Here is a 144179-nt window from a genome sequence, read left to right on the forward strand (position 1 = left end):
ATCCAAATAGGAAAGGTGGAAGTAAAGCTATCATTGTTTGCAGATGACATGATAGTGTACATAGAGAACCCTGTAGACTCTCCCAAAAAACTCCTCAACCTAATAAGTGAATTTGGCAAAACAGCAGGATGCAAAGTCAACATTCAGAAATCAAAGGCATTTTTGTACACCAGCAATGCAATAGAAGAAGAAGAAATCAGAAAAAAAATACCATTCGATATAGCAAGAAGAAAAATAAAGTACCTAGGCATAAATTTAACAAAAGACATAAAAGACCTGTATGCAGAAAACTATACAACATTGAAGAAAGAAATGAAGGAAGACACAAATAAATGGAAGCATATACCGTGCTCATGGATTGGAAGAATTAATATCATCAAAATGTCCATTCTACCCAAAGCAATTTATAGATTCAACGCAATCCCTATTAAGATACCAATGACATATTTCACAGAAATAGAACAGACATTTCAAAAATTTATATGAAACCATAAATGACCCCGAATAGCTGAAGCAATTTTGAGAAAGAAACACAAAGTAGGAGGGATTACAATACCGGACATCAAACTCTACTACAAAGCCACTATACTCAAAACAATCTGGTAGTGTCACAAGAACAGACCCACAGACTAGTGGGACAGAATAGAAAGCCCAGAAATAAGCCCAGGTCTCTATGGGCAATTAATAGTTCACAAAGGGTGCAGAAGCATAAAATGGAGCCATAATAGCCTCTTCAACAAATGGTGTTGGGAGAGCTGGATGGCTACATGCAAAAAATTGAAATTGGATCATCACCTGACACCATACACAAAAATAAACTCAAGATGGATAAAAGACTTAAATATAAGTCACAACACCATCAAAGTCCTAGAGGAGAACATTTGCAGGAAACTCTGAGATATCCCATGCAGCAATTTTTTCACCGATATGTCTCCTAAAGCACGGAACAGAAAGGAAAGAATAAACAAGTGGGACCTCATCAAAATAAGAAGCGTCTGCACCTCTAAAGAAAACATCAGAAAAATGAAAAGGGAGCCAACCTTATGAGAAAATATATTTGCTAATGATACATCAGATAGAGGTTTGATCTCTAAAATATATAAAGAACTCACTCGACTCCACTCCAAGAAGACAAAGAATCCAATCAAAAAGTGGGCAAAGGACCTGGGTAGATTCTTTTCCAAGGAGATTCAGAGGGCCCAGAGGCATTTGAAAGGATGCTCAGCATCAGTAGCCATCAGAGAAATGCAGATGAAAACCAGCATGAGGTACCACCTCACACCAGTCAGAGTGGCCATCAGAAACAGATCAACAAACAACAGGTGCTGGTGAGGCTCTGGAGAAAAGGGAACCCTAGTCCACTGTTGGTGGGAATGCAGACTGGTGCAGCCATTGTGGGAAGCAGTGTGGAATTTCCTCAAAAAGCTGAAAATGGAACTGCCTTTTGATCCAGTGATTCCCCTGCTGGGACTATACCCTAGGAACGCCAAAACGCTAATACAAAAGAACCTATGCACCCCAATGTTCATAGCAGCACAATTGACAATAGCCAAGTGTTGGAAACAACCTAAATGCCCATTAGTAGATGATTGGATCAAAAAGTGATGGTACATATACACAATGGAATATACCCAGCAGAAAGAAAAAAAGAACTGCTAAACTTCGGGGCAGCATGGGTGGAACTGGAGAGCATTATGCTAAGCAAAATAAGCCAGAGGGCGAAAGACAAATACCATTCGATCTCACCTATAAGCGGACCGTAACCAACAATACGAAGATGTAAGGAAAATAAGACCAGCAACACTGAAAGGAAAATAAATCAACAGAGACCAGAGGGAAGGTGGGAGGAGGGGCCGGGAAAAGGAAGGGAAGGGGAAAGTCAAGGAACATATAGGAAGGACTCATGGACAAAACCAAAGGGGAAGACCTGGGGGAAGGAAGGAGGAAGGGGGCAAGGGAAAATGGTGGCGGGGAGGCAGACACAAATGTATTTGAAAAAATAAATTAAAATGAAATTTAAAAAAAAGACTAGTTACCTTTTGATTTACTGGTACCATTGAAGAAAATACTAGAATATAGTGGGAGAAAATGAACTAAGCAATTTGCTTTTGACATTGGGAACAGAAGTAATTAATAAATGCCACAGACAGTGTATTCAAGTTCCATATGCTGTGGCCCCTTCTGCTTCTACCTTTTGCCCTCTCAGTACTTGCCAGTCATCCTGGCCTCCCCCCTGCACAACAACCTCACATTAAAGATAGTGCAATAGAAGACTTAAGCAGTGGAGTGTTGAACTACAGTACTTGGGATCAAATTCCAGTTTTGATATTTACCCATTGTCTAACGTTAGTCAAGCCACTTGATTTTTCCATGCCTTCGGTTTCTCTTTTGTAAAATGGGGATATTAATAATACCTATATTATAAAGTCATAGTAAAGATTAAATATGTCAAATGATTAAATAGGTAAAGCTTTTATAACACTGCTTAGTTCATGATACATGATCAAAAAATGTTCACCATTATCATCATCTCCTGTTAGTAAGTCCTATCCATTCTGTCTCTGAAAAATCTTTTTGAATGTCTCCCACTTCTACTGCTTTAGTTTAAGACTTTATGTTGTCACAACTGCAATTGTGCCTTAACTAGTTTTGCCTCTCCTCCTTCCCTCCATCCCCTCTGTCTCATCTGTCTCACTTGATGGCCTGACACTTTCCTGCTTATTATTAAACGCTCAACTCAGGTGTCATCTCTGTGAACCTTTCCTTGATTCCCTGTCCTAGCCCAGTTAAGGCTCTGCATGTGCATGAATATCACCTTGAGAATACCTCCACTATAGAGCATCTCAGATGGTATTGTAACTCTACTTGGTATTCCCTAGACTGTGACCACTTTGAGGGGTAGGGAACTGGACTTACTCAGGTTTCAACTTCCAGCCTAAACACAATGCTTGTTGCAAAGTACTTGCTTATTAATTGGGTGTATGAAAGAATGGCCTCTTTCTATAGAAAGTTAGCTTACAGTGTTCATTTTGTAAGTTGAGGTTAGCACACATAAAGCTAAATAAAAACAATGTGTGGTAAGTGCTATAAGAGGTTAGAAAAGCTGGCATTTAGTGAGTTTTAGAGAAATCAAATTAGGTTTCAAAAAGGTGGAGCTTGACTTGGAATTTAAAAACACTTGTGTGAACAGAGGAGTAGCCACAATCTAGGCAAGGGGAATGTTTTATGAGTTGAATTGGATGATGACAAAATAAAAGTGCCTAGCATCTACAAAACAGAGAAGAGACTAGCTTAACTAGGATGTGTTTGGTGAGGGGAAGGCTGGGAGCTGGAATGTGGGTGTGTATGAGGAGGATGTATATGTTGAAAAGTATAGGTAGTTCCCAAAGTAATAATAAGTATTCTGAAGGTTGGTTTACAAATCATTTGTTCAGACATGACACACTATATACAGGATGGTGAGGTTTTGGGTTATGCACAAATACAGTATTGTATTTAACCTACTAACTAACTGATATATCCATGGGCTGTATTAGCTTGAGCTCCAGGGAGCAGGGGGTTAGAAAAGGCATGGTGGATTCTGGGCTAGAAGACACTAAGTGGTAGAAGTTGAACTTTGTTTTTCTCCTATGACCTTTCTGCACCATTTTCTGCATTACAGTTTACTTTCTCTATCTCTAGATGTAGTTTCTTTATCCCCCAACACTGCTCTCAACTTCCTTCAAACAGCACTGCACCCAAGGTTATAGGGATTCCAAAACCCAGGTTCTCACCACCAGCCTTCCCCATTCCCTGAGGGTAACAGCTCTTTGCTATTTGCCAATGTGAGAATAAGCTGATAGTTACCTCCCCCTGGCAGGTGTACTTACAATTTTAACAAGCTTATTTTTAGCTCAAACGAACCTGTAATTGCTGAAATTTCTGGCAATAGTACAAAGCAAATAATGAGAAGGGGGAGGTAGGGAGGGGGAGGGGCGTTTTATTTATTTATTTACTTTTAAAGAGAGGGGAAGGGAGGGAGAAAGAGAGGGAGAGAAACATCGATGTGCGAGAAAAACTTCAATTGGCTGCCTCTTGTGTGGCCCTCAACCGGGGACCTGGCCTGCAACCCGGACATGTGCCCTGACCTGGAATCAAACTGGTGACCTTTTGCTTTGCAGAATGATGCCCAACCCACTGAACCACATTGGTCAGGGCTCACAGAAGGTTTTTGAATAGAAGATTGAGATGATAAAGGCAATAAGAAAGGCATAATTAATTCTAAATTTTGGATTGGAAATGATGGCTTATGAAATTCACTCTTGGCTTGGTTAATACATACAGAATCATGTTTTTTTGCTACTGTGTTTTTCATTGTACTGGTACTTCTTCCTTTAACTGTTAGTGTCTGCTTCCCTGTCTACCTGACTGTTTTCTATGGCTTCCCAGCCAATCTTTCTCCTAGGATCCAAAATACCAGAGCATTTTTTGAAGTGACTCTTGTGTTTCCAACTAGCCCAAAGGACTTACACACTATTTTTCTGTGTCCCCATAGTAAAATTCAAGTTCAATATTAGCAAAACATAGCTCTCTTTTGTAAGCCACACTATTATGCTTAAATAAAAACCTCCAGCCTTTCTGACTACCCCAGAACATACCAGCTGCAGAAGCCTTCACCTCCTAAGCATATGTAAAACCTTGTGACTAGGCTCTTCTCTATGGGGAACCCCGTTGCCTTTTATCCTTTATATTGTTCATTATGTTAATATTTTTGATATTTCTACTCTGCCAGCTTGTATAAAGGGGGAGGCCAAGGAACAGGGTGAGACAGGGATTTGAGACATCTCCTTAAGTTTAAGTTATGTTTCTCATATTGGAACAGAAGATCAGTAGATCTTTAATCAAATATGTATATTTTTTCTCTATACTGAAAGTTACAGGGGCTTGTTAGCATTGGGCCCTACTGTGTTGATTTGTGTATTTTCCTCTAGACTGATTATTTGAGTTGCTAGATATTGGTGATGTACAATGGCTTGCTTGATTAAATTCACAATTTTATTTTTTTGTTCAAACTAGTGGAACAGTTATTGTTAAAATTGGATTTTGTGGTTAGTCCATCATCATCATTAGTTACAATAACTTAATAGTACTTAACAATCCAAAAATATGCTTTTATCATTTTCTATTAGCAGTCTATAGAAACAATTGGTTTTAGGAGATGCTGTTTCATATTTCAGTGTTAACTGGCCTTGGTGGTGACAAACTATTGAAATGCATTTCTTCAGTTTCTAGCTTTATCAATTCTATCAGAAACTTAGACAAATGATGATTAGCATTTTCCTTCCTTATTGTAGTGAAGTCTTTCCTTTGCTCAGTTTAGCTTAGCAGTCACTTCGGCCCTCAGTTGTATACAAACTATTCTGGGCACCTTGCTAGGCACACACAGGGTCTATCACACAAACATCAAAAGGAATCATTTAGGTATATTGTTTGTAATTGTAATCTTTTATTTATTTATTACCATTTACATCTTAGTTTAGGAAGGATAAATCCTTTAAATAATTCTTTAATTATGACCTGAAAACTGTTTTAGTCCTGGAGGAGAGAACCTACTTGACTTGATTTCACCAAAATGGCCTCCTATATTTAGGGTTTCTATATGACAGGCATTATTTAGGTATAATAAAAATGTAAGGGAGATCCAACCGTAGCTCTCCTAAGTTTATAGTCTAGTTTATAGAAACAGTTATAATCCAAAGTGATGGGAGCTATAATATTTAAAATGCCATAGGAATTTGGAAAACCTAGTACCAGAGTCTCCTAAGGGATGTGAGAGAAGGTTTCATGAAAGAAGATATGCTTGGACACTTAAGTATTACTAGAAATTTGCTTGGTAGACAACGAGGACAGGGAATTCCAAGTGGAGAAAGTATCATGATGTGAAACCACTGAGGTATGAGAGAATATGGAACCTTTAAGGTCTCTGCCCAGAAATTGCTAATTGAGTGGTATAAGGGAGCTCTGTAAATTGGCATTGGGAAGGTACTTCTGGCTTAGGTGTTAGTTGATTGTTTTGCAACTTTAATCATATATCATTCTATATCTTTCATAACTTATTCCTCTATTTCTCTGGCCATTTACTTCTTCAGGATCAGTATGAAAAGACCTTTTTCTTTTTCCTTTTTAGTGGTATTTAGGAGTCATATTTGTGTTTTTCCCCTGAAACTAAATATTAATACAATATAGCGATGACTAATGAATACTGAATTAGGTGTCAGGGGACCTGGATCCTTGTTTTCCAGTTCTCTCAGCACCGATGTCACTTGAGCCAAATCATTTAATAACTCTGTCTTTTTACTAGTAAAATGGGAATATTAACACCTGCATTGCCTACCTAAGGGTTAGGAGAAAGTGAAAATGAGATGCTTAAAAATTAAAAGATATAATAAACTTTTTTACTTGGATTTCTGCTGGCTGAGGCCATCCCCTGACATTTAAGACAAGTAAAAGACTTTGTGGGGGTATCTGTATTGGAAAATGGGGTTGGAAAGTAATAAATAGAAGTAGTCTAACTTCCTCATTAACTCCATATGTCTGCCCTTCTGTCTGTGGAAAGTTATTTAGCTTATTTCTATATTTTCAAATTTACATGATAAAATTTCCTTCTTCCCAATGGTCTGTCATGTGTATCTTATGTTAGTAAAATGAGTTGATATATTTCATAGTCAACCTTGAATAATTTATATCTATTAGGTAGTTTGAACTACTCATGAATTACCCTCAGTCATTTGTGTTACACTATAGTGGTATGATCTGAGTTTTGTTACATTTTGGGGAAATGTTAGAAGGTTATGAGTCATTCAAATAAGAATGGGAGGTTATATAACTGTGGACTTCTACTTCCTTTGCTATGTTTCCTAATCCAATGACAGTATAGGCAGAGTTACTAGTAACAGGAAAAGGCACTTCAATTCATTTTATTCCCTTTGATCCCATCTTCCCCATTAGATTGAGTGGTAATACCACTGGAATCTGATCATTTACATGAAATACAAACATTTGGGATGTAGGAATATAAGCAATTACTTCCAGTAAAAATACCTCAGACCAAACCTTCTTTAGATCAATGTTTCTGAAAATCTGTCATCTAAGGATATTTCTGCATGATAGAAAACTCTATAAACCACTTAATTCACCATGCTCTGAGCTATCTTACATACACCAGAAGAAAGGAGAAGAGTTCTGCTATGAGTGAGATAACATGATCATGGTATTTTACATGGAATGTAAATGAATTATTTATTCTAGATTAATAAAGACCCTGTCATCAAAATCACTAATAATATGAGACTTACTGTGGACTACCAGGAGGTGGTTATTCTCATCTTGTTTGCTCTTACAACTTCTAGATGAACTAGTTGGATAAAATACCTATTCTAGTTCAAAGTATAATACAAAATTATTATTACTTTTTCTGCCAGGCCTCAGTAACTACTCTAGTGACTGTTCTGTTTTCCACAAAACTAAATGATGGAAAAGTCTGGTTTATTTTCTCTTTGTTCTGAAATCTAGAGTACCGTTGACACATAGCTTACAAACATTCTTCTGAAGACTGAGAAGATTAAATTATTTTTATATCACCTAAGTACTACCCTGTTTTGAAGATTTCTTGAGAAAAGTGTGGCACATATACAAAATTACATTCTTCATTTTTATCTGTATTTGAATATTTTCCTTAAAAGTTAGTGGAAAGGAAAGTAGTCAGTTTTTGCACTCAATAAACAAGAAGGATGTTGTAGAAAGTTTTTATCTGGGATGTTTTTAAGTCATTTAGAGAATGTTTTCTAGTATCAAGTGCTTTTTGAAATTATTGGCAGAATCCTCTTAACTTACTTTAACATTAAGTGGTTGAATAGATGAAAAGTTTAATTGTCTACATAAAAGAAAGCACCACGGTTTTTGCATCATTGCATAAATCTAAGACATTGTGCATGCATAAAAAGGATGAGACAAAGCTGAATGTTAAATGCAAATATCAAGGAAAGTTTGTCTGCGTATTTGACAGTGAGCATAATGGGGTGTGGTTCCACAGGGAGAGAACACTAAATATTTACATCCCAGGACATGTTTGTATGGTAAATCTTCTTGTCTTAGATTACTCTCCCAGCTAACACTTCCCCCCTCTGCCCTTTTTAAAAAAATGCACCCCCTTCTTACACTTGGATTTTCTTCCTTAATACTATGGGGGAGGAACAAACTTTCCTCTATCCTCAAGGTTCTGTATGCTGGTCTAATAATCACATAGACATGAGACAGGCTAACAAGAGAAAATAACCAGATTTAGTACATACATATGATGGGAACCCCACATACATGAGAGAGTCAGAGAACCCCATATGCAGGAGAGGTTCTGAGACTGAAAGGGAACATGGGTATATATGACATTCTGAGCTAGGGGTGAGGTAATGCCCCTTGGGGCTTCAGAAAGTCACTGCAGGGAGAACACATGTTCAGTAAGTAGTAGTTTGCCCTGCCATATAGATAGGTAAAAAGTCATTTCTGCTGATAACTCTTATTGCAAGCCAGGCTCCTAATGTTAAATTCTTTTAGACAGTCAAGGAGGGAGCAGAAGTTTCTCTCCAGCCCATAGGGTCTCAGTTGCCCCTAGCTTAAAATAATGTGCACAACTGAGGCACATCTTGGGGTGGCTACTTCTGAATCTGCACAATTCCTTTTGAGGTCCTAAACCTTCTGGATCTAATCCTCTATCCTGACTCTCCCATCTCTTTCTGTGGTCTTCATGAATTCTTTGTTTATTGCATGGACCTTCAGGTGAATTCTCTTGGTTTACTGCAGTTAGTAAAACAAAATCACAGCCTCCCACCCTCATTGCTTTTTCCCACAAAGGTCATAGCTCCATCATTCTGCTATTTTGTTGGTATCCTTTCCCCATCATATCTCTGGAATTTTGGAACCAGAGCAATGTTGCATAGCCATGCAGAGTTACTACCCAATACAGATCCAGTCCTTTTCACAATTCATATCCTTTCTTTTTCAGACTTGAGAGTGGTGAAGGAAGTTATTGAGATTAGTGTGTGCTGTGAAGTCTGGGGTGATGTGCTTTCTTAGACCACTTGCCCTCAGGTTCTGACTTTTGCTTTTGTATTACCTCCTCACCACCTTGTTTCACTTTATAGGCAAAGGACCAAAAAGGTTTCTTGAACATTATATACTAAACATTAGGAAGAATGCATGGTTTAATAAAGGAACATTTTAAAAGCGTAGAGTTAAATTACAATGGAAATACATCACAGAAAATAATGGAATTTGAGCTGAATCTGGAGGGATGTGTTGAGTTTAGGAAAGTGAAGAGATTTTATTCAGGAGGACCTCTGGAACAAACGTGAGAAAGAACAAGGGAAGCATAAGTGTTGAGCTATACAAAGGGAAGTTGGTTGGTGTTAGGGGATTTGAGACAGTGAGTTAATTGGAAGGGTAGATTGACCAGCTTGAAGTGAGTTCTTAGTGCTGGGCATAGTTGCTTGATAATTTCTTGAGTCATCTACTTATTTAACAAATGACTTCCCACAGCTCATAGGATTAAATCCAAGCTTCTTAACTGGCATGTAAGGTCTTCTTCTATATATGTTAAAATTCACGACCTCAATGCTATGTACCCTAAACTTCTTCCAGTAATATTGAGCACTTTCCTAATTTCCCAGAATGTTGCACTCTCTCAAATCTCCACTAAAGGTTCTATACCATATTTTGTGTTGTACATGTCTGAGTACATGTCTGTTTTCTCATTCAACTGGAGCTTCCTGAGAACAAGGAAGGAGAATTTCATTCTCCTTCACATCCATATCACATCATAGAGTACCCATCTAATATGTAGCAAATGCTTAACAAATATGTAATGAATAAAATATTGATTGAATACTTAATTTACATCAGTGTAGTTGTACTTTAAGAGAGACATCTAAAAGCATTGCAATTGATACATTGAAAATGGGAGATAGATCAGTTATAGGTATTTTTTGAAGTAGCTCATTTGTTTAAAAAAACCCCAAATAAATAGTAGAGGGGAGATTCCTAGAAAACCAGTAAAGAATAAAGGTTAGGACTTAATGACTAGCTACTAGGAGCACTAGAGAATGAAGAGTTAAAACATAACAAAGATTTAAGGTTACTTTCAGATAAACATGTTTTGTTTTTTGTTTTTTTTAAGTCAGATCTCCTGGTATTAGCATTTGCCTCACCCTACCTCTGCTCTGAAGATGAACACTTTGTTCCAGTTCAGTGTTGTGGAGCTAAGCTCAAGATTCATACGGTTCTGATTTTCATATATGATCAGGAATTAAGACATAGAATATAAATAGTTCAACCATGCTGACACCAATTTTCTATCAAGGGAAGGTGTGCAGTGCATAGACTTTTGAATATGTAAAGCGTGTTTCTGTTTCTGGGAACTACAACTTGAAGTGCTATACCAGGCAGGTGCACTGGGGTGCGCTACTATGTATCAGAGCCTAGCTGCATCACAGCTCTCAACTTTAAAACTCCAGAGAATTTGATGAGAGAGGGATCCACAAGAACATGACAAATGATGAGAGTTCAAACCTTAAGAGAAAAATGGGCTTATTGGTAAGAGACCTTTCTTTTTCTTTATTTACTGTTGTTACTTATTCATTAAAATAGCCAGCCTATTGTTTTCATGTGTGGCTGTGAAGCGGTGTACAAAAATCAATTTTATATGTATTGTAGAATTCAGGAGACATATTGGTAACCATGCAAAAATCATAGGAAGCATATATAAAGCTTAAATTTTAAATAATCATGAAGGAAATTTTACTTTATCTCAGACTGTGGTATAGCTTTCCTTATGCAGCTTAAATGTAATACAGGTTTAGAAATACATATATATATATATATATATATATATATATATATATATATATATATTTTAAAAGTTAAAATAAAGGATAGAGTGACTTGTGTAGATACATAATTTCACTCAGTTACCAGAAGGTGGCACACCAGATTCTTCTTAAATACACAAAAGAAAGGAATAATATTAATAGGAATATAAAATAAGCTGTATTTAAAGATACGTCAATGTATTTTTAAGCAAAAAATATATAATTGTTATTTGCTTGGTGAGGCTTATTGTTAAAACATGACAAATACTAATTTAACCTATTGTAGCTTTTTATGATTAAAAAATAATAATTTTTATGTGTATAGCATTATTAGACTTTGAAATACTATTATTATGAAGGAGATGCTGTTTTGAATTTACAGTTTTAAAAAAGAAATAAAATACTTGCTACCTACCTTTTGCATAAAAAAATCATTAGATTTGAGGATATTGTATAAGTTCCCTGCCAAGGTCTTTCTAAAGATACTATTAGGCTATGACTTTGATTTAGTTGTGCCTTTAATAATGCAATAGTGCTTTGTGAGATGACCCAGAAAAAAGCCAAAACTATTTATTTTTAAGACAAAGTTAGAATAGGGTAATGTTGATCTTTTATAAGCTAAAAACAACACAAATGAAGTAAATGTAAATAAATTCAATTTTGTGTTAGAGCTTCTTAAACACCTGACAGCTTACTTTAATTTTTAAAGAGGGTTGAATGCATACACTGCAATGCTTCTGTAGTAGTCCCTATTTTTAAAACTGCATTCCTGAGGCAGTACCAGAGTATGCTCACTGTTGCCTTTTGTATTAGCCCAAAGGAGGTAGACATGTAACAGAACTTCATAAGAACAAAATCTTCTGTTTGGAGACAGTACATCTATTTATATGTTTTTATTAATTACAACCTGCATGAAAATAAAAAAATTGGTAGTGAATGAATCTAGGAGAACATTAACTATCTGTTCTCTGAAAGCTTGTGATGTGTATTATTTGTGTTCAGGAAAAACAATGTATCAGCAAAGAACTGAACTTCAGACTTACAAAGCTAGAAAATGACAAAGCATTCCAAGGCTCAGTATATATTTACTGGAAAAGTGTTCCTTTGTGTCCATATTTGGCTAGTATAGTCTTTTAGATCAGTTGCCAATAAATGTTATATTTAATGTCAGTCTTTATTGCGGACTTTGTAAAACATTAAGAGAGTTTCTAAAAACAAATAGAATCTTACGGCTTTCTAGTTAAGTTTTTTTAAATGTTAATTTAGATATTTTTAAAAGATTCTGTGTGGTCTTAACTGTTCGGGATTTGTAAACATGACTTATTAATTTACAGCTAAAATATTTGCAGAGTATGTTTTGAAAAATGTAAACAAAATACGATAAAGCCACAATTAACCAGATTTTTTTTTTTTTTTTGCACTCCACTTTCAGGAGACGGAGGCAATTGTCTTTAAAACAAGCCGATTTCAAGGACATATTCAAAAAATCAACTTCAGGGTATGTCCAAGGGTCTGCATTTTCCTTTACTTTTTTGTCAGTGAGAATTTAGTTTCACAAAAAAGACCCTGAGATACCAGATGACATTGAATCATGGAGAAAACTTACAATAATGTCTAGGGCACTATGTTTATTAAGACAAAAAATGATAAATTACTCTGTTAAAAAGCACCACGTGTCATTGTATTATTCTTTGTATTTACCAATGTGCTTTCACAAATGCAACGTCATCTGGTTTTCATAACATTGCTGGGAGTCTGGCAAGGAAAGTGGCAGCTTCCCTATTTTAGGGATGAGGGAAAACAATACAGGAAGTCACAAAGCTAGTTAGTGGCAGAGCAATAGCCAGATCTAGCTCTCCCCTCTTCTGCATCATTCCTCATTGAAAAAGTTTGAAAAAAGTTTTTAACTTTTCAGTCTATATTGTACATCAATATAATTGTTAATACTTTTGTCTCCTAATTGCTGTACTTCTCAATTTTGCACTTTGTACCTATCTGTCTGCTTCTGTGCCTGTCAGCCAGATGGAGACCTTGCTTTCAGACTCCCGGATCTTGAAGGATCTGGAGTATGGGAAGGCAAGATAATGGCTGTGGACAGTGCAGATTGACAACTACTGGTGAGCAACCAATGCTGATATGTTGAGGAAGGCCACGGACTGAGAGCAAAAACAGTCTCGCTATAGCTGGGGTTATCGTGAGGTGGGTTAATGACTTTGACTTTAAAGCAGTGTTTCCCCAAGTTTAATAGAGTAGGCATGAAAATCAGTTGGAACACTTTTTTTTAAAATCGGCCCCACCTCCAGACTTATACAGACTTCTACATTTTAAATATTCATACTACATGATTTTTTTAAAATTTTATTTATTTTTAGAGAGAGGGGAAAGGAGGGGGAAAAGGAGGGAGAAAAACATCGATGTGTGAGAGAAGCAGCAATCGATTGTCTCTCACAGGACCCACAATCCAGGCATGTGCCCTGACCGGGAATCGAACCAGTGCCCTTTTGGCTTACAGACTGACACTCAACTCACTGAGCCACACAAACCAGTGCCCCATATGAGTCTTATGCATACTTTAGTTTGAGAGTATCTACCTTCAAGGTATAAGATGTTTCTCTTGGTATATGAATTGGAGTGTAAAGAAAAGAGCCACTTTTCTCTCAATAGCATCCATATTCCTTGTCAAAACATATGGGGGCAGGAGTCAGGACAGGGTGAGGAATGACAGATATTACTTGTACATTGCTATATCTACACCTGTGGTATACTGCAAAGCTATTGTGCATTATGCTGACTATGAGGTATTTTTAAAAAGCCTGTGTCCATTTTAGTCTTGAAGAAGGTAAGAGGGATAAAGATTTCTACCAAAAGGTGAAAAATAAACAAGTTGTGATATTTTGAGTTAATCTATCCCAGATTTAATTTTTTAAGTTTATTCCTAAGTAATTTCTTTTATGTTGCAATTACAAAATGAGCCTCAAGAATATTATGTCAAGTGAAATAAGTCAAATAGAAAAAACAAAGAACTATATAATTTCACTCTCATTTGGGATATAAAACTTAAAGGAAACAATTAACAACAAAAACAAACAATGAAATGGCTAGAAAACTATGCTATCCAGGATTCTGTATAATTAAGGCTTACTGTAGTAATATATGTATGCTTACTTGTGTTTCATATGTGATTATGTAGTCGGCCTGATTATATTGTAAGGGATTTGCAGCCAGGAAGCATTGTATACTTGTAAAACATTTAGAAAAGTCATAATTTTTCAGCACTTACTGATGATTGAACTAATTCAGCATACACGTCTTCTCTACATGTTTTGGGCAAGGCACAGTGAGCTGATTGATTTTGGTTTTGTCAAGTTCAAGGAGTCTACTATCTTACACTGTCAGTAAAGCCTAATATATTGGAGGTCTGAGGTTAAACAAATGTGTTTTACTTGACAAATTCAAAAACATTGTTCTAATTAATCAATTTGTTAATGCTTGTTCCCTGTTTAGAGGATCAGTTTAAGCTTAATTCTGCTGCCTATTCACTCTTTTTGGAACACAATTTATGTTCTGTGCTTTACAAATCTGAATCTCAAAAATTGGTAATTCTGGAAATCCAAAAACATAGATATTCTCATTTACTGAACAAATAGTATCATAGGAATTTAAACAAAATGGCCAGATACTGTAGTGGAAGACACACAGAAAGGCTCAGCAGTGTCTCTGATTTAGATCAAGATGAATAATGAATGAATAAATATATGGTAGCTAAAGGGAAGGTATATTTTACTTAAGTGTTATATAGCTTCAGAATTCCAAGAGAAAAAACTATTTAACACATATATTTGATTTTGAAGACTTAAAGTGGCTGGTTCTGAACTTACTGGTTGAAGCAGATTTAAAAAGACAGTCAAGAAACCCAAATTTAAATTGCATCTAGCTTAAACCTAGGGTCAATCTAGAAGATGGACCGGATTTTTATTTCCTTGTATCAAAATCATGCTTACTTTAGTTAGTAATAGAACATGAAATAAAGGAAAAGAAATGATTCCCCCATTGGACAACCATTGCATCCAAGTAAGGAAGTTAGACATAACTCTGAAATAATGCTGTGATTAGTTTGTAACACATGGACACTTTATATAACTTGAGTTAATGATGTCTTAGAACATAGGTTATCATTGAATTGCTAAATGTTTTTCAGGCATAGCAATTTGAAATTGTATACTTTTTGGCTAGCTTCTATAATTGAGACTTACCACCATATATTTGACATATTTCAGTATAACTGTTTCTATACTCCCCTCTTCTTAAGGAAAAAATGTTATTTCTTAAAATCACCCAAGAGAAGAATTCTAAATGAGAAAATGAGAAGGATCTCAAAATAGTCATGAAAATAAAGGTATTGAACTGTTTGCTAAATCTCTTGGATACCACCATAGTAGGCAAACACTGTGACTGTACACCTTTATGAAAACTGTTGAGCCCTGTGTTATGGCATTGTGTCACAGGGTTCAAGTTTGAAGCTGAGTCACCTTTGGAGTTTAAGATTTTTTTTATCCATTATATAGTTGAAACCTTTTATTTTTAGTCAACAATAGTTTCTACAGGAAATATAAAATTTTCATGGGTAGGCTTGGCAAGTGGTAAAAACAAAATTAAAGCAATTGAATATTAAGAGACCCTTTCAATGGAAACTTTAAATAGTGTTGTATAATCTTAATGAGTTATTAGGATTAGCTTTCCATGAAAGTGTTTGCTTCTGATTAGCAAAACATTATTGTGATTGCTCTATAAGTATTTGAAACCAAGATTTACAAATACTCAGAGGGAGAAAGAGACAGGACAACTAGGTAATCTTCTAGATCTCCTTTGTAGTTATAAGATTTGTGGTGCAGATTTGAATGTTATAATTCCTCTTTGGGTGAGATGGTAATAAATATGATTTTTAAAAATAATAGCATTATTTTATTTTACTTAGGTATTGAGGAAAATGTCATATATTATTCTAAAGGTCTTTTGGTAACTCCAATTTTTATGCAAGTGTAGGTATTTCTGAAAGAATGTAGAATATATCAAATGATTACTTTCTTTAAATGGCATGTCTTTTGAGATTTTGTATGTGATGTGCTTATTACTAAAACATTTTTCAACCATTATAGATAAAGATTATTAGAAGTTATTTACTCATAACAAAATAGCTCGAATTTACAAAAATTACAATTGTCATATTGTTCACTACATTGTCTTCATACAACTTCTGTAGTTTTGCTTCTATATCTGATGCCACCAAAATTAAAATAAAGTCATGAAACTATTTGAAAAGCTTTATATGAATGTATTTGTAATTTAGTAGAGCTATATTCTTAACTTTTCTTTCAGTAATACTGTACATCTTACATAGCTTTTTATTTTAATAAGTTTGCAGGTTTAATGTACAAACATTTCAGAAAATCTAACAATCGTTTGCACATTTTATTTTAAGCAGATATTTAGGAAGTTGCTGAAAGAGAAGAGATTTTTCATTAGAGCAATCCATTATCACCATAGTGATGCATTTATTTCATTAAGAAAGAGTGTGTTCTGGTTGATTTTTGTCAATACATATTTATTTTTAACAAGTTAATGTGTATATTTTTTCATATTAAAGATTTATAGCCTAAAATTGTCAAATTAACAGATGAATATTTCTTTTACCAGAACCCTGCTTTTAGTAATAGCAGAATCAATAACAACATTTAAAAAACCTTCCATGATATACCCTATCTTCAACATAATTCTTAATGAATCACTCCTCTGCTTATAAACTTCTTTTTCAATTTACTCGAAAAGTATTTATTACTTACTTTCCAATGTGCCAGGAATAGTGCTCAATAGGAAGATAGATTCAGGGATTCCTTCTGGAAGGAGGAGCAAGAATTTGGGGAGGGCATTTCAAGCAGATGAAGTAGTGTAACTGGAGTATAGGGTGTGGTAACAGTATAGCCTCTTATTGAAGCACTGGATACATTACCCCTATTTGATCATGATAAACTCTGTAAGTTGCATTAGTCATTTTAACAAGGGTCATGAAAATTCAGGTTTATAAATAGTTTACATTGAAAAGTCACTGCTTTCTGTTGCTACTCCTAACACAAACACACACTTTGGTTTGGAGTTTAAAGCATTTTTTAAATAAATGGGAATACTTAAGTACTGATTTGTAAAAGAGGGAACCCTAGTACACTGTTGGTGGGAATGCAGACTGGCACAGCCACTGTGGAAAACAGTGTGGAATTTCCTCAAAAAGATAAAAGTGGAACTGCCTTTTGATCCAGTGATTCCCCTGCTGGGACTATACCCTAAGAATCCCAAAACACCAAATTCAAAAGAACCTATGCACCCCAATGTTCATAGCAGCACAATTTACAATAGCCAAGTGTTGGAAGCAACCTAAGTGCCCATCAGTAAATGAGTGAATCAAAAAACTATGGTACATTTACACAATGGAATACTATGCAGCAGAAAGAAAAAAAGAAGTACTAAACTTGGCGACAGCATGGATGGAACTGGAGAGCATTATGCTAAGTGAAATAAGCCAGGGGGCAAAAGACAAATACCATATGATCTCACCTATAAGCGGAACCTACTCAACAAAACAAACGAGCAAGGAAAATATAACCAGTAACACTGAAAGAAAAAAGAAAGCGACAGTAATGAGGGGGTAATGGGGAAAAGAAGGGGAAGTGTCAAGTCAAGGAACATGTATAAAGGAACATGGAGAAAGCCAAAGGGGATAGGATTGAGGGTGGGAGGTGGTGGTCGTTGGGGCAGGGGAAAGTGATTGTGGGAAAATAGTGACTAATGTATCTGAACAACAAAAAAAAGCCAATTCAGAGAAAGGCTCAGGGAAAAATATAGGAATTGATTTTGTTTATGCATGTCAAAGATGTAGGAAGAATTACTTGGGTATATGGATTTGGGAATCATATATAAATGAAGCACTCAATGGTAGTCCCCCCACCACAAAAGCTGTAAGAAATATGGATACTACAGAAAACAAAAGGATGAAGGAAGGGCAAAAACTTCTGAATTTTCCATTCATTGCTAATCTTTTTTTCAGCTGTAATGAGAGAGTAAGGGCAGTCAGAATTTGTAGGTCATTGAGTCCTCAGCAATGGAATCTTTCTTGTTATCTGCTCAGTCCTGTATTTTTGTCCTCCTACCCCAACTTCTATCTTAGTCCCATAACTTCATTCATTTGACTCCAAATATGAATGGTGCTACATAAATAGCAGGAGCCACTATCATTCTAGCTTTCCATTCTTCTTCCAGTCATTACCGTTTTTTTCCTTTGGTCCCATTATGTATTATTTCCTGTCTTATCAGCTTACCAGGTCTTACAATTGTTTTCCTATACCCCCTCAACACACACACACACACACACACACACACCCGACACACACACACGACAACTTAGTACCCTTCTTCTCCTTTGGAAATGTTAAAGATGGGAGAGTATATTACCCATGCCTCCATGGCATGAGGAATTCATGTTCATGAATATGTGCCTGCACAACAGTTGTGTATTTCTACTTGTTTGTATTGTGAAGAAGATCAGTACTATATTAATCCAAGGCATAGTCATAGTTACAATAGTTTATGTAAATCCTTTGTGCAGCTATAAGGATTCACACAGTTCTGTTAAGAAAATTGACATGTGAGAAGGTGGTTATAAAAAATGGAATGATGACTTTCTGATGTAGTTTTCTTTGAGAAATATCTGGGATTTTCCATTTTGGTTTTAGCAAGACTACATATCTGAATATCTAATAAAATTTTGAAAGTATTTAATCGATTTCCTGAAACAAATTAAAGATATACAAACACACACACAAGTATGTATAGCCATTCATGTGAACGGTTCTATTTTCTATAATAAGAAGCAGTAAATGTGTTAAGAATTTTGTTCTGTTGTCCAGAAGTTAATTTTTTATGTTCTTTAAAGTGTTTAACAGTCCTACTTGGTTGTGTCCAAATACTTTCACTGATTGGTAGAACATAAACAGAGCACACAATTTGGCATGACCTACAGTCTTCTCTGAGCAACACAAATAACATGGATATCCCAGATTAATCTGAAGAGATACTGTCAGGACTAAAGGGAAGATTACACAGTACCTGCTCATATAAACTGTGGTTAGTGCTATTAGGCTTTAGCTGTACCCACAATAGGAATAAACAAAACTTGCAAGAAAAAGGTAGGTCAGTTCTTAAAGAATATCAGGAGAATACAGAGAGATCAGATATACAACATATTAGTCAATTCCTTTAGTGCATAGGTGGCACTGGAGATAAATTGTAGTACTCCTTCAGCAAGTTAAATTTTCCTATAATGTAATTTAGAGATATTTACACTGAGAAGAAATAGACTACTAGATATATATTTGACTTTTTTCTCATACTATGACTGGCTTAATTTTTTTTTGTCTTTCTTTCTTTTTTTTCTTTCTTTCTTTATTTTTAAATACATTTGTCTCTGCCTACCACCCACACCTTTCCCTTGCCCCCTCCCTCCTTCCCTCCCTCAGCTCTTCCCCTTTGGTTTTGTCCATGAGTTCTTGCTATATGTTCCTTGATTTTCCCCTTCTCTTCCCTCTCCCTGCCCATCCCTCCCTCCTTCCCTCTTGTCTCTATTGATTTCTTTTCCTTTCAGTGTTGCTGGTCATATTTTCCTTGCATCCCTGACCATTCCTGAACACCTTCTGGAGTTAAGATTTTGGAAATAATCTCTCTTCACACTTTTTTATTTTTGGTGTTTCTCTCCCACTTCCATCTTTGAGTGTACACATAATTGTAGCAGTAACTAGCTTTCCATAGTTCCTGTTTCTTTAGACTACATTAAGACATTTATAGAATGTGGTTAACTTCATATAGAAACACACATCTTATGGAGGGTCTAATCAAGAAGGAGGAATAGTAGGAATTCTAGAGTGGGAGCTGTAGATAGGAGATGCACACTTGGTTTCTAGTTCCAGTTCTACTACTAGTTAGCAGTGTGATATCAGCAAGTTAACTTCTCTGGACTTCAGTTTTTTTCATCTATACCATGAGGGTACTGAGCAAGATGATTTGTAAGAGTTCTAAAAGTTATAAAAATCTTTCTACATTGGGAGCCAGGGAATTCTGTGTTGAAAGATTTGGCCAAGAATGTCTATTTTGTGGCCTTGGCCAAGTCCTGGCATTGTCCTTTGTTTATTGCATCTCTGAAATATGCATTTCACAGGTATTTTAAGTGATTAGTTAACATTCATAAAATGCTTTGAAGAGCTTTTTTGTATGTTGTATTTCTATCCTGTTTTATGCAGTTGTCCATAATAGAAACCAAGTGTTCCGTAAATTAAATCAGTGTTTCCTGAAATGTGAACAAGGGTTTTTGACATTTCACAGGCTAAATATTAAAGTAGTGGGACACTGACTCTATAAAATTATACTTAAAATATATGTTTAGTTATTTCTTCCTTTTACACTGGGGTGGAAACAATTTTAGTTCCAGAATGTAATGGTTGCTACTGGAGTCACTGTCAGAGTAGTAAAATTTGATTAATTTGGGCTCTGCTAATTTGTAATTCCAGTGATTTCACCTGACTGAAATTTATTTCTAAATAATGAGGAAGTGGTGTTAAACAAATTAACAGTATAAAGTATATTTCTACTTTTAAAGGAATTATTTTTGAAGCCTTTGGCATACTAGTTGTTTGCTTATGAGAGATAATTACAGATGACACCTAGCAATTTATTTTAAAAAACGGGCTGAATATGAGTAAATGCCATCATCAGATAAAATGCTTTTAGGGTTTGGGCGTCTTTAAGAGTGCTGAGGGTGGGATAGAGGAAAATAGTCTTATTTTATTTTCATTTTGAACAAATATTACAATTGTTATAGTGCCACAAAAATAGGTTCTAAACATTAAGTCTAAAAGAAATCTAGATTGAAAATTGTCATAGATGATTTAGTGGTATTGGCTGATATCTTTAGAGCCTAATGAGATTAGACAAAAATTATGTTGCTTTTTTTGATCAGTTGATCATTCACAGAAGATAATAAGTTGAGAAACTTTGCAATAAAGTGATCCTCACCTGTTTGTGAGGGTTGCTGTCTTGGAAATTTAGAAAACTCTAAACTCACCCTATTTCCCACTCATCAATGTTGAGTAGTCCTTGTAGATAAACTACTTGAACCCTTCACCCCAATGCTTTTATACATAAGTTTTGGGATGTTTGTTCTCAGGAAGAAGTTATATTTGCAATCACTGTTTTGTCATAAGCTGGAATGTGGTTGAATTTCCTTTCTAAAACACTGCCTCCTTGCTACAGACAGCTAATTTGTAACCATTTTACATTTGATATTTTTATTTTTATTTATTTATTTTTTATCCTCACTTGAGGACACGCTTATTTTTTTAATTAATTAATTTTTCCAAATACATTTGTCTCTGCCTACCTCCCACCACTTTCCCCTGCCGCCCACCCCCTCTCCCTCCCTCCCTCAACCCTTCCCCACTTTGGCTTTGTCAATAAGTCCTTGCTATATGTTCCTTGACTTTCCCCTTCCCTTACTTTTCCCCCACCCAATCCTCCCTCCTTCCCTCTTGTCTCTGTTGGTTTCTTTTGCTTTCAGTGTTACTGGTCTTGTTTTCCTTGCATCTTTGTTTTGTTGGTTAGGTTCCGCTTATAGGTGAGATCATATGGTATTTGTCTCTTGCCCCCTGGCTTATTTCACTTAGTATAATGCTCCCTACTTCCATCCATGCTGTTGTGAAGTGTAGTAGTTCTTTTTTTCTTTCTGCTGTGTAGTATTCCATTGTATAAATGCACCATAATTTTTTGATATTTTTAAATGTTTGAGAATGCTTTAGGTTTTTGGAATGGGACATTCCAAACGTGTGCACATGTGTGCGTTTCCTTCTTGAGGTTTCCAACAATTTGCTACTGCTGATTGTACCTGGAAACTTTTTGCTCCATAACTATTAAGAATTATTACACAAAGCCTTCTAATGTAAAAGATTCAGTCTGGTTTATTTGTATTAGTGGCAGTTTTTTTAACCTTTTAATTAAATATAAATATTTTCATCACCATGGTATGGATAAATACTCCTATGATTTCTTTGAAGATATAAGATGGTTTTGTGTGTGGGTACTAAAAAGAGTTGGAACTATAATTTAATCCTTTAAGATGTTTGACTACTTTTGGGGGGATTATATGTATATGGTAGATTGAATAAAAATTACTTGTGAGGTGGTGATGGCTGACATCTCTTTACTATTTAATAAAGTTTATGCATTACTGGTCAGTGTTTCAAAGTAATCTTTTAACCTCTCCATATATATATGAATGTGTATTTGTATATAAAGCATGTGTATACAGGGTGGGTAAAAGTAGGTTTATAGTTGTTTGTATGGAAAATAATACAATAATTAATATAACGTAATACTAGAATAAACTGTTTCATATACACACAACTGTAAACCTACTTTTGCCTCACCCTGTATAAGTTTGCGTTTCATAGGAAAATATTTTTTGCCTGAATATTGATGTGTATCTTAAAAGGAAGGTACTTGCGATTTACCTTAGCTGATTTCATTCTGTATTTCTGGTATATTAAAAATATATTTTGTAATTTTTAATAGCAGTATGTTTCTATAGAAACATTGATACATGATATTTGAACACAAATGAGAAAGCCTCTTAAGACTAAATCTCAATTTTTTAGAAACTAGTAATAATTGGGAAAGAGTGTCTGAAAGCCAACTACTTAAGCTGGAAGCACAAGTTTATTGTTTATATACAAACTTGAAAGTAGATATGAGCTCTTTGTCACTATAGTGATTTTTTAAAAGAGGTACTGGCTTTTGTTTTGATGGTAGTCTGCCTTTACTAAGCTTTCACTGATGAAGACAAATAATTCTGCTTTTAGGTAGAAGTGGAAAGGTGCTATGAAGCTAGATATTTAGTGATGGTGACTTGACTACACCAGAAGTAAAATTCATCAGCCTGAAAATAAAGAGTTCAACATAATACCAGTGGTTCTATTTTTTTCATCTTAGAATTGTGTAGAAAATTTGTGAGTTTGGTGCTTTTAACAAACCCTGGTAGGAGAGGGTATGGGGGATTAAATGGTAATGGAAAAAATACAATAAAAATGAACTATTAAAAAAAGAGTCACTTTCAGGGCACTTAGGATGCTATTTTCTGGCAGTATTTTAAAACAATATAGATAAATCCTGTATTTTCCATTGCTTTCATGAAATACCTCAAGCTGCCTTTAACCGCAGCTTTAATTTTTTTAACCTCCTTGTCAGTCAGTAACCCCTAGAGGTTACTAGACCCGTGGCTGAGCCTTGAAATGGTCCCTGCCGGACACCTGCTCAGCCAGCAGCATTAGTCTCTTCTCTAGGCAATTTGTGAGCTGTTTGGGGGTGGGGGAGGAGTGAGGGGTGAAGGGGAGGGGAAAGGGGGAAGGAAGGGGAGGGCAGCACTGAATTAGATTGTTGATAGCGTCCCTCTGAGGACTGCTATTAAGAGCACGCTACTCTGTATTTCTCTGCTGCAGAAGCCAGAGTGATATTCGTGTTACCACAGCATGTTGTAAATGTATGAGATTTTGCTCATCTCGGCTTGGAAATAAAAATAGGGAAAGGAGAGCAACTTGAATCAGAAGCTACTAGAAGGACGTGCAGAGTTCTGCAGCAGTTTATATTTGTTCTTACATTTTTCCTTTTTCTAACTGGAGAGCAAAGAGACTGACATTTTTTAAATGGGCTTTTCCCATAATGGCATTCTTGTATTGTGTGGCCAGAGCTTGCACAGGAGGAAAGCAGGCTGCCGAATTTAGTCACTGATCTCTATTAGCTGTGGCCTAAGGCTATGCTGAGGTTTATATCCCATTTGTATTGTTGCAGCTCAAAAGAAGAATGTTCAGAGGATGACAAGTGTATTCTGAGTAGGTATGTTGTTTCATTTTCATATGAAACCCATCTATTTTTTTTCCTGCTACTATTGGTCAGAAATCAGGTTAATAGGTGCAGAATGTAGTACAGTGCTGCAGTATCCCTGTTAAGGTAGAACAATGGTAATGCAAGCTTAAAATCATACAGGAAAAAAAAATACAAAACCCTAGTTGCTTTTATTAAATAAAGCTGCATTGTGTGGTATGCACAGTGCAGCCTTAAAAAAATATACTGCAGTCAACGCTTTCCTAACGAGGTGGCACTATTGTTGAGTTAGAACGATAGAATCATCATATTGCTTTAGGGGACAGGAGGATTCAAAGGAGGAACCTCGCAGCCCTATTTTACAGATTGGAAGCATCGGTTTAAGGGCACTGGCAGAATCATTTGCTTGTTCTCCGCGGCAGCTACTGCTGTGTCAGTACAGTGTGGAATGGAAGTCCTAGTTGGTAGTGTGTTATGGAAACGCTGTTTACTGTTATTGTAGTACCGTGGTGACAACATGCCATTGAAATGGAAAACGAGCTCTCCTGCTATCTGGAAATTCCCAGTTCCTGTGCTTAAAACATCCAGGTCAACTCCACTTTCTCCAGCATACATGTAAGTGAGAGAAAATAGGATATTAAGTGGGATTTCATTCATGAATCAACCTTGTGGCAAAAGGGGATAAAAATCCCAAACAGCAACATCCAAAAATGCACAAGATTAAAAACCTTGAGCTTGCTTACATTTACATATATTGGCATGTCCACATTTTACCTTTATTTTGTTTTCTCAGGAGTTTGTTTATTTTTATTTAAAGTGTCTTATGGTAATCTAATTACTAATATGAAAGTCTAGATGTATACATAAGGAATTGCATAAGGATAAACTTTAATCTTTTATACTGGTTAGGTTTTTCTGAATTTTCATATATGTGAAGTACTTAAGATGACTTCTTTTGTGCAACGGCACAAAAAACTGCTGATGCTTGTTGTTGTGTTGTGTGAAATATGGAAATGCTTTCTATAATTTTTTGATGAATTTGAAACATTCAGAGTTAACACATTGATAAGAAAAATAATCTTTAATCAAGATTTATACTTGAGTTGTATATGAATATTAATAAGTTTGATATATCTTTCTCAGTTTTATAATTCTGGTTCTAAAGTGTAAGTTTGAATTGGTATAATTTATAGTTGTATGAATAGTTATTTATATACATGGAGTTGAAAAGTATATTATACAAATGCCTATTTTAGACATTTATTTTAAGTAAATATACACTGAAATATATTGGGAACTCTTTATAGAATTTTTGAAAATCTTATTTTTTTAATTTGTAGTATGGCTTTAAAAACAAAATCCAGGTGACATAATAAAATATTCTTTTAAAGTATTGTCTGAGATCCTTTTTTCTTTTCTTTCCTTTATTTATTTATTTTTTTGGTGGAGGAAGGAGTGAGGGAAAGTTAGACCTTTTTAAAATACACACACACACACACACACACACACACATATGAGAAAAGCTTTTGAGTATAAGTCTGTCTTAACTATGAGTGTTCCTCTTAAAATATTTTTCAGTGGATTTTTCAGGAGATATAGGAAATTCTTCCTGCTTTAGGTTAATCGTGTTTAGGAATCTGGTGAGTTGCCATGGTATTACTTAGTTTTTGTTTTATATGAGGTTCAGATGCACAGTGGTGTCTATCTAGTTCTTTGAATGGCTTTCAGCTGCTAAGGAAGTAAGTGTGCTTGTGCTCTCTGTCCCAAAGAAGTGATTTTCTGGAAAGCACTGGAAAATGAGGACATTTTAGAGTTAAATCCTGTCATCATTTCATTTTCCAATTTAAAAATATCCCTCCTTAGAAATGTTTCAGGTGATTTTTATTTGTTTGGGGGTTAGACTCTTTTTCCTCTAAAGTTAAAGTTTAAGTTGTAAAAACAGGTCAGTTATATTTGTTTCTCAAAAGCTGTAGTTGTCAAAAGCACAGATTAATGGAGGCGACAAGTTAATGGAAGTGACAAGTTAATGGAGCTATTTCAAACATTTTGAGAAAATGTGATGTGCCTGTTGACTTTATGAATCTTAGCTGGTGAGAAATGACTAAAGATTTACCAAAAGCAAGTTTATCATCAAAACAAAACACACACCCCAACTAAAATCAGGTTACAATTAATAATGTATACTAATGATTCTAGTATTTCTACAATACTTTACTGTCCAAAAGACCCAAATTGTAGCTCCTATTTCAGATGGTTTGCCAATTTTTAGAGATGGTTAAAAAATACTTATGTTTGATGAATTCAGACTCAAACTCAGATACAGCTTAATACAACATCTTTAATAAATCACTCTCTTTCAAGTACTTACTTCTTTGATTTAATGATATGAATGAATTTATTTAGATGATAGAAGCTAGAAAATATCACAGACCTTGTATGTTGACATCGAGTATTGGTAGTGCAGATAGGTAGAATGGAAAAATATATTTGAAGGGCTAATGTTAGCCTAGCCTATTTTGACATTGTGATGGTCTGTATTATAAAATTGGCCTCAACTCATTTTCCTTTATACATAAATACAAGGTTTAAAATATTATGTAAATTTACACAGAGATAATATGTTAAATATAGGAAAATGCTAGCTTGGGGAGTTTAAATCAGGTTTTAAACTAAAATTAGAGTTCATTGCCTTTGTCAGCCAGAAATAAAAATATCATGTTAAACATGTTGTTCTCATCAGTGCTTTTTATATTCCACAACACTTCTACATACAAAATGATACTTAAGTCTAGTGGGATTTTTGCTCTCAAAAATTATAAAGACTAATTTAGAATACTGGGTCAAGTAATATCATATTTGCTCTCACAAACATAGGTTAAATGGTTATTTGTGTCTTTTGGGTCTAAAGTGTTTGCATTGAAACAGAATAAATTCTGACACTTTCATATAATGTGATATTTTAGAATTTACTTGTGAAATTATGTATACACATTTAAAATAGTATCTTGAATATAGAATTCTTCACAGTTAATAAAACATCCTTTTGTATGTTTCTGTGTGTAGCAGCAGCATTGGCTTGTAATATTTTATCATGACCTATTATATGATTTGTCAAATACACATTATGTAGTTCTCATTGAAGATGGGTACTTTTCCTAAGACTGAAATCGCAACATAAAATTTTTTGGTTGTAGTAAAAATGTGTTGCAGTAATTGAGCAAGTACGGAAAAAATATAAAGGCTCTTTATGGCCTCTTTCTAAAAGTGTAGGTGCTGCTTAGCTAGATAGAGCTTTTTCCATTGATACTGTAGATAGAGCAGTGCTGCTATGCTGATGAAAGCTACAAGAAAGAATGTTTTACTTACTGCAAACATTGAACAGAAAGGGTATTTTTTTCCTTGTGGTTTAAACTGCAAGTTTTTCTTTCTGCTTCTTTTGAATTTGAACGGCAGTTGAAACTTCTCCATATTTTCATGACTTACCGATGATAAAGACAATGTTTTTAGCAATATTAAGGAAAATAATTTTTTTTAGTATAAATCACTTGTCAAATTGCGTTATAATATGATTTGGGAAGAGTGGAGTATCTTAAAGACAGAAGATTTGGGAGAATAATTTTTTGGCCCCCAGATGGATTGATTACCAAATACTTAGTCTTTATTGGGTAGGCTTCGTCTTCCTTCAGCTTTACTTTTGAAAACTGGATGGGTGGTGTTCCATCCATACGGAATTCTTCTTGATAGAAATCTGAGTGACATGTTTGTATTACACTCTGTTTGACAGTATATTGAAGTTCAACCTTAGCCTGAGGGAGGATCTCCTGGTCAGTGTAAACTGAATTAGTAAAGACTGCTCCTGACAGGTGTGACCCATATAAATTAACCTGTCATTTTGCCTATATTAATAAAACTGAAAGGACTCTCATCAAAATGGTTTTCTGGTGTTTTGGTATTCATTGTTTTAAAACAGCAAATGGTTCCTTCTGGCTAATGTTATAGGATTAATGTATCCTTAGAGTCTAAGGGCACACTGAAATAGAATAGTTTTAGCAGTAGTGATCCTTTTATCTTTTCTTCACAAGCGGTAAGATTTTTTTAACATTTTGATAATGTTAAATGGACCTTTTTTTGTAGCTTTTGTAGCAAAATGTAGCTTTTATTGAATTTATTGGGGTGACATTGGTTCATAAAATTATATAGGTTTCAGGTATACAATTCTGTAGCACATTATCTATATATTGTATTGTATGTTTACCACCCCAAGTCAAGTCTCCTTCTACCACAAGCATAAGTTTTGATAATAATGGTATGGCAATAGGGAGTAAGACAGAAGGTAAGAATTAACCAGCACAATATAATGGTATTGTAGCAAGACAGACACCATGAGATGTTTTTCTTAGAATTTTACCCTTCTCAAGCTAAAAGACAATGCATATAGAAAGACTATTAGTGAATTAGACTTTCTCTCTTTCAGCCAATGTACTTGCATTCAATTAGCTTCCTGTTTACAATGATTTTGTTTAATATGCCAAACATATTTTACAGTAAATATCAATAGCACAGTATCTTACAGAAATTGTTTTCTATCATCTCATCATTAAAATTCAGCATCTAGATTTCCTGAGAAAAGATTATGCATACCATATAAATGTTCCTTGTTTGTGGATAGATGAAATAAAATGTGCATTTGCATTTTATTTTTGCTTAATCCCTTTACCTTTTTCACCCCACTAAATTCAATAAAAAATATGCATTTGCCAAATTTGACACTTTTTCTATCCCCTAAGATTGTATTTTTTTCTAATTTAGTGAATAAAACAAAACCTTGTGGTTTTAGAAATCTTTTTTGTTTAGCAAAATACTTCTTAAATTGATCATCTCAAATTAGAAAAGAATGTATTTAGTTACTTTCACAATTATCACGTATGTAAACTTTTGTGTCTGCCTAATTTGTTTTCACTATATATGATTAATTTAACAAAATTATGTGAAGCAGTAACATGAAGAACACTTAAGAGCAATTTAGTGTTAGTCTGTAGCTTTGGCATGTCTTCTGGGAATGTCCATTGTCTGAGCTTGCAAAAGGGCTAGCTTAACACTTAATGGAAAAACCATAGAGATAAAAGTGACCTCAGAGGCCATTTAGAACTCCAATCCCCCCTTTAAAGTAAGATTCCTTCCCATGACACCTCTGAAAGATGGCGATACATCTTCTCCTTGATCACTGGCAGTGACATAGAGCTTACTACCTCACCAAGGCAGCACCTTTCATTTGTGAACAGCTCTTCCTTGCATTGAGCAAAATCACTTCTTCATATCTTTTATTTCCTGTTACTAGCGTGGCCTTATCAAGCTGCATAGAAAAAATTATCGATTTTCTCCACTACATACAAATCTGGAAGTCTTCTCTTTAACTATTACTCACGTGACATGTTTTCTGGACCTGTCATTCTGCTGGTTGCCCTCACCTGGATTTTCATTTTTAATCTTTACATGAGATACTGCATCTGCTCCCTATGTGGTCTGACTAGAAGAAGCCACCTCTGTCCTGTTATACAGATGTTCTGCTTGTTTTTCAGAGCCTGGAACTGTATTATTTTTTAATCAGGATTCACACTGGACCCATGGTGAATATAGAATTTACAAACTTCCTCTTCAGAGGTTTTAACAATGGGATTGCTTGCTCCTCCTAATCAGTGTTTATTCTTTTAGCTACATCAGGTCTTTTAGTATGAGGAGGTGTGGCATATGGATGTGAACTCAAAATTTTGTTTTAAAGCCTATTGTGAATGTTTCTAAAAATTTCTTATAACCATTTAATTTAACTGAAGAATATTGCACACAAGAAACTTGTAAGATGGAAAGCTAGTATTTTTGACATTTCCAAAATTTCCAAGAATTTTACTTATTAATAATAATTGATCTAGATTTATTTATTTTTATTCTTAAAGTGTCACTTCCAAGTACCCCTCAAAAACAGTTGCCCTAGGTGTAAAAGAGTTGGAAATGCAAATCTTATAACATCCTGGGAAGTCTGGAGTTACTAAGAACTCTAAGGATTCCAGACGTTCTCCTTGAACCTCAGAATATTTAGATGAGACCTAAGTGGGGATGACTTAGGAGGAGAGAAAAGAAAGAAGTAAGAGATAAGCAAGTATTTGTGTTAATGACTTTATTACTTGTGGGTAAAGAGTCAAGAATTATAAGCATTGTGCATGATACTTTAAACTGAAATCACAGCCACAGTGTATTGCATTATTTCCTCAAGACTGTGAGAAAGAGATGGTACAAAGGTGAGATTCTTGGGGAATTGATACATAAAAAAATTTTTCAGTAATGCATTTTTCTTTAAATTCAAAATTTATTTTTATTTTTTTAAATGTCTAAATCATGTTTATTCTATTACAGTGGTCTCAATTTTCCCCCCTTTATCCCCCTCTACCCATCCCATTCCCACCCCCCACTCCCACAGTCAATTCCCACACTGTTATCCATGTCCATGGGTCATTCATACATGTTCTTTGTCGAGTCCCTTCCCCTTCTTTCCACCATTGTCCTCTTTCCCCATCCCCTCTGGTCACTTTCAGTCTGATCCATGTTTCCTTGCCTTTGATTTATTTTGATCATTAATTTTGTTGAATAGATTTCACTTATACGTGAGATCATATGGTATTTCTCTTTCACCAACTGGCTTATTTCACTTAGTATAATATTCTCCAGTTCCATCCATGTTGTCACGAAAGGTAGGAGTTCCATCTTTCTTTCTCCCTTCCTCCCTCCCTCCCTTTTTCCCTTCCTCCCTCCCTCCCTCCCTCCCTCCCTTCTTTCCTTCCACCCTTCCTTCAATGCAGATTTTATTTATTTATTTTTTAAAATGTAAAAGTAAATTATAAAATATTACAAAATTTTAAACCATTATAAAGTCTCAGCAATTAAAACAACATGATACCCGCACAGAAATAATCAAGTAGATCAATGAAATATAATGAGCATTCTAAAACAAACATATATATCTGTCTAACAATGTAATATATATATATATTACATTATATATATGTAATATATATATATATATAAAAACTTAAGGGACAAGTAATACAATGGGAAAGTATTTGCCACATATCTAAAACAGAGTTAATAGTTGATTTTCTTTTCTTAGGGAAAAAAAATTCTACAAACCTTTCATCAAAAAATGGATAAAGAATACCAAAAAGCGATTTAAAGCTTTTTAAAAATAACAGGCAAGAAATATACAAAAACAGGTTTAGTTTCAACAAATAAAGTAACAATTAAAATAACACATCATTGTCACAATCAGATTAATATGTATTAAAAATATTGGTAATATAAAGTATTGGTAACTCTGAAAGAAACTGGGTATTCATAGACTCTCTTTATCTTAAAGCAGTCCCTGTAGCATATTTTGCAATGCTGGTTTGGTGGAGGTGTAATTCTTTTAGCCTTCTTTTGTCTGGGAAACTCCTTATTTCACCTTCCATTTTAATTGAGATCCTTGCTGGGTAGAGCAGTCTTGCTTGCAAGCCTTTGTTTTTCATGATTTGGAATATTTCTTGCTACTCCCTTCTGGCTTGCAGGGTTTCTGTTGAGAAGTCAGCTGCTAGCCATATCAGGGCTCCCTTATATGTTACTACCTACTTCTCCCTTGCTTCCTATAAGATTGTCTGTTTGTCTTTGATATTTGCCATTTTAATGATGATGTGTCTTGGAGTGGGCCTCATTGGGTTCCTCTTGAGTGGAACCCTCTGTGCTTGCTGGACGTGTGTGACTTTTTCTCTCCTCCAATTAGGGAAGTTTTCCATCATTGCTTTTTCAAACCAGCTCTCTATCCCTTCCTCATCCTCTTCTCCTTCTGGTATCCTTATTATATGGATGTTATTACGTTTCAGGTTGTCCTGTATTTCCCTCAATGCCTCTTCCTTCTTTTTTGAGTCTTTTTTACATTTTCTTGCTCTTTCTGGGAGCTTTTCGCTACCTTGTCCTCCAGCTCACTGATTTGTTCCTCATCTTCATGTAGCCTGATTTTGATTCCTTCTACTGTCTTCTTAAGTTGAGAAATTGTATTCTTCATTTCTTCTTGTCTCTTCTTGATAGTTTCTATGTCCTTTTTCATGCTGATATAATTTGCAGTAAGTTCCTTGTAGTTTCCCTGTAGTTTTTGGTAATTCTCTCTGAGGTCACTGAGCTCATTGAGGTTCCTTAGAACCATTGCTTGGAACTCAATATCTGATAGTTTACTTGCCTCTATTTCATTTAGTTCTCTTTCTGGGGATTCCTCCTTTCCCTTCTTTGTCTTCCCATTATTTGTGAGACTCTTCCTTTTTTGCTTCTGCTTCTTAAATTGATCTGTCTTGATTTTCTGACTTTATAATGTGAACTTCTATGTTAGGAGACCACTGTTTTTTCTTTCTGGATCTGCCTCTGATGATGTCAGATGTTGACCCTGTCTGACCTTAGGCAGTCTGTTTGAGACTTCCAGGAATCTACTGTTTGTGGCTGTCTCCTTCCGCTCTTAGTCTAGTCACTCTGCACTTAGCAGGCCACCTTACATAGGGAAGGGCAGTGTCCCTACTGGAGCTGGCGTTGTTTGGTCCTCTCTTGCTGCTGCGGCTCAGCAGTGTGGTCTCTGCCTGAGCAAGACGGCTGCTGACGTTTGGGGGAGGAGTCAGCTCTGGGATCCCAACAGCTACTCTCTCAGTTATCTCCCCAAACCCTCCTTTCCCTGTCTCCCCTCAGGTGTCTCTAGCCCACTCTGCCCCCGCCCTTGCCGGAGACCAGGGTAAGTGGCTGCCAATAAAAATATATGCATTGGCCCTTTAAACGGCTCTTTGTGTCTCAAGCCTCCTGTTTCTGGCAGAGAGCAGCCCTGTCGCTCTTCGCAGCTGGCTGTTTTCTGTGTACCTTTTGGTCTCTGATGCTGTAGGCTGGAGATCCCCGCTTACGGTTTAGACCCCGCTCTTCTCGGAGATCCAACTGGGTGTTTCAATATCCTTCTGGTGCTGCCACCCATGGGTGCTCCACCCGCCCTTTTGAGTCTCTACTGCACTTTTTACCAGTTAGATTGTGCTAAAGCTGATTCTTCTGTCTCTGAGGGTATAAGGCTCCTCTCTTACTTTTGTTCAGTTGTTTGCTCCAGGTGATTTCTCCACAATTTACTTGTAATTCCAGATTGGTCCTGGGAGGAGGTCAGTGTGACTTCCGCTCACTCCTCCACCATCTTGATTCCACTGAGTAATCCACTTTTGAAAGTGCTTAGTTCTTTTTCAATCAGTTTATATAATGAACTTAAAATATTCAGAATTTATTCACTTTTCATTATGTACCAAACATAAACTTCCTGAATATTAGTGATTAGTCCTTGTAGTCATTCAAAATGACTGTTATTTATCTTCCATCCTATGTTTATTCACAACAATTTAATTGCTTAATTTATTTTTATTTGTTGTGAAAATTTGAATCCAAGATAATCAGGGTAAATAACAAATTTGTTTACTATACCTTCAGTATTGATAATGTATTTAATAGCAATGAAAACACTGCAGATGATAAATGTCTCTGAATTAGATGAGGAGACAGATATTAAGGAGAGGTACCAGATTTTAAAGTGGATATTACATAAAACGGAAAATGATAGAATTTATGTTTAAACTTGATAGAAACCTTTTTAAAGAAGAAGAACTGAATGCCATCTTTTAACATGGACAAGGTTTTGGTACTTTATAATGCACAAGGGTACACATTGTACCTTCCAAGTAGCAATAATTTGATCCTGGACTATGAAATGTAAACTTCATGAAAAATAAAATTATATCATGTTTCCAATTTTAGTAAAAGATTTTCACTGGAATGACTTACCATGGTTGTATGTTATTTTTAATTAATTTTGCCATATTATTGTATGGTAAGACAAAAGCATGCCCAGCTTGTTGGAAAGTACGTCTTATATGGTTCAATGGAGAAGTGAAATAAGCGTATATTTCCATAAGGAAAATAAAATTAGAAACAACTTTGAGAACTCTTTGAGCTTGAATCTTGAATCTAGCCTATTTAACATGTTGTAAATTTCATATGAAACTTATTTATTTGCAATTAAAAATGATTTTCCTTTTTTAGATAGTTAAATATAATATAATTTATTACGTGCTACTATAAAAGTGCCAGGCACTTTTCAAGCTGCTTCCCAAACACTCTGTAGGGTTAAGTCCTCTCCCTGTTTTACACACAAGGGCACAGTGTTCAGGGAGCTTAATTAAGTTGCTCAATATTATACTTCAAGTAAGAGGTGTAGTGATAATTCAAACTTAGGCCTGCTTAACTTCAAAGCTCTTAACTTCTCTAATGCCTTTTTGTTTCTATAGACTTATACTACTTTCATGCCATCTATTCATTATGTAATATCTCACTAGGATTAGACAAACAAAGAAGTATGACAGATGAGAAGACCATTTATGAATTGGGTGGTGGTATACAGAGAAGTTAAACTTATTTGACAATACTGTCAGGTAGTGAAGTTGTAGAAAAATGCTGAGGAAATTATCTTTACTTGTGCATATATCAGGATTAAACTCAGTGTTTCCTATTTCTCTTGAAACACTATTCTGCCTTCATTGACTCAGTACCTTTTCCTCCCATGGAATTATCCACCATGGACAGTGCTGTAGCTGGAGTGCTCTTTTTACCACTTTCCAAGGGTGCTACCCAGTCAGTATGTTTAGTACTTTCTTGTGGACATTATTGTCCCATTGCTTAAATTATGTGCAAGGACTCAAATAAAACCCCATGTATAAATTTCCTATAGCTGACAAATAAATTATTGCACACTAATGACTTAAAACATCACAAATGTATTATCTTCTAGTTATTTAGGTCCTAAGTCTGGTATAGTTCTTCCTGGGCTAAAATCAAAATGTGTGAGCAGGGAAGCACTCACTTCTGAGGCTCTAGGCAATAGTTGGATTCTTGCTCATTTGGGTCATTGGCAGAATTCAAATTCAGTTCTTCACAGTTGTAGGACCATCAAGGTTCCCATCTTCTTGCTAACTGTAGGCTGAGGGTTGATTTCAGCTTCTAGAGGATGACTGCATTCCTGGCTTCTGGCTCCCTTCCTCCATCGTCAGTGACAGGAATGGAAGTTTCTTTTTTTTTTTTTTTTCACACTGATCTCCCTCACCCACTCATCTGCCTCCCTCTATCACTTTCAAGGACTCATGTGACTATATTTGACCCACTTGGATAATACAGGATAATCTTTCCATGTCAAGATCCTTAACTTTAATCACATCTACAGAGTCCCCCTTGTCATGTAACCACATATCACAGGTTCCAGGAATTAGGACACAGAGATCTTTGAGAGGCCATTATTCTGTTTACTATGCTCTGGTTGAACACAATTTAGGTTTACCAATGCATTGTAAGAAATTGTTCCAATTAACCCAAGTGGTTCTACAAATTTTATATTCTTGTTACTTAGCTATATTTATTAATCTCTGGGCCAGTAGTTTTGTTCTTGAAAATTACAATAGTTTAAACATGACATAGGCAGTCCTCAAACTTTGCAATAATGATTTACTGGAAACTTTACGAAAAAGTATAATAATCCAGTGGCAGAGTTATAATCTAGGGTGGTGTTGAAAGTATCATGACAGGAGATCTAAGATGGTGGAGGAGTAAGTGGAAGCTACATTAACCCTCTCCCAGGAACAAACTGGAATTACAACTAAATTGTAGAGAAATCATCTTGAATAACCAACTGAACACTAGCTGGAGGGAAGCTTTATAACCAAGAACAGAAAGGAGAAACCACTCCACCACAACGTGACTACTACAGAGTGTGGAGGGGACACAAGAGGGATGTCTGGGCTCCCATGGGCGGCAGCTGAAGTTCCAAAGGGATATTTCAGTGTCCAGGGTGTTTCTCCTGAGAATCTTGGATCTAAACCCCAAGCTGGGCTCTCCAGCCTACGGACTAGAGCCAGAAAGGAACCCAAATAGCATCCAGCAGTGAAAATCAGCAGGGTTTTTGTCTGGGAGAGACAGCTGGAGATGCAGAGGGCCTCTTAAAGGGCCAATGCACAAAATTTCATTTGCAGCCACTTACCCTGGGCTCCAGCAGAGGGAGGGCAGAGTGGACTAGAGGTACTTGAGGAGTCTGGGTTTGGTGGCTCTGGGGAGAGAACTGAAGGAAGAGCTTCCACGATCCCTGTGCTGAGTCATTCCTCATACAGCAGGAGCCATCTTGCTCAGGCAGAGCACTCTTCTCTGCATGGCATCAGCCTGAGGGGAAGAAATAGCCCTGTGTGCAGGAATTACTCTGCCCCACCCTGCGGTACTTAAGCCTGACTGCTAATTACAGCTCAATTAGATTAAAAACTGGTCAGTTTAACTGACTAGTTTAACATTTAAGGCAGAAAATACAAAGAAGCAGCCAAGATGGGAAGACAAAGAAACAGACCTCAAATGAAAGAAAAAGAGAATTCTCCAGAAGAACTAGATGAAATGGAGGCAAGCAATTTATCAGATAGAGAGTTCATGGTAATGACTATTAGGATATGCAACAGCATGAAAAAAGACATAAAAGCCATAAGAAAGGACCAGTCAAAAATAAAGAATGTGGTATCTGAAATAAATAATACACTAGGAGAATAAACACTAGGTTAGAGTTAACAGAGGGTAGAATCAGCGTTTTGGAAAACAAGGTAGAGAAAAAACACCCAGACTGAACAGCAAAAAGAAAAAAAGAATAAAAAAAAAGGGGAGAGCTTAAGAAACATTTTGGACAACATGAAACATTACAACATCCACACCATGGGAGTGCCAGAAGAAAAAAGTGAGCAAGGGATCAAGAACCTATTTGAAGAAATAATGACCAAAGACTTCCCTAATCTGGTGAAGGAAAAAGCCACACAAGTCCAGGAAGCTCAGAGAGTCCCAAAGTAGTTGGACCCAAAGAGGCCTACAGATAGACACATCAAAATTAAAATGGCAAGGCCTAAATACAAGGAGAGAATCCTAAAAGTCACAAGAGAAAGGCAGGTAGTTATGTACAAGGGAGTACCAATTAGACTGGTATATTATTACTCAACAGAAACATTTCAGGCTAGAAGGGAGTAGGGTGAAATATTCAAGGTGATAAAAAGCAAGGATCTTCTACCAAGGCTACTTTACCCAGCAAGGCTATCATTTAAAATTGGAGAAACAAGGAGCTTCCCAGACAAGAAAAAGCTAATGGAGTTTATTAACACAAAACCAGTACTGCAACAAATGTTAACAGGTGTGCTTTAAGAAGGAAAAGGAGAAGAAGAAAAAGAAAAAAACAGAGGAAAACAGTTTAACAATAAAATGAAACTACATATATATCTATCAATAATCACCTTAAATGTAGGCAGGGGGAAGTGGTGGTGGGAAAATGGCGACAACTGTATGTGAACAACAAACAAACAAACAAACAAACAAACAAATAAATAATCACCTTAAATTTAAATGGCTTAAATGTTCTGACCAAAAAATATAGGGTAGCTGAATGGAAAAGAAAATAAGATCCATATATATGCTGCCTCCAAGAGACCCACCTCAGATTGTAAGATACATACAGACTAAACAGGATGGGAAAAGATATTTCATCCTTTTGATGAAATGGAAAGGAAAATGGAATGGAAAGAAAAGCTGGGTAGCAGTACTTATATCCAACATAATAGACTTTAAAAACAGGGCAAAGAAGGACATTACATAATGATAATGGGAACAATCCAACAAGGAACTGTAACCCTAGTAAACATTTACACACCCAACATGGGAGCACCTAAATATGTGAAGGAAATCTTGATGGAGACAAAGGGAGAAATCAAGATCGACAAAATAGGGGCGGGTACCCCATCCCACAGAGTCCCCCTGGCTGCTACAGATGAGGAAATAAGTCTTTCCAGACATTCTTGGTCTGCCAGGAAATGAGGGTGGTTATCCCCTTTAGTGGAGAATACCCGACCCTTCTCTTGAAGTGGCTTTTATTGAGAACAATATGCACAGGGGTATACAGCATGCATACAAAGCCTATCAATCAATGCCTAAAGTCTATGTTTACAAAAAACAGATAGAGATCATAGATAACAATTGAAGGAACACAGAGATTTGCCTCACATCAAGGTCTGGTAGACAGGGTGGCTCCCATTCAGCCCTGAAACCTGGGAAACTGATTTCATCCTGTGCTCTGACCTCAACATCAGTACTCATTAACTCTAGGGCATTCTTAGCAAAGTAGGTTTCATAGGATTTAATGCATTCCTTTTCCAGACCTAATTGCCCCGAGGGAACCACCTGATCCAGTTTAGGGCTGTACCTGCCTTTAGTATTGTTTCACTGACTCCGTTGAATGGGTGGAGCAGAGCAGCCAAGAGATAAGGACACTTCTTTGAGATAGAATGAGGACTCCAGCCATGAAACAGCTGAGGGGTGAGGGTCTTTTGCCCCTTCTCCGTGTCCCTCAAGTCCTTCCCTGATGGCCCCCATGTGACTATGCCTGTCTTAGGTTGCCCCTGTCATTGAGGGGTCTTACCTGTCATTGAATAACCAGCCATCCTCCAGGGCCAAGTAGGGTGATGTGAGGGAGGCAGGGGTTGCGGCCCTGCCAGGGGGACAGGTTTTGTCTCCTCAGTGGCCTATTTTCCCAGGGCCTCCTTGTTCAGCTCCAGCCTTGGGGCCCTCTCGCGTTCAGCAAGACTACAGTCCCTGAAACCAGGCAGGATGGTTCACATCACAGAAATATAGCCATAGTTGGGGATTATAAAACTACATTGAGTTCAATGGATAGCTCTTCCAGACAGAAAATGAAGATGAATACAGTTGCCTTCAACAACATACTATATCAAATGAATTTAATTGATATCTTCAGAGCATTTGAACCCAAAGCAACAGAATATCCATGTTTTTCAAGTACACGTGGAACATTTCCTAGACCACATGATAGGACACAAAAAAATTCTCAATAAATTTAAGAGATTGAAATTATATCAAGTATCTCCTCTGACCACACTGCTATGAAACTAGAAACCAATCGCAAGAAGAACACTGAAAAACATGCAAAAACACTCAAAGACATTGTTATTAAACAATGAATAGATCAACAATGAGATGAAGGAAGAAATCAAAAGATAACTTGAAACAAACAAAAATGAGGACACAACAATCCCAAATCTGTGGGACATTGGGAAAGTGATCCTAGGAGGGAAATTCATAGTATTACAGGCCCATCTCAGAAAACAAGAAAAATCTCAGATAAACAATCTAACTTCACACTAAAAGAACTTGAAAAAGAACAAAAAACTAAACCCAAAGTGAGTAGAAAGAAGGAAATAATGAAGTTCAGAGCAGAAATAAATGAAATAGAGTCTAAAAAAATGATACAAAAGATCAATGAATCCAAGAGCTGGTTATTTGAAAAGATAAAAAAGATCGAAAAACCTTTAACAAGACTCATCAAGAAAAAAGATAAAAGACACAAAAAAATCAGAAATGAAAGGAGAGAAATAACAACTGATGCCAAAGAAATACAAAGGTTTGTAAGAAAATATTAGGAACAATTATATGCCAACTAACTGGACAACTTGGATGAAATGGTAGATTCCTAGAAACAAACAATCTTACAAAAATAAATCAGGAAGAATCAGAGAATCTCAATAGACAGTATATACCTAATGAAATTGAAGCAGTAATCTAAATACTCCCAACAAACAAAGGCCCTGGACTGGATGGCTTTACCAGATAATTTACCAAATATTCAGAGAACTAACACTTCTGCTTCACAAACTATTTCATAAAAATCAAGAAGAGGGAAGTCTCCCAATCTCATTTTAAGAGACCAGCATTAGCCCAATTCCACAACCAGACAAAGAAAGAAAATTATAGGCCAATATCACTGATGACCATGGACATTAAAACACTCAACAAAATATTACCAAACCTAATACAGCAGTTCATCAAAAAGATCATACACCATGATTGAGTGGGGGTTTACTCCAAGAATGTAAGGTTGGTACAACATTTGCAAATCAGTGAATGTGACTCACCACATAAACAAAATAAAGGATGAAAACCACATGATCATATCAATAGACGCAGAAAAAGCTTTTGATAAAATCCAGCATCCATTTAGGATCAAAACACACAGCAAAGTTGGAATAGAGGGAACATATGTAAATATAGTAAAGAGCATCTATGACAAACCAACTTCCAGCATCATACTCAATGGGCAAAAACTAAGTGTTCCCCTTAAGATCGGGAGCAAGACAGAGATGTCTGCTTTAACTTCCTTTATTCCATATTACTGGAAGTTCTAGTCACAGCAGTCAGACAAGAAGAAGAAATAAAAGGCCTCCAGATTGGATAGGAAGAGGCTAAATTGTCTTTGTTTGCAGATGACATGATACTATACACAGAAAACCCGAAAGATTCCACCAGAAACTGCTAGAACTGATCAATGAATTCAGCAAAGTAGCAGGATACAAAATTAATATCCAGAAATCACTTGCATTTTTATATTTGTTTTTTTGTTTCTCAAGTAAATTTTTTTATTGTTAAAATACGCTTTATTCCATCTTCCTGCCACCAATTTCCTTGCTCCTCCACCCTCAATTCTTCCCCACTTTGGCTTTGTCCATGGGTCCTTTATACATTTTCCTTGACTTCACCCTTCCCCTTCTTTTCCCCATTACCTGCCTCCCTCCTTCCCTCTCATTACTGTTGGTTTGTTTTTTCTTTCAATATTGCTGGTTATATTTTTCTTGCTTGTTTGTTTGTTTGACTAGGTTCCACTTACACGTGATGTCATATGGTATTTGTCTTTCACTACCTGGCTTATTTCAGTTTGCATAATGCTCTCCGGCACCATCCATGCTGTCATGAAGGGTAGTAGCTCTTTCTTCCTTTCTTCTGCATAGCATTCCATTGTGTATATGTACCATAGTTTTGTGATCCACTTGTTTATTAACAGGCACTTAGGTTGCTTTCAGCACTTGGCTATTGTAAATTGTGCTGCTATCAACATCGAGGTGCATAGGTTCTTTTGAATTGGTGTTTTGGGATTCTTAGGGTATAATCCCAGCAGCGGAATTGTTGGGTCCAAAGGCAGTTCCACTTTTACCTTTTTGAGGAAATTCCACACTGTTTTCCACAGTGGCTGCACCAGTCTGCATTCCTGCCAACAGTGTACTAGGGTTTCCTTTTATCCACAACCTTGCCAGCAATTGTCTGTTGATTTATTTATGATGGCCATTCTGACCAGTGTGAAGTGGTATCTAATTGTGGTTTCAATTTACATTTCTCTGATGACTAGTGATGCTGAGCATCTTTTCATATGTCTCTGGGCCTCTGTATGTCCTCTTTGGAGAAGTGTCTATCCAGGTCCTTTGCACATTTTTTAGTTAGATTGTTTGTCTTTCTGGAGTGGAGTCATGTGAGTTCTTTATATATTTTGGATATCAAACCCCTGTCTGAGGTATCATTGGCAAATATACTTTCCCATACATTTGGTTCCCTTTTCATTTTACTGATGTTTTCTATAGCCATGCAGAAACTTCTTATTTTAATGAAGTCCCATTTGTTTATTCTTTTTTTTTCCCCACAGTTAAATTTTATTTTATTTTTTTAATTTTATTTTAATTTATTTTTTCAAATATATTTGTCTCTGCCTCCCCCCCACCACTTTCCCTTGCCCCCTCCTTCCTTCCCTCCCTCAGCTCTTTTATGTCCCTTCCCCTAGGGGACATATCAGTGAAAATATTGCTGCATGGAATGTCTGAGAGTTTCCTGGCTATATTCTCCCCTAGGACTTTCATGGTGCCATGACATATGTTTAACTCTTTTTATCCATCTTGAGTTTTATTTTTGTGTATGATGTAAGTTGGTAGTTGAATTTCAATTTTTCGCATGTAGCTATCCAGATCTCCCAACACCATTTATTGAAGAGGCTATTTTACTCCATTGTAAGCTTCTGCCCCCTTTGTGGAATATTAATTGACCATAGAGACATGAGTTTATTTCTGGGCTCTCTATTCTGTTCTATGATCTATGTCTGTGTTCTTATGCCAGTACCAGACTGTTTTGATTACAGCGGCCTTCTAATATAGTTTCATGTCAGGTATTATGATCACTCCTACCTTGTTCTTTCTCAAAATTGCTGCAGCTATTTGGGGTTGTTTATGGTTCCATATAAATATTTTAAATGTTTGTTCTATATCTTTGAATTACATCATTGGTATTTTAATAGGGATTGCATTAAATCTATAAATTGCTTTGGGTAGTATGGACGCTTTAATGATGTTAATTCTTCCAATCCATGAACACGGTATATGCTTCCATTTATTTGTGTCTTCCTTAATTTCTTTTCTTCAGTGTTGTGTAGTTTTCTGTATACAGATGTTTTACCTCTTTGATTAAGTTTGTTTCTAGGTACTTTATTTTCCTTGTTGTTATAACAAATGGGATTTTTTTCTCTGATTCTTAATTCTGATATTTTATTTTTGGTGTATGAAAATGCCTTTGATTTCTGAATATTGACTCTGTATGCTGCTGTTTTGCCAAATTCGCTTATAAGGTTGAGTATTTTTTTGTGGAATCTGTTGGATTTTCTATGTACACTGTCACGTCATCTACAAACAATGACAGTTTTACTTCCTCCTTTCCATTTTGGATGCCCTTTTTTTCTTTTTCTTGTCCGATCACTGTGGCTAAGATGTCCAATACTATGTTGAATAGAAATGATGATAGAGAACAGCCTTGTCTTGTTCCCAATTTTAGTGGGAACGCTTTTGGTTTTTGCCCATTGAGTATGAGGTTGGCTGTAGGTTTTTCATATATGGCCTTTATTATGTTGAGGAATTACCCTTTATGCCCGCTTCCTGAGTGTTTTAATCATAAATAGATGCTGTACATATTCAAATGCTTTTTCTGCATCTATTGATATGATCATGTGGTTTTTTTGTCTTTTTTGTTTATGTGATGTTTATTAATTTGCAAATATTGCATCATCCTTGCATCCCTGGAATGAATCCCACTTGATCATGTTGGATGATCTTTTGAATGTATTGCTAAATGCAGTTTGCCAATATTTGTTGAGGATTTTAGCGTCTATGTTCCTCAGTGATATTGGCCTGTAGCTTTTTTTTTTTTTTCTGTTGCGTCTTTATCTGGTTTTGGGGTTAGGATGATGCTGGTCTCATAAAAAGTGTTCCCTCTTCTTGGAGTTTTAGGAATAGTCTGAGAAGGACAGGGGTTAGCTTTTCCTCAACTATTTTATAAAATTCTCCTCTGAAACTGTCTGGTCCAGGGCTTTCTGTGCTGGGAGTTTTTTTGATTACTGCGTCATTTTCACCAGCTGTTATTGGTCTGTTTAGGCTTTCTGCTTCTTTTTCATTCAGTGTTGGAAGGTTAAATTTTCTAGAAATTTTTCCATTTCCTGGAGGTTTTCAAATTCTTGGCATAAAATGGTTCACATTAACTTCTTTCAATCCTTTGTATTTCTGTGGTATCTGTTGTTATTTCTCCTCTTTCATTTCTGATATCTTTATTTGGCTCCTCTCCCTTTTTTTTCTTGATGAGTCTGGTTAAAAGGCTTGTTGATTTTGTTTATCTATTCAAAAAACCAGCTCCTGGATTGCTTGATCCTTTGATTGTTGTTTTAGTCTCTATGTCATTCAATTCTGCCCTGATCTTGATTATTTCCTTCCTTCTACTTGCTCTGGGCTTTTTTGTTGTTGTTTCTCCAGATCTTGAAGCTGGAGGGTTAGGTTGTTTATTTGAAATATTTCTATCTTTTTTAGGTAGGCCTGTGTTGCTATAAAATTCCTTCTCAGGGCTTCCTTTGCTGTGTCCCATAAGTTTTGGACTGTGTGTGTTCACTAACATTTGTTTCCAGAAACTTTTTGATTTCTTCATTCATCTCATTATTAACCCATTCATTGTTTAATAGCATGCTACTCAGTCTCCATGAGTTTGAATATTTTTTAGTTTTTTCCTTGAGGTTGGTTTCTAGTATCAAGCCCTTGCAGTCTGAGAAAATGCTTTTTATGATTTCAATTTTCTTGAATTTGTTGAGGCTTGTTTTGTGTCCTATTATGTGGTATATCTTTGAAAATATTCCATGTGTATTTGAAAAGAATGTTTATTTTTCTTCTTTGGGATGAAAGGTTCTATATATGTAAGTGAAGTCCATTTGATCTAATGCATGGTTCAGTTCCACAATATCATTGTTGAAGTTTTGTTTGGAAGATCTATCCATATTTGACAGTGGGGTGTTAAAATCCACTATTATCAGTGTATTGCTGTGTGTATCTTTCTTGAAATCCTCCAAGATTTTCCTTATATATTTGGGTGCTCCTATGTTGGGTGCATATATGTTTACAATGTTTATGTCTTCTTGATAGATTCTTCCTTTGAGAATTATAAAGTGTTCTTCTGGCTTTTTATGGTCTTTGTTTTGAAATTGATTTTGTCTGACATAAGTATTGCTACCCTGTTTTTTTTTTTTTCCTGTCCATTTGCTTGGAATATTTTCTTCCATCCTGTTACTTTCAGTCTGTGTAGGTCCTTTTTTCTGAGGTGGGTCTCTTATAGGCAGCATATGTGCAGGTCATGTTTTCTTATCCATTCAGTTACCCTGTGTCTTTTGATTGGAACATGTAATCCAATTACATCTAAAGTTATTATTGGTAAGTTCTTACTCATTTTTCCCCTTTGTACCTGTGTTCCTCTCTTTCTCACTCTTTTTCTTCATCTTCTTAAAGCAGCCCCTTTAGTATGTTTTGCAGTGCTGATTTGGTGGAGGTGTATTCTTTCAGCCTTCTTTTACCTAGGCAGCTCCTTATTTCTCCTTCCATTTTAATAGAGAGCCTTATTGGGTAGAGCAGTCTTGGTTGCAGGCCTTTGCTTTTCATAACTTGGAATATTTCTTGCCATTCCTTCTGGATTGTAGTGTTTCTGTTGAGAAGTCAGATGGTAGCTGTCTTGGGGATCCCTTATATGTTACTGCATCTTTCTCCCTTGCTGCCTTTAGGATTCTCTGTTTGTCTTTGATATTTACCATTTTAATGATGATGTGTCTTTCTGTGGGCCTCATTGTGTTCTTCTTTAATGGAACCCTCTGTGATTCTTGCATTTGTGTGACTTTTTCTTTCCTCCAATTAGGGAAGTTTTCCATCATTACTTTTTCAAACAGGCTCTCTATCCCTTCTTCCTCCTCTTCTCCTTCTGGTATCCCTATTATATGGATATTATTATGTTTCAGGTTGTCCTGCATTTCCCTAAGTGCCTCTTCATTTTTTTTTTGAGTCTTTTTTCATTTTCTTGCTCTTTCTGAGAACTTTTTCCTATCTTATCCTCCATCTTGCTGATTCAGTCCTTTGCTTCATTTAGCCTTGTTTTGATTCCTTCTTCTAGTTCTTCAATTCATATATTGTATTCTTCATTTCTTCTTGCCTCTTATTGATAGTCTCTGTCATTTTTTCATGCTGATGTAATTTGCAGTAAGTTTATCATAGTTTCCCTGTAATTTTTTGTAATTGTCTCTGAGCTCATTGTTCCTTAAAACTGTTCCTTAAAACTGTTGTTTGGAACTCTATATCTGGTAGTTTACTTGCCTCTATTTCATGTAGTTCTCTTTCTAGGGATTCCTTCTTTCCCTTTGAGTATGAGGTGTTTCTCTGTCTTCCTGTTATGTGTAAGACTCTTCTTTTTCGCTTTTGCTTCTTAAATTGATCTGTCTTGATTTCCTGACTTTGTAGTGTTCACTTCTATGGTAGGAACTACTGTTTTGTTTTTTCTTTCTTTCTAAATCTGCCTCTGATGATCTCAGATGTTGATCCTGTCTGACATTAGGCAGTCCGTTTGAGACTTCTCGGAATATAATGTCTGTGGCTGTCTCCTTCAGTTGTTAATGTAGTCACTCTGCACTCTGAAGTCAGGCTTAGACACCACAGGGTGGGGCTGAGTTCCTCCTGAGGATAGGGTTATAGTTTCCTCTCATACTTGCTCCTGCTCAGGGGAGTGGCTGCAGCACAGGGGTCTGAGCAAGATGGCTGCTGCCATATGTGGGAAGAGTCAGGACTGAGATCATGCCAGATACTGTCTCCATTCTTTCCCCAAAGCCTGTGTCTCCAGTCTCTCCTCTAGTGTCTCCAGACCACTCTGAGCCGACTTTTGCCAGGCTTCTACTATCTGTGGCTGCCAGTCTGTACTCATCAGTGAGGCTTAAGCACCACCTGGCCAGGGTAGAGTCTCTCCTGTGTGGTGGGGTATTGTGTTCTTGTGCTGCTACCCTCAGGGGAGTGGTCTGCCTGAGCTAGATGACTGTTGCCTTATGGGGATGAGTCAGCAGTGGGATCTCACCTGCCATTCCCTGAGTTCTCTCTCCTGAAACTCCTTCTCCAGTCTCTCCTCAGGTGTCTCTAGCCTACTCTACACCCACGTTTGCCAGAAACCAGGGTAAGTGGCTACATACAAATATTTATGCATTGGCCCTTTATATGACTCTTTGCATCTCCAGCTGCCTGTCTCTGGCAGAGGGAAACCCTGCTACTTTTCACAGATGGTTGTTATTTGTTTACTTTTTGGGCTCTGGTGCTGTAGGCTGGAGATCCTTGCTTATGGTTTAGACTCCCCTCCTCTCAGGGGGGTCCTACTGGCCATTTCAATATTCCTCTGGTGCTGCTGCCCATGGGCCCCCTGCCCACCTTCTTGAGTCTCTAGCACACTCCTTTCCAGTCAGGTTGTGCCAAAGCTTATTCCTCTGTCTGTAAGAGGTTACAAGGCTCATCTCTCGCTGTTGTTTATTTGTTTGTTCCAGGTGATTTCTCCGCAATTTAATTGTACTTCCAGATTTGTCCTGGGAGGAGGTCAGTGTGACTTTCACTCACTCCTCTGCCATCTTGCCCATCCCCTCAAAAGCAGTTGCAATTTTCCATGCTAGAAACGAACTAACAGAAAGGGAAATTAAGAATAGAATTCCATTCACAATTGCCTCAAAAAGAATAAATTACATAGGAGTAAACTTCACCAAGAATATAAAAGACCCGCACTCAGAAAATTATAAGACACTGAATTAAGAAATTGGAGAAGATACAAATAAGTGGAAATATATGCCATGGTCATGGATTGGAAGAATTAACATTATTAAAATGTCCATACTACCCAAAACAATCTATATATTCAATGCAATTCCTATCAATATTCTAATGATGTATTTTACTGAACTAGAACTTATATTTCAAAAATTTATATGGAACCACAAAAGGCCCAGCATAGCGACAGTGGTCCTGAGGAAGAAGAACAAAGTTGGAGGAATCATACTACCTGATATCAAACTATATTACAAGGCCATAGTAATAAAATACTTGTACTGGCATAAAAAGAGACACATAAAGCAATGGGAGAGAATAGAGAGCTCTGAAATAAACCCATACCTTTATAGTCAATTAATAATCAACAGAGGAAGCAAGCACATACAATAGGCTAAAGATAGTTTATTCAATAAGTGGTGTTGCAAAAATTGGACATGTATGTACAGAAAAATGAAACTAGACCACCTTCTTACACCACACACAAGAATATATTCAACATGGATCGAAGAGTGAAATGTTAGACTAGAAACTGTAAAAATCCTAGAAGGAAACACAGGCAGCAAAATCTTTGATATTTATCATAGAATTTTTTTATTGGATCTATCTCCTCAGGTAAGGGAAACAACAGGAAAAATAAACAAATGGGAATACATCAAACTAAAATGTTTTTGGACCGCAAAGGAAAACTTCAACAAAATAAAAAGACAACACACAGTGGGAGAACACATTCACCAATACATCTGATAAGGGGTTAATATCCAAAATTTATAAAGTACTTACAAAACTCAACGCCAAAAAACCCCAAACAACCCAATTAAGAAATGGGCAAAGGACCTGAATAGACACTTCTCCAAAGAGGACATATAGATGACCAACAGACATGAAAAAGTGCTCAATGTCACTAATCATTAGATAAATGGAAATTAAAACCACAATGAGATACCATCTCACACCTTTCAGATTGACTGTCATCAATAAATCAACAAACAACAAGTGCTGGTGGGTATATGGAGAAAGGGCAACCCTTTTGCACTGTTGATGGGAATGCAGCTTGGTGCAGCTGCTGTGGAAAGCAGTATGGAGATACCTAAAAAAATTAACAATGGATGTGCCTTTCGACCCAGGTATTCCACTTCTGGGAACATATGTGAAGGAACCCAAAACACTAATTTGAAAGAACAGAAGCATCCTTATGTTCATTGTAGCATAATTTACAGTTGCCAAGATATGGAAGTAGCCCAAGTGTCCATCAATAGGTAAATAAATAAAACAACTATGGGGCATTTACACGATGGAATATTACTTGGCCATGAAAAAAGACAAAATTTTACCCTTTGTAACAGTATGAATGGACCTGGAAAACATTATGCTAAATGAAATAAGCCAGTCAGAGAAAGACAAATACTGTATTATTTCACTCATATGTGGAATCTAATGAACCAACTGAACTAAGAAGCAAAACAGAGACAGACTCATATATGGAGAGCAGATGACAGCTAGTGAGGGTAGGGATTAGGACGTGGAGGGACTGAGCAAAAAGGAAAAAGGGCTCATGGACATGGACAACAATGTGGTGATTGCTGGGGGGAGGGGGTTATAAGGGGACTAAATGGTAATGGGAAAAAATACAGGAAAGATTGAACTTAAAAAAAAGAATTGAAAAAGAAGAATGTACCATGAAAACAAACTCTATTATTATAACTTTCATTATGTTCCAAGTACTATAAAATAAGCACAAATAAACTGTGTACATAGAATTGGCAAGTATTCACAAACACATAAAATGTAGATATGAGTTCAAACTAAGATATTAGTCATTAAAAACTATATTATTTACTTGCTTTCTTAAAATTCAAGCTGTTTTTGAGATGATTTGCATGGTCCAAGTCTTCTTTCAAAAGCTAATAAGCTTTAATGCCACCCTCTGAATAAAATCCTGGAATTTGTTTTCTTAAAAAAGTTTTATATAGCAAGCAGAAGCAATCCAAATTATCCATGGATATTAGAGCTGTCTGAAAAGTACTATAGTGAGTTTATAATACAAATTGTTTAATGTTGATTGCCTTTTATTATGTTGATGTATTGAAGAAAAACATTTAAAAATTTTGCATTTTTTCCACATTCTCAAAACATTCAGTTTATGCAAAGGACTTTTCAGAATTAAACATAAAGGCTACAAGAAAATAATAGTTATCAAGTAGAAGATCCTGACATATCTCTGAAAAGTCATATAGATAATAAGTTGTTGAGAGTGAACCTTTTAAAAATCTTCAAAACATATTGTAGAATCAGGGACATAATATTATGTGATTGTTTCCTTGCTAATGTCTTTCAGCGCTTGGTGCAAGGGGAAAGTACTGAAATCTTTGTATTTGTTAACATCTGTTGAGTGAAATAAAACAGTAAAATAACAGACAAGGATTGTCTATGCCACCTAGTTATTGATCATAAAACGTGATTGTCCAGCAAGTTACTATGGCCTGAAAAGTGACATTTGTAAGCTTGGAGGTGAGTGGAGGAATGTCTCAAGCTCAGAACCAGTTATTTAACTCTCTAGAAACTGTCAGATTCCTATTATGGAAGGTGCAGGGGCTTCATTGAGTTTCACAGTCAAACAAAATTTGTAGAACTGCAACCAAAGTTTTCATCTTAAGTAGACTTTGGACCTGGCTGATTAGAATATTTTTCATAAGTAGATTGCTGAAATACATAGGTAGATGCAATTAGAAACTGCCTTTTTTTTCAAATGATGTGATGCACCATTGTATCATCATAAATTTTGTCTTTTTAAAGTGTAATTATAACTAGAGATTGTAATTTTGCATAGTGGATATTGTTCGATTGTTGATTCAGTCTTGTAGATAACCTGATTTAGGATAAATAATCCTTTAAAATAAAATAATAGTAAGACAAGTTGATGTTATTTATTTTTTTCATTTGGTGCTTAGGTGCTAAACATGAACTCATGCACTTCTGTATTAGGGAGCAAAGTTTGCAATTAGTTTTGAAACTGTGGTTTATTGAATTAGGCAGCGTGGTATTTGTTAGTAGACAATGTCAATAGTTTATTGTATTATTACTTTTATATCATGTAGTCCTTTGGAAAGTAATTATTTCTTTTACTGTGTTTTCTTTGCAAGCAAGTATCTGTTTGCTCTTTGTAATAGGTGCTCAATAAATATTGAGTAGATGAATGAATTTAGAGAGTGTAGTTTTGAGGTATGTAGTCCTGTGCAAATCACTTTACTTAAAAGTGTTGAATTTCTTCAATCGACATATACAGTAATCTAATATGTTACAGTCTTGTTAAGGAGCAAATTATGGCTATCTTTAATGTGAAAAGAACTAATTCAAAATTCTGATTCTGTTCCTTGCTTGCTGATAAATACCATGATGCTGTTACAGACTGAAAGTGATTTTTAGTGGAAACAACTTACCAGTGACCAGAATACTTTAGTCATGGTTCATCAAATTTTAATTTGATAAAGAAACTAAGATTATAACCTGTCCCAAGACAGTAAGTACTCTTAAAGTTAAGAGTTTTTTTTTTTACTTATTTTCACATGTCCTTTACCATAATGGAGACAAGTAGATAAATTTATGTTTTAAAGCAAATATGTTTGTGCTAAAATGAGAATGTGTTTTATATATATGCTTTGAAAAAAAGAATTATTGACTAGGAATAAAATAAATCTGACTTAGGATTTAGGAGAAATAAATTTAAAATTAGTAATGAAAAAATCATCCAAAATTACTTATCTTCTGATTTTTTGTACTAAAAAAGGCTTCAACCTAATTGCAAATGTTTAGCATATATTCAATTTAAATTAAGTAAATTTTCCTTCTGTCAAAATATTTAAATAACTAGTGCAGCTACTTTGGAAAACAGTTTGGAATTACTTCAAAAAACTAAATATGGAACTGCCTTTTGACCCAGTGATTCCATTGCTGGGACTATACCCTAAGAATCCCAAAACACCAATTGAAAAGAACCTATGCACCCCAATGTTCGTAGCAGCACAATTAACAATAGCCAGTGCTGGAAGCAACCTAAGTGCCCATCAGTAAATGAGTGGATCAAGAAACTGTGGTACATTTACACAATGGAATACCATGCAGCAGAAAGAAAGGAAGAGCTACTACCCTTTGCTACAGCATGGATGGAACTGGAGAGCACTATGCTAAGTGAAATAAGCCAGGGGGCGAAAGACAAATACCATATGATCTCACCTATAAGTGGAACCTAACCAGCAAAACAAACAAACAAGTAAAATATAACCAGCAACATTGAAAGAAAAAAGAAACCAACATAATCAAGAGAGAAGGGGGGCAGGGAAAGGCAAGGGCAGGGTCAAATCAAGGAACATGTGCAGAAAACCCATGGACAAAGCCAAAGTGGGAAAGTATTGAGGGAGGGAGGGGCAGGGGAAAGTGGTGGTGGGAATATGGAGGCAAATGTATTTGAACAATAAAAAAAAAAATTAAAAAATGCAACATCAATGGGAGGGACGGAGGGAGGTGGTACCGGGGAAGGAAGGGGAAAGGTCAAATTAAGGAACATGTATGAAGGACACATGGATGGAACCAAGGTGGAGAGGGAGGGAGTTGGGGGTGGGAGGGGCAGTGGAAAGTGGTGGCCTGAAAATGGAGACAAATGTATTTGAACAATTTAAAAATTTTTTTTTAATAAAAAATATTTAAATAAAATGACTTTTACACATTATTCACTTAATAGAAAAAAGGCATAGTTTATTGGTAAGTATGAAAATGACATATTCTACTGAAAAGAAAAAGAAACCAACAGAGACAAGAGGGAAGGAGGGTGGGGGGCGGGGGGAAAGGAAGAGAAGAGGAAAGTCAAGGAACATATAGCAAGGACTCATGGACAAAACCAAAGGGGAAGAGCTGAGGGAGGGAAGGAGGGAGGGGGCAAGGGAAAGTGGTGGGGGGAAGGCAGAGACAAATGTATTTTAAAAAGTAAATAAATTAATAAATAAAAGGAAAATGACATGTTCTAAAGAAAAACAATTGATGGTTTTATTATCTACTCATTAAATATATATATTTATTTTTAATTATTTGCTGAAATGTTTGATTAGTTAAGTAGGGCTAGTCCAAGAAGCCTTGAACTCAAGAGTGTGGCATTTGGTTTTTCTTCAGGAAGGTGAGGGGTCATTGAATCCTTTCAGCAAGGAAGTGACTTCCAGAGCTATAAATAAAATCACAGTAAGTGAAGAAGATATACTATAATAAGTATGTATTTTACATTAATGACTAAATCCAAATAGAATAATAGATACTAGATGTTGTAACATCAATGAGAGTGGAGAAGCAGTGAAAGACAGGAGCACAGTAGCACTTTGACAGTTGACTTGACATGGACATGGGGAAGAAGCAAGAGTCAGAGATGACTAAAGTATTTTGATGATGACGATTTTCTTTTAGAATCCAATATAGCCTATCTATGGCTCTCTTGAATGCATGACATCTAGATACATTTCAGATGCCTGAACTTTATTCTGATTGATCAAGCTGCCAGAAATGATCAAGAACTATGTCATCAAATTCACGTCCATTGAGAGTACCTTTAAATAAACCAATTTTCTCATTAAAGCATGACCTATGAAATGATTGGATTTTGAACATTTGCAAATGACTTATTGCTTCAAGAAATAGCTGTGATAGGTGGGGTGAGGGTAGTATCATTTAGAGTAACATTTTCCAACTAGCTGGTCAAGCTTATTTTTCTTTTTATTGAATTTATTGTCGTGGCAAACTTTCAAAACTTTGACTCTTTGCTATTCTCACTTACATGATGATGCTCCCTTGTCTCCTTGTACTCTCAGAGTCAGAAATTATAAATTGTTTTTTAAGGACTATGTGGAAGGAAGGAAGGAAGGGAATGCTTCTTTCTTGCTTAATATCCCTTTCTCCTCTTTTTCTCAAATAGATCAAGTCAGTAATTCATAGCTTCTGGGAAAACACATACAGTATGAAAATGCTCCAATATCTTCTATTTAAAATTCCTGTTTAAATGACTGAGAAGTGTGAATGCTCAATGACTACTATGTCATATTGTTTAAATGATATGGTCTGCCTTTATTCTTTTTGAGTTCCACCCAAGTATACATACATATATACTCTTTAAGCCAGAGGACTTAACGTTCCTAAAAAGAAGCACTTTACCTCCAAAGTAGCAAATTCCCCAATGAATTATAATTTGCATCTACCCCCTCAAAAAACACAGTCTACTTTTCAGGGACTCATTACCAATTTTATTAAGAGAATTTAATATTTCAGGTAAACAAATAGAGTCACACATCATAAAAACCGTGTCCAAAGGACTCCTTCCTTAGTATTACGGCACAATGGACAAAGACTCATAAAATTATTTTCGTAGAGCAATTTTTGTTACATTAGCAGAGCTGTCTGTAGCTAAATCATGGAATTGTGTTGTGATATGGAGCTGGACATTATAGTTATCTTAGTTAAAATAGTTTTCTGGGAGTGTAATAAAATGATGCATCCTGATGGCGTTTCAGAAGAAAAATCAGAAGTTATTTCTGGGGTTAAAGACTGCATTTCTGCTCTTAGAATATGATACTTGAATGTGTAGATAGGTGAGTGGGCTGGAGGTGATAGTTAAGATTTTTTTCATCACTTAACAACCTGAGAACTTAAGACCAGCAATGGTTGTTTCTTTATTTTATTTTTTTCATAGTACAAGAAGGATAATTTAAAGTCTTATAGCAAAATTTTATGGAAAAACTTTAATGGTGAGGCAGATAGTTATGTACAAAACGGAAAATAATTTTAATATGAAAAATTTTGCTTAAATTGGACTCTTTGCTTCTATAAGCTCTATATATGAGATTAGCTTGAGAGAACTGTCTTAAGTGTGATTCCCAGACTCATTGGGTTAAGAGTCTATCTTCTGATTTTTCTTTTTGTATTACCTTCCCCTGTCTTAAAAATACTGGTCATTGTATTAAAATATTGATTTGATTACATCATATTAAACATTCTATTGAAACATGGTTGATTCGATACTGAAATTTTTACCACGTTCATTGAAATACTTAGAGATTTCTCTGGGTCATTGAAAAATCAAGGTTGAGATTTGTTCTATTTATTAGAGGCTTCAAAGACATAGAATCACTGGGACTCTTAGAGCTGCCAGTTATAATTCTTAAAACATGGAATGCAATTGGCTATTACTTTGTAAGTTTGAAAGTCTTACTCTGTTTTTTATATTTCCTTTTTAAGGAGAAATAAACATCCCCCTAAGACCTGGTCTGAATTATTGACTTTATGAAGCTGAGTATAACTGGGAAATTTAGAAAAGACAGAAAAGGGTAGGATTTTTACCACTTGATTAATGATTCTCCTGTTCCAAAGAGATTAGTCTCAGATTAGTCAAAGAGATTTCTAACTGGTTTTAAGGTTGGAATCTGCCTTTATAATAAACTCAAATTAGATAACTCGGATGTTTGAATATTTAATAAACTGAAATTTTAGGCAGGTGATACCCCAATTCTTTGATAACGGGCTTTCCCATTGAAATTCACCATAGCACAGTAGTCAAATATCAAAGTTGGTGAGCTACAGGTAATAAGGGTAAAATGACACCTTGGTTAACACATTTTCTGGGAAGAAAAAGCTCCTTTAAAGAAAGTTGGCCTGCATGTTGGAGCCCCCTTTGCAGTTTCTTCATTTGGGGGTTGAAGAATGAGAAGGCATGTTCTCTGCCTCAGATATAGCTATACTTCTCAATGGGCAGAGCTGGGAGGGTGGGTCATCCTTCCAGACTACTAATGTGCAGCCAGAGGATTATAATCATTTCCCTTGTACACTGGAAAGAGGGTATTAGTGATGGGAGCACATGTTGTTTCCCCCAAGTACACATTGCCATCTCCCTTCCACTGCTGCAAGTTGTATACTCTCACCTTATATGGCTTCTTAAGGTCATGGACGTTTGACTTAGTTTTTTTATATAGTAGATGTGGAATCAGCTATTAGAAATTTATTCTTTTGATTAATCTGTTATTTCTACTTCAGGTATCTATCATTATCTATCTATCTAATTTTTCATCAAAATTTAAGAAATATTAAGAATAAGAAACAGTATATAAACCAAGCTTCTAAATAGAAAAAAATTTCTGGTCTAGATATGTGAGACTTTAATTGATATATGGATTTTAAAAGCTGAAGGAAGGCAAAAGTTTTTAAATATGTCATATGGCAGATAGGGAGAGCGAACATTAATTTTAAAAGTTTTCAGGGACAGGAATGAGATATTCAGTGCAAATGCTTTAAGGTTTGGATAATTAACTTTCATCCTGTTATAGTTATCTAATGGAGTATCATTTGTCATTCCATTTGGTTAGCTCCATTTCTTCATCTGTGTCAAAATGCTATTGCTGTGATTGTGATGGGTGGCTTTGGAATTCAGAATCTGTTCTTTTAAATGTTGGTATCAGTAATCTAAAGTTCTCCCTAAATACGACCACACTTATATCCTACGATATGATATCCCCTTACCGCATTTGCATTGAGAGAATGGCATGAGATTTTTATCATTGGTATTGTTTTTATGGAAGTAATGGTAGAAGTGGGTAATTTTAAACTGACTTAATTCAACCATAGAATGACTTGCCTATAACAAAATGTGTCTCTCTTAGGTCCAACTTGTATTTATAAATTAAGCTTTGAAATGTTAATTGCTTTATGGTCTCTACTCTGCTATTTTTAATTTTAGACTTGTTGTAATGGGAACAAGTGGGCTGTGGAATCAGACTTGTGTTCAAATCATAGTTACCAGACTTATGGTGACACCTTAAACTCTCTTCAGTTTCCTGTCTTTAAAATGGGATTGTTATGAGGATTGAGTAGTATAGAGAATGTGTCTGGCAAAGTGCCTAGTACACAGCAGGTGCTGGGTAAATGATCTTATTCCTGTGTTACAACTGACATTAGCTATTTATTAATGTGATTTTATTTTAAATGTGACAGACATATGCATATAAGGAAGCTTCTTTACTTTGGAAAGTCATTTGAACTTCTTTCTTTTTTGTGGGCTCTGGTAGTGCTACAGCAGAAAAGAAAGCCTTGGAAAAATTAGCAGCTATTTTATGTCATCTATGCCAAATACTTCCATTAGTGAGTTCATTGCAAGTAGACAATAATGCACAATAGAGTTGTCCCTCTGTATCTCCAGTTTTTGCATCCGTGGGTTCAACCAATCATATTTTCAGTCTAAATCCATATTTTATTTTTGATTCAAAGTTGGGAATCTGAGATTTGGGGGGCTGACTGTATGCATTATTTTACACTATTTTCTATAAGAGTACCTAAACATCAGTGGATTTCGGTATGGTGGGGCATCTGGAACAAGTCCCTTGAGGATACTGAGGGATAACTATACTTATGTCATTAAAAAAATACAAATAACTAACCAAAGCTTTATCTCTTAATTCCTTTCAGGCAAGCACCTCATTAAGGAGATACATTCTCCATAGTTTCTTAAACAGCAATTAATTTATGTCTTATTAAGAGAACTTACTGTGACATTTATGATTTCCCTGAGCAATGACACTGTAAATGACATTTTAGGATATTCCTTTCAATATTTTGTTTTAACTATTTTTGGTCTTTCTTTTAATGAAAATACAAAGCTTATTTTATACATAGTAATTTCATGAGTTCCAAATTTACTTCCTCATGTCTAAAAAACTTTCCCTATTTTTTAAAATGAAAGTTGGTTGATTGAAAGAGAGAGAGGGAGAACATCATTCAGTTTTTTGGGGGGAATAGTTAAGATTCTAAATTTTGTGATGTAAGAAGGTTCTTAATATCTTTAGAATTAATATAGTATGCATACTTTGAATCTATAGAAAAATCAATGGAAAATGAGTTCTACCATCTTAAGTTTTAAAGTTATTTCTCAAGTGTGAGAAATACCTTGACAGATTTAGCACTCAAATTTAAATGAGTATGAGAACAGGTGGCTAAATTTCTCCTCCACCTGCTATGCAACTTTATCACAAGAAATGTTTCATTTAGCAAATGCTGCTGCTAGCAGATACTTCTCTGTTTCAGAGCAGAAAAACAAATGGAAGGGGAGTACTTCTTTGAAGAAAACCTTTTACTTGACTTTCTTTTTAAATTGTGAGTGTGAGAAATATGTACTTTATTTTTCTGGGGGACGGGTGGTGGAAAGCTTGAGTCAGTGCCTTGATTAATGAACCCAATTTCTTATACACCATTTGTTATATCCCATTCATGGCTTTTAATTTTATTTTTATTTTGTTAGTGTTCCTGTTCTTGCATATCAATCCACTGGCACTGACTTTCAGTTATGATAACATGTTTACTCTAAGAAATAACAATTGTTCTGTAATACTTTTGGCACTAACTCAAATTTTGACACCGTGGAATTATGCTATTAGAATACATTGTTAGGTTTAACTGCTTTGTAATATAATGGTTGCAAGCAAAAACAAATGCTATGAAACTAATTGGGAACTAATTAGAGAAAAGTTAAAGGTGTTATCATATACTTTTACCTTCTTAGCTTTTCTCAGATTCATTTATTTTTCCCCATTCAGAAATTAACATATATACAGGAAAGTGAAGAGAACAACTTGACAACTACTTTGACAGTCTTAACTCATACTTGTTTTCTGCAAGTGTATAGAACTTACTAGCATTGTTTATTCACAGAACTGTTAATGTGCTGCTCTTCGTTGGGTGTATGAAGTTAGCATTACCAGAGCATGTGTTGACACATATAACTTCTGTCCCAAGAAAAGGCAAGCATTTCATGTGTTTTCATGCTAATAATTTCAGAAAGCACTATAATGCTCTATTTTTGTTGACAATGAAATTTGACCTCACCTGGCTTTTTGTGTAACATTAAAATGGTACTTGCAATGATAGAAACCAACAAATTGAAATGCACAGCTTATGATTTATGAAGTTTATATCTCATTTTTTAAACACAGAAGAATTCATTTCAGTGGATTTTACAGGAATATATATTTTTTTTGTATGGAGATTGATGAGTGTTAGATATGAGGCTTTGGAACCAAATGATACAATTGTGATACACTTCCATTCCCCATATAACATGCTACCAAACCCAGTTGCTGTGGTGAATTCTTAGAGTTTATAGTTCTTTATAGAATGTCTGTGAAACTATTACCTTTACAGAGCTATTCATTGTAGAAAACCTATTTGAATCAGGTTGACAGAGCACTCTTGTTGCAGGCCACCTACTAGATTGTGAACATAATATGCAATCCTTTATTGTCATGGCATTCAGTATAGAAAGGAAAAGATTGTACATTTGAGGGTTTTAAAATTTCTATTAAAAATCCATTTGGGTGAACAATACCATACAACAGCAGGGGTTTATTACATGTTTGCACTAGCAATGTTTAGAGTGTATCTTCCACTCTACTCTTTGATAAGTTTATATGTTTAAAGATGGAATCTTTGCTTTAATTTTCATATTCTGGAATACTAATGAGGTTGAACATTTTTCTGTTAACCATTTGTACTTTTATCTTTATGAATTGTCTGCTCATATCATTTATACATTTCCTTTGGGGGTAATTTTTAAAATATGGAAATTTTTGAGGTAAGATCACAATGTTGCTATCACTCTGTTAGCATATGTCAATTGCGTAGATCTTCTATTTCTTTTGTCTTCAAATAGCAGTACAAAGAAACACCATAGTGTATGTATGTTCAGTTTGACCACCTTTGCAATTTTTTCAGTAATTGTTTTCTTTGAATAAGCACAGTTGAGTGATTCATGTATACTTTGTGAAAGATTGCTTTTGTGCTCTGTGGTTGGTCATTGTTTAGAAAATAAGATGTCTTCAGTCTTAGTGGGATGGGCAGGTATGGTCTGGTAGCAAAATACCGATCTTGTAGGAAAAATATTTTAGTTTTAGAAAAAAAATTGATGAACACAATCTTCCCATGACTAATTTTATACTGTTAATGAAATGGAACTATTTGCGCAGGATTTGCTCGATTCTAAGTCAGCATGTAAAAATGAATCCAAATAACACTTGTTTTAAGCAGAATCAAATTATTATTCTTACATGAGTTTATATACAACAGAAGCTTTGTTGGGCAATTGTCTTAAAACTTCAAAGCCATTATCTACTTATCTACTATAAACACTTGGCTTTACAAATTGATAGGCCATTAATTAATAATATGAAAGACAGCCATATTATCTTGCCAAGAAAGAGCAGAGGTATTTTATTGTTAGGTAGTCTTGGAAGAGTTCACTGTAATTAATAATCCTACTATATTTCTTACTGCCATCATTACCTCATGGATTTAACTCTCAACTGGGAAGTTATTTAGAGCATGAAATTGCTTTAGAAAGTTTTTCCTGAAGAGGTTAATCTCTCTGTATCAAGGTTTCTCAACTTTGACACTCTTGATATTTTTGCTAGAGTATATTTTTGATGGGGAGATGTTTAGCAGCATCTCACCAGACAGTACCACACAAACTCTCCCCCTTGCAACAATGAAATATGTCTCTAGACATTGCCAAATGGGGGAGGAGAGGCAAACATCTCCTCAGTCCCCCTTCCTCTACAGAGAACCACAAGTCTTTATATTGCTTTTTAACTATATGAACTTGAAAAAATGATTAAAATGTTATTTGTTTTTGGAATTACTCAGGTAATAGTTCCTTTAAGGATAGCTTGATATAATTGTGGCCTGGAGGTTGCAGAGAGGTTTCATATCCTTGCAGTGTTAAAGACCAAAGCTATTCATATCCAATCAGTAAACTTAATGAAAAAGAGATAGAAGAGAATATTGAATCTTCTGAGATGGTTGACATGTCATGTACTGTTCAACTGATGCAGAAATATAGGGAGTGTTCTGAATGTTAAAAAGCCAAAAGAAGTTGATAAAAAGTCATGAAGAAGATGATTTTAGTGAAGGCTTCTTTAGCTTTTGACATAATTAGAAAACCAGCTGTAATATCTTGCCTAGAAAGGGCTACGTTTTCACATTCTGCTTTGTAATTTTAAGAGTGAGGAACAAATGGCAAGTTGTTATCTGTAGTTTATTTTTTAAAAGAAATTTCCATAATATGTCATAGGGGCAATGTGGGTTACCTCTGTGGTTCAGTAAAAATGATCATTGATGGTCATTTAGAGCACTGTATGTGAAAGAAGTGTCTTTGGAATGATCACAAAAATGAGATTCTGTATTCATTCACATGACATATATTATGCTTCTCATGTGCCAGGTTCTGTTTAGGTAATACAGAAAATAATAAAACATTCTGCTTGAATATCCCATTAAAATAATTCTGGATGAAAGGAAATTTTCTGGTTAAGGATCCCACATTTCCAGTTGATTCTGTAATGTTAAATGTCTGTTTGCAAAAGCTGTTTAAAAGTGTGTGTGAGTGTATGTATGATATATATCATGTATGTAATTTAATTCTCTTAAAGCTGTTTCTGAAAGCTATATTCATTTTCTTTGATGTTTGCTAAAATCTTATTTAAATTATTCTCTTTATTAAATATCCATGAGAGTTGGAAAAAACATGGTCCTATATTATTAATTTATTTTTGATTATACAGTGGCTCTAATATCATTAAGAAAAATTGATTTCACCCTCAAGACCAGAATTTGTGCTAATTATTGCCAGTTGGTGTCGGAATTTAAAAAGCAAGATTTTTATTAAAACTCTGGTATAGTCTTAAAAACTTTTTTTGGTTAAAACTGATCAACTTAGATTATAGGTATGATAAAGAAAAGGTGAAATATTTATGATATTGGATAGACTGGAGTGGAAAAACAAGTAATTCAACATTTAGGCAGTTACAGATAAGTAGGGAAAATAAAGAGTTCTAGCACTTGAAAATCCATTCTTCTTCCTTATTTTCTAGTGTGAGTCTACATCATGAATGCACAAACCTATTCAGAGCCATGAGTGCCCTGGTCTTAGGCAGGTGATTCAGAGACAATTTTAGCCATATATACCTAAGGAAACACAAGCCAGCCTGGCCTAAGGAATAATGAAATCTTGTACCATAATGGTCATTTTTTAGTGTAACCTAACTGAGGCCCATTAACTATTAAATATTTTGATATATTTTGATATATTTTCTGTGGAGCTAAGTGATCTGTTGACTACTGTTCTCCAATATTTTATGGCCCCTAAAAATTACTGATCTAATATACATGGGTATAACCTATATTTATTATTTTTATTATTTACTTCTTTGAAAAGATACAAATGCCACTAGACTGTAGCTATTTATCTAAATAATCCCAAACTAATAAGTGAGAGATATTGCTAGAGAACAAATTTTTTAAAGATTTTATCTATTTATTCTTAGAGAGGGGAGGGGAGGGAGAAAGAGAGGGAGAGAAACACCAATGTGTGGTTGCCTCTTGCGCACCCCCTCCTGGGGACCTGGCCTGCAACCCAGGCATGTGCCCTATACTGGGAATCAAACCAACAACCCCCTGGTTTGCAGGCCTCATGCACTCAATCCACTGAGCCACACCAGCCAGAGCTAGAGAACAAAAATATTTTAACATGCAAAAATTTTTGTTCATTTTGGGTTGACTAGAATTATAACTAACACAAGAGGAAATAATGTAATTTATCATAGTTAATCTTTGACTTTTATTAATGGGGCCTTTGAAGTTTGGAATCAGACTAAACTTATGTTCAAATCCTGGCTCAACCACTTAAAAACTTTTGTGATCTTAGATAAATTATTTTTAACCCTTCTGTAGCTCAATTTTCCTATCCTTAATAAAAAGAATATAATCATAGTACCTATTGCAATAGATTATTTTAAGGGTTATAAGAGATCATGTGTGTAAATTTCTTGGCAAAGCACCTGATACATAGTGACTGTTCAGTAAATGAAAGATATTATTTATCTTTCTAAAAGTTGGTATTCCAAATTAATTTTAGCTGTGAATAACACAATTTGATTGTATTACTACCTACACAGTGAAATAAATACTGAGAGCAATTACTTTGGCACTAAAAAAAATGAAATTCTCTGTGATTATTGTTTTGAACCAGCTTTTAGGTTGATTTCTCAGGTCTCATTTATCTTACTGACTTTGGAAGCTTTTTGCAAATATATATATTTCTTCTAGAATGTAAAATGGTCTGAGCCTAAAATATAGTGAAACAGAATTTAGTATATTCCACAGTCAGATGATTGGTACTAGTGACTGGTTATTTCTTGAAATATTCATCTTATTACTGTGGATTATATGAGAACTTCTAACTTGCCTTTGTTTTTTATTTAAAAAAAATTTCAGATCTCTCGTGGAAGAGGAAGACCAACACATGAAACTGTCCCTTGGAAGCAGCGAAATGGGTCTCTCATCCCATTTACAGTCTTCCAAGGCCGGAGCCACTCGCATCTTTACCAGCAATACCCATAGTTCTGTGGTGTTACAGGTACTCTAAACTGTTCTTCTTTTTGTATTTACATGGCTTTAGAAACTACCTAGGGTTTTGGTGATGTAGGATGTTGACAGTGGAGGAGTTTTGTACACGTTTGGGAACAGGGGTTATAGGGAAACTCTACTTTCTGCTCAAGTTTGTTGTAAACCAAAAACCTCTAAGAAATTAAGTTTATTAATTTTTTAAAAGCAAACAAACACCAGCGGAGAAACCTTTAGGGGAAAACTGCATACCTTCATGGTGTTTAAACAAATCTCCAGAATTCATTCTTTGTTTTGTTTGTATAAAGGAAGTCTTGAGATTATACCACTTTCTTAGAGAACAATGTACCTGGCAACATTAACTTTCCATTGACTCAGCCAATGTAATTGTCACAAAGTCCCTTTACTAAAATTTCTAATTCCTTATTCACAACTTATTTTACTATGACCTTTATCATAGTTCCAAAGGTTGTATTTATTTGATGTCTCCATTCACATTAGCAATGTGAGAACTGCTAGATTCAAATACACTGATAGTTGTAAGAAGTAGTAACTCACATCCAAGGAGAGGATGGAAAAACAATAGAAAGCCAAAAGAACACACAGAACCGCAATGTGGAGGTATTTAGTGTAGGGATAGTCCCAGTACTTCTGACCCTTGTGGACATTCCCTGACCTCTGTGGGCATTGCTGAATCAGAGAATCATAAAATACTGGATGTCCATAAATGTCTTCTAGATATAGTTAAATGATGTCAGTGTTCTCTGCTTAGTAAGATAAGGAAAATAAATCTTTGTAAATGTATTTTTAAAAGAATATGCATGAAATTTATGCATATATCTGGTCAAGAACCATTATAATAAAGCAGTATATAGTGTAAAGGATAGTATTAGTATACTATGTGGATAACATAGGAGGGAAGAAGCTTTTCCTTGCTGTGTTATGTAATTTCTTTGGGCTTCATTTTTCTTATCTCTAAAATATGACTCTCGACTAGGAGACCTTTAAATTCCCTTCTAGTTCCCATCTATGTGATTCAGTGAAATCACATTTTCCAAAGCTTCAGTTTCTAATGGGAGGTGGGTTTTAGGGTTTATTATTCTGTGGGTATCATCAACAGAAATGTGAGGGTCAGGAAGGAAACAATTTCCATCTCCTTGCATTTTAATTCTATGTAAATGGTTTAATTATTGGTTTTTGAAGGCTATGAGAGGAGGCAATAATGGGGCAAGCAGATAGAAGCATGAGAGAAAAGGATTTTTTGTTATATTAAAGTACTCTCTCTCTAAAGAAAATACAAGGACACCCATGTACCCCTCCACTGTACTTCTGCCCTATCCATGACCATAGTCATGTGTTAAAGACAGTTTTTGTGGCTCTCCTAATTTTTAAAATGTACTTTGAACCAAATAATGAAAGGCACTGCAGTGGAGTGAAACATATTTAGAACAGTGGTTCTCATACTGTAGTGCATATCAGAATCACAAGGAGGCGCGCTCTTAAAATGGTGTGCACTGGTCCCCATCTCCAGTTTTCTGAATCAAAAACTAGGGGTGGGCCCGGAAATGTGCATTTCTAGTAAATCCCCAGGTGATGCTGTACATCTGAGGGACATACTTTTAGAACCATTGTTGTGGAGCAAAGGCTGTCTTCTACCAAGAGAGATGGCCTCTCCCTTGCCCCCTGATATCATATAGAGGTAAGTTAATGTTATAATGGAGAAACAATGGAAGTGCATTAATTTCCATCCATAGGGAAATGGCTACATGAATTACGTTATATCAACTATGTAACTATGTAATAATGTACAGTCACTAAAAAGAGAAAGACAGATCTGTATGTATTAAGTGGATAGACTATATAAAATGAAAAAAAGTAAGAAGAGAAATGTAGTATATTCATACAATGGAATATTTTTCAGTTATGTAAAGGAATGAAGTACTGATACATGCTACATGTGGATGAATCTAGAAACATTATGCTACATGAAAGAAGTTAGTCACAAAAAAACATATTTTATATGATTCCATTTATATAAAATATCCAGAATAGGGAAACCAATAGAGACAGAAAGTGGACTAGTGGTTGCTTAAGGTTGGAGAAAATGTGAGGATACAAAGGTGATACCTAAAGGGTACAGCATTTCTTTTTGAGGTGATGAAAATATCCTAAAATTGATTATGAAGATGATTGCACATATTCTTCCTGAATATACTAAAAATCACTAAATTGTACACTTTCAATGTGTGAATTGTATAATGTGTTAGTAACATCTCAATAAAACTGTTAAAATAGTAACAAGGCAATATGTATTGTATAATCCCATCAACTATTAATAGAAAAATATACAATATGCATACATATACATGAATGTAAATGTATAACGAAAGGTCTGCAAACAATGAACGGTGTCTTCTACTTTGTGCTCTAATCCTGTACTGTTTAATTCATTTTACAATGGAAATATTTTTTCTGTATTACCTTTGTAATTTAAAAAATATATAATGGTTGACAAAAGTGTAGTTGGGTCTTAGAACCCTTAGTTCTGTCATGTTTTAGCTCAGCCTTTGTTGGCCCAGGTTGATGGTAAGAACAGTGATGTGAAAGAAACCTGAGAGTTCGTATTAAGTACAATATTCCTTCCTAAACTTTTTAAAAAAGATTTTATTTATTTATTTATTTTTAGAGAGGAGGAGGGAGGGAGAAAGAGAAGAAGAGAAACATCAATGTGTGGTTGCCTCTTGCTGGGCCTCTACTGGGCACCTGGCCCACAACTCAGGCACGTGCCCTAGACTGGGAATCAAACAGCTGCCCTATGGTTCACAGGCTGGTGCCCAATCCACTAAGCCACAGCAGCCAGGGCTGTCATAAACTTTTAAAAAATGTTCTAATATTTTCTGTGGTGGTGTACAGGTACCACTCTATATTGCTTTTGAAAAACTTTGTATACTCTATTTTTTTCCAAAGATTTTATTTATTTATTTTTAGACAGAGGGGAAGGGATTGAGAGAGGGAGAGAAACATCAATGGGTGGTTGCCTCTCATGCACCCCCTATTAGGGACCTGGCCTGCAACCCATACCTGTGCCCTGACTGGAAATCAAACTGTTGACTCTTTGGTTTGCAGGCTGGCACTCAATCCACTGAGCCACGCCAGCCAGGGCTATATACTCTCTTTAAAAGTCTGTTAAAAATTATGTTCTCACAAACAGAGATTATAAGTACAAGCACTAAAAGGGACCATTTTTCTTTTTGGTATCTAATCTTAGGTGTGTGGTTGTCAAGGGAACAAGCTAGAGAAATGTTTAATGTATAAATGGTATCATTGTTTTAAAATTAGCAATCATAGAAACTCCAGCTTCAAAAGGTATTGAATGTAGCTGTCAGGGGAACAGATCTTTAGGGAGAGGCTGTTTTAAGGAGTCTCATTCTGAAGGATTCCCCACTGCATAACTGTAGTGGAAAGAACATGTGTTTAGGCCATAACTGGAATCCTAGTTTTACCACTTACCAGCTAGTTATGTGACCTAGGGAAAGTCATTTATCCTCCTTTAGCCAGCTTCCTTGTCTGTAATATGGATAAGAGATAGGACGATTAAATGTGACAATTTATGGGAAAGTAAAGTGCATAATTCATTTTCCTTCCATTTGAACCAAACAGTGAATGTGTCAGAGAAAATGTAGCTAATTAGGAGTGATGGGTTTTCCAAATGAAGGGTCCATCTTGTGGGCTTGGTCTGCTCTAACAAATTAGTCATCTCCATCCAATAGGCTTTAGCAAATGAGGCTGACAAAGAATTTTGCCTGGAAAGAATTTTGATACCTAATAGGCTTGGATTCCTAGAACCTTGAACAAATCTCAGGAGAACCCATGATGGAATTAGCAAAATGACTTTTACTCAAGTAAGGAAGATTAAGTAGTGTTTGCTTAAATAGTAATTAGTAAAAACCAAGGATTATTTCATTTTCCTCACTCCTTTCCTACTAGTCCAGCTGTGGGTACTTATGGAAAACTTCCATCCTTTAACTTCATTCTGTTATCCCAGGTTGTCTTTTCCCAACATCTTTCTTTTACTACCCCATCTTATGGTAATTCATTGAATCAAACCCTTTTTAGAACCTTCATTGCTTAAAATAACAGCTTTATGGAGATACAATTTATGTAGCATATATTCACCCATTTAAAGTATGTAACTCAATGGTTTTTAATATATTCACAGGGTTTTGCAGATATCACCACAATTCATTGTAGAACATTGTCATCCCCTCAAAAAGAAACCTTGTATCCATTAGCAGTTACTCCCTGCTTACTTCCAACCCCTTCCCCAACCCTAGGCAATCATTAATCTATATGCTATCTCTATAGATTTACTTATTCTGAGAATTTCATATAAATGAAATTGTAAAATATGTGGTCTTTTGTGACTAGTTTCTTTTACTTAGCATAATGCTTTTAATGCTCGTCCACATCATAACATTTATCAGTACTTGTATCCTTTTTATGACTGAATAATATTCCATTGTATGGATATGCCACTTTTTAAAATCTATTCATCCATTGATGGACATTTGGGATATTTCAACTTTTTGGCTATCATCAATAATGCAATTGTGAAAAGTTATGTGCAGGAGTCTCTGTGGACATGTTTCATTGATTTTTTTCATATATACCTAGGAGTGGAATTGGTGTATCATATAGTAATTCTATGACAAATTATTTTTTAAAGAACTTCCAGAGTGTTTTACAAAGTGGCTGTACCATTTCACATTCCCATGGGTAGTGTATGTGGATTCCAACATTTTTTTATTGTTGTTCAGTTAGAATTGTCCTCATTTTTCTCCCTATTGCTCTCTCCTGCCCAGTCCAACCCCTGCTCCCAAAGACAACCTCCTCCCCATTGTCCTTGTCCATGGGTCCTTTGTACATATTCTCCTTCTTTCCCCTTTATACCCATCCTCCCACCCCTGTGTGTACTACTATGCAGCAGAAAGAAAGCAGGAACTCCTACCCTTTGTAACAGCATGGATGGAACTGGAGAGCACTATGCTAAGTGAAATAAACCAGGAGGTGAAAGACAAATACCATATGATCTCACCTACAAGAGGAACCTAATCAACAAAACAAACAAATAAGCAAAAATGAACCAGAGACATGGATTCCAACTTTTTGATTATAGCCATACTAGGTATGAAGTGGTATCTTGTGGTTTTGATTTGTATTTCCCTGATTGCTAATGATGTCAAGCATCTTTTCATTTGTGCTTATGGCCACTTCTATATCATCTTTGAAGAATTATCTAGTCAGATCCTTTGTCCAATTTTTAATTTGGTTATTTATCTTTTATTATTAAGTTGGAAGACTTTATATATTTTAGGTACAAATCCCTTATCAGACACATGATTTACAAATATTTTCTCTCAGCACCTTTGAGTTTATATTCCCTGTTGTTCTGCGATAACTCCAATCTTGCCAATCTTTAATCCATTATCTAATTCATTATTCAGTGATATAATCTTTGTTTCTCATTTACCTTAGTAGAGTTAATAGGACAGATATTTAAGGCAAATATCTGGAACATTTCTGATTTTTCCCTATTCTCTATACATATATTATTCTTTAGTGTCTTTGCACCCATTTTCCCTGAAATACCCTTATTTCATTGCAATTTTTCTGCCTGGTACACCCCTATTCATTCATAATGATCTATTTTAAATGGTAAGTGGTAAAATCAAGATTCTAGTTTTGGCCTAATCTCCTGTCCTTTCTGCTGCAGTTATGCAGTGGGTAATCTTGCAGAGTGAAACTTCTTAAAACAGCCTCACCCAATTGTTCCATTCAATGCTACTTTCAATGCATTTTGAAGCTGGAGTTGTGTGACCCAGGCAGAGTTAATGGCTACTTCAATTACTCCCTCTTAGTTTCTGTGAGATCCCAAGATCTAGGGTCTAATTTGTTGTTTCTGTATGCCTACAGTCTAGTTCTGGGATACATGTATAAGTAAATGTCTATTATCATTGTTATTTATTATTAACATTATTAGTATAATTAAAAAAGATAATACTTATAAAGAGCCTAGGCCATTACCTGGCACAGAAGAAGTCAATGCTTTCACTGCTCTTATTGGTTTTGATTGTGGAATAAATGAATTTGGTAGTTATACATCACTTTCATATATACTTGTCTCATTGATACTTGAAACAATGTTGTGAGGGAGAAAATGCAAGAATTGTTATCTCTATTTTATAGATTAGGAAACTGAAGCTCAGGGTGGTTAAGAGGCTTGCCCAAATTACTTAGCCAGTAAGTGGCAAAAATTAGGACTTGAATACAGGTCTGTCTGTAAATTTGTATTTGTATTTCTCCTAATCTTGCTCTATACTGTATGATCTTTTAAAATATATTGTCTATAAACATTGTTTTCATTGTCTATAACTATAAAGGCAAAGGCTAAAATATAATTTGACATGAATGATATAATACATGTTCTATTCTTAATAGAAATAGCAGAATTATTCAGAATGTTTCTTACCTGCTTGCTCTTCTACCCCTCTCCTGCCAAAATTTGAAACAGAGAAACAAACAAACAAAACAGAGAGAAAAAATGTTAACTTCCAGTTGGAAGCATCCTTGTAAGGACAGGAGGCCATAACTAGAGAACCATGTTTCTACTAGCAGTAGTGTATATTATTAATTGTATAATACTTAACCTAGGTGGAAACAAATCATTTCCTGATCAAATCATTTCCTGATCATTGGCTATGCTTACTCAAACCTATAAAGCTTGAAAATGCCTCTGTCTGTCTGTATGTCTCTCTCTCTCTGTCTCCCTCTTTCTCTCTCTGAATTTCTAGGTTCCTAATTGGCATTTTCTCATGTTAAGATTGGTACCTATTATATTGCTATTCCCATATTTTTTCTCCATTTTATCTACTTATTTTCTCTGTCTAATTTTAGTTGTGAAGTCAGTGAAAGGTGTCATTTTATAGTCTCAAATTATTATCTATGTAATAGAATGTTAAACAAATGGATTACTCCAAAAACCTATATAAATTAATTTGTGCTGCTTTCCAGCAGGCTAACATCATGAAATGCTTATCCTAAGGTAAACATTTCAGTTGCTGATCATGTTATGTCAATGAACTGTACTTGATTTTAAAACTTTATGATCATAAGATAAACAAGTTTAAAAATACATTGTTATAACTTACAGATGATATATAACTGTATATTTGAAACATATAATGTTATTAACCAATGTCACTGCAATATATTTAATTTTTATTTATTTATTTGTAATATATTTTTAATTTACCCATTACTACCCTCCACCCCTTTCCCTCTAGTAACCACCATACTATTGTCTGTGCCTATGAGCTTCAGTTTTATATCCTACATATAAATGAAATTGTATGGTTTTTACCTTTTTCTGACTGACTTAATTTAGAATAATATTCTCAAAGTTCATGTTGTTGTAAGTGGCAGTATTTCATCTATTCTTATGGCTGAGGAGTAATCCATAGTATACATGTACCACATTTTCTTTATCCAATTGTCTATCAAAGGACACTTTGGTTGTCTCCATTTCTTGGCCACTGTGAATAAAGCTGCAATGAACATAGGGGTGCATATATGTTTGCAAATAGCTGTTGTTGAGTTTTGCAGGTAGATACTCAGAAGGGGGTTGCTGAGTCATATGGTAACTTAATTTTTTAAAAATGTATTATTAACATAAGAAAAGGAGGTATAATGATTTTAGGATCAGGTATATTTTATAAAAGAAGAGCTCAAATGTAGATAGTTAAAGTTTTTATTAAAATGATACTTTTTATTTCCTTATTTCAGTCTCTTGAAAGGCAACTAGAATATAGTATAATACATTTTATTGGGGATAACTCTTTGGGTACCTAGGTTAGCATATACTAGGTTGTTTTAATACTTCTGAGTGTGTATCTTTAATATATAAGTTGGAAGAGAGTTTACCATTTTTTATTTTAGACCACTTTGGTCTGTTAATGCCCTGATCTCTCAAATGAAATTTTTATTATTTAGAAAGTGTTGAAGTGCTAGAGAGGACAAGCACATACCAACTGAGAGTCAAATATGCTGTGTAAGATGGAATTACACTTTCTGATTGTTTGTTGCTAGTATATAGTAATACAGTTTGTTATTGATTATCGATCTTATATATCACATCACCTGGATAAACTGACTTAGTTCTAGGATTTTTAAATAGATTCTGTAGGATTTTCTACATAGGAAATAACTTTGTCTATAAATATAGTTTAATATTCCTTTCTTTTTAAAAATATTTTATTGTTTGTGCTATTACAATTGTCCCAATTTTTCCCTCTTTGCCCCCCTCTATCCAGTCTACCTCCTATTTCCATAGTCAATCCTACACTATTGTATCTTCCTTTTCAATGTGATGCCTTTTATTTTGTTTTCTTGCCTTACTGTACTGGATAGGAACTCTAGAAAAAATGTTGAATAGAAGTGGTTAGAGTGTACATTCTTGCTTTGTTCCTGATATTAGGGGGAAAAGCATTAATTCTTTCACTGTTAAGTATGATGTTAGCTATAGGTTTGAGGAAGTTCCTTTCTGTTCCTGGTTTGCTGAAGAAAATTTTTTTTCTTATAAATGGATGTTGGACTTTGTCAAATGCTTTTTTGCACCTATTGAGATGATCTTATCACTTTTTAAATTCTGTTAATATGCAAGTTCTATTTATTGATTAAACATTTATTACTTACTGAGTTTTTGAGAGGGGGGAGAGAGAGGAGGGGAAGAGAGAGAGAGAGAGAGAGAGAGAGAGAGAGAGAGAGAGAGAGAGAGAGAGACTTGTTGTTCCACTTGTTGATGCATTCATTGGTTGATTGTTGTTATGTGCCCTCACTGTAGATGGAACCTGCAACCTACAACCTTGGCATATTGGACCATCATCACTTTAACCAAGTGAGCTACTTAGCTAAGGCTTGATCGATTTTTGAATGCTAAATCAACCATGTATTCTAGGAATAAACCCTACTTGGTTGTCACTTATTATCCCTTTTATGTATTATTAAATTTGATTTGCTAAAATTTCAGGAAATTTGCATCTATGCTCATGAGAGATTTTGGTCTTTGTTTTCTTATCATTGTCTGGTATTGGTAGCATGGCCTCGGAGATTGAGTTGAGACTTGTTCTTGCCTCTTAAATTTCTCAATGTGTTTGTGTAGAATTGGTGTTATTTCTTCCTTAAATCTTTGGTAGAATCCACCAAACATTTGGACCAGGATATGGGTTCTGTTCAATTTTATAGTAGACATATGGCTATTCCGGTTAATTATTTCTTTTAAAGTAATCTTTGGTAGCTTGTGTCTTTCAAGAAATTTGCTCATTCCAACTGAGTTGTCAAATTTATTGGCATGCAGTTCATGTTCCTTTATTATCCTCTTACTATCTATATAAATCTCTAGTGACATCACTTCTCTCAGTTCTGCTTTGGTGGTTTGTGTTTTCTCTTTTTTTCCCCTTAAACATTCTGGCTAGAGTTTTATCAGATTTACAGATCTTCTCAAAGAACCAGCTTTTGTTTGTATTACTTTGTCTCCATCTTTATGTTTTATACTTAACTAATTTCCATTCTGATCTTTATTATTTTCTTTTTCCTGCTTAATTTGGAATTAATTTCCTCTTCTATTTTTTAGTTTCTTAAGGAGGAACCTGAGACCTTTAATCAGACTGGTAATAAATATTCTTTGTCTTTTTAAAATTTCTCTTTTTTTTTACAAAAAAAATGTTTATAATTGCTTGATGGGTTTTAAAGAGATGAAAATAGAGAATTGCAAAGAATGAATTATGAAAATGGTTTATTTAAATTTAAAGAAAGAAAGAATGGAAAGAGAAAGTACATAGGACTGCCCATCATCTGACTTACAGGCAAAGCCCCTGGTCTTAATTCATAAAATTTTAAAATAAATTTACATATATACTTTCAAAGTTTAAATGAAAAGTATAAATCATATGCCATTTTAATTTTAAGGTTTCTGTCAACTTAAATTATTTGGGTTAAAGAGCTTCTTCCATATTTTTTTAAATTTTATTTTAATTTATCACTTCAAATACATTTGACTCTGCCAACCGCCCACCACTTTCCCTTGTCCCCTCCCTCCTTCCCTCCCTCAGCTCTTCCCCCTTGGTTTTGTCCATGAGTCCTTGCTATATGTTCCTTGACTTGCCCCTTCCCTTCCTTTTCCCTGCCCCCCCCGCCCCCGTCCATCCCTCTTGTCTCTGTTGATTTCTTTTCCGTTCAGTGTTGCCGGTCTTATTTTCCTTGCATCTTTGTATTGTCAGTTAGGTTCCACTTATAGGTGAGATCATATGGTATTTGTCATTCGCCCCCTGGCTTATTTCGCTTAGCATAATGATCTCCAGTTCCATCCATGCTGTCGCAAAGTTTGGGAGTTCTTTTTTTCTTTCTGCTGCGTAGTATTCCATTGTGTAAATGTACTATAATTTTTTGATCTAATCATCTACTGATGGGCATTTAGGTTGCTTCCAACACTTGGCTATTGTCAATTGTGCTGCTATGAACATTGGGGTGCATAGGTTCTTTTCTATTGGCGTTTTGGTGTTCTTAGGGTATAGTCCCAAAAGGGGAATCACTGGATCAAAAGGCAGTTCCATTTTCAGCTTTTTTAGGGAATTCCACACTGCTTTCCATAGTGGCTGCACCAGTCTGCATTCCGACCAACAGTGTACTAGGGTTCCCCTTTCTCCACAGCCTCGCCAGCACCTGTTGTTTGTGGATCTGTTTCTGATGGCCATTCTGACCAGTGTGAGGTGGTACCTCATGGTGGTTTTGATCTGCATTTTTCTGATGACAAGTGATGCTGAGCATCCTTTCAAATGCCTCTGGGCCCTCTGTTTCTCCTCCGTGGAAAAGCGTCTGCCCAGGTCCTAGGCCCATTTTTTGATTGGATCGTTTGTCTTCTTGGAGGGGAGTCGAGTGAGTTCTTTATATATCTTGGAGATCAAACCTCTATCTGATGTATCATTAGCAAATATATTTTCCCATACGGTTGGCTCCTTTTTCATTTTGCTGATGTTTTCCTTTGCCGTGCAGAAGCTTCTTATTATCATGAGGTCCCACTTGTTTATTCTTTCCTTTATGTTCCTTGCATTAGGAGACATATCAGTGAAAAAATTGCTGGGTGGGATATCTGAGACTTTCCTGCTAATGTTCTCCTCTAGGACTTTGATGGTGTTGCGACTTCTATTTAAGTCTTTGATCCATCTTGAGTTTCTTTTTGTGTATGGTGTCAGCTGATGATCCAATTGCAATTTTTTGCATGTAGCCGTCCAGCTCTCCCAACACCATTTGTTGAAGAGGCTATTATTGCTCCATTTTATGCTTCTGCACCCTTTGTCAAATATTAGTTGCCCATAGAGACCTGGGCTTATTTCTTGGCTTTCTATTCTGTTCCACTAGTCTATGGGTCTGTTCTTGTGCCGGTACCAGATTGTTTTGAGTATAGTGGCTTTGTAGTAGTGTTTGATGTCCGGTATTGTGATCCCTCCTACTTTGTGTTTCTTTCTCAAAATTGCTGAGGCTATTCGTGGTAGATTATGGTTCCATATAAATTTTTGAAATGTCTGTTCTATTTCTGTGAAATATGCCATTGGTATCTTAATAGGGATTGTGTTGAATTTATAAATTGCTTTGGGTAGTATGGACATTTTGATGATATTAATCTTCAAATCCATGAGCACGGTATATGCTTCCGTTTATTTGTGTCTTCCTTAATTTCTTTTTTCAAGGTTGTATAGTTTTCTGTGTACAGGTCTTTTACGTCTTTGGTTAAATTTATGCCTAGGTACTTTATTTTTCTTCTTGCTATATCGAATGGTATTTTTTTTCTGATTTCTTCTTGTATTGCATTGCTGGTGTACAAAAATGCCTTTGATTTCTGCATGTTGACGTTGTATCCTACTGTTCTGCCAAATTCACTTATTACGTTGAGGAGTTTTTTGGGAGAGTCCACAGGGTACTCTATGTACACTATCATGTCATCTGCAAACAATGATAGCTTTACTTCCTCCTTTCCTATTTGGATGCCTTTTATCTCTTTCTCTTGTCTGACCGCTGTGGCTAGGACTTCCAATACGATGTTGAAAAGAAGCGGTGAGAGCAGACATCCTTGTCGTGTTCCCGATCTTATTAGGAAAGCTTTCAGTTTTTGCCTGTTGAATATAATATTGGCTGTAGGTTTTTCATATATGGCCTTTTTTACATTGAGGAATGCCCCATTTATTCTCATTTTACTGAGTGTTTTGATCATAAATGGGTGCTTTACCTTATCGAATGTTTTTTCTGAATCTATCGAGGTGATCATGTGGTTTTTGTCTTTACTTTTACCTATGTGATGTATCACGTTTACTGATTTGCGTATATTGAACCATCCCTGCTTCCCTGGGATGAATCCCACTTGATCGTGGTGGATAATCTTTTCAATGTATTGCTGGATGCTGTTTGCCAATATTGTGTTGAGTATTTTAGCATCTATGTTCATCAGTGAAATTGGCCTGTAATTTTCTTTCTTTGTAGGGTCTTTATCTGGTTTTGGGATCAGGGTTATGCTGGCCTCATAGAAAGTGTCTGGGAGCATTCCCTCCTCTTGGACTTTTTAGAATAGTCTAAGAAGGACAGGGGTTAGCTCTTCCTTAAATGTTTTGTAAAATTCTCCTATGAAACCGTCTGGCCCTGGGCTTTTGTGTGCCGGGAGTTTCTTGATTACTGCTTCAATTTCCCCAGCTGGTATCGGTCTGTTCAAGCTTTCTGTTTCTTCCTCCTTCAGTGTTGGAAGATTATACTTTTCTAAAAATTTGTCCATTTCATCCAGATTTTCAAATTTCTTGGCATATAATTGTTGATAGTAGTTGCTGACAATCCTTTGTATATCTGTGGTATCAGTTGTTATTTCCCCTCTTTCATTTCTGATATTATTAATTTGGGTCCTCTTTTTTTCTTGATGAGTCTGCTTAAAGGCTTGTCAATTTCATTTATCTTTTCAACGAACCAGCTTCTGGATTGGTGGATCCTCTGAATTGTTCTTTTTGTCTCTATGTCATTCAGTTCTGCTCTAACCTTGACTATTTCCTTCCTTCTACTTGCTCTGGGATTTATTTATTGTTGTTTCTCCAGTTCTTGAAGTTGTAGTGTTAGGTCTTTTATTTGCAATGTTCCTATCTTTTTTAGGTAAGCCTGTATTGCTATGAACTTCCCTCTCAGGACCGCCTTTGCTGTGTCCCATAGGTTTTGGACTGTTTTCTGTTCATTTTCATTTGTTTCCAGAAATTTTTTGATTTCTTCTCTTATCTCATTATTGACCCATTCATTGTTTAATACTCTACTGTTCAGTCTCCATGAGGTTGCCAGTTTTTGAAGTTTCTCTTTGAGGTTGATTTCCAGTTTCAATCCCTTGTGGTCCGAGAAAGTTTGGTATTATTTCAATGTTCCTGAATTTGCTGAGGCTTGCTTTGTGTCCTATCATGTGGTCTATCTTTGAAAAACTGCCATGAGTATTTGAAAAGAATGTGTATCTTTCTTCCTTTGGATGTAAGGTTCTATATATGTCATTAAAGTCTCTTTGATTCAGTGTGTCATTCAGTGCCACAATATGTTTATTAATGTTTTGTTTGGAAGATCTGTGCATTTTTGACAGTGGGGTGTTGAAATCCCCTACTATCAGTGTGTTGCTATCTATATCTTTTTTGAAGTCATCCAACAATTTCCTTATAAACTTGGGGGCTCCTATATTGGGAGCATATAAGTTTACAATGTTGATGTCTTCTTCATAGATTCTTCCTTTAAGTATTATAAAGTGCCCTCTGGGTCTCTCTTTATGGCCTTTGTTTTGAAATCTAGTTTGTCTGATACAAGTATGGCAACCCCTACCTTTTTCTCATGCCCATTTGCTCGGAATATTTTTTTCCATCCCTTTAATTTTAATCTGTGTAGGTCTCTTCCTCTGAGGTGGGTCTCTTGTAGACAGCATATGTGTGGGGCATGTTTTCTTATCCATTCAGCTACCCTGTGTCTTTTGATTTGGGCATTTAGTCCATACACTTTGAAAGTTATTACTGATAGAAACTTACTCATCTTTTCTCTTTGTACCTGTGTTCCTCTCTCTCTCATTCTTTTCCTTCATCAGCTCAAACCAGTCCCCTTTGCATATCTTGGAGTGCTGGTTTGGTAGATGTATTCTTTTAGTCTTCTCTTGTCTGGGAAACTCCTTATTTCCCCTTCTATTTTAAAGGAGAGCCTAACTGGGTAGAGCAGCCTTGGCTGTAGGACCTTGCTTTTCATAGCTTGGAATATTCGTTTCCATTCCCTTCTGGCTTGTAGTGTTTCTGTTGAGAAGTCAGCTTCTAGGCGTATCGGGGCCCCCTTGGATGTTACTTTCTCCTTCTCCCTTGCTCCTTTGAGGATTCTCTCTTTGTCTTTGACAGTAGCCATTTTAATGATGATGTGTCTTGGAGTGGACCTCTTTGAGTCCCTCTTGAGTGGGGTCCTCGGTGCCTCCTGGATCCATGAGAGCCTTTCTCTCCTCAAATTATGGAAATTTTCCATCATTACTTTTCGAGGAGGTTCTCTTTCCCTTGCTCCTCTTCTTCTCCTTCTGGTATCCGTATTATACGGATATTATTGCGTTTCAGGTTGTCCTGCTTTTCCCTATATGCCTCTTCATTCTTTTTGACCCATTTTTCCATTTCTTTTTCTTTCTGGGAGATTCTTTCTACCTTATCCTCCATCTCACTGATTCGATCCTCAGCTTCATCCAGCCTGCTTTTGATTCCTTCTACGGTGTTCTTCAATTCAGAAATGGTATTCGTCATATCCTCTTGTGTCTTCTTGATCATTTCCATGTCCTTTTCCAGGCTGATATAGTTTGCTGTAAGATCCTGATAGTTTCTCTGCAGTTTCTTATAGTTCTCTTTGAGCTGGCTGAGCTCATTGAACTTCCTTAGAACAATTGTTTTGAATTGAGTATTTGATAGCTCCCTTGCCTCTATTTCATTAAGTCTCTCTGTGGGGATTCCCTTTTTTTATTCATTTGGCCCCCTTATTTTTCTTCCCATTTTCGTGAGATTGTATTTTATTTATTTATCTATCTATCTATCTATCTATTTATTTATTTATTTATTTATTTATTGCTTGTGCTTCAATTGATCCTGGCTAGGTGTCCTTACTAGTGTTGTCTAGATTAGTTTCCTGTCTAGATTTCCTGTCTTTGTGGATTAAACTTCTATGGTAGAAGGCCGGTCTTTTATTTATTTATTTATTTTTCTTTACTTTTCTTTCTGGGTGTGTCTCTGATTATGTCAGTTATTAACCCTATCTGACCTGTAGTTTTTTGTTTGAGCCTTCCAGGAATCCACACTCTGTTGTCTGACTCCTGCTTTGGGCAGCTCTGTGACCCCTTCGGCTAGGGATCCACTATTTCTGTGGGTTGCTCTGCACTCTCATTTTGGCTTCTTGAGTGCGCTCCCTGGCCCCAACAGGATTCCACACGCACCGGGGGCGTAGGCCGTCAGGCCTGTGTTCCAGCGCTAGCCCCAACCCTGGGCGGTTTATTTACCCAACCTTACGCACTCGCCCGCCGCTAGTGTGCGCGGCCCCCAGGCACTCCTCAGTTTAGGGTCTTCTGTTGTGTGCTTTACCCCCTTTTGGCTCTTTACTGGCATCACCTGCCCATGCGAAATGGAGACTATGGAAATCGGAAGAAGTCAGCTCAGGGACTCTCTGGTTAATCCTGTCTCCGGTCTCTCCTGAAGTGTCTCTCTGGTCAGCTCTGTGACCCCTTCGGTTCGGGATCCACTATTTCTGCGAATCGTAATTGCGAGCCTTCTGGCTCCTGCTCCCACTTTTGCCTCTTTGGGGACACATCCTGCCTGCGCAAATGGGTACTATAGAATGGGGAGGGACTCTGCTCTGGCGATCTCAGAAAATCCTCCAGTTCTTTCCCCAACACCTCCATCTCCAGTCTCTCCTCAAGGGTCTCTATGAATCTGTGTGTCCCCTTGGCTAGGGATCCTCTATTTATTCCAGCCAGTCTGCACTCAGCCCCTAGCCCACACAAGAAGAAGCTGTATGCAGAGCGCGCAAAAGGCAGGGTGATCCAACTGGCTGTTTCAATGTCCCTCTGGTGCTGGTACCTGTGGGTGCCCAGCCCACCCTCTCGAGCCTCTACCGCACTTCGCATCCATTTGGATGTTGGAAGTTTATTCCACTGTCTGTCGTCAGCTTCAAGGCTCCTCTCCCTCTATCGTTCCATTGTTTTTTCAGAAAGCTGTTTCAATAATTAGTGTTGCAGGTGGTGCATATTTGGTTTTGATGGCTCACGGGACTCTTTTCACTTCCAGCTTTGCCTATTCAAGTGGTTCATTAAAATCCAAAAAAACGTGCGCTGAGCAGGAGAAGCAGCTGAGAGATTCTTGGAAACTTCAGGTTGCTTTTTAATACCTGAGAATATCAATCAAGCTTTTTTCACAATGGCATTATATTTAATTTGAAAGCTATTGACATTCAGCCAAATTTTGGTATTAATTATTTGTAGCTCATCTGGTTTTTATACTGTAGTTGTATAATATCAATATAAATCCTCTTCTGTTTCAATATAACTGTTTTTAAATTTATCAAACTCATTTAAAATATTCAGTGCTTCAGGGTATTACATATGTATTTACCTCTATTTAATACAATTTGGAATTTTGGTACACTGGTCAAGTTCAAAGCTTTTAAAAAAATGCTTGGGGTTCTTTTCCCCCTCAAAGGGATTAAAGAAAAAGGAAAAAAACAGAAGATGTGGGGAGACTTAGGGAAGAGGGAGAAGAAAACATTACACTAAATAAATTGAGAACAGTCAACAACACCCTCATAATTATAACCCAACACTGCGGAGAAACAGAAAAATAGAGAACAAAGATAAGGATTGGGGCAGAAAGAAGTTGAGTTTAAAGCAAGAAACAGTTTTATTTAAAATTTAGTTTTTATTTATTTATTTTCTGCATTTTCTTTTTAAATTTAGATTTATTTTTAAATTTATAAATCGTGTTTATTCTATTACAGTTGTCTCAGTTTTTACCCTGTTACCCCCCTCCACCCATCCCACTCCCACCCTTGGCTCCCACAGTCAATTCCCACTCTGTTGTCCATGTCCATGGGTCATTCATACATGCTCTTTGTCTAGTCACTTCTCCTGCTTTCCACTCTTGTCCTCTTCTCCATCCCCTCTGGTCACTTTCAGTCTGATCCATGTTTCCTTGCTTTTGATTTATTTTGATCATTAATTTTGTTGAATAGATTCCACTTATAGGTGAGATCATATGGTATTTGTCTTTCATCAACTGGCTTATTTCATTTAGCTTAGTATTCTCCAGTTCCATCCATGTTGTCGCAAAAGGTAGCAGTTCCATCTCTCTATCTTTCTTTCTTTCTTTCATGCAGATTGATTTTATTTATTTTTTAAATGTCAAAGTTAATTATAAAATATTAAAAAAATAAAACCATTATAAATTCTCAGCAATTAAACCAACATGACATCTTCACAGAAATAATCAAGTAGATCAATGATATAATGAGCATTCTAGAGACAACCGTATATATCTGACAATATAGTATATGATTAAGTTGATATTTCAAATCAGTGGAGAAAATAAGGCTTATTCAACAAATAAGGTGCATTGACCATTATTACTTGAAATAAAACAAATATAGAACCCTATTTCACACATCATACAAGAAATATTCAGGTGAGTTAAAAATCAATATGTAGAATCTAAGGCATTTTAGAAGAAAATAGAACTAATATTTTTCAGGAATTGCAGTAAAATATTCAAACCCGGAATCTATAAAGCAAATATTGACAATATGACTGTATTAAATATTTAATTATATAGTAATATACATATAAAAAAGTTAAAGGACAAGGAATAGAATATAAAAGTATTTGCAACACATCTGAAACATGGTTAATAGGTCTTTTTTTTTTTAGGGAAAAAGGTTCTACAAACCTTTAATCAATAAATGGATAAAAAATACCAAAAAGTCATTTAAAGCTTTTTTAAAAAAAAATAGATATAGGCAAGAAACATACTAAAACAACTTTAGTTTCAACAAATAGTAAAGGAACAATTAAAATAACATCATTGTCACAATCAGGTTAATGAGTATTAAAAATATTGGTAATATCAAGTATTGGCAGTTCTGAAAGGAACTGGGTATTCATAGGAACTTTTTCTTCACCTTAAAGCAGTCCCTTTAGCATATTTTGCAGTGCTGGTTTGGAGGAGGTGTACCCTTTTAGCCTTTTGTCTGGGAAACTCCTTATTTCGCCTTCCATTTTAATTGAGAGCCTTGCTGGGTAGAGCACTCTTGGTTGCAGGCTTTTCATTACTTGGAACACTTCTTGTCATTCCCTTCTGGCTTGCAGTGTTTCAGTTGAGAAGTCAGCTGCTGGCCATATTGGGGGTTCCTTTATATGTTACTATCTCCTTCTCCCCTGCTTGCTTTAGGATTCTCTGTTTGTCTTTGATACTTGCCATTTTAATGATGATGTGTATTGGAGTAGGCCTCATTGGGTTCCTCTTGAATGGGACCTTCTCTGCTTCCTGGACCTGTGTGACTTTTTCTCTCCTACATTTAGGGAAGTTTCCTATCATTCCTTTTTCAAACAGGTTCTCCATCCCTTCCTCATCCTCTTCTCTTTCTGGTATCCCTATTATATGGATATTATTACGTTTCATGTTGTCCTGCATTTCCCTCAATGCCTCTTCATTCTTTTTGAGTCTTTTTTCATTTTCTTGCTCTTTTTGGGAGCATTCTGCTACCTTATCCTCCAGCTTGCTGATTCGATCCTCAGCTTCATCTAGCCTGCTTTGGATTCCTTCTACTGTGTTCTTCAATTCAGAATTGTGTTCTTCATTTCCTCTTGTCTCTTATTGATGGTTTCTATGTCCTTTTTCATGTGGATATAGTTTACAGTAAGTTCCTCATAGTTTCCCTGTAGTTTCTGGTAATTCTCTCTGAGCTCACTGAGCTCCTTGAGGTTCCTTAGAATCGCTGTTTGGAACTCAGTATCTGATAGTTTACTTGTCTCTATTTCATTTTGTTCTCTTTCTGGGGATTCTTCCTTTCCCTTCGAGTGGGGCGAATTTCTTTTTCTTCCCACTATTTCTGATAGTCTTCTCTTTTGCTTCTGATTTTTAAGTTGATCTGTCTTGATTTCCTGAGTTTGTGGTGTAAACTTCTATGGTTGGAGACCACTGTTTTTACTTTCTGGATCTGCCTCTGATGATGTCAGATGTTGACCCTGTATGACCTTAGGCAGTCTGTTCAAGACTTCCAGGAATCTACTGTTTGTGGCTTTCTCCTTCAGCTGTTAATCTATTCAGTCTATACTCAGCAGGGCACCTTAGACAGCTCAGGGTGGGGCGGAGTCCATCCTGGGTGCGGGTTATTGGGTCTTCTCTCGCTGCAGCCATATGGGGGAGGACTCAGCACTGGGATTCCGCCAGTTACTGTCTGTTCTCTCCCCCAAAGCCTCTGTCTCCAGTCTCTCCTCATGTGTTGCCAGATCTCTCTGCGTCCTCTTTAGCCAGGGATCTACTGTCTGTGGCTGCCACTCTGCACTCAGCAGGCAGCTTAGACAGCACAGGGTGGGGTGGAATCCCACCTGGGGGTGGGGCTTTGGGTCCTTTGTTGCTGGTCCTGCTCTGCGGCGTGGTTGCTGTCTGACAAAAATGGCTGCTGCCGCATGGGGGATGAGTCAGCACCGGGATCCGGCCTGCTACTCTTTCCATTCTCTCCCCAAAGCCTCCTTCCCCAGTCTCTCATCAAGCGTCTCTAGCCCATTCTCCCCCTGCCTTTTCCAGGTTAAGTGGCTACAAATAAAGATTTATGCACTGGCTCTTTAAACAGTTCTTTGCATCTCCAGCCGCCTGTCTCTGGCAGACAGCAATTCTGCCGCTTTTCGCAGCTGGCTGTTTTTTATAAACTTTTTGGTCTCTGGTGCTGTGGGCTAGAGATCCCCACTTTTGATCTAGACACCACTCTTCTCAGGGGGGTCCAACTGGCCATTTCAATAACCTTCTGGTGCTGTTGCCTTTGGGCGCCCTGCTTGCCGTCTGGAGTCTCTACTGCACTCCTTATCATTTAGATTGCGCTAAAGCCGATTCTTCATCCCCGAGGTTACTCGTCTCCTCTCTCGCTATTGTTCAGTTGTTTGTTTCAGGTTATTTCTCCCCAATTTAGTTGTAATTTCAGGTTGGTCCTGGGAGGAGGTCAGTGTGACTTCCAGTCACTCCTCCGCCTTCTTGATTCTCCTGGGAATGTGCCAAGGAACAGTTTTAAATGCACTAAGAGACTAATTGGAAACTTTAAGCAATTTTGTGTAAAACAGAACTGTATTTGTGTATAGTGGACTACCATATGGTAATAGAAAGAAATGTGTCTAGAATTCTGACATGAGAAATGAGTGCAAATTTGGTGGAAGACATATTATTTTATAATAAAAGGACACAGTTTAAGTTTTCAGGGTATCTTTGAGAGTCCTTATTGAGTTAAATAAGGGAAAATATTTATGAGTGAATAATATATAAAATAGTTCCCCTTATCCACAGGGCACATGTTCCAAGACCTCTGGTGAATACCTGAAACCACAGATAGTACTGAACCCAGTATATATTCTTTATTTCCCGTACATACACACATATAATAAAGTTTAATTTATGAATTCGTCACAAGTAATAGATTAACAACAACTAATAATAAATTACAACAATATACTATAATCAAAGTTATGTGAATGTGGTGTCTCTCTATCTCTCTAATGATAACTGATCTGATAATGGAGATGACTCCTAGTGACTAATGGGTAAAGATCATATACTGGGGGAGATGCTGGACAAAAAGGGATGATTCGTGCCCCTCTCAGGCAGAATAAAGCCAGCGTGAGATTTCATTAAACTACTCAGAGCATAATGCAATTTAAAACTTATGGATTGTTTATTTCTGGAATTTTCCACTTAATATTTTCAGACTGTGCTTGACTGTGGGTAACTGAAACCATGGAAAGCAAAACTGTCCTTAATGAGAGACTACTATATAGAGGGAAGATGAGAATTGTGAAGAAGAATGAGTTCCCTTCTCGTTTCATGTGTGCATTCTCCACAAGATTAGAGTACAACAGGTTCTGGAATAATGTTGTTTTATTCAACTTTGTTTTGTTGTAACATTGATGAGATGCCATAGGAACTTATTCCTTGTTTACATCAATTAACCTGCAGTAAAACTGGTTTTGTTATATGTTCTTTCACTTTAAGTTACAGAACCTATCAATGATGTTATGTGAAGACTTACTGTATAAAATTTGTTTACAGAAACGACTGCCTCCTTCTCAGTTGCTTGACCATCTCATCTCTACCCTCAGTGGTTGCATTCAGTTCTCCCCAATGCTCATCTACATTTGAAAGGCAATCCCTCTCACACTTTCTGCAATTTAGACTCCATATATGAATTTGAAGAAAAAAACACTCTTTCGCCTTCTGCATGAGAATATTCCCCTAAATTAACATCTCTTTTTACATCTCTTTTTATAAATAACAAGGACAGGAGACGATTTAGCAATAGAAGATGGAGAACAGCAAGGGTGGGATATATAATGTTTGTGTTTATAAAGGAAAGGGACATTTCTCAAAGGTTTGATATTTGTGAACAAAAGCATATGTCAGTCACTGTTGGAGAAAGAAAAATATGATTCATAATCCTGTTCTAAAGTATACTTATATTGTATAAATATTTTTGAAATAAAAATCTCTCTCCCTCCAGAGAGAAAGTGGCTGGATCACATTATCTCTTTGAAGTTCGAGTTCTATAGATCCAAGCATTCTCTTTAAAAAGCAGTTTAAAAATTATTATGAGAAAATGTTTAGACTGAAATTTATATTATATACATATGTGTAGAATCAATATTTCTAAAACTGCATTTTTCAGTATGTCATGCCTTTTGTTTCATAATTCCATGAAACAACTTTAAATAAAAGTTCTAGTTGAGGTCATTAAAATATGAATGGGATAGAGTAATCCTTGCTATTACTTCTTGTTGTATTATATTATGTATTATATTATTAGAAACTAATTTGTGTGAGTAGCTTCCTAATTTTTATAACAATACATTTCCATTTTTGAAACTGCAGACTCAATATTGCCAAAATCTTCATTTTGTGCCTCATTATTAAATTGTCTATTATCTTTTTTTGTGTAATATACCAGCCTATTATGAACTTTACATATTTCATTATCCCCAGAGTATACCAAAGGAACAGTTGTTCCTTTGTTCTGTGATTGCTAGCCTGCTAATTCTCCAGTAGACTTTAGACATTTGGGGACACTTAGGTCTCATGTTGGGGCTCCCTGGTCTCCTTTTTTCCAAAGATAATTCACTCCCAAATTTGTAACTTGAAAGATAATTGGTCAAGCAGCATCAGTGTACAAAGTACAAGGATACCTAAGACACAATCCCTAATTCTCAAAGAGATGGACTACTATTTGGTAGAAAGTAACTCCTGTTCTTGCAACCAACACAGATATTCTGTACCTTATTTTCTCAAAAGGAAAAAAAAAACCCAAAACAAAACAAGAACAAGGTGTCTCAGTAAAGTTATGCAAAAGGACTATTAATAAATATATTATTATGGAAAGAATGTTAGTGTAACACCCTAATTCTGCACACGGGAAAATGAAAGTGTATATGGTAATTGTTTTTCAAAACAAGGTAAAAGCCAATGGTTGTGTTAAAAAGTGAATGTATATGCCTCTTTGCTTATTTGTTCTTAATTTAAATTAGTCTTAATTTTATCTTTTTCTTAAAGTGAATTGAATAAACATTGTTGAATATCAAGTAAGCTGTTCAGGTTTTTCTTCTTCTGAGTAGTTAGCCTGTTGTCTTTATTTTCCAAACAGGTTGCACACACATTATTATGTAAACAGACTTTTAGCAATGGAGATTTATATATCTATTTTACCTTGATTAGTGGGGCAACTCATGTTCTTGTTGTAGGGCTTTGACCAGCTTCGACTTGAGGGCTTGCTTTGTGATGTGACCCTGATGCCAGGTGACACTGATGATGCTTTCCCCGTGCATAGAGTCATGATGGCCTCTGCTAGTGATTACTTTAAGGCCATGTTCACAGGTGGGTTGCTTTATAAAACTCTGTATCCACATTAAAACAATGTGAAAAATGTGTGTTTAAATGTTTTTATTTCTAAAGTTCATTCAGTTCCTTTGTTCTGTGTCTTCACAAGAAGAAACTGTTTCAAAAGGAATACACACCCAGTAAGTGTGGTTGTGGGTGGTGCCCTTTTAACTTGGGAAATTGATATACATTTTTCATACTTCTGCTCTCCTTTATTTCACAGCTTTTCTTTTCCAGATATATATATATATGGGTATATATGTGAATGAGCATCAGAGACTCTGGGTCCCACTACAACAATCTTTAATTCATCAAGAGATATGAAGTTACAGGAGAATAGTTTGGAAGCACTTGTATCATATAGACCTTCATTAGCATAGAGATACTTATTTTTAAGTACTCTCTTTTAATTATAAAATATACAGAAGCCTGACTCTGACATGAATGCTTACACAGAATAAAACTTTTCCTTCATTTTATAGTATCTAATTAGCAGCAGAAGTTTGACCTTAATTAAATTATCCACCTTCATTTAATTGAATGTCTTTTTATTTAAGGTGGAATGAAAGAACAAGATTTAATGTGCATTAAGCTTCATGGTGTGAGCAAAGTCGGTTTAAGGAAAATTATTGATTTCATTTATACTGCAAAGCTTTCTCTTAACATGGACAACCTTCAAGACACACTGGAAGCTGCCAGTTTTCTACAGATTCTGCCTGTTTTGGACTTCTGCAAAGTATTTCTCATATCCGGGGTAAGACATCTTCAAATTTTCAATTCTTTTTCTGCAGTAGACCCTGATGTCTCCTGTTTAGAGTAGACTCATGAATCTTTTGTGTAGACATGTGAAATTTAGGCCATTAGAGAGAGGTGTCATGTAGTGTGTGGTCTGGAAACAATTTGGAAAGAGAACAATACAGGTGTATTTACAAAACATAATAATTTAAGAAAAGCCTTCCATGTAATCAAATCACACCAGACAATAATGTTTGATAATGCTATATACTTTAACCTTTTTGATAATGTTACATATTTTAATTTTGTTTTATTCACCTTAGTGATTTTATACAAGCAGATATTAAGTGGAATTCTGTGGAAACATAATTTGAGCTTCTAGAAATCTTTTCAGATATGCCCAAGCAATCTTTTTTCTTAAATATGAGAGCTAGGTCTTAAAAAGAATGAACACCTACATGTAAACGTTTAAGAATATGTTTTGGCCCTTGGAGGTGTGGCTCAGTTGGTTTCAGTGTCATCTCCTAACAGAAGCATTGTGGGTTCTATTCCCAATCAGGGTACATCCATGGTCTGGGCACATATGATCCCTACTTGGGGTACAACTGGAGACAGCCAATTGATGTTTTTCTCACATCAATGTTTCTCTCTCTCTCCTGCTCCTCTCTTTCTAAAAAGCAATGAAAAAAATGTTCTTAGGTAAGGATATAAAAATGAAAAATAAAAAAATAAGAATATAAGTTTTGAGTTCATTGAATAACATCATGCACTAAATTGTTTCTAGCCTTCTTTAATAGATAAGAGAGAGCACATACAACTACCAGCCAATAAAGTACTTAGCAGTCATCCGGGTCTTGAAGACTTCCTTATTTTAGTTGAGACCCTTTAAGTTTTCTTCTGGAAAATGAAATAGTCCAGTTGCAAATAAACATTGCCAAGATTACCATACCTTCTAGAGCTTGCTTTTGTGATCAAAAATTATAACAATGGTAAATATCAGTATGTTTTATAATTTAGTACATAGATGAAGCATACATTTTTCTATAATTGCTTTTAACTCATACGAATTTTAATATTGGTAAATGATTGCTGCTAGGCTTTTAAAATTACATTTTACTAAACATGGAGCCTTATCTTCAAAACTCTTTAACTTTTGAGAGAATGTGTCCTTAATGATTTTATTAAAAAGCTGTTCCTTATCACGTAAAGTCAGCCAACAGTTAATTTAACTGGGCTGTTGAAAGTGTGTTTTGTTTGCTTATAGTCATTCTAAAATACTCAGACTGCTGTCTCACAATTACTTTTAATCTTTTAAATTAACTGCTATTTTTAACAGTTTTTATGGCAGCATGGTGTTATAGTATTGCCTTGTATTGTCTTCTCCATTGAAAAAGTAGCCCAAGTGCAGTTCGTTTATTTCCAAAGATGCTGCTTGTCATCATTATTGAATATCGTTACTAAATTACTTTTTATTCTTTAAAAAGATTTTATTTATTCATTCTTAGAGAGAGGGGGAAGTGAGGTAGAAACAGGGAGAGAAACATGGATGAGTGAGAGAAACATACCTTGGATGCCTCTATCCCACACCTTCAACCAGGGGCCTGGCCCGCAACCCAGGCATGTGCCCTGACTGGGAATGGAACTGGTGACCTTTTGGTTTGTGGAATGATGCCCAACTCACTGATTTACATCAGTCACGGCTCTAAGTTAAATTTTTAAAAGATTACTTATTAATTTTTAGACAGAGGGGACGGGAGGGAGAGAGTGAGAGAAATGTCAATGTGTGGTTGCCTCTCGCACGCCCCCAACTGGGGATGTGTCCTGCAAGTCGTGCATGTGCCATGACTGGGAATAGAACCAGTGACCCTTTGGTTGGCAGGCTGGTGCTCAATCCACTGAGCCACACCAGCCAGGGCTAAATTAAATTTTAATTTAATCATAAAAGGCCATTCCCCTCAAGAGCTATAAGCTACTTTTGTTTAGTTTTGTGCCATTGATGTCATATAACAACCTCATTTCAAGAAAAATGAATGATATCGATGTTTTAAAAAATTTATCAATCTAATAATTAATCAAATAATAACACTTAATGCTTACATTTATAGACTCTTAACATTACTTTATAGTGATCCTGGCAACATATGGTCATCCTGAGCCAAACTAGGCAGTGTCATGATTTTTTGGAACTAGACATTAACAAGGAACATTTTGACCTATAGTCTTTATAATTTTAGATATTTGTTGTGATCAGTTTCTTTTCCTGAAAGAAAAAAATACCAAAATGGATATAGTACAATATATCAAAAGCTGTAAAAGTATACAATTGTTAAAATAACAGTATTAGAAAACAATTCGGTTCTATATAACTCTAATTAGAACAAGTTTATTTAAAGATGATATCACAGTAATTTTCCAATATTGACAGATTTCCTGTAATTAAAATGTTGATTCCTTAACCTATGTGAAATATTTATTATACTTGTATCTTTTACCCATTTGGAAATATTTTTTAAATCAGCAGTTAATATTGTCTTATTCCTAGCTAGTGTCCTCTGCAGACATACTAAAACCCATAAGAAATGTAATGAAGAAGAAGCTTGTCCCTCCTGACAAAGCTTACTTGTGGTATAGTTTACTATCTTTAACAGTTGTAGAACTTTATTGACTATGAGCTTTGAGGAAACACTTCTTTTCTGAGAACCATTCTATTTTCATATCTTTCATCCTAGGCTACATTTGTTTGATTTTACTGTGGAAATCTTCCCACTCAGAATCCATGATCTTTTTTTTTAAGAAAAGTTGGTAGGTTATTAGTTTAAGGGTCATGTAAGATGGAACTAGAGAGCATTATGCTAAGCGAAATAAGCCAGGGGGTGAAAGACAAATACCATATGATCTCACCTATAAGTGGAACCTAACCAACAATACAAAGATGCAAGGAAAATAAGACCAGCAACACTGAAAGGAAAAGAAACCAACAGAGACAAGAGGGAAGGAGGGAGGGGGGCGGGGGAAACAGAAGGGAAGGGGAAAGTCAAGGAACATATAGCAAGGACTCATGGACAAAACCAAAGGGGAAGAGTTTAGGGAGGGAGGAAGGGAGGGAAGGGGCAAGGGAAAGTGGTGGGGGGTAGGCAGAAAAAAATCCAATTTTTCTTTATCCCTCTTTTATGGATTCCATTTCTTATTCATTTATTTTTGAATTTTATACATGTAAGATTTATTTATATTTTTATTGTTATTCTATTAAAGTTGTCCCAATTTTTCCCCCTTTGCCTTCCTCCACCCATCCGACACCCCACAGTCAATTCCCACCCTGTTGTTCATGTCCGTGGGTCATTCATACATGTCCTTTGACTATTTCCTTCCCCTTCTATCCAACATTATCATCTCCCCTCTGGTCATTTTCAGTCTGCTCCATGTTTCCATGCCTTTGGTTCTATTTTACTCATTAGTTTATTTTGTTCACCAGATTCCTGTCATAGGTGAGATATTGTGGTATTTGTCTTTCACCTGCTGGCTTATTTTACTTAACATAATGCTCTCCAGTTCCATCCATGCTATTGCGAAGGGTAGGAGCTCCTTCTTTCTTTCTGCTGCATAGTATTCCATTGTATAAATGTACCACAGTTTTTTGATCCACCCATTTACTGATGGGCACTTAGACACTTTCCAGTACTTGGCTACTGTAAATAGTGCCACTTAGCCTCATTCTGTTTCCCCTTTGCTTCTTGGAATTCAAATGAACCAGAAAAAAACAGTAGCCCTGGGTACCTTTTCTACTTATAAGAACTGAAAGTTTCAAGATGATATATTTTTGAAAAGTAGCTTTGTTTTTAGTTCTCCTGCAAGCTATTATGCATAATTTTAAACATAACAATTTTGTGCTTTTTTTTCAATTTCATGTTTTAAGGATTACATGCTTAAACCAAATATTTAGAGAAAAGAGGATCATACTTTTAATGATGCAGTGTGATTATAGTTCACATCAATGAAACAATACTTGGATTTGAGCTCTTAGTAAAAAAATTAGCTCTAATACAATTCTGTTCTATCCCATTCTTAATCATTCATGTGGGTGATGATGAGCACTGATATATTAAATATAAATATGCTCAGCAAATAACATACAAAGCATTATACTTTAGCTTTGAATGTGATTTTATTTTATTTTTTATTTTTTTAAATTTATTTTTAAAAATATATTTGTCTCTGCTACCGCCCACCACTTTCCCTCGCCCCCTCCCTCCCTGAACTCTTCCCCTTTGGTTTTGTCCATGAGTCCTTTCATTATATTCCTTGACTTTCCCCTTCCCTTCCTTTTCCCCTGCCCCCCTCCCTCCTTCCCTCTTGTCTCTGTTGGTTTCTTTTCCTTTCAGTGTGCTGGTCTTATTTTCCTTGCATTTTTGTATTGCTGGTTAGGTTCCACTTATAGGTGAGATCATACGGTATTTGTCTTTCGCCCCTTGGCTTATTTCGCTTAGCATAATGCTCTCCAGTTCCATCCATGCTGTCGCGAAGTTTAGTAGTTCTTTTTTTTTTCCATCTTGAGTTTATTTTTGTGTATGGTGTCAGCTGATGATCCAATTGCAATTTTTTTGCATGTAGCCATCCAGCTCTCCCAACACCATTTGTTGAAGAGGCTATTATTGCTCCATTTTATGCTTCTGCCCCCTTTGTCAAATATTAGATGCCCATATAGACCTGGGCTTATTTCTGGGCTTTCTATTCCGTTCCACTGGTCTATGGGTCTGTTCTTGTGCTAATACCAGATTTTTTTGAGTATAGTGGCTTTGTAGTAGAGTTTGATGTCCGGTATTGTGATCCCTCCTACTTTGTTTTTCTTTCTCAAAATTGATAAGGCTATTCATGGTCATTTATGGTTCCATATAAATTTTTGAACTGTCTGTTCCATTTCTGTGAAATGTGTCATTGGTATCTTAATAGGGATGGTGTTGAATCTATAAATTGCTTTGGGTAGTATGGACATTTTGATGATCTTAATTCTTCCAATCCATGAGCACGGTGTATGCTTCCCTTTATTTGTGTCTTCCTTAATTTCTTTCTTCAATATTGTATAGTTTTCTGCATACAGGTCTTTTACCTCTTTGGTTAAATTTATGGCTAGGTACTTTATTTTTCTCCTTGCTATATAGAATGGTATTTTTTTTCTGATTTCTTCTTCTTCTATTGCATTGCTGGTGTACAAAAATGCCTTTGATTTCTAAATATTGACTTTGTAGCTTGCGGTATTGCCAAATTCACTTATTAGGTTGAGGAATTTTTTGGTAGAGTCTACAGGGTTTTCTATGTAAACTATCATGTCATCTGCAAACAATGATAGCTTTACTTCCTCCTTTCCTATTTGGATGCCTTTTATTTCTTTTTCTTGTCTGACTGCTGTTCAGCCTGCTTTTGATTCCTTCTACTGTGTTCTTCAATTCAAAATGGTATTCTTCATATCCTCTTGTGTCTTCTTCATAGTTTCTATGTCCTTTTCCAGGTTGCTATAGTTTGCTGTAAGATCCTGATAGTTTCTCTGCAGTTTCTAATAGTTGTCTTTGAGCTGGCTGAGTTCATTGAGCTTCCTTAGAACCATTGTTTTGAATTCAATATCTGACAGTTCCCTTGCCTCTATTTCATTTAGCTATCTCTGTGGTGAGTCCCCTTTTCCACTCATTTGGGGGGAACTTCTTTGTCTTCCCATTGTTGTGAGGATCTGTTAAGTTATTTATTTATTTATTTATTTATTTATTTATTTATTTATTTTTGCTTCTGCTTCAATTGGGCCATCTAGATTTCCTGACTTTGTGGATTAAACTTCTATGGTAGTAGGCGGGTCTTTTTATTTATTTATTTGTTTGTTTGTTTGTTTGTTTTTTCTTTACTTTTCTTTTTGGGCCTGCCTCTGATGATGTCAGTTGTTGACCCTATATGACCTTCGGTGGTTTGTTTGAGCCTTCAAGGAGTCTACTGTCTGCGTCTAACTCCTGCTTTGGGCAGCTCTGTGACACCTTCGGCCAGGGATCCACTATTTCTGTGGATCGCTCTGCACTCTCAAGCTGGATCCCTGATCGTGCTCCCAGGCCTGGCAGGATCCCCCACCCACCTGGGCTTGCGTGTGCTTTCCCCAGCCCAGGGGCTTTCTTCGTAACCTCATGTACTCGTCTGGTCCCCCAGGCCAGCGGGCACCCCAGCACTGGTCTGTTTAGGGTCCTCTATTGTGTGCTTTCCCCGCTTTTGTCTCCTTGGATGCATTGCCTGCCCTTTCCAAATGGAGACTACAGAAATGGGAGGAAGTCAGCTCCAGGACTCTCCGGTTAAACCTGTCTCCAGTCTCTCTTCCAGGGACTCTGGGCAGCTCTGTGACCTCTTCTCCCGGGATCCACTATTTCTGCGGACTCCTCTGCACTCGCTGCCCACGCGGGTCGGTTTACACCTGCCTTTGCCTATCTGCCCACTCCCTCGCAGGCCCCATCAGTGCCAGCCTGTGGGAGGCCTTGCCAGCCCATGCGAGCCCTCACCAGCCCGCTCAGGTCCACACTCACGCTCACCAACCCTCGCCGGCCCTCAGCGCAAGTGTTTGCGCCTGCACTGGGTGGTTTTGGGCTCTTTATTGTGTACTTTTTGGCTTTTGGCTCTTTGGGGGTGTGTCCTTTTCCCACACAGTGGAGACTAGGGAAGGGAGAAGGAGTCGGGACTCTCCCGTTCCTCCTCCCGTTCTTTCCCTAACACCTCAGTTTCCAGTCTCTTATTAGGGGTCTCTGGGCAGTTCTGTGACCCCTTCGGCCAAGGATCCACCACCTGTGCGGACTGCGTTTCAATCGCGGGCAGTCTGGTTCGTGCACACCCCGGTCTGCCTCTTTGGGGGTGCGCTTGCCTGCCCAGAATGGAGACTACGGAACGGGGAGGGAGTCGGGACTCCCCAGTTCCTCCTCCCTTTCTTTCCTCAATGCCTCCGTCTCCAGTCTCTTCTCAAGGCCTCCCAGCCAGTCTGCACTTAGTCCCCCAGCTCACACTCAAACAGGCTGTGTGGAGCGCACAAAAGGCACGTTAATTGATTCCCTTATGCCTGAGTGAGATGGTAGCTGCAGAGTGGGAGGTGCGTTATCACCGGGGTTCCACCAGCCCCCATCTCAGTTCTATTCACAAAGTTTTCCTCACCCATCTTTTCCCAGGCACCAGCCCACCCTGCTGCCGCCTCTACCCAGAGATCAAGTAGGGTGGCTGCCACTGCAATTTTTGCGTTGGCCCTTTAAATGTCTCTTTGCATCCCCAGCCACCTGTCTCTGGCAGAGAGCGCCCCTAAGCTTTTCTGGGTTGCGTTTTGTCTGTATTTTCCTGGTTTTAGCTGCTGTAGTTTAGAGGTCCCTGTTTATGATTCAGACCCCGTTCTTCTTGGGGGGAGCTAACTGGCCGTTTCAATGTCCCTCTGGTGCTAGTACCTGTGGGCACCCAGCCCACCCTCTCGAGCCTCCACTGCACTTTTCACCCGTTGGGATGTGTGAGAGTCGAATCCACTATCTGTCTGTGGCTCCAAGGCTCCTGTCCCACTATAGTTCCATTGTTTTCCAGGTGATTACTCCACTATTTAATCACAATTCCAGTTTGGTCTTGGGAGGAGGAGGTCAGCGTGACTCCCATTCACTCCTCCACCATCTTTTCAGCCTGTCGAATGGGATTTTAAATACAATAATAAAGCCACACTTGCCTTTGGTGAGATAGAGACATTAGTTTTCTATAACAGGTCATCAGGCTCAATAGAACAAGAACCACTTTTCTCCTAACTTTGACACCTTTTGCAGTAATACTTTTCTCTTAGGGTGGTAATTATTATTATACTTTATAGGATCTTGCCCTTTTGTTTTCATTATGTTCTTGGTAATTATAGAAGAGAAGACTTTGAAATGAATACAGAAGGATGGCAGTGAATATTATAAGGCAGAGTATGTAAAATTTTCTGTAAAACTAAAAATATTTACTTGCATATTTCATGGAAATAATGGAAAATAACCTTTGTTGAGCTATATACCTATTAAGATCACATTTGTTTTGTCCATATGACATTGCATAGCTATAGCACACTAAATACCATACAGCCATTCCCTGATTTATAAACTGGTTGTAAATAATATTTTTTAATTTATTATATTTGTTTACAAGTTAGGATTTGTAACATCTAGCATTCTCCCACAGAATAATTGTTATGAAAAATTACAACCTAGCTCACAAAACCCAATTTAATGTTGCTATTGTTGTTAAGGTTGCTGAAATAAGACATTTGTAATTGAATTGGAAATATTAGAGTTTAAATATACAATTATACTGAATAAACAATGCTGAATGAACGTGAACAATAAACTATTTTATTTTTACATAAAAACATATTTAATCAGACAATAAGATGCCATTGTGTTTTTGACTTGGAGATACTCTTTCTCTAAAGTCATTTTTAAAAGTTGTGTTTATTTTTTCCTTGATAGAAGGATTTCAATGGTTCTACCAATGATTTATTATTGGGTTGGGGAGCTCACAATGAAATGCAGAGAAATATTATTGAGGTGACTGGGGTAATGAAGATTTAGAGATGGGGGAAAACAAAGATGGTATATAATGTGGGAGAGACAAAAAGCAGAGGAAAGTGGTTCTCTGAGGGAAAAATTAAGGGGATCAGAAGATTTTAGAAAAGACAGTTTCTTCTGCAGTTTGGTGATGATATCATCAGCAAGCTTTGGGAATGTTCTTCTTGATGTAAGAATTTCCTGTATAGTACATGTACTTCACCTTTCTTATTTAATCTAAATTGGATTGATCAATAACAATTAACAAACATGTCTTTTCAGATTTCTTTTTTCTTTTTTCTTTCTTTCTTTCTTTCTTTTTTTTTTTTTTTTGCTTTGGGAAGGTTCAATGCAAATTAGAGAAAACATTACATAGATAATTTTACAATGAATCAAACTTTCCCTCCACAAACAAAACCAAGCATCATTTCCATACTGTCAAGGCTGATATTTAGCAAGTAGTCCCCAGATACTGCTTGTTCAGGGCCGAGCATCTATTATGATTAGTTGGTAACTAGACTGTGCTGTGCTGATTGTTAAATATCATTTCTGCCTATAACTTTCACCACCCTATTCTTGCCCATCTGCCATGTGGGACTCTGCATGGGAAGAACAGTCTTGGCCACCCCAATTCATCTCAAACAATTCATCTCAAAATAATTCATCTCCCCACCCCAAAGACCATTATAATGTCTAATGTATCCAGTAAAGGAAGGACATTTAAAGTACAAAGGAGTAAGAGAATTGGATTCTCCAAGTTGTAGACACTATCAGTATCTACCTCAAATGGCATTTAGAATCTGAAGAGAGACAGACTGAGAGGAAATTTTTTGTTTTTTAATCATCCCTTTGCTCTTCTTATCAAAAGGTCCCTTTTCTATTTCCTGCGATGTCCTTACCTATGGAAGGAGACCCAGGAGAAAATATCCCCTGCCCCTCAAAGTAGCTTGTTTGATTTCTTCCCAATTGTTTTCTGTGGATATGCTTTCTGTCTCTCTGTATTGGAGGTACTTGATGTCAGATTGTCATTTTAATAAATTAGACAGTGCCAAGGAGAATTTGGTGCATTGAATGTCTGAGGTTTCCCCCCAAATTGTCCAACTAATTTTTTAGTCATTGCACTTGCTTTGAGAGGACAAAAACGTATACTTGTTTACTTTTGCTTTGTATTTTTTTCCTAAATGGCAATTTATTTGTATAAGATACTGATCTTCAAAAAATTAACATCACAGATTTCTGATGAAATCTGTCATTAAAATATCAAGTTATGTTAATGACAATGTTTGGGTGCATCAGATGTGATTTGAATTTTAATTTAGGGTAAGGTATTTAAATTTAATATAGCAGCAGTGAGTACCAGTATGTTAATGAAAATGCCACTTTGAAAATTATGATGCTTAGGACTGCCTTTACGATGACCATGAAGATTGTTTGATTACAATAGAATAACTTATATCAAGGAAGCTTAAATGTGCACTTGATTATTTTAAAATCAATTTTATTGATTCTCCTAAGAGGTTGAGAAATGTTGTTCCTTTTTGCTTCTCTATCATTTAGAACACTGATACAATTATTTGAATTAACTTCTATTATAACTCTTTGGAATTTTGGCCAGTTTATATATTAAGATGAAATTAGCATTATTTCTACTTATGAACTTTTAAAATAAGCTTTTAACTTTATATTTTATACTTTGAAAATTTATTCTAATGTATACATGAATTATATGTTTATGTCACTGCATATGTCCATTATTTTAAGTCAGTCTAGGCTAAATGTTTGGGAATGTGCTAGCTGAAGCATTTTTAAGAATCATGACTAAGAAGTGGATTGAAATGAACCATCATCATTGAGTAATCCTGTATTTTTCCAAAAATTGTTTACCATTATTCTATCATTTTTATCTGCTTATATTAACTATTATTTTAGACTTTGTTTCTATAATCTTTTATAACTTTATTTTTATTGTTGACAGTATTACAAATGCCTCCCTTTCCAACCTTTACCCACCTTCATCATTCCCTGCCCACCCCCCGCTTCCCTCTGGCCATCATCATGCTGTTACCTGTGTCCATGAGTTATGCATGTATGTTTTTTGCCTAATCCCTTCATGTGCTTCCCTTCAGTCTCCCCCAACTCTGACAGCTGTCAGTCTGTTCCATGTATGCTTGTCTCTTTTTATATTTTCTTTGTTGCTTTGTTTTGTTCATTAGATTCTGCATATAAGTGAAATCATATGGTATTTGCCTTTCTCTGAGACTACAATTAATTTTTTATCTTCGATTATATGCACTTCATAAAAACTAATTTACAATTATATATTTTTCTTATCCAAGTCTCTTTTTAAAATTTATAAGGTTCTTCTAATTTACTATGTTAATTCAACAGTATTCTATTTTTAGTTATATCTATCATACCTTTAATTTTTATATTGCTTATAATCATAATATTTAACCTCTGTTATATGCCCACAGTGTGGTAGATATTGTACATGAGCTATAGAAACTGCTTAGTTCATCTGTCAAGAAGATGACAAATTGGGAGGATAGGAAATTCCATTCTCTGGTGATTTTCAAGACAAGAGTAGTCAGCTACCTATATTGACTAGGTGGTCTGTCAAGGTCTTCCAGTTTTGTGTGTCTGTATGTGAGTGTACTGATATTTTCCAGATGCCCTTAAAGAAAAAATAGGTTTCTGTATCTTATCATTTTAGTAATCGTTTTCTTATGGCATAAAGTTGAAGAGGGAAAAGGGAAAGGAACTAAATATATTGATACCATTTCTAAATTACACAGCTTGGTTTCTAACTTTTCATCTTGACTTATTTTATATGCTTTAAATTTTGTGACTAACAGCTGATGGTATTATTTTGTCTATAGAAAATACCCATTTTTTGTGGTTTATATTTGCAATAATATCAATAAGATGGCAATCTGCACAGTTGGGAATTATTTTTGTGTTGCAATCAACTTTTTCTTACCCATTCTAGTAAAGGTGTATTAAAGTGATGATAATCCTTGTTATGAGCAAGGGGTATTTCATACTTGCCTCAGAAAGTGGATCCATTACTCCAAACAAGTCTCCCTAGCTGGTGTGGCTCAGTGGACTGAGCGCCGCCCTCCAAACCAAAGGGTCACTGGTTCGATTCCCAGTGTAGAGCACAAGCCTGGGTTGCAGGCCAGGTCCCCAGCAGGGGGTTCACAAAATGTAACCGCATACTGATGTTTCTCTCCCTCTCTTTCTCCCTCCCTTCCCCTCTCTAAAATTAATGAAATCTTAAAAAAACTTTAAAAAAAAGAATCTGTTCTACCTGAGGTACACACACTTATTCCAACCTTCATGAATGTGATTCCTTTGCTTATATTTCCAGATAAATTCATTTACACAATTTAAAATTATACAGGACACCAACCTGTCACTCCTAAAATTTGATTAAAATGTACACTTTATTAACCACATTGCAAATCTAAGGTATTGAATAGTGTTGAACTAAGTATATTTCAAAAGTTCCATAAAAGGTTAATGTGTTTTTTCTAGTTTTTTTTTTGCGTTACAATTATGTTTTAGGTTTTTTAATACATAGCTATTAAATATAACAAGCAATTAAAACATTTTGGCAATTTCTGTAAAGCAACTCAGCTGCCTATAAGAGTTCAAATTTTTTAGCAATATATCTGTGTCTTGTTTGTATGTATTAACCATAGATGTGAAGAAGCATTGTATTTTCACAGTGTCTAGTGCTCAAACATGTAATCATACACATAGTTGAGAAGTAGAAACTACAGTAATATATAGTTTGTTTTCCTGAAATATCTGTATCAAAATCTTGTGCTTTCTTTTTTTTTTGCTAACATCATAATTTGACCTTCAGCTATTATTTACCTACAATTGGGTTTATAAAATTGATAATTTGATATTTAACAAGAAGATATATGATAATACAGAGACATATTTTATTAACTTTAAGTGGCTCTATCTCTTGAACAGAGGTGGCAGTGTACAATGTAGTGGAGTTTGTGATACCAAATTATACTTATAGAATGTGAGTCTCACCTATCATTTTTGGTTCTATTTTGAGTGTCTAAGAAAAATTTGACAAGTCCCTGACATAAAGAAAATTATATTTAAATTATATATTAAAAAATACATTCTCATTAATTCTTTGAAGGGAAAAGCAATATAAAATCAAAATTAGTAAGTATTGGTTAGTGTAAACAATGAGATTCTTGATCCAGACTGCATGGGTTCTAATTCTACATTATTTTAAAAGCTATGTGAACTTGGACTAATTACCTGCTCTGTGCCTCATCTCTAAAATGGGAATAGTATAGTATCTATTTTGTGAGTTATTATATGAATTTAATTAATCACTATTTATAAAAGGTCTTATTTTTAAAATATATTTTACTGATTATGCTATTACAGTTGTCCCAGTTTTCTTCCTTTGTCCCCTCTGCCCAGTACCCCCATTCTCTGCAGCAATCTCCCCTGTAGTTCATTTCCATGGGTCATGCATATAAATTCTTTGTCTACTCCATTTCCTATACTGTTCTTTCATCCCCCTATCTGTTTTGTACCTACCAATTTGTACTTTTTAATCCCTGAACCTTTTCCTCCATTCTCCTCCTTCCCCCTCCCAACTTATATCCGTCCAAATGATCTCCATATCTATGATTCTGTTTCTGTTCTGCTTGCTTTCTTAGTTTATTTTTTAGATTCAATTGTTGATAGTTGTGAATTTATTGCCATTTTAATGTTCATAGTTTTGATCTCTTTCTTAAATAATTCCCTTTAACATTTCATATAATAATGGCTTGGTGACAATGAACTCCTTTAGTTTTACATGTTCTGGGAAGCACTTTATCTGCCCTTCCATTCTAAATGATAGCTTTGCTGGATAGAGTAAGTCAGGTTGTAGGTCCTTGCTTTTCATCACTTTGAATACTTCTTGTCAGTACCTTCTTGCCTGCAAAGTTTCTTTTGGGAAATCAGCTAACAGTCTTATGGGAACTCCTTTGTAGATAAACTATCTGCTTTTCTCTTGCTGCTTTTACGATTCTCTCTTTTTATCTTTAGCCTTTGGCATTTTAGTTATGATGTGTCTTGTGGGCCTCTGTAGGTGCATCTTGGTTGGGACTCTCTGTGTTTCCTGGACTTGTAGGTATTTCCTGGTCTTTCCTCCACCAAACCAGGGAGTCTTCGTTTCATTATTTTTAAAAAATAAGTTTCCAATTTCTTGCACTTCCTCTTCACCTTCTGGCACTCTAATGATTCAAATGTTGGAGTTCTTGAAGTTGTCCCAGGGGCTGCTTACAATATCCTTATTTTTTTTTTAATTCTTTTTTCTTCTTATTGTTCTGATTGAGTGTTTTTTTCTTCCTTATGTTCCAAATTGTTGATTTGATTCTATTTTATTATTTTTATTTTAATTTATTTTTTCAAATATATTTGTCTCTGCCTACTCCCCACCACTTTCCATTGCCCCCTCCCTCCGTCCCTCCCTCAGCTCTTCCCCTTTGGTTTTGTCCATGAGTCCTTGCTATATGTTCCTTGACTTTCCCCTTCTCTTCCTTTTCCCCGCCTCCCCTTTCCTCCTTCCCTCTTATCTCTGTTGATTTCTTTTTCTTTCAGTGTTGCTGGTCTTATTTTTCTTGCATCATTGTATTGTTGGTTAGGTTCCACTTATAGGTGAGATCATATGGTATTTGTCTTTCAACCCCTGGCTTATTTCACTTGGCATAATGCTCTCCAGTTCCATCCATGCTGTCGCGAAGTTTAGTAGTTCTTTTTTTCTTTCTGCTGTGTAGTATTCCATTGAGTGTATGTACCATTACTTTTTGATCCAATCATCTACTGATGGGCATTTAGGTTGCTTCCAACACTTGGCTATTGTAAATTGTACTGCTATGAACATTGGGGTGCATAGGTTCTTTTGTATTGGTATTTTGGTGTTCGTAGGGTATACTCCCAGCAGGGGAATCACTGGATCAAAAGGCAGTTCCATTTTGAGCTTTTTGAGGAAATTCCACAATGCTTTCCACAATGACTGCACCAGTCTGCAGTCCCACTAATAGTGTACTAGTGTTCCCTTTTCTCCACAGCCTCGCCAGCATCTGTTGTTTCGAGATCTGGTTATGATGGCCATTCTAACCGGTGAGAGGTGGTATCTTATGGTGGTTTTGATCTGCATTTCTCTGATGGCTAGTGATGCTGAGCATCCTTTCAAAGGCCTCTGGGCCCTCTGTATCTCCTCCTTGGAAAAAGCGTCTGTCCAGGTCCTAGGCCCATTTTTTGAATGCATCATTTGTCTTCTTGGAGTGGAGTCGTGTGAGTTCTTTATATATCTTGGAGATCAAACCTCTATCTGATGTATCATTAGCGAATATATTTTCCCATACGGTTGGCTCCCTTTTCATTTTGCTGATGTTTTCTTTTGCCATGCAGAAGCTTCTTATTTTGATGAGGTCCTGCTTGTTTATTCTTTCCTTTATGTCCCTTGCTTTAGGAGACATATCAGTGAAAAAATTGCCGCGTGGGATATCTGAGAGTTTCCAGCCAATGTTCTCCTCTAGGACTTTGATGGTGTTGCGACTTCTATTTAAGTCTTTGATCCATCTTGAGTTTCTTTTTGTGTATGGTGTCAGCTGATGATCCAATTGCAATTTTTTGCATGTAGCCGTCCCGCTCTCCCAACACCATTTGTTGAAGAGGTTATTATTGCTCCATTTTATGCTTCTGCCCCCTATGTCAAATATTAGTTGCCCATAGAGACCTGGGCTTATTTCTGGGCTTTCTATTCTGTTCCACTGGTCTATGGGTCTGTTCTTGTGCCAGTACCAGATTGTTTTAAGTATAGTGGCTTTGTAGTAGAGTTTGATGTCCGGTATTGTAATCCCTCCTACTTTGTTTTTCTTTCTCAAAATTGCTGAGGCTATTCATGGTTGTTTATGGTTCCATATAAATTTTTGAAGTGTCTGTTCCATTTCTGTGAAATATATCTTTGGTATCTTAATAAGGATTGCATTGAATCTATAAATTGCTTTGGGTAGTATGGACATGTTGATGATATTAATTCTTCCAACGCATGAGCATGGTATATGCTTCCCTTTCTTTGTGTCTTCCTTCATTTCTTTCTTCAATGTTGTATAGTTTTCTGCATACAGGTGTTTTACGTCTTTGGTTAAAATTATGGCTAGGTACTTTATTTTTCTCCGTGCTATATCGAATGTTTTTTTTTCTCTGATTTCTTCTGTTGCATTGCTGGTGTACAAAAATGCCTTTGATTTCTGAATGTTGACTTTGTTTCCTGCTGTTTTGCCAAATTCACTTATTAGGTTGAGGAGTTTTTTGGTAGAGTCTACAGGGTTCTCTATGTAAACTATCATGTCATCTGCAAACAATGATAGCTTTGCTTCCTCCTTTCCTATTTGGATGCCTTTTATCTCTTTCTCTTGTCTGACCCCTGTGGCTAGGACTTCCAATACGATGTTGAAAAGAAGTGGTGAGAGCAGACATCCTTGTCGTGTTCCTGATCTTAGTGGGAAAGCTTTCAGTTTTTCCCGTTGAGTATGATATTGACTGTAGGTTTTTCATATATGGCCTTTATTACATTGAGGAATGCCCCATTTATTCCCATTTTGCTGAGTGTTTTGATCATAAATGGGTGCTGTACCTTATTGAATGCTTTTTCTGCATCTATCGAGATGATCATGTGATTTTTGTCTTTTCTTTTATTTATGTGATATATCACGTTTACTAATTTGCGTATATTGAACCATCCCTGCATCCCTGGGATGAATCCCACTTGATCGTGATGGATAAGCTTTTTAATGTATTGCTGGATGCGGTTTGCCAGTATTCTGTGGAGGATTTTAGCATCTATGTTCATCAGCGAAAGTGGCCTGTAGTTTTCTTTCTTTGTAGGGTCTTTATCTGGTTTTGGGATCAGGGTGATGCTGGCCTCATAAAAAGTGTCTGGGAGTCTTCCCTCCTCTTGGACTTTTTGGAATAGTAAGAGAAGGACAGGGGTTAGCTCTTCCTTAAATGTTTTGTAAAATTCTCCTATGAAATCGTCCGGTCCTGGGCTTTTGTGTGCTGCGAGTTTCTTGATGACTGCTTCAATTTCCCCAGCTGTTATCGGTCTGTTCAAGCTTTCTGTTTCTTCCTCCTTCAGTGTTGGAAATTATACTTTTCTAAAAATTTGTCCATTTCATCAAGATTTTCAAATTTCTTGGCATATAATTGTTCATAGTAGTTTCTGACATCCTTTGTATTTCTATGGTATCAGTTATTATTTCACCTCTTTCATTTCTGATATTATTATTTTGGGTCCTCTCACTTTTTTCTTGATGAGTCTGCTTAAAGGCTTGTCAATTTCATTTATCTTTTCAAAGAACCACCTTCTGGATTGGTTGATCCTCTGAATTGTTCTTTTTGTCTCTATGTCATTCAGTTCTGCTCTAATCTTGACTATTTCCTTCCTTCTACTTGCTCTGGGATTTATTTGTTGTTGTTTCTCCAGTTCTTGAAGTTGTAGTGTTAGGTCTTTTATTTGAAATGTTTCTGTCTTTTTTAGGTAAGCCTGTATTGCTATGAACTTCCCTCTCAGGACCGCCTTTGCTGTGTCCCATAGGTTTTGGACTGTTTTCTGTTCATTTTCATTTCTTTCCAGAAATTTTTTGATTTCTTCTCTTATCACATTATTGACCCATTCATTGTTTAATACTCTACTGTTCAGTCTCCATGAGTTTGCCAGTTTTTGAAGTTTCTCTTTGAGGTTGATTTCCAGTTTCAATCCCTCATGGTCCGAGAAAAAGTTTGGTATTATTTCAATATTCCTGAATTTGCTGAGGCTTGCTCTGTGTCCTATCATGTGGTCTATCTATGAAAAATTGCCATCAGCATTTGAAAAGAATGTGTATTTTTCTTCTTTGGGATGTAAGGTTCTATATATGTCAGTTAAGTCTCTTTGATTCAGTGTGTCATTCAGCGCCACAATATGTTTATTAATGTTTTGTTTGGAAGATCTGTCCATTTTTGACAGTGGGGTGTCGAAACCCCCTACTATTAGTGTGTTGCTGTCTATGTCTTTTTTGAAGTCATCCAAGAATTTCCTTATAAACTTGGGGGCTCCTATATTGGGAGCATATAAGTTTACGATGTTGATGTCTTCTTGATAGGTTCTTCCTTTAAATATTATAAAGTGCCTGTCTGGGTCTCTTCTTATGGCCTTTGTTTTGAAATCTACTTTCAAAACAAAGTATGTCAACCGCTGCCTTTTTCTCATGCCCATTTGCTTGGAATATTTTTTCCATCCCTTTACTTTTAATCTGTGTAAGTCTCTTGCTCTGAGGTAGGTCTCTTGTAGGCAGCATATGTGTCGGTCATATTTTCTTATCCATTCAGCTACCTTGTGTCTTTTGATTGGGGCATTTAGTCCATTCACAGTGAGAGATATTATTGATAGGAACTTACTCATCTTTTCTCTTTTTACTTGTGTTCCTCTCTCTCTCATTCTTTTCCTTCATCTGCTTAAACCAGTCCCCTTAGCATATCTTGGAGTGCTGATTTGGTAGAGATGTATTCTTTTAGCCTTCTCTTGTCTGGGAAACTCCGTATTTCCCCTTCTATTTTAATGGAGAGCCTAGCTGGGTAGAGCATCCTTGGCTGTAGGCCCTTGCTTTTCATAGCTTGGAATATTCGTTTCCATTCCGTTCTGGCCTGTAGTGTTTCTGTTGAGAAGTCAGCTCCTAGGCCTATCGGGGTCCCCTTGTATGTTACATTCTCCTTTTCCCTTGCTCCTTTGAGGATTCTCTCTTTGTCTTTGACAGTAGCCATTTTAATGATGATGTGTCTTGGGGTGGACCTCTTTGAGTCCCTCTTGAGTGGGGTCCTCCGTTCCTCCTGGGTCCATGAGAGCCTTTCTCTCCTCAAATTAGGGAAATTTTCCATCATTAATTTTTCGAGAAGGTTCTCTATCCCTTGCTCCTCTTGTTCTCCTTCTGGTATCCCTATTATACGAATATTATTGCATTTCAGCTTGTCCTGCATTTCCCTAAATGCCTCTTCATTCTTTTTGAATCTTTTTCCATTTCTTGTTCTTTCTGGGAGCTTTTTTCTACCTTATCCTCCATCTTACTGACTCGATCCTCGGCTTCATCCAGCCTGCTTTGGATTCCTTCTACTGTGTTCTTCAATTCAGAAATGGTATTCTTCATATCCTCTTGTGTCTTCTTGATAGTTTCCACGTCCTTTTCTAAGCTGTTATAGTTTGCTGTAAGATCCTGATAGTTTCTCTGCAGTTTCTCATAGTTCTCTTTGAGCTGGCTCAGCTCATTTAGCTTCCTTAGAACCATTGTTTTAAATTCAATATCTGATAGCTCCCTTGCCTCTATTTCATTTAGCTCTCTCTGTGGGGAGTCCTCTTTTTCCCTCATTTGGGGGGAACTTCTTTTTCTTCCCATTTTTGTGAGAGTCTGTTAAGTATTTTTGTCTTTTACTTTTCTTTCTGGGCCTAACTCTGATGATGTCAGTTTTTGACCCTATATGACCTTTGGTTGTTTGTTTGAGCCTTCCACAAGTCTACTGTCTGTGTCTGATTCCTGCTTTGGAGATCGCTGTGACCCCTTCGGTCAGGGCTGGGCTATTTTTTGGGATCGCTGTGCACTCTGATGTTGGCGCCTTCGGCACGCTTCCGCCTGGCCGTATCTCCCACCTGTCTGGGCTTGCATGTGCTTGCCACAGACCAGGGGGCTTATTCACGACCTCGCGTACTCATCTGGCCCCCCTGGCCGGCGAGCTCCGTGGCACTGGTCAGTTTAGGGTCTTCTATTGTGTGTTTTCCCTGCTTTTGGCTCTTTGGGTGCGTTGCTTGCCCTCTCCAAATAGGGACTCCAGCAATGGGAGAAAGTCAGCTCCAGGACTCTCCGGTTAATCCTGTCTCCTATCTCTCCTCCAGGGACTCTGGGCAGCTCTGTGACCCCTTTGGCCGGGGAACTACTGATTTTGTGGGCCACTCTGCAGTCACGGGTGGGCGGGTTAATTTACACCTGCCCTTGGTGCTCTCTGAACTCTCTCACAGGTGGTATGGGTGCCAGTCTGTGGGAGGCCTTGCCGTCTGGTGCAAACGTTCACCAGCCCGCGAGGGTCACACACACGCTCGCCAGCCCTCGCCAGTCACTTGGCGCAGGTGTACGCGCCTGCACCTGCAATGGGTGTTTTTGCGGTGTCTACGTGTGCTTTTTGGCTTTTGGTTCTTTGGGGGTGTGGCCTCTTCCCGCGCAGTGGAGACTAAGGCAAGGAGAAGGAGTTGGGCCTCCCCAGTTCCTCCTCCTGTTCTTTCCCCAATGCCTCCGTTTCTAGTTTCTCCTCAGGGGCCTCTGGGCAGTTCTGTGACCCCTTCGGCCAAGGATCCACCCCCTGTGCGGCCTGTGTTTCAATTGCAGGCAGTCTGGTTCCTGAGTGTCCCTCTTCTGCCTCTTTGGGGATGCGCCTTTCCAGCCCACAATGGAGACTACAGAACGGGGAGGGAGTTGGGACTCTCCGGTGCCTCTTCCCCTTCTTTCCCCAATGCCTCCGTCTCCAGTCTCTCCTCAAGGCTCTCCCAGCCAGTCTCCACTTAGTCCCCCAGCTCACATGCACAAGCTGTGTTCGGAGCGCACTAAAGGCAGGTTAATTGATTCCCTTATGCCTGAGCGAGATGGTAGCTGCAGAGTGTGAGGTGCGTTATCACCGGGGCTCCACCAGCCGCTGTGTCAGTTCTTTTCACAAAGTTTTCCTCACCAGTCTTTTCCCAGGCTCCAGCCCACCCTGCTGCCGCCTCTACCCAGAGATCAAGGAGGGTGGCTGCCATTGCAATTTTTGCATTGGCCCTTTAAATGTCTCTTTGTATCCACAGCCACCTGTCTCTGGCAGAGAGCGCCCCTAAGCTTTTCGAGGTTGTGTTTTGTCTGTATTTTCTTGGCTTTAGCTGCTGTAGTTTAGGGGTTCCTGTTTATGATTCAGACCCCGTTCTTCTCGGGGGAAGCTGACTGGCCGTTTCATTGTCCCTGTGGTGCCAGTGCCCGTAGGCACCCAGCCCACCCTCTTGAGCCTCCACCGCACTTCTCACCGGTTGGGATATGTGAGAGTGAAATCCACTGTCTGTCCGCGGCTCCAAGGCTCCTCTCCCACTATCGTTCCATTGTTTTCCAGGTGATTACTCCACTATTTAGTCGCAATTACAGTTTGGTCTTGGGAGGTCAGCGTGTCTCCCATTCACTCCTCCGCCATCTTCTCTTCCTTCTGATTTGATTCTTGACTTCATCCCTTCCACTGTTGGTTCCCTGTAGATTTTTCTTTTACTTAATGTAATCATCATTTTTGCCTGGGTCTTTTTTATGCTGTTTAAATACCCAATGAGTTCCTTGAGCATCCTGATAACTAGTGTTTTGAACTCGGCATGTGGTAGATTGCTTATTTCCATTTTGTTTAGTTCTTTTTTCTGGAGTCTTGTTCTCTTGTTTCATTTGGACCATATTTCTTTGTCTCCTCAGTTTGGCGGCCTCCCTGTGTTTGTTTCTGTGTATCAGGAAGAGCTGCTTTGACTCCCTGTCTTAGTAGCATGTCCTTTTGTAGAAACACAACACCTGTACTTTGTTAGGAGTGGAGCCTTAGGTAATCACCAGGGTGGGGCAGCCTGTGTCACCACTCTGCAGCTCTGTGTCGGGGAGGGCTTGGAGTGTGGACAATGCCATTGCCTGGCCTCTCAAGTTTTGCCCAGGAGCAAACTCTCTCCCAGCACTCACTCTGTGGCCAGTTACTTCAATTTCTCCCTGTATGCCACTGATTCCCTTCCAGGTGTTGTCCTGGTGCTGAATTCCGGAGAGGGTTGGTCTGTGTAAGTCCTAAGTCCATTGTGGGGCCTTTAAGGGGATTCTCCTATGAATCCTGCAGTTCCTTCCACTGCCCTGGCCCCTTCTTGTTTTTACAGTCAGAAATTATGGGGACTTACCTTCCTGGTTCTCGAACCCTGGGTTGGGTGGTCTGGTGTGGGGCTGGGATCCCTCGCTCCTGAGGTATCCCTCCCGATTTTTATTCACCTCATGTGGATGTAGGACTGCCCATTCTGTGTCTCCGTGTCTCTGTGTCTCTGCACCACTCCATTTCTCTGCACTCCTCTGTGGCTCTCTGCATGTCTCCCTGTCTCTGCCCCTCCTCCCTGTCTGGATTAATATGACTTTTTAATTCCTTGGTTGTCAGACTTCCATACAGTTTGATTTTCTGATGATTCTGGGTGATATTTGTTTTGTAGTCTAGTTGTAATTTTTGCTGCAGTTGTGTGAGGAGGCGGAGCATGTTTACCTACACATCCATCTTGACTGGAAGTCCATATAAATGATCTTAGTGTAGGAGTTGGTATAAGTTAGTATTATATATGTACCTTGTTTTGTTATTATTATCTATTTAAATTAAAAACTTTTCTATATTGCTATAAAAAATGCCCCCCACCCAGTTCGTGTTCAGTTGGCTAACTATTACCTAACTGCGGGTAACAAATGTGAAAGTCTTTTTTCAAAGAATTAGCACTCCTTATTATTTAATACCTAGCCTGATCCATATGCTTTTGACACCTATGTTTCACTTGCAGTCATTTAATTTTATGATGTGATGTTATGGAGAGAAACTGGTAGTCAAATAAAATTTTTAAAGTATCAGGAAAAAAAGAACTTCGTGTGGTATTATATCTTAATTAGGCTGTTATTTTATGCAGAGGAGTAATGACGTCTGTCTCATTTCGGCTTTGAAATAATAGGATGATAGAAGCAGTACCCAATTTTCTCTTAACTGTCTGTCAGTCTGTTATCCATACAGTTTCATTAATGAGGTTTATGTGATCTTTGTGAACACAAACCCTGACTAAATTTAAAAAAAAAAACAAAACAAAAAACACACATTTGAGTACTTCATCTGTGACCTGTCTCTGTTTGTATGTATACCCAGACACTTGTATAGTAGGCTTGTGTTTTGGGTTGTTCCTTGCATAATATTTGCTGATATGACTTTTCTCTTTTCACTTTTGACCAATCAATATTAGAGTATTAGAAAGCTCCTACAGAAGAGGGGTCTTTCAATAACTTCTTTCCTTTTCCTGATTTCTATTTTTGGCATATTTTGCTCTACACTGAGGACATTTTTCTGAGCTTACTTTGACTCCAGGCAGAGCTAGAGTAATGCTGAGAGTAAGACAGTGGCTAAGGAAAACTACGTGGCATATAATAGATACCAGAAACTAACTAAACTCCATGAGCAATTTGTTGTGCACACACACATTCCAACCCTCATGAAAGTGATTCCCTTGCTTATATATCCAAATAAATAAAATGGAACATAACATCTCTGTAGTAAGTATTGTCCTATTGAATTATTTTTACTACAAGCAATAACTTTTGAAGGAATCAAAATGAATAGTAATGAATGAGGGAATGGTAATGAATGAAGCCCATTTACAAGAAATAGAGATATAAGAATTAGGTATTAGAGCTTTTCTGTTAGTGGATCTGCTAGCTAAATTACTTCTAAGAATCATGACTGAGAAGAGGATTGAGATGAACCATAATAGAACTGTATTTTTTTCAAAATTTCCAACTGGCCAGAATTTTATTAGTATTTTTTTTTGCAGGGAAGAGAGAACATACATTTTTAAGGAGAGAAAAGTACAGCAGGTCCTTGAATGATGTTGTTTCATTTTAACATTGATGAGGTGCAGTAAGAATTGAGCTCTTGTTGATATCCATTAGCCTGTGGTAAAATTGGTTTAATTATATGTCGTTTCACCACAGTTCCAAGAACCTATTGATGACATTGAGGACTTCCTATAATTACTTTGGCCATAGTAATAACACTGTAATAAACATAGTCAAGTAATAACGTTGTTTATTAGAGTAATTTCTAATCCACTGACTGAAAATAACTACTGTTTTATTCTTTTAGTCACCCTTCTACTGGATTAGGTAAAGATTGTGAATTCTCTTTAGATCATTAATGTATTAAGATAAGAGTCTTTATTTGCATCTGTATGGACAGTAAAAAGCATAATTTACTCTTCTTTTAGAACAAGTATTTATGTTACTCAGGTGTGAGGATCATGAAAGTAGTCACCTTTAATTTTTTTATTGGCTTAATAGGTCACTTTAGACAATTGTGTTGAAGTTGGGCGCATTGCCAACACCTACAATCTGACAGAAGTGGATAAATATGTTAACAGTTTTGTCTTGAAGAATTTTCCTGCATTGTTGAGCACTGGGGAGTTCCTGAAACTCCCTTTTGAGAGGCTTGCCTTTGTGCTTTCCAGTAATAGCCTTAAGCACTGTACTGAACTTGAACTCTTTAAGGCTACCTGTCGCTGGCTACGCCTGGAAGAGCCTCGGATGGACTTTGCTGCAAAATTAATGAAGAACATACGATTTCCACTGATGACACCACAAGAGCTCATTAATTATGTGCAAACTGTGGATTTCATGAGAACTGACAATACTTGTGTGAATCTCCTTTTGGAAGCCAGCAATTACCAAATGATGCCATATATGCAGCCAGTTATGCAGTCAGACAGGACTGCCATTCGATCTGACACCACTCACTTGGTTACACTGGGAGGAGTGCTGAGGCAGCAGCTGGTAGTCAGCAAGGAATTACGCATGTATGATGAAAAGGCCCATGAATGGAAATCGTTAGCCCCCATGGATGCCCCAAGGTACCAGCATGGCATTGCTGTCATTGGAAATTTCCTCTATGTCGTTGGTGGACAGAGTAATTATGACACAAAAGGAAAAACTGCTGTCGATACAGTCTTCAGATTTGATCCTCGATACAATAAATGGATGCAAGTTGCATCTTTAAATGAAAAACGCACCTTCTTCCACCTAAGTGCCCTGAAAGGATATCTGTATGCAGTTGGTGGGCGAAATGCAGCTGGTGAACTGCGTAAGTGTTTTTACCCCTAAGTTCTTGTCAAATCATAAAATAAACAGTTCTATAAAATGAAAAACAAAAAATACAGTTAGGCCCTGGCCAGTGTGGCTCAGTTTGTTGGAGTGTCATCCTCTATACTGGAAGGTTGCATGTTCAATTCCTGGTCAGGGCACATGCCTAAGTTGTGGATTTGATGCCCCACTGGGGAGCCTACATGAAAGCATCCACTTGATCTCTCTCTCTCTTTCTCTCTCCCCCTTCCTGTCTTTCTAAAAACAATGAAAAAATGCACTCGGGTTAAGATTATAAAATGTAGTTAGGCTTTTATTTTAAACTGTTTCTTTTAGAAAATTTCAGAGACAAAGAGTATGCCTGACCTGTGCATATATTTTTGGCCACAGTACAAATTACATCTCATAAATACATCAATACATTGCAGAATATTTGATTTGTGTAGTATATATGGTTTTCATCTTGAAAAATTCAACTACAAAGTGTATTCTGCTAATTAAAATTCGAGTAGAATCTTGGACAGAAGTTTGGCATGTTCCCTCATTTTTCATTTTTAAAAGCCCTCATAATATTTTACTGAACAGGTTAAAATTCTTCCTTATAGAGCACTGATTTTTATTGTTTTTTTCTTTAACATAATGTGTTACCTGTGAGAAACCACATAGTAAGACAATTTTCTTTATCAATTAAATGTTCAAAGTTCAATATTATCCAAAGTTTATTTACTGTGAATATTATAATCTGTGACTATTAGTTTCAAAAATCATTCTTTCTTGGTGAAACACCAGTTTTCTTCTCTGGAAGCTGATCTGGTAAGCTTTATTTGATGGTCACTTTTTTGTCCTAATCTAAGATTGGTCCCATGTACAGTTAACATAGCAATACTTTGACTATATAAATTAAAATTAGAAGGTATATTTCTGTTTTTTAAGATAAAATTGGAATAAAGTAGGTGTCCAAAAGGGAAGTCAGGAAGACCACATTTTATATAGTGCCTTAAGTGTCTGTCACTACCATCATGGTTTGGCTTTTTTTTCACCACGCCCTCCACTGTTTGAAAATTCTGTTACAGAGTGCTTATAGTTGTCTAGGCTTCAAAATGCAGCAGAAGCTTAAAATATTGGCTCTAGATAAATTCACAGTAATTATCAGAATATTTCTCTTCAGTGTTCTACAAAATAAAAGGTAGTTTAATAGATTTGTGTGTAAGCTATTTGTTGGAGACAAAAATAACTGCTCTCAACTATTAAACTTTTTAGCTTATCAAGCCCTTTCTTGTTAGTGACATGATCTTAATATTACTGATCTTTCTTATTCACAGTTTTTTCTTCTTTGTTCTCACAGTCATATTTTTTCTGAGGCCAATCTTTTTAGGTTGTTGGACTAGGTACCATGATCGTGAACCACACAGTTTTCCCAATATATTTTAATAATCAGACTTTTAGAAGCATCTGAGACATCTACACCTTTAGTGTAGAATTGTCATTTCAGGTCTCCTCAGTCAACCACTACACATTATTTTCATGTTATTGTACTACTTTAAATTTATGGTGTCTGAAAATATCCACAAGCTGCAGGCACTTTCTTAGAAAAACCACTTGTCTAAGATAATCTTTACGAGTTCACAAATTATAGGTCATCAACCCTGTTATTCAGTGGTCATTTTGAAATCTTTTTTTCTCAAAGGTAATAGCTCCATTTTTCAGTCAGTGCTTGCTTATTGATGTTATCACCCCTGTTAATGTGCATCTATTAAGTTTTCAATATGTGTTCCTTATATTAATTAGAGGACTTATTATTCTGAGAATTTATCATCTTCAGGCCAATGAGAGTCATTACATATAACCAAGAAGCTAGAGGTTTTCTTTTTCCAACTTGATCCTCACCCACCCTGATTGAGCTCTTCCCATGTTATGCTTAATGCAGAACAAGACACAGACTGCCCCACTGGGCAAGTATCTGGCTTTCTTGCTTGTGGCCTTCAGAAATCACCTCTATCTCTTATTAAAAACAGTCTGTTGTGTTTCAGTTTGAAAGTGAAAAGAAACATTTAAATGCCAACTGTTTGATATTCTTTCCCTTTAAAATCATCTTCTATTATCTGTAAGTAAAATTTTGTAGGAAATGATTGCTTCCCTCAAAATCAGCCCACCCAGTAAATCCAGTCAATATTAAGTATTTTAAGTTAATGTATTATATATTGGTAGTTTTACAAAATTATGTGATAGACTTATTAAGTGCACTCAAAGTAAAAGTCTTGATTCCAGGAGAGAATTTTCAGGCAAAAAAGACAAATTACATACAACTAAGAGGCAAGGGGTTTAATTTTTTCTCCGACCCACCTACACTCTTTGAGTTCCTCCTGTGCTATACCCAAGTGGGAGCAAGAAGTCAAGTATCTCATCTTGTCATATTTGTTGTTGAGATAGCTAAGCTTGGTATAACCTGCCCTGTTTACCTCCCAAAAGAACAGTATCAATAAGTTCTTCTGAATTCTGTTAATGTTTCTCTTGTATAAATAAAAAAAGGACATGTGTCAGTTGCCCTTTATAGTTTTCTTATGCCTATTGTTTTTGCATAATAGCAGATTTTTGTTCTAAAGAAACTCTTGCTTTTATTTCTGACTGTTCCAGTCAGAAGCTGGGCTTCACCTTTTCTCCTGCTCCATAAGCATTTTTTTAACGGAATCCCACCCCTGTGCATGCACGTGCGCGTACACACACACACCCCCCCACACCCCCCCCACACCCACACCCCCCACATTTGTTGTAATTAGTTAACATTCCCATCTTAACTGATTATGCTGACATGTTAATATGTCTGAATAAATAGAGAAGGGGGATAGGAATGGGTGTCAGGAAAAGCGGATTGATGGGAAAGTCTTTTAACAATTTAACAGGCTCTTTAGTTCAAGTACATCATTTATTCTTTATACATACAATGAGCATTGCCTGTATATAATTATGAAAAGAAAAGTGACAACATTTGCAAGGCATTTTAGATCGTTTGAATGCATTTGGCCTTTTAGAATCTTTTCACTACTAGTGTGTACATGAGCCTGGTATATTGCTGAAATGTAACATATTAGAAATGATGCCTTACTTTGACACTGAGTACAAAGGGAAACTAGGGGAAGCTTAAGAGTAGCTGTCACTTAGTGAAAAAGAGTCAGTAATTTCTGGCACCTTTCAAAATTACGTTACACAAGCAATTGATTCTCCATTGAGATTTTCTATATTGAAGAGAAATAGCTCAGTTATCTTTCACTTCAGTTAAATATCAATAAGTCAAGCTTTCAAATAATTAAATAACTTATAGAAAACATGTTAGATTTTTTTCAAATAAATGTACAATAAACTTTCTGAAATTTATCAAATGTCTCCATATCCCTTAATGGGTTTGGGGTTTTCTTCATTAAGCAGCAAATCATCAGCTGGCACTTTAGGATTCTAGAGCCCATTGGGAGCCCTCATTGTCCAAATGGTTTTCTTGAGGCTTAATCTCTTTCTCAATCTCAAAGAACAAGAAATTCCAAATCATCTATTGGGACCAATTCTGGGCTCCGGTAGAATCACCTGAGAAAATAAGATTCCTGGTAATATTTGTGAAACAACCTACCTAAGTGAATTCTTAAGTTGGAGAGGGTCTCTAATTCAGATACGAGGCCACCAGACTACTGAAGATGATAGGGATCAACAAACTTCTGTGAAGGGCCAGAAAAAGTATTTTCAGCTTTGCAGACTGTGGGGACTCTTCCTAACTAATCAACTCTACTGTTACATTGTAAAAGCCACTACGGACAATTTATAAACAAATAGGTGAGGCTGTTTTCCAATAAAGCTTTATATATGCACACTGAAATTTGAAATGCATATAATTTTCATGTATTCTTCCTTTGACTTTTTCTCAACTCTTTAAAAATGTAAAAACCACTCATATTTTTATCTTGTGGGTTATACAAAAGCAGATGGCATACTGGATTTGACTTTCTAGCTGTAGCTTGCCTGACCCCTGTTCTAGATTTTCCCAGTTACCTTATCACCATTCCCTCCTCTCATAGACTATGATAGAACCACTACTTTGTGGCTCCAACTGCTTGCCTTGCATTATCCCTGCTTCTCCCACTATCAAAGTTGTGGCACTAACCTTGTAAATATTGAAAACAAAAATAAGGGCCTCTATCCACACTTTTTAATTAAATATATTCTATTTTAAAACCAAACACTGTTTTTACTACTAATAATAGCAATTTTGCATGAGGAAAGTAGAGATTAAATGATGATAAGAGCTAAAGGAGATGGATTATTTAGCTGAAAGAAAACAAGTTTATAAATGATTAACTATTTATATATTTATTGTTATTGGTGGCCAATAGCCATCTTGCACTTAGGGGCTTCTGTATGAGAGATAATTCATATGTATAGGTGGATAATAGATGTATAGATAGAGGTATGTAAAGATGGGTTCTTATAACCTCTAATAGGAAAAAGAACACAACTCACTGACAGAAAAACAGCATTATCTTTCTATATAGGTAAATTTTAATGTTCATAAAGAGTGCATAGCAATTCAATTTCTAGCTTCAGTATAAAAAGAATAAGAGGAAACTAGTGGGAACTGCATCAAAACAGATTTAGACTGTTACACTCTAGAAATTTCAAAGTTCAAAGCAGAGTTCTTCATTAAGGAAAACATAGAACTATAGTAAAATAGTCTTTGACCTCAAATAGATGAGAAAGATGATCTCTGGAAGTCTTCTAAAACCCTTTTAGTGATAGGATATGTGATTGGGCTACTTATTTTTTATCATTTAAAATCCTACCATTAATTGTTTTGCTGATGCCAAGTCCTATCATTAGACTAGGTTTTCTGTAAGTGTAGAGAAAGAGGGACAATAATGTCCAGTCAGTAGGATTTTGCTTGAGAAGTAGCTGAAAGTCATGCTAAAGGCAAATGGAAATGCACATTTAAAAAGACATCAGTGACTGGACAGTCAAAGACAGTACTGGAGTATTGGGCAGTTTTAGCTCATCATTAATTGTGGAAAAATTATTTCCTCCCTTATTTGGAGGAAAGATTTTGCAGGATCTTGCTACTTGATGGAAGGGTTTAGAAGAGATAGAGTTGGTAAGAGTCTGAGCCTAAAGTAAAGAACAAGGAGTAACAAGAGAGTAGATCAGAATGAGAATAGTGAAAGTCTTTAGAATAAAACTGAAAACTTGGATCTAAAGTAAGTGGAAAAGAACTTAGTAAAAGGATATGAAGTGGTATAATATAGGTGTTGTTTGCCCTGGCTGGTGTGGCTTTGTGGATTGGGTGTTGGCCTGCAAACCGAAGGGTCATGGGTTCAATTCCCAGTCAGGGCACATGCCTGGATTGTGGACCAAGTCCCCAGTAGGGGGTGTGCGAGAGGCAACCACACACTGATGTTTCTCTCCCTCTCTTCCCCTCTCTCTAAAAATAAATAAATGAAGTCCTTTTTAAAAAGTATAGGTGTTAGAAGAGAATTGAATACTTCACATAGTGGATTTGATGAAGAAATGAAATTGTTGAATAGACTGGAAAATTATTCTCTCAATCTCTGTCTCTGGTTTTGTCTGTTCTAATGTTATCTTTTTAACAGGCAACCTTGTTCAAAGGATGATTCATCAGTTAGAATGTCATTTGGCTACAAGTAGCAAAACCTTTTTCTAGTGGCTTTATCAAAAAGCCCCACTCAGTAGACTTCTGCTTCCATTTTGTTGTCTAGAACTTTATTATATGGTCAACTCCAGCTTCCAGGGAACCTGATAATTTGAACTTTATTTTAAATTTTGCACAGTGCTTCCCTGATAGTGTTATGGTTAGTAATATAAAAGCAGGGTTAGGTGAGATAAGAAATTGGATTAGCAACTGGCAGTGTCTGCTATAAATGACATAAATTTTTCAAGTCAATCTAGACATCATGCTTTTAAAAGAGGCTCACATTTTCTATTTGGACTGTCATTTTGCTATTTTTGAGGTTACAACAAATTGGTATTTAAATAAGTTGAGGTCACTTTTCTAAAATATTTTGTTATAGTTGGTAAATTTATTACTGAGAGGAAGTACCCCTAATAAAAATCTTAACTCCATATTATGCTGCCGATCACTTTCAAGTTAAGAACATTACTGTCTGCAACAGTGTTGGGTATGTACAAACTATTGGCTTTAATGTATAGATGTAGAAAAATTAATGTCAGTGTCCATTTTGTAGTCTGGATATGAAATAAAGCAATAGACATCAGAACATACACTGGGAGGTGTACATGCTTTTATTCACAACTTAAAATTTTACTTTACATCTATTAACCTTTTTTACCTATATGACATATCAACACAAGGGCCTAGAATTGAAATGTTTTTCTTCCTTGTGATTTTTTAAAATCTTTCCTTCTCACATTTTTAGTCATGGGAGAAAATTCAAATTATAAAGATACAAGAAGAAAAGAAATCTTAGTGATTTCTGCAGTGACAGATATGTGTTACATTACACTAAGTATCTAGTTGAATGTAACATGCATTAATGGTTCAAATTATTAATATAAACTCAATTATTAACATGAGACCTCTAAAGAATATCTCAAACCTATAATAGGCATGTTTCAGTTATTTTGATATTATTATTATTGTTTCACCTGAAAAAATAATTAATTGCTAAAATTGAAATTATAAATCATTTTTTTTTAACAACAGCTACAGTAGAATGTTACAATCCAAGAACAAATGAATGGACCTATGTTGCCAAAATGAGTGAGCCCCACTATGGCCACGCTGGAACTGTGTATGGAGGAGTAATGTATATTTCAGGTAAACAATTATGCTTCAAGTAAAATTAATAAAATATATAATTATTTGCTACTTGACCAATTCTGGGCTACGCTTCAAGTAAAATAAATAAAATATATAAACTTTTTTACTGTCACCATCTTTCTATGTAGTGTTAATAAAGTAATTCTGAAAATGAATAATAAAAATATAATTTATGTTGATTTTAGAAGATATACAGGGGTAGGAAAAGTAGGTTAACAATAATAATAAATAATAATATAAAAATAAACTCTGTGTTTCATATACTTACAACTGTAAATCTACTTTTGCCCATCCCTGTATTTTGGTCACATGCACATGTATTTTGCTAATAAAAAATTTGGAGCTGGCTACATTTTGCTTACAGTGTCCCAGTAGCAACTTTCATTGTCAAACTGTTAGTATTTAAGTCATCCCTCTGTAGAATTTAGAAAAGTCTTATGTTACTGCAATGTTCACCTCTGGTTTTGAAATTTTCTTTTGTTAAGCAGATTCTTATCACTTGGCCCTGAAACAGTCTACCTCAGACAATGTCCCCCTTCTGAGGGCCTGCTAGTGCCTGACCAACAGTTATATTATTAGAGAACAGAGGTGCTCAGGTGATGTTTGTGGTCTAAGTCTGTAAATACTGCCTTATGAAATCTGTAATTACTGTGAAAACCTAAAAATGGAACTTCCTTTTGACCCAGCGATTCCACTGCTGGGATTATAACCTAAAAATCCCAAAACACCAATTCAAAAGAACCTATGCACCCCAATGTTCATAGCAGCACAATTTACAATAGCCAAGTGCTGGAAGCAACCTAAGTGCCCATCAGTAAATGAATGAATCAAAAACTATGGTACATTTACACAATGGAATACTATGCAGCAGAAAGAAAGAAAGAGCTACTACCCTTCGTGACAGCATAGATGGAACTGGAGAGCATTATGCTAAGTGAAATAAGCCAGGTTGTGAAAGACAAATACCATATGATCTCACCTATAAGTAGAACATAACCAACAAAACAAGCAAACAAGCAAAATATAACCGGAGACATTGAAATAAAGAACAAACTAAATGGCACAAAGTAAAAAAAAAAAAAGAAAGAAAGAAAGAAAGAAATAAAGAACAAACTGACAGTAACCAGAGAGGAAGGGGGTGGGGAGATAACAGAGGACCAGAAGGGGAAGGGTCACCAAGGAAGATGTATAAAGGACCCATGGACAAAGCCAAAAGGGGGTAGGATTGAGAGTGGGAAGGGGGTGGGTGGGGCAGGGGAAGTGGCGGTGGGAAAATGGAGACAACTGTACTTGAACAACAATAATAAATTTCTTAAAAATAATGTAAAAATTAAAAAGTCGAAGAAAATTTAAAAAAGAATCACTGAAAGGCCTGGAATATGTGATTGGCAGGTTTTTGTGTTAAATTTATGAGCAGTTACAGGATGTTTTATATCGAAAGAATCATCCAGAAAATCATATGCTCCATTAATCAATGATTTATACCCTCTACCTATTTTCTGTGTGTAGATGCTATGCCATTATAATGAGAGCTGCAAATCTTCTGGGGGGAAAAAATGACATCTGAATTGTTCTGGTGGTGATTTGGCATAATTAGCATATGTTTCATACATGACCTTCACAACCAAGAGCAGGTTGAAACCACAGCTGATTTCTCAAACCAAAGGACACTGTTGTGCTTTCTGGTAATTCTGTAAATTACGGACAAAATATTAAAAAGCAAAAGAAAAAACAGTGATTTCCATCTGGCCACCAGATTGTAGAGCTTTGAATGATATGGCTGAAAATTAGTGTAGTTCTCTCCCTGATCTGCAAAACATATAGTCTGATTGTTTAATTATAGAGACTGATTTGTGATATAAGAATATACTTTATAGATGATATAAAAATTGCATATATGAAATTCCACATATATTCAGCATTCTAATTTTTTAGCTTTGTAAATGCCCATGCTGATAGGACATGACATCACCCACCCTCACCCCACCCAACAAAAACTCTACATAAACAAACAGTACTGAATATTATAAGTTTGTACATTGCACAACACTTTCAACTTTTCCAAAGCATTTTGATTTATTTCAATTCATAGTCATAGTCACAGTCCTAATGAAATAATTAGAATAGACATTCTTATTTAGCAAGAGAGTAAACAGGCACCTAGAATTTAAGTGCCCCAGCCCTGTGCTCAGCACCCAGAGGGTACCCAATAAAACAGCATTAGGAGTGAATGGTACTTTTTAGTTGGAATTTAGGGCAGACCCAACTCTAAAAGTGGCCAAAATATTTTTTCATTCAATAAAGCCTCTTAAATCCCATGGGTCTCTATTTGAGAAAGTCATTGCAGTAATATAAACTATCTTTTTGTTCTTTAAGAAGAGGAAAATGTTATTTTCTTTCTTTTTAATCCAGGGGAAGTATTTATAGAAGGTAGACATTTATAAGAATACTGTTGATAAGGTATAAAATGTCATAATTGTGGCTAGAAGTTAATTACCTATGACAGATCCTTTTATTTACTTTTGCATTTTTATAATAATCTATTATTTTTATTCCTTAGGAGGAATTACTCATGACACTTTCCAAAAGGAACTCATGTGCTTTGACCCTGATACTGACAAATGGATCCAGAAGGCACCAATGACCACTGTCAGAGGTCTGCATTGCATGTGTACAGTGGGAGAAAGGCTCTATGTCATTGGTGGCAATCACTTCAGAGGAACAAGTGATTATGATGATGTCCTAAGCTGTGAATACTACTCACCTATCCTTGACCAGTGGACCCCAATTGCTGCCATGTTAAGAGGGCAGAGTGATGTTGGGGTCGCTGTCTTTGAAAATAAAATCTACGTGGTTGGTGGGTATTCCTGGAATAATCGTTGTATGGTAGAGATAGTGCAGAAATATGATCCAGATAAAGACGAGTGGCATAAAGTTTTTGATCTCCCAGAGTCCCTTGGTGGCATCCGAGCGTGCACACTCACAGTGTTTCCACCTGAAGAAACCACACCATCACCTTCTAGAGAGTCCCCTCTTTCTGCACCTTAAGATCATTCCTACAACTAAGATGCTATAGTCCTATCGTTGCAATGTGTCATGGATTCTCTTCTTTTGCTGCCCTCCCCTTAAATAGTATATGTTAGGATTAGCCTCCAGTAATTGATACAGATATTGGAAAAAAAGACTACATTGATATTATTCGTGCTGTTTGTCTGGCTTAGAGTGTTTATAAAGTGGCAACAAAACCATTCTGGAAATGTGTCCCATAGAAGCTGACATTTAACATACAAAAAAAGAAAAAACAACCAAGTTATTGTCTTTAAAAATGTTTCTTCAGTACTTTTTTGATGCTGTATACTGGGTATGAGATATTTGTCATCTTACATTGGAAAGCCCAGTAAACTAAGTTGAAGCTGGATTATAGTAAATGTATAGCTGTGGTAAGTAGGCCTCAAAGTAAAAAGTTTTCCTTTTATTTTGACTGTAAGGTGTCAAAGGGAGGCAGCCTGCTCCAGCAGAAGCCAACAGACAAAATGTTGCCAACTCGCATGAGCTACCTCCCTCTTTTCATAAAGTATTTTTGAAATATCTGTCAACCCACCTGTCTGTGTGGGCACATTGAGAACATATAAAGTTCTTAGATGCACAGGAGAATAACCAAAATTCACCAATGTTAATTTTTAAAAAGCAGCATGAGCCTTCCACTTATAAACAAAGATTGGGAGTTTTAAAAGTGTGTATAAATACATATGCACATAGAAATATTAAATACAAAACTTGAAAAATTGAGTGGCATTTCAAATAAATGTAAAAAAATTAAAAATTCTTCCAAAAAGCAGCTTCTGTTAAATGGAATTCAGTATGTACATGCTGAATGCACATATGTAGAATCATGCTGAATTACGTGGATAAGGGCTGGAAATTTTGAGCTACTAAATTTGTCACTTGACCAGATTTTACCTTCCAAAACTGTAAACTACACTTTCTCCTTTGCTGTTGAGGTAACTTCCATATTGTATGTATTCTGTATACTCTCAGTCCATAAGGTTATTTAGCACAAAGTATAGCAGCTTCACCTGGTAAGCTGCTTTTGCTCAGTGAATTTAACTTTCATGTTTTATCTTTTTGTCCAATAAAAAAAAACATTTAATGTTATTTTGGTCTGAAGCATCTCATTATTGTCTGATTTGACTTCCTTTTATTAAATACCTTTATTTTTATTTTTATTTTTATTTTTTTTGGTATAGCAAGATTCAAGTGACCAGGACTTAGAGCACTGAACAGCTTGGATTAATTCATATTAATGACTTTCATTCAAGGAAAAAAATAATTTGACCAGGTTTAACATCATTGGTCCAAACTCATTACTGGTTGTCTAGAGGGGTTGTTTACTGGCAGATGCTATTTGTCTTCTCTTCATTCCCACAGAAGTAATACCAGACATGTTTAAATTACAAGGTCAGTTTCCCATATCTTCAAGGAGGTCCATGTTGCCTAGTGAGAAGGGATTGTGTAAAATGTTAAGAGGTTAATTCTTGGGCTAGGACCACAAATGAAAAATGTTTTTGTATGCCCTGGCAGATGTGGCTTGGATGGTTGGAGCATCATCCCATGCCCAAAAGGTTGTGGGTTTGATTCCCAGTCAGGCGACTTCTGTTAGGGCTATCTGTATGATCTTTCCTACTTTATCAGCAAATGACCAGATTAAATCTGAACCAAAAATTTTGAGCTATAGCAAAACAACTACAGTGTCACCAGATTTTCTTCACCAGTAGGGAATTATCAGTGTAGATGCCATTGCCTCTGTCTTGAGTTAAACATAATGAAGAGAACAATATTCCCATCAGTGGTGCTTTTGAATGTTGGGAGAAGCCTGGTATGAATTTTAAAGACCTCCTTTGGCAAGATAATTCCGAAGTGAGAGGAACTGGTCTCCTGACTTCAGTTCTCTGCTTACAGGCAGAACAGACTTAGCCATTTGCACATAGTTATCACCTGCTTAAGAAATGGGAGAGTGTTACCTAAAAATGGGACGGAATGATGGTCTTGCCACCGTCCAGTGTGGGTGTTCTTGGTCAGGAAACACTCCTCCAAGCGGCAGTGGTTCTTTCCATCTTCTGCCATCTTTCACTTCTTAGGTCCTCAGCATCCTCTCCATTCAATCAGCAGAAGGAAAAGTTGAGTGTTGCAGGTGTGAGAGCTGTAGAGGTCAGGCTTGAAAGAGGCATACATCACTTCTACACACATCACACTGGCCGGAAGTTAGATCATGGCGTCTATCAAAACAAAGCAGATAGCAAAATATCAGATAGTTGCATGCCCAGAAAGAAGAGGAAATAGGGCTGGTGATCTGTTAGCGGTTTGCCACAGGGAATAACAGAACATACACAAATCTCTTTGACAGCTTACCTTTTCTGCTACCATGCCATATGTTATTTAGAATAGCAATTAATGTCACACAAGTGCTGTTATTAAACAATTCCAACAGATGGTAGGTTGTTACGCATTTTCTTTCACAGTGAATTAACTATTTTTCTTTATAAGAAAATGTCTGCCAGTCATCGGTTGGCTTTACAAGCATTTACCACATATGCCTTTCTTAGGTTCTTTATCTGTTTGAAAAATAAGTTATGGAATACATTAAATCTCAAAAAGTTCAGAATTTCTTTTGGCTGAGGTTGGTAGGGTGGATAACATGAAGAAAAAAAAATCTACTTAGTCTATTTCTAGAATTATAAAAAATTCATCTGACAAACAGGTTTTGCTCTGAAACTATTTCCTCTCTAACATTGCTTTAGGGACTTTTTAAAAAATATATAAGTATGTAATGTTTCTTTGGAAGTTGCTAAAATAATTTCCTTAGTTTAGCCCTTGAGAGAGTGATCCACTGGGCAATTAAATAGTGTTTTATTTAATTTGTTCAACCATGTGACTTTTTTTCCATTTCAAGGGTCTTTGTGTATTCCTCCCTTCCCCTCCCAGGAACAATTAGCAGACTTTCTTGCGTGGAAATTTGGTTCTGTCTCTAATTTTATTTTTGGCTCTTATGCCTTTCCTTTTGTTTTTCATTTTCAAGCCACTAAACCTCAGGTTTAGCCCTTTCCATATCAGGTAGCTTTTGGGATATGTGGAGAGTAAAGTCAATGGGAAGCAAGTTCACAAGGATTAAAGGAATTTTGTTTTAAATTGGTAACTCTAAAATGCAAAACAAGAAAAATTGAAAAATACAATAAAGTAGAAAAAATATTCATCTCCCCTGTGTCAAGATAATTATTGCTAAATGTAAGTATATCATTTTTATACAATTATAATTTAAAATCAGTATAATTTTGTACATATTATATAATAGAAAGTATTTTTGATAAATTAATAGTTTTGATCTATTAATATATTATTTTCTGATACAAAATACACTCTGATACATCAGTGCATTGATTTCTGATACAAACTACATCAATGCAATATTTAGGATAAGATTTCCTAACCCTTGTATTAAGTCAAGTGTAACTACTAAATGTCAGTATAAAATATTAAAATATTAAATTGGTCAGATCTGATATCTACAAGATTAAGTAATACTGATGTTAGGCTTTTGAAATATTTATTTCATCAGTGAATCTAAGTGATATAATTCAGATCTCTGAGTGAATATTTTATCCTCTACTTAAATTTAGTGTTTCTGTCTTCACTAATCATGTCTTACCAAATAATAGTCAAATGCTTCTTCACCTTGCATAGCTTATTTGGCAGTGTGACTAAGATAAACAAACATTGAATTTTAAAAATGAGAATAAAGGCCACACCTCTGTCAAAACAAACAAACAGGAAACATTAGAAGAGGGATTGGCAAACTTTATTTAAAAAAAGAACAGTAAATATTTTAATCTTTGTGGGCCATATGGCCTGTCACAGTCACTCAACTCTGCTGTTGTAGTGCTAAAGTGAGGCAATGTGTAAATGAATGAGTATGGATGTGTTCCAATAAAACTTCTGTTTTCCACTGAAATTTTAATTTTGCATAATTTTTATGTATTACAAAACAAACTCCTTGTGATTCTAGCTGAAGTGCCTGCCAAATTTTTTCATTTTGCATTTGCTTCTCTACCTGGATCATGCTAGAGGAACTGAGAAGGTTGCAAGAAAGGTGTGGATGCATTTGGAAGGCTTTTGAATGCATGCACATAGGCCGTGAGTTTCCACCAATTTGTGGTCCAGACTAACATGTTTGGACAACTGATTCAGGAGTGGGAGGTTTCCAAGAATATCGCACTATCAGATGATGTGATGGTGGGCAGTCAGTAAACTGATCTTGTGTTGAGGGCAGGGGAGGTCACACCCAGGATCAGTTAATCAGGTACCTAAAGTCAATGAGCTGGTGATAAGAGTTGCCTCTTGCACATGTGCTGTTAGGGAGCACCCAATCTGCTGCCTTCTTGCTCATGCTGAGTATTCAGGACAACATGAGTCCTATACATTCCATGTAAGTCTGAATGAGTTTGGGAAGAGCACAGTGAGAGTCATCAGGGTTTGGTAGGAAATGGAGTCGAGATTGCTGTGTCCTTCCACCAATTTCAATAAACTGTTGTGACTTTTATTCCAGAATGAGGCCAAAAGCAAAGCGATCATAATCGAAAGCTGAGCGTGGTCTTGTTCTTTCAAACTTGATTGTGCAAGTAAATTTTCAACTTGAGAGCTGTTTACAAGGAATGAAGACTTTTTGTTTTATACTTTATTTTTAATGTAAAAGTTCATAATTACTGACATGTAGAGAGAATAGTGTAATGAACACCTGCATACCCATTACTTATGTGTAAAAACTGTAAACATTTTGTCATATTTTCATCATCTAATATTTTTGTTAAAGTATTTTAAAGTAAATTATGGGCATTATGATATTTCTCTCTTAAATACAGTACTTCAGTACATATATTTAAAGCTAAGGGAATTATTTCCTTTTTTTTTCTTTGTCAGAGAAATGCCTTTATTACTCACGAAAAAGCAAGCAGTACTTTTATCAGAATATATGCGTAGGTTTCCATTGTCCAGTGTGTGTCACACAGAGAGCCAGATTATACCTGTACACATGTTGGGTTGGATTGGAAAAGAACCCAAGCCTAAGGGCCCAGCACTTTCTGAGCAGGCCACACACACTGTAGTTAGGAGGGAACAAGCTTGTACTCCTATCAGGGAGCGTGCTATAACAAAGTTATTTTCAAACTGTTTTTTTCTTTTTCTTTTTCTTTTTCTTTTTTAAATCTATTTAGTTGCTTATGTGACTAGCTACATAGACCGCTCACTATAAGGAGTGAGATTAACCTTGCAATTTGGGAAACTCAACAGCATTGTGCAGTGGTGCTCATGGTCCGTGGCAGCCTATCTCTTCCCAAAAATTCCTTCACATAACATATTTTTTTTTCTGTTCCACTTCTTCTATCATAACCTTGCTCACTTCTTTCCCTCGTACCCTTTCTATGCCTACCACCAGGCTGTTTTTCAAAATGGCAGGTATGTGCTTCCAACATAGGTCAACAACTTAAGCCAGTTGCTTCCCAATAGAATTTTCTGCAAGGATGGTAACAGTGTATAATCAGGACTCTACACACGTGGTTACTAGGCATTGACATTCATTTAATGAATTGAATTTTAATTTAATATAATTAATTTAAATTTAAATAGCCACCTGTGTCTAGTTATCTGTGAGCTCAAAAGGTTTCATCTACTTATAATAACTTTGTGGGTATTTAAAAGACTAACTGTTTATTTTTCTAAAATATTTGCCTATATTATAACTTCTTAGTGAGATTATTTTGACTTCTTTATAAAATGCTGCAACTACTTCCCACCTCACTTATAACATCCAGCCTCACTTTTTCTACTTACTGATTTTATAGCACCTTTTATTTAGTAATATAATATTTGAGAGTATATTGATTATATTTATTTTATTTAAAGCTTTTGAAAATATCTTACTGATATGATCTTGTTTTCTCCTAATGGATTTGTTTCCTGTGTTTTCTTTTTTTTTAATTAATTATTTTTTCAACTACATTTGTCTCTGCATTCCCCCCACCACTTTCCCTTGCCCCCTCCCTCCCACCAACCCTGCCTCAACTCTACCCCTTTGGTTTTGTCCATGAGTCCTTGCTATATGTTCCTTGACTTTCCCCCTTCCCTTCCTTTTCCCCCACCCCCTTCCCACTTTCCCTCTTGTCTCTGTTGCTTTCTTTTCCTTTCAGTGTTGCTGGTCTTATTTCCTCGCATCTTTGTATTGTTGGTTAGGTTCCACTTATAGGTGAGATCATATGGTATTTGTCTTTCACCCCCTGGCTTATTTCGCTTAGCATAATGCTCTCCAGTTCCATCCAGGCTGTCGTGAAGATTAGTAGTTCTGTTTTTCTTTCTGCTGTGTAGTATTCCATTGTGTATATGTACCATTACATTTTGATCCAATCATCTCCTGATGGGCATTGAGGTTGCTTCCAACACTTGGCTATTGTAAATTGTGCTGCTATGAACATTGGGGTGCATAGGTTCTTTTGAATAGGCGTTTTGGAATTCTTAGGGTATAGTCCCAGCAGGGGAATCACTGGATCAAAAGGCAGTTCCATTTTCAGCATTTTGAGGAAATTCCACACTGTTTTCCGCAATGGCTGCACCAGTCTGCATTCCCACCAACAATGTACTAGTGTTCCCTTTTCTCCACAGACTCGCCAGCACCTGTCGTTTGTGGATCTGTTTCTGATGGCCATTCTGACCGGTGTGAGGTGGTACCTCATGGTGGTTTTGATCTGAATTTCTCTGATGGCTAGTGATGCTGAGCATCCTTTCAAATGTCTCTGGGCCCTCTGTATCTCTTCTTTGGAAAAGCGTCTGCCCAGGTCCTTTGCCCATTTTTTGATTGGATCGTGTGTCACCTTGGAGTGGAGTCAAGTGAGTTCTTTATATATCTTGGAGATCAAACCTCTAACTGATGTATCATTACCAAATATATTTTCCCATGGTTGGCTCCTTTTTCGTTTTGCCGATGTTTTCTTTAGCCGTGCAGAAGCTTCTTATTTTGATGAGGTCCCACTTGTCTATTCTTTCCTTTATGTCACTTGCTTTAGGAGACATATTGGTGAAAAAATTGCTGCGTGGGATATCTCAGAGTTTCCTGCCAATGTTCTCCTCTAGACTTTGATGGTGTTGTGACTTATATTTTAGTCTTTTATCCATCTTGAGTTTATTTTTGTGTATGGTGTCAGCTGATGATCCAATTTCAATTTTTTGCATATAGCCATCCAGCTCTCCTGACAACATTTGTTGAAGAGGCTATTATTGCTCCATTTTATGCTTCTGCCCCCTTTGTCAAATATTAGATGCCCATAGAGACCTGGGCTTATTTCTGGGTTTTCTAGTCTGTTCCACTGGTCTATGGCTCTGTTCTTGTGCCAGTACGAGATCGTTTTGAGTATAGTGTCTTTGTAGTATAGTTTGATGTCCGGTATTGTGATCCCTCCTACTGTGTGTTTCTTTCTCAAAATTGCTGCAGCCATTCGGAGTCATTTATGTGTGTGTGTATATATATATACATTTTTGAACTGTCTGTTCCATTTCTGTGAAATTTGTCATTGGTATCTTAATAAGGATTGCATTGAATCTATAAATTGCTTTGGGTAGTATGGATATTTGATAATATTAATTCTTCCAATCTATGAGCACGGTATATGTTTCCATTTATTTGTGTCTTCCTTAACTTCTTTCTTCAATGTTGTATAGTTTTCTGTGTACAGGTCCTTTACCTCCTTGGTTAAATTTATTCCTAGGTACTTTATTTTTCTTCTTGCCATATTGAATGGTATTTTTTTTTTCTGAATTCTTCTTCTATGTCATGGCTGGTGTACAAAAATGCCTTTAATTTCTGGATATTCACTTTGTATCCTGCGGTTTTGCCAAATTCACTTATTAGGTTGAGGAGTTTTTTGGTAGAGTCTACAGGGTTTTCTATGTACACTATCATGTCATCTGCAAACAATGATAGCTTTACTTTCTCCTTTCCTATTTGGATGCCTTTTATTTATTTTTCATGTCTGAACAGTGTGGCTAGGACTTCCAATACAATGTTGAAAAGAAGTGTTGAAAGCAGACATCCTTGTCATATTCCCAATCTTAGTGGGAAAGCTTTCAGTTTTTGCCCATTTAATATGATGTTGGCTGAATGTTTTTCATATATGGCCTTTATTACGTTGAGGAATGCCCCATTATTCCCATTTTGCTAAGTGTTTTGATCATAAATGGGTGCTGTACCTTATTGAATGCTTTTTCTGCGTCTATCAAGATGATCATGTGCTTTTTGTCTCTTGTTTATGTGATGTATTATGTTTATTGACTTGCATATATTGAACCATCCCTGCATCCCTGGGATGAATCCCACTTGATCATGGTGGATAATCATTTGAATGTATTGCTGGATGCGGTTTGTCAATATATTGTTGAGTATATACAGAGTCTGGGAGTCTTCCCTCCTCTTAGATTTTTTGGAATACTCTGAGAAGTACATTGGTTAGCTCTTCCTTAAATGTTTTGTAAAATTCTCCTGTGAAACTATCTGTCCCAGGGATTTTCTCTTCCGGAAGTTTCTTGATACTACTTTAATGTCCCCAGCTGTGACTGGTCTGTTCAAGCTTTCTATTTCTTCCTCCTTTAGTGTTGGAAGATTACACTTTTCTAGAAATTTGTCTATTTCATCCAGGTTTTCAATTTTTTTGGCATATAATTGTTCATAGTAGTTTCTGACAATCCTTTGTATTTCTATGGTATCAGTTGTTATTTCTCCTCTTTCATTTCTGATATTATTACTTTGGGGCCTCTCCCTTTTATTCTTGATGAGTCTGCTTAAAGGCTTGTCAATTTTATTTGTTTTTTCAAAGAACCAGCTCCTGGATTGGTTGATTTTTTGATTTGTTCTTTTCATCTCTATGTCATTCAGTTCTGCTCTTATATTGACTATTTCTTTCCCTTTACTTGCTCTGGGATTTCTTTGTTGTTGTTTCTCCAGTTCTTGAAGTTGTAGTGTTAGGTCTTTTATTTGAAATGTTTCTGTCTTTTTTAGGTAAGCCTGTATTGCTATGAACTTCCCTCTCAGGACTGTCTTTGCTGTATCCCATAGGTTTTGGACTGTTGTCTGTTCATTTTCATTTGTTTCCAGAAATTTTTTGATTTCTTCTCTTATCTCATTATTGACCCATTCATTGTTTAATAGTCTACTGTTCAGTCTCCATGAGTTTGCCAGTTTTTGAAGTTTCTCTTTGAGGTTGATTTCCAGTTTCAATCCCTTGTGGTCCGAGGAAAAGTTTGGTTTTGATTTTCAATTTTCCTGAATTTGCTGAGGCTTGCTTTGTGTCCTATCATGTGGTCTCTCTTTGAAAAACTTCCATGAGCATTTGAAAAGAATGTGTATTTTCCTTCTTTGGGATGTAAGATTCTATGTATTTCAGTTAAGTGTATTTGATTCAATGCATTATTCAGCTCCACAATATCCTTATTGATATTTTGTTTAGAAGATCTGTCCATTTTTACAGTGGGGTGTTGAAATCCCCTACTATCAGTGTGTTGCTGTCTATATCATTTTTTAATATATATTTTTAATTAATTAATTCATTTTATCAAATACATTTGTCTCTACTAACCCCCCAACACTTTCCCTTGCTCCGTCCCTCAACTCTTCCCCTTTGGTTTTGTTCATGAGTTCTTGCTATATGTTCCTTGACTTTCCCCTCCCCTTCCTTTTCCCCTGTGTCTATATCTTTTTGAAATCGTCCAACAATTTCCCTATATACTTGACGGCTCCTATATTGGGAGCATATAAGTTCACAATGTTTATGTCTTCTTGATAGATTCTTCCTTTAAGTATCATTAGGTGCTCCTCTGGGTCTCTTTTTATGGCCTGTGTTTTGAAATTTACTTTGTCTTATACAAGTATGGCAACCCCTGCTTTTTTCTCTTGCCCATTTCCTTGGAATATTTTTTTTCCATCCCTTTACTTTCAATCTGTGTAGGCCTTTTGCTCTGAGGTGGGTCTCTTGGAGGCAGCATATGTGTGCGTCCAGTTTTCTTATCCATTCAGCAACCCTGTGTCTTTTGATTGGGGCATTTAGTCCATTTACATTGAGAGTTATTACTGAAAGAAACTTATTCATTTTTTCTCTTTGTACCTGTGTTTTTCACTTAATCACACTTTTCCTTCATCTTCTTAAGCCAGTCTCTTTAGCATATCTTGGAATGCTGGTTTGGTAGAGATGTATTCTTTTAGCCTTCTCTTGTCTGGGAAACTCTGTATTTCCCCTTCTATTTTAATGGAGAGCCTTGCTGGGTAGAGCAGCCTTGGTTGTAGGTCCTTGCTTTTCATGACTTGGGATATTTGTTGCCATTCCCTTCTGGCTTGTAGAGTTTCTGTTGAGAAGTCAGGTCCTAGGCGTATCGGGGCCCCCTTGTATGTTACTTTCTCCTTCTCCCTTGCTTCCTTGAGGATTCTCTCTTTGTCTTTGATAGTTGCTATTTTAATGATGATGTGTCTCGGAGTGGGCCTCCTTGGGTCCCTCTTGAGTGTGGCCCTCTGTGTCTCCTGGATACATGAGACTCTTTCTCTCCTCAAATTGGGGATATTATCCATCATTACTTTTTCAAGAAGGTTCTCTATCCCTTGCTCCTCTTGTTTTCCTTCTAGTATCCCAATTATGCAGATATTACTGCGCTTCAGATTGTCCTGTATTTCCCTAAATGCTTCTTCATTCTTTTTAAGTCTTTTTTTCCATTTCTTGTTCTTTCTGGGAACTTTTTTCTACCTTATCCTCCATCTCACTGATTCGATGCTCGGCTTCATCCAGCCTGCTTTGGATTCCTTCTACTGTGCTCTTCAATTTAGAAATGGTATTCTTCATATTCTCTTGTGTCTTCTTGATAATTTCCATGTCCTTTTCCAGGATGATATAGTTTGCAGTAAGATCCTGATAGTTTCTCTGCAGTTTCTCATAGTTATCTTTTAGCTGGCTGAGCTCATTGAGCTTCCTTAGAACCATTGTTTTGAATTCAATATCTGATAGTTCCCTTGCCTCTATTTCATTTAGCTCTCTCTGTGGGGAGTCCCCTTTTCCACTCATTTAGGGGGAAGTTCTTTTTCTTCCCATTTTTGTGAGAGTCTGTTAAGTAATTTACTTATTTATTTATTTATTTTAGCTTCTGATTCAATTGGGCCGTCTAGATTTCCTAACTTTGTGAATTAATGTTCTATGGTAGTAGGGAGGTCATTTTATTTATTTATTTGTTTGTTTATTTATTTATCGTTTCTTTAGTTTTCTTTCTGGGCCTGCCTCTGATGATGTCAGTTGTTGACGCTATGTGGCCTTTGGTCGTTTGTTTGAGCTTTCCAGGAGTCTATTGTCTGTGTCTGACTCCTGCTTTGGGCAGCTCTGTGACCCCTTCAGCCAGGGATCCACTGTTTCTGTGGATCACTTTGCACTTTCCCTCTGGCTCCTTGAGAGTGCACCCCACCCCACAGAGTCCCTGGCCTGACAGCATCTCCAGCCCACCTGGGTGCTTATTCACCCAACCTCGCCCACTCCTCTAGTGCCCGTGCCTAGTGGGCGCCCCGGGACTGGTCAGTTTAGGTTCTTCTGTTGTGTGTTTTCCCTGCTTTTGGCTCTTTGGATGCGTTGCTTACCCTCACCAAATGGAAACTATGAAAATGGGAGGAAGTCAGCTCCAGGACTCTCGCATTAATCCTGGCTCCAGCCTCTCCTCTAGGGACTCTGGGCAGCTCTGTGACCCCTTCGGCCTGGGATCCACTATTTCTGTGGACCTCCCTGCACTTGTGGACCGGTGCGGGTCTGTTTACATTTGCCCTCGCCAATCTGTGCACTCACTCGCAGGTTCCATCGGTGCCAACCTTTGGGAGGCCTGGTTAGCCCGCCTGAGCCCTCGCCAGCCCAGAAAGGTCCACACACACACTTGCCCACCCTCATTGGCCCCTTCGTGTGAGTGTGCATGCCTATACTGGGGGGTTTTGGGCTATATATTGTGTGCTTTTCAGCTTTTGGCTCTTTGGGTGTGTCGCTTATTCCTGCACAATGGAGGCTACGGAAAGGAGAAGGAGTCGGGACTCCTCGGTTCCTCCTCCCGTTCTTTCCCCAACACCTCTGTCTCCAGTTTTCCCTCAGGGGTCCCTGGGCAGTTCTGTGACCCCTTCGGCCAAGGATCCACTATTTGTGCTGACCGTGTTGCAATCGCTGGCAGTCTGGTTCCTGCGTGCCCGGCTTCTGCCTCTTTGGGGGCGTGCCCTGCCTGCCCAAAATGGAGACTACGGAACGGGGAGGGAGTCAGGACTCCCCAGTTCCTCCTCCCGTTCTTTCCCCAGTGCCTCCATCTCCAGTCTCTCCTCAGGTCTCTAAATGCTGATGTGTGACCCCTTTGGCCAGGGATCCTCTATTTCTTCCAGCTTGTCTGCACTTAGTCCCCCAGCTCACACCGCTACAAGCTGTGTGCGGAGCGCAAAAAAGGCAGGTTAATTGATTCCCTTATGCCTGAGCGGGATGGCAGCTGCATAGTGGGAGGTGAGTTACCACCGGGGCTCGCCGGCGGCCATCTCAGTTCTCTTCACAAAGTTTTCCTCACCAGTCTTTTCCTAGGCACCAGCCCACTCTGCCACCGCCTCTGCCCAGAGATCAAGGAGGGTGGCTGCCACTGCAATATTTTTGTTGGCCCTTTAAATGTCTCTTTGCATCCCCAGCCCCCTGTCTCTGGCAGAGAGCGCCCCTAAGCTTTTCAGGGTTGCGTTTTATGTGTGTTTTCCTGGTTTTAGCTGCTGTCATCTAGAGGTCCCTGTTTATGATTCAGACCCCATTCTTCTCAGGGGTAGCTAACTGGATGTTTCAATGTCCCTCTAGTGCTGGTGCCCGTGGGCACCCAGCTCACCCTCTTGAGCCTCCACCGCACTTCTCACCCGTTGGGATGTGTGAGAGTTGAATCCACTGTCTGTCCGCCGCTCCAAGGCTCCTGTCCCACTATCATTCCATTGTTTTCCAGGTGATTTCTCCACTATTTAGTCACAATTCCAGTTTTGTCTTGGGAGGAGGTCAGCATGACTCCCATTCTCTCCTCCGCCATCTTCCTCTCTCCTGTTTCTTCTGTTTTCTTGGACATTGTTTTCCTCCATGCAGTCTTAGCCCTTCCTCCTTTTTTATTCTGCCTTCAGCTCCCATTCTGCAGCCACCACCTGCCCAGGCACAGGAGAATCAATTAACCTCTCCTTCTTAATACCAGTACCATTATCCTGACTGACTAAATTCATAATTCCTTACTCAATATTCATTTAAATACCCACTAGATATTTAAATGTCCCAAGTTGTTCCCCAACCATCTCTTACTTCCTTATTCAAGCAAGGATGGAAGAGAGCTTTGTGGCCCAAGAACACACCTTTAGAGTGTTTGCCAGTAAGACACTAAGAAAGGTAGGCACCACCTATGCATGAATTCCCAGCGTAGAACCTGGATATGCTGGGTCTATGGCAGAAGGAGGGTGTGTCCTGCTTAACAGCCTCAAAGGGCTAATGGTCACCATCAGTGAAAATTTTTCCAACAATAAAAATTTTCATCAGGGATTCAGGAGTGTAACATATTTTTCCAGAGCTCCCAAGAGCAGGGCCTGAAGCCTGAGAAACCAACCTGGGACATCTATAGGTATAGAACTGACCAAAGGTAAACTTCTAAAAATTATTCCTTATGGTAGGCTAAGCTGTTATAACAAATAGATCCCCAAATGATAATGGCTCAAACAAAATGTTAACTTTTTATCCATATAACCTTCAAGCACAGTGTTCAAGGTCTGAGGATAGGTTTCCTGTATGCAGTCACTCAGGAGCCAGGTCTTTCCATATATGACCTTCCAAATAACAACAATCATCTCCATTGTGGTGAATGATGGAGGAGGGAATAGTTAAGGAGCAAGTGAGAGGATTTGGGGGCCAGATCTGGATGTGGTACACAGAACTTCTCACACTACTTTCAAGGAGGAAATACAGCCTAAGGTTTTAGTCAGAAGAAAAAAAGAGCAATGTGGTTAAACACTAAGATTCTGCCACAGCGAAAGAGTCTCACCTGTTTGATTTAAGAGACATTTGTCCATGGCAGAATCTCATACAAGATTATCAGTCAAAAAAGATCTCATGAGGTGTGAGATCTTGCAGTCAGAGAAGATACAAGAAAGAAGGGACTATCTACTGTTCTTTTAGGTTGCTTTTATAGGTATCAATGAGGAAGCCCCATCTGTTACGACTTCAAACTGTGAGACCAGCATAGTTGGTACAAGAGAATCTCATGATTTTACTCCTACTACTCAATCTTGGATGAATTGCCTCAAGCCAGCCAAGGTGGAAACACATATCAACCCCTGTAACCTTCAGTGTTTAAGAGAGATCAAGGATGCAGTGGATTTGGGCCATCTCAAAAATGAAGCGTAAGATGTTTCAAGAGGGAGACAAGTAGCCTGGAGCTGGACCATCTTGAGTTCAGGAGGTCAGGAACACTCAGAGAGGCTTAGCTGTGATGCATGGAAGTGGAGAGAAGGATCTCGGTCTTAATATCTTTGGAAAACAGGGAGCCTATACCAATGAGTTGGAATTCATGTCCAGTCTACCCCCACCAGCTGCTGACCCTTCCACCTCACACACCTCTGCCTGAGAAACACAGTTCAGGTAGGCCAGAGCTGTGGCGCTCACGCCTATGCACAAGAATAAGGAAACGTGAAGTCTTGTGTGGCTTAGGAGGCCTCTGGATGCCCGTGCCCTCTAGGATTCTTGCCCAGGTTTTCTACCTCATGAAATATTTAAAAGGTATACACAAATAATTTTCTCCTAAACTGGGGTGTTCTAGGATCAATGTTGGCTCTTTGATTTATTTGGGGTCAGCTGCTATGTTCTGAATGTTTGTGTCACCCCAAAATTGATATATTGAAATTTTGAAATTCTCCAAGGTGATGGTATTTGAAGGTGGGACATTGGGAGGCGATAAGATCATGGGGGCAGAGACCTCATAATTGGGATTAGTGCCCTTATAAAAGAGGCCCTGAAGAGCTAGCTTGTCCTTTCTGCCATGTGAGTACACAGAGAAAAGATGGCCACCTATACTCCAGGAAGCAGGCTCTTATCAGACACCAATCAGCCAGTGCCTTGCTCTTGGACTTCCCAGCTTCTAGAACTGTGAGAAATAAATTTCTGTTGTTTATAAGCCGCACAGTCCACCACCACTACTGGCATAAGTAGCTCTGACTGGCCATCTAGGCTTCTTCAACCTTTTAAGCCATAAAATCTGTTTAACATCCTGACACCACAAGAAAGCACATGCTGGATCTCAAATAATGGGATGAGAATGTAAGAGATACTTGTTGTTTTCTTGTGCTTTGATAGAACTGTAAGAAGTACATTTTCAGTTGTTTTATTTCATGGTTTTTCTTTTATTTTTACAATATTTTTGTTCCTGTTTGTTGTTATTTGCAAGTAAAACTATCTCTATTTGTAGATAACCTGATAGTTTATGTAGCAAATTTCAGGGGCTCTACAATATAACTAATAGAACTAGTTAATGAATTTAGCAATATCATATGATCCAAGTTTAATATAGAGAAACCTCAAATGTATTCTTATAAATTAGCAGGAAAAACTAGAAAACAAAATTTTAAAAATCCCATTTACAGCAGTGCTGAAATAATTGGAAATATTTGCTATGTTCACTGATTGGAAGATTCAAAATTGTTAATATAGTTATTTTCTCCAAATTGAATTATAGATTTAAAGCCATCTTGGTCAGTATCTCTGCTGATCATAGTGAGTAGTGGGTGGGGTCCCAAGGAGCCAGAGCCACAACTCCTCAAGAGCTGTGAAGAGTTGTGTATGGGTTCCCGCTGCACCAGCAGCACAGTAGAGGTGGCATATTTCATCTGTTGTTCCTTGAATGCAGTTCTGCCTTATAGAAATATTATGTGAGCCACAGGTGCAAGCCATATATAGAATTTTAAATTTTCCAGCAATCACATCAAAAAGGGTTAAATTATTTAAACCAACATTTCTACATGTGATTAATATTTACAATTACAAATGAGATAGTTTTACATTATTTGAGATCTGGTATGTATTCTACATTTATGGCATACCTCCGTTCACAAAAAACACATTTCAGGTGCTCAATAGCCACATGTCAGTAGAAGCTACCACATTGGACAGCCAGCCCAGTTTTAAGTAATATCATGAGTTCTATAGTTTTTACAGTTACTGTAAAAGTCTACTTTATTGAGGTATGATTCACAAACAGAAAGCTGTGTGTATTTAATTTATACAACCTGATGAGTTTGGAGATAAGTATGCACCCTTGAAACTGTTACGGAACCCCTCCAATGCTGTTCTGGAAGAGCTGTGGGGTTCAATCACCCACTGCCAAGAAGTGTGACTCCCGATGCAAGAGTTTGGTGAAAAGGGAAAGGGGTTGTTTATTTAAGGCTTATACAGATTTAGAATAATGGCATATTTCTGCTGTTAAGTCCCACTCCCTTTAAAAACATCCCAAAACACATAGTCCTGCCACCTTTTGCCAAACCAGGCCAGTTTCAGAACACGCCAGTCAGAGGTACCGTCTTTCAGAGAAGCAGAAGGCTACATCTCAGCATTCCCAGTCACAGTTCAGTTTGAAGCATCTCTCACAAATCCAGGTGACTAAGCAGGTCCCCCACAGCTCTGTCAGCTCTGCTACCATCTTCTCTAGTCAGACAGAAATCGAGTGGCTGGGCAGGTCCCCTGCCATACCACCAGCTCTGGTGCCTCACTAGACTTCTAGCTTTCAGAACTCCTCCCTTGCTTACTCCAGAGCACTTGGCTTCTCCCTCTTCTCTTCCTCCAGACCACGTGGCTTCTCTTTCTTGCTCTTTTAACCCACTCTGGTTTAAATGCTCTGCTCAGAACTTTCTGCATGACCTCATATCCAGCCCCTCCTATGATGTGTTAGCGTCTGCCATTTTTGCCATTTCCCCCATATCTTTTACTTTCATTTAGTTGCCATCTTTAATCGGGGCAAAAGTTCCCAGTGATGCACGGGCATCTGGGGTGGGCATCCGCACCTTGCCTCTTGCACAGGTGCTGTGTGAGCCCCTCCCTCTGCCTCTATGTCACAAGCCCCTGAATGTTCTCAGTCATGTACACAATTCACCCTGGGTGGCAGCCCTCTTCCTTTCAGGGAGGCACAGTTATTAACTTGCTGTTGTTACACAATGTATCTTAAACTCTGTACCATCCACTTTTCCCTTCCCCCAATCAAGGATAGTGGGGGATACACTCTGTGCCCTGTTACAAAACCATCACCATAGTCTATGCTGTAATGTATGTATCACCTCCAAAAGTTTCCTCCCACCCTCCTCATTATTTATTATTATATTTGTTTCTTTGATGTGGACAATAACCTGGGTCACTGGATCAGCCAAGGTCTTCTCCTGTGGCCCTAAAAGGTCAGAGACTCCCTTGTACATGTCTGTTTCTTCTGCTACCCTCAGTTCAATTCAGTGGACCCTCCTTGATGTAGCCTTTGCACTCTTGGGTGTCTAAGTAAGAGGATCATAGAGGTTTCCCTAAGCCCCATAAGATGTGCTGTCCTCTCTTTTGTGGGCTGGATTCATACATAAGAACTTATGCTTCTGTGTGTCATCATTGCTGAAAGGGATTTACGAAATAATCTCCCCTTTTTATATGCAGTTTTTAGGAGTAAGTTTTGTTTATTTTGTCTACCTCCATTAAGAAAACACCTTCCAGGAAGGATCTAGTGGCTAATTGGGTTCAAATTAAAAACAGAGCTTAACAGCCATTTCTGAATTGGGGCTTCCCACACAAGCTGTGCTTCAGGGGAAGCCTACTCTAAACTGCCTGCCTGCCTGCCTGCCTGCCTGCCTGCCTGCCTGCCTGCACTGTGTTCCTGCCACCTGAGTTGACCCCTATAAAGGTGTTCCTGGAATTGTATGTCAATCAATAGGACTAAAGCTTTCCCCATCCAATCAGAGCTGCACAGCTATATGCTCATTAGCATCTTCACCCACAAATCAGAGCAGCTCCATTCTGACCAATCAAAACAGTGTTTTTGGACCAATAAAACTGAGGATTTGGAGTCCTCCTTTGGATGAGAATGGACCAATTAGGGACTGGAGGCAGGGACTTTTCTCCATATAAGTCAGCTCTCCTCTGGCTCAGAGAGTGCACTTCCCTTTTCTGTCACTGTGGTTCTTGTTGGATTAGAGCAGAGCTGCCCTGTCTCAGCAAGCTGTGATGGACTGAAGAATGCTGGAGCAGTGCTATGTAGTTGGAGAGGGGTCAAGAAGCAACACAGGCCTGAGGGCTGCCTCACAGCTGTGCTTTATCGTAATTGAGCTGTTTGCACTGAATAGTCTCCCTCTTCAGTGCTCCCCAAATTGGGCATTCCTGTTGGCATTGAATTACTGCCAATGACTACTGATTGACATCATCTTCCATTTCAACAAGAGTTAAGGTGATGCCCCTCTGGGTCCCTCAAGCAGAGAGACTCTCTTAGCAATCTTTAAATAACTATCTACACCTGGCAATCTAGTTGTTTGGCAATCTTTAAATAACTGTCTACAACTGGTCCCTGAGTCGGGCCAATTGACCTTCATCTGGGCAGCCTTCATATTTGTGGGCTACCTGCTTATGAGGATCTTACCAAAAGCTAAAATAGAAGTGATTCTTCTACAAAGTTAATAAAAGTTCCTTTGCATCATGGTGTAAGACTTATAGTAGCCAGTTTCTATATCTCTCCCCTGTCATCCCCACTACTATTTTTGGTGAAAGTAAAGGTTTTGTATCATATAATGGTAAATAATCCTTTGTAGTTAGCACCTGGCATGCATTAAAGTTGTAGATACTTCCCCACTGATGGCTGCAAATTCAGTAGCCTTAATTTTTGTAATAAGGGCCCACTGCTCCCTTGACCTTGGGTCTAACCAATGGGTCCTCTAAATAGGGAGCTGCCTTCCCAAGGGGTCTTCTGTTTGTCAGCTTTTCACTTACTGGAAACAAATGCTTTGGCTGACTCTTTTGTTCAATCCCTGTCCACTTGTCCTTCTGGTTAAATGTGTGCCTATTCTTTCTTTCCACTTATGGGTGGTCAGACCTTCAATGACCTCCTTCTGTTAATCTGATTCTTCTTCCTAGTACTTACTCTTAGGACCAAAAGACAGTCATAAAGTCCTAGGAAAGAAGCCTAACACCATTATAAATGACTGTGAGCTGCATGTGTTATGCCTCAAAGCTTTTAAAAAATTAATTTACTAGATTTCTTTTCCCTGGTATATTTTCCTTTTTACTAGCACCACCTGCAGTCATGTGGTCACCCAGAGTGGAGACTCCCTAACCAATATCTACTTGTGCTGCAATCCTTTAATGACAGTGCCCTGTACCTCTTGGGTCCAGCCGACTGACATTCCTCTGCACAGTCGCCTCAGTTTTTGGGACAGGGCCAGAGGAGCAAAATCACAGAGACTCAAGAAAGGCTTTTGGGTACCACTTGACTAGGGAGACCCATACCAGGGCTCTCTCCAAGTGCTACACATGTGCTAGTTCTCAGGTGCTTCTGTGAACTGAGACAGAGCCTGGAACCTTTTTGAGCCTTTAATATTTCATGCCTGTTCTTGTGTGTATTCCCCAAATTTGTACAAATTCAAATGGATTGAAGGATGAGCAGATCAGACCCTTCCCATAACCAGATCTGAGATAAATGCCTGCACAGGAGGAAGTTATTATTCAGTAGGCAATAGCACCTCCATACTTGTCTTAAAGAAACCCCATCATGCTCAGAGAGCAACCTAGAATTTGAGTGGCCCCTGACTACCAGGACACACATTTCCAAGAGTATGGCAGAGTTTGCACAGGTATAGATCTATCAAGGGGACTGATTCCTGCAGGAAGGGTGGCCAAGGTCATTGTTTGGGATGAGGCCCTCAGGCACCTGGGAGCCCCACTCCTTTGACAAAGGAATCCCACTTGTCCCGTGGACCTGGCAGAATCTGGTGGGGGAATGAGAAGGGATTAATCACAAATTGTAGAAAAGGATGGTCCTCAGGTGGAAGACACACCTGGACCATGATAAGGGACAGAATAATCATGCTAGGAGATCCCATCTGCTCCATGCATGTGTGGGGGACAAAGTGATGCGACATGTAAAGGAAAACCACAAACACAGTGGGGAAATAGGCTGTCTGGGACCAGACTCTGCTCTCACCAGGCCAGCTGCCTACATTTCTCCTTTTCAAGGCCTGTCACCCTTGCTCGAATTCCTGATCTTTCATGCTGGGTCTATATGAACTTAGTCTCTCTCTCTCTTTTTGTTTTCAAACGACAATACAGTCTCCTTTTGCTATATCATTATACATTGTACATCATTTTATATTGTATGCCATTATACACTACTTATCATTATACACTACACATGACTATACGTTGTCGACCACTATACAGTACACACCATTATACACTGTACATTATATACTGCACACCATTATACATTATAGACCACTATACAATATACAGTATATACCATTATTTGCTATATACCAGTGTACACTATACACCACTATACATTATATACCATAATACACTACATATCTCTATACACTATTATATACTAGGCACCATTGTATTCTACACACCACTATATGCTATATATTACTATGTACCATTATATACTTCACATCATTATGCTGTCTACTATGAACTCAGTTAGACTGTATTTGCCGAGCCTCTGAAGTAGAATATGTGTGGCCCATCAATTCTATATTGTGGGGGGAATAGTAAAATCCCAACTGTCCCACTAGTGTTCTCCTAGTGTGTTCAAGGTAGAAGGTGCAGCCTTCGCACTTTGGGCTTCTTAATTATGATTTCCCTGCTTCAAGAGAAAAAAATAATCATTGTTTCAGAGAAGTAAATAAAATGTCAGTCATATAAAGATATAAATGAAAGTGAAGCTTCCCTATGGTAACCTGTTTTTCCTACTTTCCTTTTGTGGTGAGGAGGGGAAATCCTCTCTTTAATGAAGAATAGTGCTTTCTAGTGAGCTAAAGCACATGCTTGGCATGAATTAAGGAATTTTGGAGATTTCCTCATTGATGGTTGCATATCCTGCAACCTTGAATTTTAAAGTCTGAGCTCAGTGCTTACTTGAACATCGTTCTTGCCATTGGACTTTTGAAACTCTCTAAATAAACCCTCTACCAATTAGCAGTTGTTCCTCATTCCCCTCCCCCAGTTCCTGACAATTATTCATCTGTTTTCTGTCTCTATAGATTTGCCTGTTTTGGATATTTCATATAAGTTAAATCAAATAATATGTGTTTTTTTTGTGTGTGTGTGTGTCTTCTATCACTTGGCATAATGTTTCCAAGGTTTATCCATGTTATATATAGCATGTATTGGTACTTTGTTCCTTTTTATTAAGAATAGTATTTCATTTTGTGGACATGAGCTACATTTTATTTACCCATTTATTAGTTGATAGATTTTTGGGTTGTTTCTTCTTCTTGGATACTGTAAATAATGCTGCTATAAACATTCATGTAGAGGTTTTTTTCAGACATTTGTTTTCAATTCTCTTCAGTATATGCCTAGGAGTGGAATGGCTGGGTCATATGGAGACTATCTGTTTACCTTTTTTAGGTACTTAGGTACTGTTAGGTTGTGTTGGAATTGATTTTGATGGTAGCAGTTTTCTCTCTCTGCTTCAGGTAAACATTCACTTATCTAAATTAGACAATATATTGTATTAACTAGTCAAGAAACAAACATCACAAACATAATATTGGAAGGGTTTGGATTGCAGAAGTAAATTTCCAAAGTGAGTTTGTTACTGGACAGAAAATGGGGTCCTGCTGGCTTCTGCCAATTTTGGAAGATTGGTAGACTTCTGCCTCAGAGCTCATCCCCTCTAGAACACCGAAAGAAGAATAGCACTGCCACCCTCTGCCAGGCCAGCCCAATCCTAAGCTGCACCCTGAGTTCCTTTCCATCCAAAATGCCATCCATTGGGAAATGCAGATGGCTACAGCATGATCATCCAGGCATCCTTGACAAAGAAGAGAGAGAGCCAGCGAGCTCTCCTGAAAGTGCTTCTTTTATTTCAAATCTTCTGGCCCATAATTCCATGCCCTTTGGAGGCATCCAGCTTCTCAGCCAATCCCATCCTAGACTGGTTACCATGGTCTCAGGCAACCTCCCCCTAGTCCCTTCCTTATTCCTCCCAGTGATCTGATTAGATCTTTCTGAATCAGGTTTTGTTTTTTTTTGAATCCCCACCTGAGGACATTTCCCTCCCCCATTGCTTTTAGAGAAAGGGGAAGGGAGAGAGAGAAATATTGATGAAAGAGAGAAACATTGACTGGCTGCCTCCCCTATGTACCTGGAGTGGGGATTGTCCGTGTCCAGACAGGGGATCAACCGGAAACCTAATTATGTGCCCTGACTGGGAATCAAACCTGCAGCCCTTCTGTTGCAAGACAGTGCTAAAACTAACTGAGCCACACTGGCCATGACCAAAGTGAGTTTTTTAAAATTATTTTAATTTTTCTACTGTGTCTGCAAGTTTCACAATATGATACTCTACTACTTGTGGATGAGGGACTGTGATATTTTCTGTTATTTAAATAGCTTGCTGTGATGGCAGAAACTGATTTTAAGACTCAGTTGGGAGAGATGACTGGTACTTTAAAGACACCTGGGCTGGAGGGACTTGAAGATATTTTTCTGCCTAATTTTTTAAAAAATTTAAGGGGCTACCCTGGCTGGTATGGCTCAGTGGATTGACTGCCAGCCTGTGAACCAAAAGGTCACCAATTCTATTCCCAGTCAGGGCACATGCCTGGGTTGTGGGCCAGGTCCCCAGTTGGGGGCATGCGAGAGGCAACCATTTATCTCCCTCTCTTTCTCTCTCCCTTCCCCTCTCTCTAAAACTAAGTAAATTAAAAATAAAAATAAAAATAAAAACCAAATTTAGGGGGCTAAATTGGAAACATGACAAAACAAAGTAACATTCATCCATAACCTCAGTCTTGCTCTTCGCCTTTCATCAGCTTGCTAGCAGTTAAAAAATTAGTCAGATATCTGTGCCTCTAGGTGATAAGGTCCCTTAGCTAATGTCCCAGGCTTGATCCCCCTTGAGATATATATGCACACTAGTGGGTAGCCAAGGCACTTAGAATTTCTTTCTTTTTTTTTTTTCTCAGCACTTAGAATTTCTAAACCCCTGTGTTCTCATCTGTTAAAGTGACATGATATTGCAGACCTTGCATGTTGTCATGAGGGTGAATGAAACCTTGGATGTTACGACAAGGATGTCCGC

At 37.0% G+C, this 144179-nt stretch overlaps 1 protein-coding gene across 1 annotated transcript; it reads left to right on the plus strand.

The window, feature by feature from the left end:
* Window positions 1–10582: 10582 nt before the first annotated feature.
* Window positions 10583–121347, plus strand: KLHL13 (kelch like family member 13). The gene is made up of 8 exons (XM_054580331.1): window positions 10583–10623; window positions 12331–12396; window positions 62324–62465; window positions 85554–85686; window positions 86247–86443; window positions 110150–110945; window positions 117660–117773; window positions 120337–121347. Exons 1-8 carry the CDS (start codon window positions 10583–10585, stop codon window positions 120822–120824), a joined length of 1977 nt encoding a protein of 658 aa, XP_054436306.1. The 3' UTR covers window positions 120825–121347.
* The last annotated feature ends 22832 nt before the right edge of the window (window positions 121348–144179 follow it).

This window comes from Pteronotus mesoamericanus, unplaced genomic scaffold, assembly GCF_021234165.1.
Source record: "Pteronotus mesoamericanus isolate MK-2021 breed Mesoamerican mustached bat unplaced genomic scaffold, CSHL_Meso_final contig_57, whole genome shotgun sequence".
Lineage (NCBI taxonomy): Eukaryota > Metazoa > Chordata > Mammalia > Chiroptera > Mormoopidae > Pteronotus > Pteronotus mesoamericanus.

What these genes read in the sequence shown, in the direction of transcription:
- KLHL13 (XM_054580331.1), top strand. Translation starts at nt 10,583, where the DNA reads ATGATGAGAGTTCAAACCTTAAGAGAAAAATGGGCTTATTG. An exon ending in ATAGTTCTGTGGTGTTACAG is followed by an intron (nt 62,466 to 85,553) that starts GTACTCTAAACT and finishes TTCTTGTTGTAG; the next exon opens with GGCTTTGACCAGCTTCGACT. An exon ending in AGGAGTAATGTATATTTCAG is followed by an intron (nt 117,774 to 120,336) that starts GTAAACAATTAT and finishes TTTATTCCTTAG; the next exon opens with GAGGAATTACTCATGACACT.